Source organism: Leucopleurus acutus, assembly GCF_964270905.1.
Source record: "Leucopleurus acutus genome assembly, chromosome: 3".
Taxonomy (NCBI): Eukaryota; Metazoa; Chordata; class Mammalia; order Artiodactyla; family Delphinidae; genus Leucopleurus; species Leucopleurus acutus.
Window position 1 is genome coordinate 161,568,702 of NC_139145.1, and position 144,179 is coordinate 161,712,880.

A 144,179-nucleotide genomic window follows, 5' to 3' on the forward strand; every position below is an offset into this window, starting at 1 on the left:
CCTCACAGTTTGTCCTTTGGTAAAGATGTAACTATTCTCTCTAGGTGGCTCAAAAGAAATTAAGAACCAGTAAGATGACAGTGTTTAACAGGAATATTTGTTGAAGTGACAACGTGGAGAGGGGTCTTCAGAAAAATTTTGGAGCCAAAATTTAAATTTATTCTTAAATGACATATGATTTGGTTGTAGTTTCATAAATGGTTAAACCGATTGCAAAGCTGCATGAGGAAGGAAGGAAGGAAAGAAGGAAGGGAGGGAGGGAGGAAGGGAGGGAAGGAGAGGGGGAGGGAGCGCCACAAGTAAGTATTGCTCATGACCTGAATTTTCTCAGACTATGTTCTCATATCGTTTCAGTCAGCACAGCAGGGCAGCAGGCCTCCAAATCCAAGTCTATCTCCAAAATTTAAGGAGAAAGGATATTTTGCAGAAAGAACAATTGAGGTCCTGGTGCGATGTCAGCATCCGCCACAAAGCAGAGTGATGCAGGACGAAGATGGCTCTAGACCTTAAGCTCTACACTGACCATGGCCACCCACTGGGCTTCCAGGGTCCTATGCCTTGTTCACGAAAAGCACTAGGACCCAGCCAACGTTTCACTTGACTTGAAAACCACTCTCTGCACTGGTGAAAAATCATTTCCTACATCCTAGCTGCTAATTGATAAATCTCTCAGCCTAAATTTCCAGAGATTTGAAATAGTCAGTAAAGGAAGAGTTGATTCCTCGTTGTGACACTTCAAATGCTAACTATTCAACCTAGAATGTGGATTCTGAATAAAGTATTTCAACTGCCTCTAAGGCGTAGATTAAAGATAAACTTAACACAGGTGCATTACATTATTTGTTCACTAGGAAACATTATTATAACAACAAGTTATGGATTCCTTGGGATCTAGTGAGAGAAGAACCAAGAAATCTGAGTGTCAGGGTATCAAACTCAAGAACTATTCAAAAAACCACTTTTAACAGCCAGTACTGCCTATCTGAGTAGAAATATTTGTAGAATATAAAGGAGAATTTGTCAAACTACTATAGTTTCTTGACAATATCCATTGGTGTAATTCTCAGCGTACCAAGCAAGCCCCTATTATTTGGTCTCTTCACACGACCAATGTCCTGGCAGAAGTGAGGGTCCTATGTAAAAAGGTAATTCCAGTTATCCTACCAGATATCTTAAGATTATACATTATAAATTGCTGTTCCGGTTTTTAAACCGGCATACTGTGAGTTTGGTCAGTGTGGTAGGCTCAATAATATTCACCCCTCCTCTCACCAAAGATGCCCGTGTCCTAATCCCAGAACCTGTGAATATGTCCCCTTACATAGCGAAAGAGATTTTGCAGATGTGGTTAAATGAAGGATCTTGAGGTGGGAAAATTGTCCTGGATTATACGGATGGTTCAACATAATCACAATGGTCCTTACAAGAGGGAAACAGGAGGGCCAACATCAGAGAATTTGATGTGATCATGGAAGCAGAGGTCCAACAGTCAGAGAGGACTGAAGATGCTACAGGGCTGGCTTTGTAGAGGGAGGAAGGGGCTATGAGCCAAGCAACACAGGCGGCCTCTGGAAGCTGGAGAAAGCAAAGAACCAGATCCTCCCCTAGAGCCTCCAGAAGGAACCAGCTCTGCAGGCACCTTGACTTTAGCCCAGTGGGACTCATTTTAGATTTCTGACCTCCTTACTATAAGATAATAAATTCGTGTTTTTAAGCCACTGAGTTTGTGGTAATTTGTTACAGCAGCAATAAGAAACTAATACAGTTAGTGTGATTTATTTCACAATCTGAAAACTTCTGGGAGAGCTAAAAAACTGGTTTTCTGAAAGATGAAAACTGGACCCTGAGCCTGTGATGAACCCCTGTGATGTTCTCTCTTCACATTCTCTCTCCTCTCTCTCTCTCTCTCTCTCTCTCTCTCTCACACCATGATCATCCTCACAGCCTGAAAAAATTAGAATGTAGCGACTCATTCTAGAATTCTATTCTTTACTTTGAGCAGTCAGATATTCAGGTGTAATGAAAGAACACATCACTTCCATAGAGTTTTCCTATCTTCAACTACCTATAACAGAAAAGCAGCCCAGAATTTTAAAAACTAGCTAAATCAGGTATAAGACATTCCACTTACTAAGTTTCCTCTATCTTATCCCTAGGAGGATATCTCTGGGCCTGATCAGTCTTACATAAGATTGAACAAGCTTAGTGATCTAATCGTCTAGCCCCTTGTAAAATCTGAAGCCACAGGTTCAAAATAAGGAATGGGGAGTGGATTGCTACAAGAGATGAAGTATTTGCAAAAAGAAGGGAGAGATCACACCCTGATAACACGAAAGAGACATAAGAACTCTTCCTAAGAAAACAGACCCCAGAACTTAGGAAGAAAGAAAAAGGCAGTCCTGGAGCCATTTCGTGAGGGACCAGCTAGACCTACACAGCTCAGCTAGGGTTCGGGACACATGAATGTGTTAAATCACAGTGCGATATCTGGGGTTTCTTATGATGAGCCTAAGTTATCGGTATGGCATTACACCGCGGCATTTATACAATGCTTAACAGGGTAATTATAAATATAATTAATTATCTGACTTAATGCTTAACAGAGTAAGATCCCTTAATAATTCACTTTAATTATATGTCTTCATGCTTAACAGTTAAGACCCCTCAATAATTCACTTAAAAAGAAGTCTCTCATTCCCCAGCTATGCCAAATAAAGTGTTAAAATATTTAAAATTTATTCTATGCTAATTAGTAATACTGAGAAATCAGAAGTCCTCTTACTCTCCCCCCCCCCTTTTTTTTCTGACTCTCAGTAGTTTTAAAGATTGAGGAAATCCTGACACCAAAAGCAAGTCCCTCCTCCATCCATCAGCTCCTTTGTGGTATTGCCACCAGCCCCACAGGAGATGATTTGAAAGCACAGCATCACAGGCAGGATTTTACTCAGCCTAGAATTTGGAGAATTTACCTCTATAATAGAGGCCTGATCCTGCCCACGGAAGGGGCGGGAAAGGTGTTGCAAAAAGCAGTTCAGGATAGCTTCAAGTACGCAACCACGGCTGAAAGCAGAAAGCAATGAATAGTGCTGAAATCCTGGAAAGTTTAATCGGCTACTGAAAAGCAGACTGAAGACCTGGAGATTTTCACACTGAGAGATATATTATTTGAGATACTTACAAGTACAGACCTTGGCTGGTGTCTGAGACCTTGGATTTCCAAGGAAGCACCATCACTCTGACAGGAGCAACTCACCATGCTTAAACTGTTTGTAAAAACAGTGATGTCTGTGGACCATTTGATTTCCTTCTGGCAGTCTGGAATTTTGATACATGCTAGGTAGAGGGTGTCTACATGACTAACCCCCAGTAAAAATCTGAGATCTGAATCTTTAATGAGCTTCCCTGGTTGGCAACATTTCACAGTGTTGTCACAACTCACTGCTAGGAGAAATAAGTGCATTCTGTCTGACACCACCGGAAGAGAAGCCTTAGAAGCACGTGACTGCTTTCCTCCAAACTTCATTCCATGCACTTTTTCCCTCGTCTGATTTTTCTTTGTATTCTTTCACTGTCATAAATCATAATTGTGAGGGAAAAAAAAAACACTCCCATCATCAGTTCACATTTCCTGAGATTCTCAAGACTTGGAGCCCAAGATCGAATCATCAACAGGATGCAGAGATGTCGTTTAAAGTCAAGTTTTTAAAAAGTCACTTTGAAAATTTCAGCCCTAAGCGTAACTTCCTTTTCCAAATGAAAGTTAAGCCAATGTACATGGTCCGACAGGTTTGCAGATGACCTAAATCCTTCAAAGAGAGAAAATAAAGTCATATTTTTGGCAAAGACAGATCTCCACCACCCTCAGCCCCGAGTTTCCTCATGCAAGGATTAAGCCTGTGATTTGGTAACCATCACTTTGCATATTGTAGAAAATGGTACGTTAGGCAAGTGCTTAATATTCCCCCAGGACTTTGCTGGAGGAAGGAAGTGGGTAGCGAAAGGGCACAGCAATAAACCAGAGTGAAAAGACCCGTCAGACAACAACGTGGATAGCTCCACATCTCAGAACCGCACCATCTAGTTTCTCATCTCCAGGCTCCAGACCTTATCTCACTGAGCAGCTACAGTAAACCCAGTGCTAGAGAAAAGTGCTGTTTCTCAAGCTTCAAACTCAGGAGAATGTGAGTGAAAAATCAGATATCAACTTGGCGTGCAGGGGTATGAGGATTTTATTACATCCTTTCTACTCAGGCTTACAGACTTCACAGTCACATCATGTCACTCCCCAAGATGATGCTGGAGAGCCCCTTATACATCAATTCATTTGAATTAACATGCAATCTTTTTTTTCAGTAGGTCCTTGTTGGCTATTTTAAATATAGCAGTATGCGCATGTCAATCCCGAACTCCCAATCTATCCCTCCCCCAACCCTTCTCCCCTCACAAACATAAGTTCATTCTCTAAGTCTTTTTGGATTCTTCTATGCAGCCAAAAGTTCTGGTCACTGAAAATATACTGGTGAACAAGTGCCACATAGTCCTTGCCCTCAAATAGCAGAGAAATTGAGCAAGGAAAGAGGAAATTACAATAAAATGTAAAATGTGCTCTGACAGGAGTAATATGGGGTCTTATGGGAGTTTATAGGAGGAGCTGCATCAGATACAAGCTGAGAAGGATAAGTGAGAGTTATCAGCTGAAGGTGGAAGCCGGGGAGGCTTCCAGTATGGCGCCTGTGGGCACTCGAGTTTGTGAATTTCTGAGATAAAACATGACACGTTTTTTCCATTTTATCTATGAAATCATCATCATCCTTTTGGACATTTGGGCCACCATTATGTGAGTGACCCTATAATGTACTAGGCAGGCATTTGGGGTTCAAAAAAGTATAAAATATTATTCCTATCCCCACAGAAGGTTTACTGTTCTTTTGGAAAAGGTGCAAAAAGACAGTCAGCGAAAGATTTGAATAAGCATTTCCCCAATGAAGGTATACATTGAAAAGAGGCTCGACGTCATCAGTCATTAGAGAAAAGCAAATGAAAACCACAGTGAGATATCACCTCACAACCACGTATTACACACACAATAACAAGCATTGATGAGGAAGATGTGGAAAAGCTGGAACCCTCACACACTGCTGATGAGATGTAACATAGTACAGCCGCTTTGGAAGACAGTGTGGTTGTTTGTTAAAAAGTTAGACATGAAGTTACCATATGACCCAGCAATTCCCTCTTAGGGAATTATCCAAGAGAAATAAAAACATATGTCCACACGAATGTTCATAGCAGTACTTCTACTTCATAATTGCCAAAACAGTAGAAACAATCCAATGACCATGAACTGGTGAATGGATAAGCAAAATGTAGGCTATTCCTACAGTATATCTGTATGTATCGTTCTGAAACAGTGAATGAAGTATTAATGGAAATTACAATGATGAACCGCAAAAACACATGCTTAGTGAAAAAGCCCGTCACAAAAGACCACATATCATATGATTCCATTTATATGCAAAGTCTAGAAAAGACTGATCTATAGAAAGAGAAAGATCATTAGTTGCCTGGGGCTGGAGGTGGGGACAGGAAACGCCTGCAGAGAGACACGCAGGAGCTTTCTGAGATCATAGAAATGTGTTAAAATTGGATGGTGCTGACGGTCTCATGACTGCAAATTTGCCAAAAGTTATTTAATTGTATGCCTAAAATGAGCGAAATTTATAGGATATATTATACCTCCATAAAGCTGTTTAATAGGATAATCATGGGGATTTCCCTGTGGTCCAGTGGTAAAGAATCCGCCTTCCAATGCAGGGGACGTGTGTTCGGTCCCTGGTCGGTGAACTAAGATCGTATGTGCCGCAGGACAACTAAGCCCACGCACCACAACTAGAGAGAAGCCCTCACGCCACAAGGAAGATCCTGCATGCCGCAACGAAGACCCGACGCAGCCAAATATAATTAATCAATCAATCAATAAATAGAGATAATCATATATTGCGAAACACAGTAAATGTCCAATCATTCGTTTAAAAAAATGGTCTCCAAACTTTTAATATCATCTGATCATGCACCCCGCTCATTAAAAGAGTGTTCATCGTCGATGTATATGCATTTATTTCTTTACAAATAATGAAATGAAGTACTGTGTCAGTATATTATATGGAGCATAGAATATACCCCAAAATTCAAACAAGAAGAAGAGGAGATTTAGGATACATAACCAGGTGATATTTTAGTACAAAATTACTGATTTGATCACAAGATTCTTAAGAAGAAAGGAATCTAAGGGTCAGAATTAGTCAGCAAAGTGAATTCTAGAGTAATAAACATGTAAGTGTGGAAAGCTTCCAAAATTGACTGGGGTTTCTGTTATGGACAAGACCACCCATGCATGATAAACCCTCAGAATATTCAGCAATTGAAAATCATGTCCAAAGTGATGCTGTGTTTGCATAGTGAACAATGGAACATCCATCAAAATAAACCCAGCTGTTCTGAGGATGGCAAATATTCAGGAACATGGAACGGCAGGCGTTGTTAATAACAAATGTCAAAGAGGAGAGTTCAAAAGAAAAGAACAGAGAAAGGAAGTTGGAGGAAGGATTCATATGAAGAGGAAGCTTCCTATGCAGTGTGAACTTTTGCTTCCAGGTGGGATGGATTTAGTCACATCACTCTGTCTAAACCACCTATTGTGACCAAAGAGTTCAGTATAAGAAAGAATGGGCCAAATATCTGTGGAGTTATAACAGCTGTTAAATCTTTAAACAAGTTTGCTCAATCCATTGGTCTTTATCCTTAACCTTCTCCCTTGAGGTTTCGCATTACAAAAATAATGATTTTTGTTGGCTTTGATGTTTATAATGTGGTACCAGCAGTGAGTTACAAACAGTAAATGAATATAACCAAGACAGAGGGTTCTTATTAGTAAGTTGTAAGAGACAGATAAAGTTAGATGAGGAATTTAGGGCCAGATCCTGAAGGGCCTTAAAATTATGGAGTTTGGACTTTTTCTCTGTAGCCATCACGGGGGCCATTGAATGCCTTTGAGCACACGGCAATCTAATTTGTGTGGCTTTTGAAGGAATTAACAGAGTGCTATACACAGTGTGGACAAGTGTGGGGAGAGATGAGAGGTAGTATTCTAACTGGTTAGAATTCTAACTACAAAAAGCTCAGTGCAGGCTGGAATGAAGGGTCTAGATCAAGATGGGGCACTGAGAACAGCAGGAAGAGAACAGCAGAAAGTCAAGAATTTCTAGATGGCTCATGGTGCTGTAGGAGTTTATAAATCTTGGTGCCAAAAACTCTCCAGCTCCAGGCCAAGTTCAAATGAAGTGTACAAAGCTACTCCACAAGCTCAAGCTCCACTGGGTTTCTCTGGGCTGGATATGTGGCCCGGAGCACTTTGAAGCCGGCCCAAGAGCAGGAGGTGCTCTATCCTGTTTAGTTCACAAAGTATCTGCTTATCCAGTCCTGCTTCATTGCTTCTCAGTGGACTCTTAAAGAGACAGAGGAAAGTATTGAAGGACATGTCATCAATTTTTTTAAAGCACCAAATAAAATCATCTTACTTTGGAAAGGGGCACTTCCTCTCCATCCATATTTGAGGAATTTTGTAAAGGGGACTCAAGTAAGAATTAAAAGATCCATAAAGTCCCTATCTAGTTGACTTGATTGTGTTGTGGTTGACAACTGTCTCCAGACACCCTGGGAGAAACAAGGGCTGTTATTTTCAGGAACCTGATATCTACATGTTCTGTGTGTGCATGGAGGCTGTAATCCAGTGACCAAAATAGATACAATAATTCCTACAACTTAAAAAAAAAAGAAACCTAATTGTCCATCCATGTATTTCTATTGTCACTATGGAATCACTCTGGAGGAAATGTACTTGGAAGTCCGTCCTAATATTCCATTTTCTTACTTGCATACATAAAAACTCAAAGGTTTGGATTTTATTAGTGAACCAAACTGAAAGAAACAAACATAAGAAAGATAGTGTTTTCTATATTACCTGGTAATAAAATTCCAATTTTTAAGGTCAATTTATCTACCAGATTTATTTTTCCACCTTCAGACATCTTTGTATTTTCAGGTTGGTTAATGGTGAAGGTCACTCAGTCAAATTGTAGAGCTTGGCTTCCTTCATCTGAGTAGTCATAGTTGCCAGACATTTGGCTTCTTATAGCGTCTGTTCTAAAGATCACAACCATAAAGGTCACCCTCCACCTCTCACCTCCCTCACCCAATCACCTCTTGGTGAGTCTAAAGAAACATTTTCCTGCTCTAAAGATCAAGAACAGAAACCACATCTTCTGGTTATTAATCAGATCATTATTTAGTTTCCTTGGTTTGAAATGGGCAAAGCATCCCTTTTTGGACAATGTATAACCTCCATTGCTGCAAAAAAAAAAAAAAAAAATGAGAATTTGGTACATGGTCAGATGAAGTCATTGCTTGCTTAATGTTTTTTATTACAATAAAATAGAAAATCTTGGAGTGAAAGTCTGTATAACATAATTATTCTAGACTATTTCAAGATGGGAAGTTAAACTCCAGCCTTGAAATTATCTTTCCCTACAGGAAAGTCAGCCATCACTTTTCTAGAATATTCTCCCTTCTGACCTTAATGAAGAATTTATAGGACACCTCCTTCTGGAAGTATGATCACCACACTACAGAGTGTCCCCCAAAAGGGGAACCTGGAAACTTGAAGAGCAACCAATCCCAAACTGGCTGTATTCTGGCGGTTTTGTGCTGAACCCTGGGGATATGATGAACTCCAGGGTCATCCAAGCTGGAATCTAACAGGAAAACCTTTGCTTAAAGCTGAGACCCCAAAAAAAAAACAAGAAATACATCATGCACAAAAGGAGACCAAAGCCAAAATGAAACAAAACAAAAACTACACACCCATCTCAAAGTTGGTGTTGGATAAATGAAAAAGAAATCTCCTTTAGGATTTTATAATGGTAGTCTGGCCCTTATATGAGTTTCAGTCTAAATGTACACTGTTCATGTGATCTAAAACATCTCAACAGAGAATTGGATTAAAGTAGTCTCAGTTTTATTGCAAACAGAGTCAAGATATATCCTCTCTAAAAGATCTCAGGTTCAAACCAAACCTCAAACGATTGCCGCTAATAAACTCCCAAGGGAAATGGGCAGCGCTCATTCAAACTTCAGGGTACACACAAGGAACAGGCACCTTAATGAAAATCAGCAAAAAAGAGGAAGTATCTGAAACAGACATATAAAATTTTAGATATTGAAATTATTAGACACAATATAAATAATTATATTTAATAGTTTATAAGGGACGTCTTTAAAAAGAAGCTTTAATATATAAGCAGGAAAGAGGAAAATTTATAAAAACAACTTCTCAAAGTGAAAAGTGTAATAATTAAAATAAAAACTTAATAAACGTGAATATTTGATAATATGAAGAAATTATCGTTAATGATTGTAAGTGTAATAGTAATATGCTGGGGAATGTCCTTATTTTGAAGCAATGCATGCTGAAGTATTCATGAGTCAAAGTTGATGATATCTGCTACTTATTTTTCAAAGGCTCTAGAAAGAGAGAGAAATGGGAAGATAGATCAATGGGTGGATGGATGGATGCACAGAATGGGAAGGGATGGAGAGATAGAGGGCCAAGGGATAGTTGAACGGATCGATCCATTGATGGGTGGATAGAGCAAATATAGGGAAATGTTAACAATTTGTTTAATCTAGCTGGGTGGATATACAGGTGTTCACTGAACTATTCTTTCTGCTCTTCTTCATCTTGAAATTTTTCAAAACAAAGGTTGCAAGAAGAAATAATCTGTATGAAGAGAACAAAGACCTCCTTCTCAGTCCTGGAGTCTTTTCTCCTTCCAAAATTCCCCATGCCTTTCCCGTTTTCTCTTCACCTGATGCTGCCCTATTCTTTTCTTCCCAGACAGCAGAGAAGAAAAATGTAGTTTCCTAACTTCTCAGCGGGCACTTCTGGAAAGCCATTCTTTATGGGGAAATAAAACTAAGTTGTCTAAGTTAAAACTTTTACTAATAATTATTGAAATGTAGACATTTGGCTTTGTATAGAGTCTGTTCTAAAGATCACAACCATAAAGTTCACCTTCATCTCTCACGAATTGTATTTGCTGCCACTTGAAATTTCCATGATGCTTCTCCTTCATTCTTTATTTTATTTTATTTATTGAGATATAGTTGATGTACAATGTTATATAGGTTACAGGTGTACAACATAGTGATTCACAATTTTTAAAGGTTACACTCCTTCATTCTTTAGTGCAAGTCTAGAACACAGCCAGTCTTTCCCTCCTTACAAGAGGGCACATGTGTATGTACACACACACACACACACACACACACACACACACTCACACACATTTTCTGCTACTTCAAATCAAAGCCCAGCTGGCCCTACGAGAATCGAACAGAGTGAGGTGATGAAGCAGACCACACAGTATATTTGAGACTGGATCCCTGGAAGGGATGAGAATTCCTTGACATCTCCCCAGGGAAAAGGAAAGTAAAATTGTGTCATCCTCAAATACTCACGTAATTAAATTCACGTAAAATTAAAACCAAAATGAAACCTCCCTCTTCATGTTAAAAGTAGTTCACTTAAGCAGTCCATGTACTGTCGGCTGCTTCTGCTACACATTATTAAGTGACTGAAAAGATTAATTTTAGCAGAAATCACAGTTCAGTGGTTATTAGGCTAGCATTAAGCAAATAAGCATCCTGCCTCCAAAAGAAGCTGATGGCTGCTTGGCAGAGGGAAAGAATAGAATCACCTTTTTCTGCCACAGGCAATACTATAGTATTCATATTCCATGTTTCAGTTTGCAGCTTGCATATGTGTCTTCAACTCATGAAATATTAGGAGAGGACCCTTTTCAGGAAGTGAGAGTCTGAACATGACAGACACATAATCTCATCTAGAATGGCAACTGCCTGGTTCCTAAACCACAAGTATTCATTTCCACAATTTGCAATAATCTACCCTGTGCATACCAGAGCATTCTAGACAGAACCAGCAGTAGCAGGCTGGTCTCCAGCCCCACAGGCTTTTCCGTTAAAACCAGATCCATAATCAAATGCTAAGAAAATATATGCCCTCAACCCTAAGTCAAAAATACAAATGCAAACTATATGAAAGTAATGTTCTCTGGGAGAAGATACTTGTAAATCTAGTTTGCATATGGAAATCAAGGTTGCTTTGCTTCCCTGCACATTATGTTGAAACAAAGATAAACAACTTCTTTGACCTTGACCAGGAGCTAGGAGGCTGTTGGCGACACTGAATGACACAAGCTGGCCTCAGACATGGGGCGGGAAGAGCGTGGTGGAGATGCGAGAAGAAGGTAAAGAAACAAAGGGTTTACAGCAGGGGTGAGGAACCTCTTTCTGTAAAGGGTCAGATAGTATATTTTTAGGCTCCGTGGACCGCTGGGTCTCTGTGGCAACTCCCTAACTCCGCCTCTTGGAGTGTGAAAGCAGCCAGACACAATCTGTAATGAACGGGCTTGGCCATGTTCCAATAAAACTATTTACGAACATTGAAACATGAATTTTAGATAATTTTTACATGTCACGAAAGAGTGTTCACTCTTTAGAAATTATTTTAAAATGTAAAAACCATTTCTATTCTAGCCTTGATAATTTGTCAACCTGAACAGACTAAGACTGTATGTCTGTTCTCTGAGTATGGAGAACCACACCTGGCAATTTGCAAGCACTTAAATCTCCTTGAATGAATGAATGTATAAGGGATACCAATCTATTTGGGTTTAAAACAAAAAAATATGTGAAGACAGTCTGACACTTTCAAGGGCTTTGTCACAACCTTTTACTTGCTTATAGTTCATATGGAGATCATAAAAAGAAATTGAGTATGCATGATTCTGTAAACTTTATGATCTTGCAGCTGCGAGTTTAGTCTCGAGCATCACGATTTAGGATTTTAAAAAGCCTGGGCAACCCTTTCATCTAACCACTTCCTGTCACAGAAGATAAAGGACTTTGTCATTGTTCTTAACTCCAATTCATCCAAAACCCCTAATTTCAAGGGTCTCACTCATGAACTCCGCTGTCTTGGTCTACTCAGGCTGCCATAACAGAATACCATAAACTGGGTGGATCAAACAACAGAAATATATTTCTCACAGTTTTGGAGGCTGGAAATCGTGATCAGGGTGCCAGCATGGGTTCTGAGGAGGCCCCTCTTCCTGGCTTGCAGACAGCTGCCTTCTTGCTGTGTCCTTACGTGGGAGGGAGAGAGCGAGAAAGCTGGGGGTGTGGGCAGCTCTGTCGTCTCTTCTTATAAGGGCTTTAATTCCATCGTGAAGTCCCCACATGCATGGCCTCACCTAAAGCTAATTATCTCCTAAAGTCCGAATCTCCAAATACAGTCACTCTGGGGGGCGGGGTGGGGGGGCATGGCACAAACCCTCAGTCCATAACCACTATCTTTTGAGTTTCCACCCTTCTGCTTGTAGTACCAACTCAGATAATTACTCAACACTAGTTAACTCTACGATCCATCGATCCTACCACTTTTCAATGCCCTCCTTCTTCCTGGGGTTCTCATTTCCCTACCTAGCTTAAATCCTACAGTCTCTCATTCAAAGCATCCCCTTAAATACATTCTCAACCGCCAGAATCTCCATCCACTATCCTGTGAGGTGAATGTTGTCATCCTCTCCATCCCCATTTTAAGGTAAGAAAATCAAGGCCCAAGGAGAAGCGTCCAGCCAACATTCAAGCCCAGACTTCACAGCCTCCGCTGCTTCTTGTCTTATTAAAGTTTATTCACCTGGTCATTTAGCACAGTTGGTTTACTAGTGAATACACTAGAGAGATGGTTTAACCAGTGCAACTCCTACCGTGGCCTGCAGACTAGTGCCCACTGGGAACATTGTTACCAGTCCACCACCGGGTCGTTTCAGAAAAGCTGATGCTTGCATTTTGTGCATCTTTTTTTTTTAAATCTCATTTTTCTGGTAGTTCATTTAATTGTATTTTGTAGAAGTAACAGCCCAGGATGAATTTGAAATTAAAAAACAAACAAACAGAAACAAAACACTTTTTCAGAGATAATTTTTAAAGCTCTAGTTCGAGCAACTAAAAATGCAAGTTAATTTAGCCCAGTATGTTCTAGATTCCAATTTTATTAAAAGAGAAAATCTGTCCTATGCAATTATTGCATCTATGAGCCAACCTATTCAAATTAAATGATACAGATAACTTCAACATGGAAACTCAATCCAAAGCGTTTTGAACTGAAAAATTATTAAATATCTTTCCCAATGTTTTTCCCCAACTCTCTATATCCCCCCTGTTATAAGTCTTTTCACCTAACTATGTGAATGATGATCAAATGGCAATATTTTCAATTTCATGAAAAACAACAGTTTGACCTCTTTTTGCCTACTCTGCCACATACACCATACTTTTTCTCATTATTGAAATTTAATTCTACTAATTAGAGCAAATCAATAGTACGTGATCTCATAGTTTCACTTGGATCAGGGCTTCTCAGGATACCTGGAAAACTTGTTAAAACACAGACTGCTGTGCCCACCCCCGGAGATTCTGATTCAGTAGGTCGGGGATGGGCCCATGAATCTGCATTTCTAACATACTCCCAGGTGGTGGCGGTGCTGTGGATATGCCAATCATATTTGGAAGAAGCACCAAAAACACCAGATAACTTTGTGAATTCAGCCGAAATATTCATTCATTCCATTATTTTCGTACGGTAAATATTTAAAAATACAATTTAACAACTTAAAAATGTTTTTAAACAAATTCAGATTAAAATCCAAGGTATTTAAGAAACATCAGCTCCTAAAGATGACTCTTGCAAACGATAAACTTGACATACTTTCCAGCACGTAGTATTTTACACCTTGTAGATGTCTCATAAACGTTTGCAGAAAAGAAAGGAAGTCAGGAGTGGCAGAGAGTATGGGACCTCACCTAGTTCAATAAAACAATTGGGAATGGAACTACTGTTATTTCGGATCATGCATGCTCCAATCTATTCTAGTATAATCATGAGCGCAAAGCTACACTGGGTTTTGCCAAATATTCTATCCCTTTAATTTGACCCCTCTTCCAGTTGAAAAATATTGCCAAAGAATAACCTCAGATTGTTAAAATATCACAAAACTCTCAGAGAACTGTGATTCTGAGCTTTCCCATGCCTCTTCCCCGGGAGCATACCGAAACACCCTGTCCTTATGTGTGTAGTTTTGCCTCCAATTCTGGTATGTCTGCTATTGTCAATCTCCCAATAGATGTAGTGAAATCTTCTGGATTAGCCCAATTTGGCAGGCTGTTGTTAGGGTGTATTCAACCTAGCAAGCTGATATCTGTATTATCTTCATTACTTGGTAATATGCAAAATACTTCCTAGTTAAATATTTTATTTTAGGCCATCTCAGATTGATCATCAATGTAAGACCTCCATTACAATTCTTCAGCTACATCTTGCATGTCTGTGCAACTTAAATAAACATTTAGCTTATGCTAATCTAGGGTCAACTTAATAGCCTGCCACACACGTATCAGCCATCTGGGCCATATTGCCAACATTCTTCCTGACATCTATGGGTTACAACTCAACCAAGGTTTCCAGCGATGAATTCAAGAGGTTACTTTTCCATATTTTACTACCTATACCTTTTATAGAAAAGAAAATTGAGGCCTAGAGAATTTAACTAATTTGCACAATGGAACAATACTTACAAGCATTATAACCCAGTTCTCACTCTCATTCTGTTTATCTGGTTAAAGAACCCTATCAAATAGATTCAACCAGAGTCCCTGTAGGTAGGAGCTGTGGAGAGGGGTGTGGGGCTGGGGGAGGAGAAGGAAGTAAATTCTAATCCTGGGGAAAAAGGAGAAAAATTATATATATATATATATATATACATATATATATATATGTAATTATAAATAGTTTGAAACAAAATATAAGAAAAAGTTAAAGTATGGTGAAAAATAATCATGCATATTTCAAGGAATACAGGACAAAGAAAGAAAATTATCTTCTATATGAGACTAAGGCAGAAATGGTCCCAAAAGGGAAAAAGAAGTAAGAGCAAGAAATTGAGCATATATTCGTCACATTTATACAATAACCTTTAGATTGTTTAAAAAAATCAACTTCATTTTTGTTTTCCCTACAAAAACAGTATGCCTCCCAGAGTAGGTACTCAATAAATGTTTGTTGAATTGAATTTAAATTACTCAGTTTGGCAAGATGATTCCTTCTTCATAGTGCTCAGAGGGAAAAAATCATTAAATGGATTTTTATCCTACCTTTTATAAATGATTCTATACTGCTGGCCCAGTTGAGGATTTTCCTTTGTAAGATTATTATGTTTTACTTCTAGTCTCTTGTACCTCCATTCTGTGTTTTGTACTAAAACTGCAAGTAAGAGAGACTCTCACTTGCCAGGTCCCCACTGTCAAATTTCAAAGATTTCCGCAAACAGGTTAAGTGTCTTGAAGCCAACTAATTTCTTCAAGGAGCCAGCTGAACCCTGATTTTTGCTTGTATGATATTGCTGCCCTTGTTCTATTTCAACCACCCCAGGCAGAGAATAAAATCTTTGCTTGGCCTTCAATTCCATGTTTGTATTTATTTAGAGTTTGCAAATGTCTTGCACATTATTATAAACAAGGAAAATCTTTGGGGAACTTTAGAACTCCAGTTGGAGAAATCATTGCAATCAGAGCTTTCGCTCATGGGTAGGCTTAAAGATCCATTGAAGATCCCATCAACCTTTAAGAATTTTTTTTAATACAGTGTTAAATTTCCTTGAAAAGTTTACATCAAGAAGTCAAACTTCATGTATTCGTCATTTTTCCAAACAAGGACTGTTGTCTCAAAAGGCTTAGACTATGTCTTAGAACTCATTCCCACTCATATTTCACAAAATTATATTAAGCAACAAAATTTCACGTTTGAAGGAGACTTTCTTCAGCTTTCTTCTTCTTTAAACTTGTCCCATGATCAGGGTGGGGGGAGAGTAGCTGACAATAACTTTCCCATCTTGGTTGATTTTCCATTTATTTCAATGCAGGGACTCTTTTCCTTCGCCACACACATGTGCATAATAATTAAAGTTTAGAATGGGTCAGAGAGGCCATCTGGTCCCAAATTGACTGATGAGAAAATTGAGGCCCAGAGAGATTAAAATCCTCTCCTCAGAGGAGGAAAAGAGCCAGAATTCAAAATGAAATCTAATGACTCCCAGATGATTCTTTCCTCTGCTTTTGCATTGTCATTTATCTTTTTGTTTACTACCTGTGTCTCATCTTGCCAACTAGATTATCCTCAGCTTAGCTCCAAAACTAGTCAATGAGCATCATCTCTGTTCTTGGTGTCATCCTAGATGTTGGAAGTAAAAGATAAATGACACCTTCCTTTCACTCAAGAATGTTTGCCTTTACAGTACCTGTGATGATGAATGTTGAAGAAAATCAGGGCTCAGTCCTGATGTTCATTCATTCACTCCTTGACCAAATATGTACTGAGCACCTGTGCTATGACAGGTATTGTTTAAGGCACAACGGTGAATAAAAATAATAAAATTCCTGCTCTTGTAGATTTTATATTCAACTGGGAGGAGAGGCAGGAGATATGTCTATTGGTGAAAAGTGCTGTAAAGACAAACAAAGGGTGAGGGGGACAAAAATGATGGGGGTCCTATTATAAATGGGCCAGAAAGGCCTTTCTGGTAAGGTGACCTTTGAACCAAGACCTCAAGTAAGTGAGACCAACCCAACTGTTTGGCTGGTTTCTATCAGGCCTGTGCTACGATTGGGAATGAAAAGGTGTGAGCATAGCAGGTATAGAAAATTAGATTCCTTTGGTTTTATTACAGATTTAGTCTTTTTAAATTATTTATTCAGATGAAATTCACCTAACATAGAATTAACTATTTCAACACATACGACTGGGTGGTATTTAGTATGTTCACAATGTTCTGCCACCATCACCTCTATTTCTAAAAGGTTGTCATCACCCTAAAAGAAAACTCCATTCCCAGCAGCCCCTAGTAGCCCCCAATCTGCTTTCTGTTTCTCTAGATTTATCCCTTCTGGATACTTCATGTAAAGGGGATCAACCAATTTGTGAAACATTTTGTCTTGGGCTTTTTTCTGTTAACATCATGTTTTCAAAGTTCATCCACATTGTGGCACATGTCTGTACTTCATTCCTTTTATTTACGGCTGAATAATATTCCACTGATTGTATAAACCACAGTTTATAGATTCATCCGTAAATCCGTATTGGCCTGTTTCTACCTTTTGACTGTTGTAAATAATGCTCCTAGGAAATTTTTTGTGCAAGTATTTGAGCACCTGTTTTCCAATTTATTATTTTTTTACCCCTCCTTAATCCATTTCTGAGTCTGTTCACAAGTCACCTTTGAAACTAAAAAAATATTCTAAATGACCCCACAGGGATGAAGGAACAAGTATATTTGAAGCCTCTAAACGAATGCCTGGCACATAAGAAGCCCTCAATAAATGGCAGGTGTTATTATCAATGAAAATAATGAAAAGAACACTATGCTAAATAGCACACAGGGAATGCAGACTTCATAGAGAATTCTTCCGGTCTGGAGGGTAGAAGTGAGTGGGGACCCAGATCCTTGTGGAGAATCCAGCTTTTCACAGCCTGTCCCTACACTCTTCATCCACCTCATCTACTTCCCAGTAGCTGGAGAAACTGGCTGGAATTTTTTCTCAGCATTCAGGTCATTTATCTGCCATACTCTAAGATATTCGCTAGTCCCCAGATTTGCCAGTGAACATGCTCTGGGTTTTGCCCTGAAGTTACACAAACCTTGTCGTGAAAAGCAAATGGAAAGAGATTGTTGTGTTTCTGATTGTGTAACTTGGCATTAAGTGAATCTCTAATTTATGTATTTAACACGCAGCTGCTGACATCATTGCCTGAAGCAATATCAAGCAGGTCTGATCCCAGCCTATTTGCCACCCAGAGTCAACACCATTTAAATGCATTGTGACAATAAAAATTCCAGTTTTATCTAGAGCTAAATATCTGCTCAAATAATCACTTGATCATTTGAAGGGCTAGGATTTTGGAGATGCACTGGAGTCAGGAGAACTTGAGGTGTTCCTAGTCATTCTGTGGCTTGTTTTGACCTCCAAAAGCATAATCCTGGCATTGTGCTACTTCCCACATTGTATTAAGGTTACTTTATATGACCCTATTACCTCATCAAAGGTTGCAAGACTTATCCTATATTTGTTTACCTAATCTGGTCAATTCGGTCAACACGGCTATGAGTTGTACAAGTCACTACTTAATTAAGACCATATTTTATTTTTTAACATCAATTATGCCTTCTTTTTTTAATTTCAACTGAAGTTTCTTTCATGTATTACAATATTAACAATGTTGGTGAGAGAAAATGGTGACAATTGGCCTAACTGTAATTTGTAGTTACTGGCCAATGCCAATTTAATATCCTCACAGAAGTGGCAATTTTAAGAAAGCCATGTTTTTCTTAAGAAAATAAAACAGTTCTCTTTACAATAATCTCTGTTCCTACATTTGCACTTAGAGCTCCTCTACTTGCAGAAACGAATTCTGGCTCTTCCCTGTATAGCTGTCTACCTTCTCCATGTATCATATTGCAGACAGAAGGAAGCTTTCAGAACATTCTCCCCAGACATTAAAAGAAAAACACAGCAACAAGAGGCCTTCACTATCTCAGGGCTGAGTGACCCAGCTGAATTATCATCAGAGCTTAGACCAAACTCCAAACAAAACAAATATAGTTATAAGCAAAATTTCTCTACAAGAAAAATATTTTGCAACTTTGAAACCTTGTTGCCATTGACTCAGTAAACTATACCATGCAGAGGTACAAATTGACTCTGTGATGCTACAATCTCCACCTTCCCACTAGAATGTCTTTAAGAACAAGGCTTTGTATCTCTGGTGCCTGGCGATTAATATAGGGATGCTGAATAAATTTGGAAATGAGTAGGTTCTCAACGCACGTTAGTTGCTGAGCAAATAGGTTCAGTAAATTCCTCTTCCTATACGTATATGTATAACTGATTCACTTTGCCGTACACCTGAAACTAACACAACATTGTAAGTCAACGATACTCCAATAAAAATTTTTAAAATTTAAAAAATTTAAAAATGAAACAAAATATAGTAATTTTCAGTAAAAAAAAAAAAAAAATTCCTCTTCCTAGAACTTGAAAACTCAAGGAACAGACAGTTGTCAGTATTGCCAAGACTATTAGAAGTATTTTAATCCTTTATTTGCAAATATTGAATAGATTGTTCTGCAAAAAAAATTATTTTGTAGAAAGAACTGTTTTCATTTATTTCAAACTTGTTCCACTATCTTTCTCCTCCCCTGGACAAAAAATTGTTTCACGGAAGAAATTATATCTTACTCATTTGTCTAACTGCACCAGCGAGCATAGTGCCTATTATTAGTTCCAGGATAATTTCTAGCATTTCTAGTTCCGTAAGAATTTCTGTTATTGCTAAACTGAATCTTTAAGAGGTTGATCAGGAAATAAGTCAGTAGGGTGGGATGGCAACCCCACACCTAGAAGCAATTACTGCTTGACTGAGGGTTTTGCACAGAGGCAGCCACAGTCCCGCTGAATCCTTTGTTGAAGGCACTCTCTCCCACCCAGCACAAGAGCAAAGGAGAGGGCCCGGGAGATCTGGGCCACTTGCATTTAGAAAGGCCAGAAGTCTTTTCCAAGTCCTGTCTCCATGGTGTGCAAACTCAGAGACAATATGTCGTGTATTGGTTTCTCAATGGAATTGAGGTTTCTTGATGAAATTCCACTGCTTTCCCCTGAAATAAAAATAAACATATTTTCTTAAGTGCAAGAGGATCTGCTAGGAATCTTTCACTATAAGGTTAGGGTTTCTGAGACAGAGGGCGTTGCCTACAGAAATGTTTCCAGGTACCAACCCACCCCTTCAGCCATTCTCAGCTTAGCATATCGGACTAATCTCAAGGCATCCTACCTTGTCCCTCTGGGCCTCCTGAGAATGGTAAGGGCTACAGAGAAAGAGGATAGGCCCATCCTACACCAGGGACCCCGAGAAGCAGGAAGAGCTCCTTTGGAGGTGAATGAATTTTCTGAAAGTTGTGGTATAGTAGAAAGAACACTGGGAAAGAAAGAAAGGAAGAAAGTGGAAGGGAGGGAGGGAGGGAGGGAGGAAGGAAGGGCAGGAAAGGAGGGAGGCATGCCCACAGATCTGGTGCTCATAGAAACCTTATGAGTAAGCCAAGGCAGGGGGTTTATTTCCATTTTACTAATGAGGAAATTGAACCTCAGGAAAGTTGTTCAGTCAATATCTCACAAATAGGGGAGCTGAGACTTGAACCCAAATCTTCTGATTCCTAGTCCTGTGGTCTTTCTGCTGCAGATACGACAGCATCTTTCTTTCTTCATTCTCCTTATTTGTGCCTACTTAAAATTTCTGTGAAAGATTGATTGGCACCTGGATGAAATGGCGTGGGTACAGGGACATTCACTCTGTCCCCAGAGTGTCTGTGATCAAGAAGTTTGGCAGCTCATCAGGAGGAGAATGATGAAATCAATTAACCCAGGGATTCCCGAAGAGCACAAGACAACTCGATACAGCATGACCCTGATACAGCGTGATCCCAAGGTATATTGTCAAGTGTAAAGCAAATGTGATACGTATCAACCTGCACGGTATCAACCCAAGGTCCCCAGGGGTGAGGGCATCTCAACCAGAGGAGGACAGTTCTATGGTCTCCGCTATGCCCTGCTGGAATCCACACTCTTTTGCCTCCCCCTCCAGCCCATTCAGGGTACAGGGCTGTGAAAACCACTCCATAGGGCTCCTGGAGCAGCTCTCTGCGGAAGTCTGGGCTGTGTCTCCAGAGTGAGAAATCCTCTAGATAGGGAGGAGCCCAGAAAGAGTATATTCCTCCAGGGAGCAGTTTACTCCAGGTAGATGTCATAGAGTAACAACAAGAAAAGAGGATTCCTCAGCAAGAAAAGCTGGCGGCAAACAAACAACTCAGAGCTGTAAGACTGAGCAGAGAAAAGTAAGCGTGCGACACACTTCAGCAGAAACCCTGGAACAGCAGCAGAAGTAGGGGTCTCAGCAAAACCAGCCAAGCTGCCGGGTCTGAGCAGTGAAGAAGTGGCAACGCCAATGGGGACCTCAAGGCAGTGGCTCAAGCTACCAACTGATTGCTCAGTAGCAATCCCCAGAATTGCAAGGCTGTTGTAGTTGCGAAGATTCAAAGCTGAGAGGGGTCCAAGGGGAAGTCATGAAAGAATATCCATGGTGAGCAAGGGCCTCCCTGGGGGTGACACTGGCCAGGCACCAGGCAGTGGGACTCTGCAATGACCATATCATGGAAGTGATGAGCATCTTCAAGATCACCTGAGGGTTCCCATCAAGGCAATGAAATGTTTTGCTTCCCTCCCCTCCCCTCAACGTGTATAATTAAACTAATTTGGCACAAAGCTTAGTGCCACAAAGCCAACTCAAAGCTGATAAATGATCCCCGAATAATAGCCTGAGAATTTTATTACCCAAGGCTAAATCTGGGGGTACAAGGCCAACATCAGAGGGGACGAAAGGAAGTTATTAGCAGCAGAGTGGCTATGTGAGCATTCCAGGGTTTACTGAAGGCAGGAACTTTGTAACGGGGTTCATGTGAGAGGCTGACAAATTCATATTTGCCAACGGAAACCGTTGTCAGACCAAATGAAAATTCCAATAAAATGTTTCTCATGACTGGTATAATGCATTCTAACTTTCCTATTTCCATGATTTGATTAAAGTGTGTGTTTGTTGTACAGTAGGCATGACCATAAGTATATTTTATTTAGTCTGAATTCTATTCCTAACATCCTAAATATGCCCCAGGCCACATATTAATAGTTTAGGGAGGTTTACAACCACTGAAGAATATTAACTAGAGCTTTCTTTTGATCCATTATGAATTCAAGTTTTTAAGAATAAATTATGTACAAGCTTTCTTTTCCCCAATGTGCCATTTATAACTAAAGAATATATACAATTCTTTTGGGAAATACATTGCTGTCCAGGGTTATATTATTATAATACACTACTATTATTATTATAGTATAGTATATATTATAACATTTTATTGCACAAGATTGCTATCATAATCTAGCTTGAAGTGGTGTCTTGATACACATCTTTGTCCTTAATATATATCTTATTAGACACAGGTCAGGTGCGGGGAGAGTCAGGCATGGACTGAATTTCTTTTTTTTTTTTTTTCTTTTTTTTTTTGGTCATGCCACACGGCATGTGGGATCTTGGTTCCCCGACCAGGAATCAAACCCATGCCCCCTGAAGTGGAAGCACAGAGTCTTAACGGCTGGACCGCCAGGGAAGTCCCCTGGAATGAATTTCAAACATAGATGAAGCCGAGGTGACAGACTTGAATCTATGGGCCAGACTGGTCCTGCAAACTGTTACTTTTATCCCACGCATTTAAAAATATTACATTAACTAACATAAAAATTCAGAAATCCCACATAAAAAACAAAATTGAGAAACAGGCCTGGCAACTCTGGGCCTGCCTTCACTTATAACAACCATCTGTGGGAACTGAGCATCAGCCAACCCCAGAGCTCTTTGTCTCAGTCTCCATTGGGCTCTACGTGGCTCCTGTAGGTCCCTGAGTCCGCAACCCCTGGGTTCACAGCTACTGGGTTTGCAACCTCTGAGCTAGAGAATGAAGCAGTGTTGTTAGGGTGTGAGGAGAGGTGAGGACAAAGTAAGAGCTGTGGTGGGAGGAGGGGAAGGATGAGAGTCACAGGTTTTGTAGACTATATGTATACAGCACATAAGGCACATGATTTTACAATTTGTTGTGACACCAGAATGTTCTGCTTAATGTCAAAGACTGGTCGGGGCTCTGCCCTTGTGCCTAGAGATGTGAACAAGAAACAAAGGTTAGGCTCCTTCTCACAGTGTCACCAACGGGAATGAGCATCTGGTGGAGGAAATGAAAAGAAACTGAGCTGGGAATGACACTGAGAATAATTTAAGTTTCCTTTGTGATTTGGTCATCTTTACACACATCAAATATTTTATTGTGCACCATAATGCAAGCTTGCCTTCAAGAGCTCTTGAGAAATGTTGGCAGAGATTCCTTAAATTCCCTCTCAATTCTTCTGCCCTTATCATTTCACTATAATACAATTCTAATAAATCCTTACATTTTATTTTTATTGAGGTATAATTGACATACAACATTATATTAGATCCAGGTGTACAACATAATGATTAGGTATTTGTACATATTGTGAAATGATCACTGCAATGTGTAGTTAACCTCCATCACCACACATAGATACAGAATTTCTGTGTGTGTGATGAGAACTAAACTTATATTTTAAATAGGAAAAAAAAAAAAAGGAGTTCCTCAAATTCAAAAAGATACATGTCATGCTTCCCTGGTGGCACAGTGGTTGAGAGTCCACCTGCCAATGCAGGGGACGTGGATTCATGCCCTGGTCCGGGAGGATCCCACATGCCGCGGAGCAGCTGGACCCGTGAGCCATGGCCGCTGAGCCTGCATGTCTGGAAACTGTGCTCCGCGGCAGGAGAGGCCACAGCAGTGGGAGGCCCATATACTGCAAAAAAATAAAAATAAAAAAAATACATGCACTTCAGTGTTCATAACAGCACTATTGACAATAGCCAAGACATGGAAGCAATCTAAATGTCCACTGAAAGATGAATGGATAAAGAAGATGTGGTATGTATATACAATGGAATATTACACAGCCATAAAAAAGAATGAAAGAATGCCATTTGCAGCAACATGGATGGACCTAAAGATTATCATACTAAATGAAGTAAGTCATACAGAGAAAGACAAATATCATATGATATCACTTATGTGTGGAATCTAAAAAAAAAATTATACAAATGAACTTATTTATAAAACAGAAATAGACTCACAGACATAGAAAACAAACTTATGGTTACCAAAGGGGAAATATGGGGAGGGATAAATTAGAAGTATGGGATTAACAGACACACACTACTGTATATAAAATAGATAAACAAAAAAATACATAAAAAACAAGGACCTACTGTATAACACAGGGAGCTATATTCAATATCTTGTAATAGCCTATAATGGAAAAGAATCTGAAAAAGAATATACATATATGTATATATGTGTAACTGAATCACTTTGCTGTATACCTGAAATATTATAAATAAACTATAATTCAATTTTTTTAAATTTAATTTTATTTATTTATTTTTACAGCAGGTTCTTATTAGTTGTCCATTTTATACATATTAGTGTATATATGTCAATCCCAATCTCCCAATTCATCCCACCACCACCCCCCTGTCACTTCCCCACCTTGGTGTCCATACATTTCTTCTCTGCACCTGTGTCTCAATTTCTGCCCTGCAAACCATTTCATCTGTACCATTTTTCTAGGTTCCACATATATATGTTAATATACAATATTTGTTTTTCTCTTTCTGACTTACTTTACTCTGTATGACAGTCTCTAGATACATCCATGTCTCAACAATGACCCAATTTCGTTCCTTTTTATGGCTGAGTAACATTCCATTGTATATATGTACCACATCTTCTTTATCCATTCTTCTGTCGATGGGCATTTAGGTTGCTTCCATGACCTGGCTATTGTAAATTGTGCTGCAATGAACATTGGGGTGCATGTGTCTTTTTGAGTTATGGTTTTCTCTGGGTATATGTCAAGTGGTGGGATTACTGGGTCGTATGGTAGTTCTGTTTTTAGTTTTTTAAGGAGCCTCCATAGTGTTCTCCATAGTGGCTGTATTACTTTACATTTCCACCAACAGTGCAAGAGGGTTCCCTTTTCTCCACGCCCTCTCCAGCATTTGTTGTTTGTAGATTTTCTGATGATGCCCATTCTAACTGGTGTGAGGTGATACCTCATTGTAGTTTCGGTTTGAATTTCTCTAATAATTAGTGATGTTGAGCAGCTTTTCATGTGCCTCTTGGCCATCTGTATGTCTTCTTTGGAGAAATGTCTACTTAAGTCTTCTGCCCATTTTTGGATTGGGTTGTTTGTTTTTTTAATATTGAGCTGCATGAGCTATTTATATATTTCAGAGATTAATCCTTTGTCCATTGATTCATTTGCAAATATTTTCTCCCATTATGAGGGTTTCCTTTTCATCTTGTTTGTAGTTTCCTTTGCTGTGCAAAAACTTTTAAGTTTCATTAGGTCTCATTTGTTTATTTTTGTTTTTATTTCCATTATGCTAGGAGGTGGATCAAAAAAGATCTTGCTGTGATTTGTGACAAAGAGTGTTCTTCCTATGTTTTCCTCTAAGAATTTTATAGTGTCCAGTCTTACATTTAGGTCTCTAATCCATTTTGAGTTTATTTTTGTGTATGGTGTTAGGGAGTGTTCTAATTTCATACTTTAAGGTGAGCTGTCCAGTTCTCCCAGCACCAGTTATTGAAGAGGCTGTCTTTTCTCCATTGTATATCCTTGCCTCCTTTGTCATAGATTAGTTGACCATAGGTGTGTGGGTTTACCTCTGGGCATTGTATCCTGTTCCATTGATCTATATTTCTGCTTTTGTGCCAGTACCATATTGTCTTGATTACTGTAGCTTTGTAGTATAGTCTGAAGTCCAGGAGCCTGATTCCTCCAGCTTCGTTGTTTTACCTCAAGACCACTTTGGCTATTCGGGGTCTTTTGTGTCTCCATACATATTTTAGGATTTTTTGTTCTAGTTCTGTAAAAAATGCCATTGGTAATTTGATAGGGATTGCATTGAATCTGTAGATTGTTTGGGGTAGTAGAGTCATTTTCACAGTATTGATTCTTCCAACCCAAGAACATGGTATATCTCTCCATCTGTTGGAATCATCTTTAATTTCTTTTATCAGTATCTTATAGTTTTCTGCATACAGGTCTTTTGTTTCCCTAGGTAGGTTTATTCCTAGGTATTTTATTCTTTTTGTTGCAATGCTAAATGGCAGTGTTTCCTTAATTTCTCTTTCAGATTTTTCATCATTAGTGTATAGGAATGCAAAAGATTTCTGTGCATTTATTTTATATCCTGCTACTTTACCAAATTCATTGGTTAGCTCTAGTAGTTTTCTGGTGACATCTTTAGGATTCTCTATGTATAGTATCATGTCACCTGCAAACAGTGACAGTTTTACTTCTTCTTTTCCAATTTGTATTTCTTTTTCTTCTCTGATTGCCATGGCTAGGACTTCCAAAGCTATGTTGAATAATAGTGGTGAGAGTGGACATCCTTGTCTTTTCCTGATCTTAGAGGAAATGCTTTCAGTTTTTCACTGTTGAGAATGATGTTTGCTGTGGGTTTGTCATATATGGCCTTTATTATGTTGAGGTAGGTTCCCTCTGTGTCCACTTTCTGGAGAGTTTTTATCATAAATTGGTGTTGAATTTTGTCAAAAGCTTTTTCTGCATCTATTGAGATGATCATATGGTTTTTCTTCTTCAATTTGTTAATATGGTGTATCACATTGATTGATTTGCTTATATTGAAGAATCCTTGCATCCCTGGGATAAATCCCACTTGATCATGGTGTAGGATCCTTTTAATGTGTTGTTGGAGTCTGTTTGCTAGTATTTTGCTGAGGATTTTTGCGTCTATATTCATGAGTTATATTGGTCTATAATTTTCTTTTTTTGTAGTATCTTTGTCTAGTTTTGGTATCAGGGTGATGGTGGCCTCATAGAATGAGTTTGGGAGTGTTCCTTCCTCTGCAATTTTTTGGGAGAGTTTGAGAATATATTTCAATTTTTTCAAAAAGATATGAGAAAATAGAACAGCAACTGCAAAAGAAAAAAGAGCTCCTGAGACCTGTGACACCACTTGCCCATGCTTGATGGACTCAGACTGTGATACTTCTGCCCATCCTTTACAGTTTTTCTGTCTCCTCTCTCTATGCACAACCATTACTGTGTAATTCTCCATCTTTCTATTCCACTCCCTTATTTGCAGACTACTATCTAAGCAAGGAACTGAGACCTTCTGGAGAGCAGTGCCTTGCAGGCTGTGTAACAGGAATTTTCTTTGATTTCTGCTCATGGTTTTCTTTGGTTTATTTCTGGGTTCACATCTCATGAGCTTCCATAAGCCTGACCCCCCAAGGTAAGAGGAATGTCACAGCGCTAACATGTCCACGAATTGAACTGTTGGGTCTTCATAAAATGTACTTTAAATGTTTCATTGGTTGAAAAAAAATTATTTCTTTAAAACAAAAACTCATTTTATTGTTCAAAATATGCATGGGTGTGCCTACCAAAATGCTTCAGTTCTTAACTGTTGATGATTTTAACTCCATATATCTACTCACAAAGGATATTTCCCCCAATTTATGAGTGACCCAAAATAACAAATATACTTTTTTCAAAGGCTAGAAAATGTATAATAAAAAACAACTTTGGAAGGTCCAATCTTATTTCCATTCTTAGTTCTACTGTAGTTTGATAGAAAAAATATGTAAACTAGTTCTTCTGGAAATTGCCATTAACACAGCAATATTCTTAGACTGCCATCTCAGGAGAGCAGAGAGTTGTGGCAGCAATGTCGCTCTTCCTATAATGCATCACTGTCAATCAACACTTTGAAATGATCACTGATGTTTTGTGATTATTTTCCATTCCTTCAGTGTGTTCGTTTTGTCCCTACTTAGATGCACTTACATGCACATGCAAACATACATACACAGAAACGCTTTCTACCGATTGTCACTTGTCCACATATAAACTTAAAATACCCTAAAGTTCGTGTCTGAATCTGCAACGTCTCAGTCTAATTCCTTTTTCCTCTTTTTATCTCTAATAAATATGGCATATCAAACACACCCTTATCTGAGCCCACTAATAGCCCCTCCCAACCATATTAGTACTTCTCTAGGATGTTGCCCTTCTAGAGGTCTGATTAATTAGACAAACAGGGCGTGGAGTTCCAGCCTTATTTCCAACATGAAAAATAGCCTTTTGTTTTAAATTATGATTTTTCTCAGATGAAAACAGCGAATTTAACTTACGGTGACCAAAGCATAATTCCTCAAGGCAATAACTGAACAACTCCCTTATTCTGGAAGTCAAACTTTTGGAAAAATCTAACCATCTTGAATACAGATATGAATGCAGAAATGAGTTAGGCATTAGTGTAGAAAACAATCCAGATCATGAAATCAGAAAATATGCCTAACATTGTATTTGTGTAGCCTGCTGCTTGCTGAGCACGCACCGAGCATGTTTACGCCCAGTACTTGTTGCTTCCCCCTTGCAATAATTCAGATCAGAGAAAAATTACTTTCAAATAAAACGGCAATTCAATCAAAAACAAGTAAGGCTTTAGGGCAGATTTAAACTAAGACACTAGCCATAAATCTACAGAAAGTCAGGACATTAGAAAATAGCAATGGAAGAGCATATGGATGCTGTCAAACATCCGAGACTGAGATTTCTATATAGTAGAAATATAGCAAAACATGTGAGCAGCGCTTTCCGAGGGCCTGACACTATTAACCCCATTCATCCCCACAAGAACCCCAAGGGATAGGGACCCATTTTACCTATGTGACTGAGCGTAAGTAACTGAGCCAGGATTATCAATGGTTAGAGTCCGAACTAGACGTCAAGCCCATTGAGGTGAAACCCCTGCATTTGTTATTAACAAACTGTTACCATGGTACCAATGAGCAAGAGAAATAAATCTTTTCTTTTTACCTGTTGATGTGGCTTTTTGTAAGGACTTTGAAATGCTAAAATATGGAGTGTGGTACTTTTCTGATAAACACTCTGGCTGTATTTCCAAGACTTTATGTTTTATATTTAGGTAAGTTTCTCTCCTCTGGTATATAAGCACATGAGCTGAATATTTAGGACAGGCCTTACTATCAGACAAGGAAGACAGTCATCCCTGCAACGGGATTTGATATGTCCACTTCCGCCACATATCTCTCCTATCCACCGAGCATACACTGCCTAAAATTGCACCCCCTGAACACTTGTGAGATGGTCATATCTTCACAGTTCAACAGAAATGTGTCTTCAAATTGATTTTTCCCATTCTTCCATGGCAAAGGGCACTGGATGATGGAATGTTGTTACAGCAGTGGCACTCGAGAGTTATAGGAATGGTCCACAACGTGACCCCAACTCTGGACAGAGGAGAACAACAGCAGTTTATCAGTCACGTGTACTCACAGCCTCAGGAGGGGGACGCTGCTCCGTGGGGCCACATGGGAGGTGCACTTGGGAACAGAGTGAAGGAGCAGAGGCTGGAGAGGCAGGCTCTGTAGTAACAATAGGGTGGGATGGCTCCCACGGGAGGGTGCGATGGGGTCATCTGAACAAATCTAAGGGCTGGCAGGGAACTGAAACCTGCCACTCAGGAATAAGCAGGACCAGGGCCTGGTCCCCATGAGAAGGGGGGCTGTTTGGCTAGGGCACCTTGCCCACGGGAGCAGAGAGCAGAGGGAGACATGCTTTAGGCCATTCAAGCCCCTCCCAGTTTCTAGATGTCAAGGCAACACATAATATTGGGCCTTAATTTTAAGCCTTACACCACAAGTGGACGAGTATGGAGAGAAATGGAAGAAGAGAGATGAGAAAAAGTGGAGAGCTTAGTGCCCGGAAGCTGAATGACAAAAGGCTTGAAACTGAATGAAAAAATTGTTTGAAGGGGGCCTGAAGGCAGCTCCTAGCAAACTCTTTGGGGAAGCTCTCAAGGGCAGAGTCTGCACAGAGAGGTAGCAAATGATTTGTTTCTTCTTAATTATTATTGCTGTGTGAAGTAAGTAAGTAAGTAAGCTAGTGACATAGCCAGCTAAAGGAGCTCTTTTATATTATTTGAAAGAGGACAGTATGTGATTGGATTCATCTTTCTCTTTTCAGCTGATAGTGTTCGCAGCTTACGTACAATAGGAATTATGTTCAGAGTAGCAGGAACACAGACAGTTTCTGTTGAGCACAGACACAATTTGGTCATTACTTTCCATGCAGTGTGATGTCCACCCTGGGGACTGGCAAGATGATGTTAGGTGGTTCCTGGAACCAGCATGAAATAAAACACACAGTGGTTCCCTTTTCAGCATTCTTCAATCCAAATGAAAGCCAGGTTAAAGTCTCAGTTTGATCTACTAGCTCTTCCTCTCCACTCTTGCACTGACTAATCTCCTCACTTGAGCCAGTATACCTCCCATCCGGAGGCTGTGTCAGCCCACGCCATCTGGCTAGAATTCAAGTCTTCAGGTATCTCCTATTTATGGCAAATTATAATGGCTTTCCATTTTGATGGTGAAATAAATGTTCCTCTTTAAATAAATATGACTCAGTAGAAATAAATAAACCAGTGAACTAATTTGAAGAAAACATTTAAGTAAACAAATCCAGGTGTTACATGAATGCAGCAAAACTATCAACTTTGTATGTGAGTGACTGAAAAAGAAAACATTGAGTTCGCTAGAGACATTTTTAATATATATGTGTGTATGCATACATGTATATTTATTAGATACATATATATCTTGATCGATTTCAAATCTCAAGTCTGACAAAGAATAGTGTTAAAAAACACTAAAAATGAACTAAAAAGTATCTAAAATGCCTGTTTTATTTTGTAAAATAAGCAGTCAATTCCCAATGATAGTGCCAAGATTAAACATCTATTTCACAAAAGAATGCTTTTTAATAACTCACTGAGAGTTAACATAATAGATGATCAATAAGTACTCTAGAGGTGCAATGGTAAAGGAAGACAGTAAGCTTTATTCCTCACAGTAATGGAATATATGTAGTTCATAGAGTCTGAGTTCTTATCCAGAGATTAGGCGAAGAACTCTTCCCCAAAACTTTCTATAACACCCTTGTTTCAAAATTTCAGCACATGGTTCTTCTGTTGGGTGACACCATCACCAAACTCAGAAACATCAAGAACATCCACCTCCCTGGCACCCACGTTTCATCTCAGGACATTGTCAGGCAAAGTCAGATTCACTGTGGTGTAAAGATTAGACCAGAGGAGGGGGACCCAGAAATAGGCCTGCCCCCTTAATGTGGGAAATGCTCTGACACCTGCCAGTTCAGGGACAAAACTGAGCAAAACTCAGAATTCAGAGAATTTGGTAAATTTTGACCAGTCCAGGCAAATAGTGTTAGGATGTATAGGGTGGAATAACAATAACAGCATTCTCTGTACAGGTAAGAGGGGCAGGGGATCCAGGTAAAAGGCAAAATTCAGAGATTCTAGACGCAACCTCTGTAGAGTCTGTGAAAAGCCTCTGTTGGCTGCCGGCTGGGATCTCGCCACTAGCAGTGGGCTAACACCTGGCCCCCCAGTCAAGACAAGGACTGGCAAGGTCTAGGAAGGACCGCAGTTCTGGAGGAGCACAGTTTAGGAAGGCATAGATTCTGGGATAGGCCGCTGATTCTCTTATCCTAAGTAAGTCCAAGGGTAGACTGGGCTTCAAAACCAAGGCCACAGTGCCATCATTAACCACAGTATTGGGCTACGTCTTCCTAAGTCCCCTGACAGGACTGAGGTCAAGAAATTGTCCCCTGGGTTTCCCTGGTGGCGCAGTGGTTGAGAGTCCTCCTGCCGATGCAGGGGACGCGGGTTCGTGCCCCGGTCCGGGAAGATCCCACATGCTGCGCGCGAAGTGGCTGGGCCCGTGAGCCATGGCCGCTGAGCCTGCGCGTCTGGAGCCTGTGCTCCGCAACGGGAGAGGCCACAACAGTGAGAGGCCGGCGTATTGCCAAAAAAGAAAAAAGAAAAAAGAAATTGTCCCCTATCCTGGAGGCAAAGATGAATCTCCATGTGGGAATGAGGTCTTCCCAGAGGCAGGTAGAGGAGGGATTCAGAGGATGAGAACGTGGCAGGGGCTGTACACAAAATGGAAGGTGACAGTGTGATCTTTCCGTTATTACACGGAACAATCGTGACCTGTGAGGGTCAGTGGTCCAGCCTTCTAAATCTGGTAGGTTATGCTCTGAATCAGTGGTTCTCGTCCAGGGGCAGGGATCACATGAGAGTCTCTTCTCTTTGAGAAGATCACTCAGTGATGAGGATTTTTACATGCCCCAGCATTCTATAAATCTCTGCTATGTACAAACCAAAGTCACGCAGCCTTAATTTACCTTTGTTGTTGTTGTTTTCTTTGGCCGCGTAGCGCAGCTCGCCAGGATCTTAGTTCCCCAACCAGGGATCGAACCCACGCCCTTGGCAGTGAAAGCGCTAAGTCCTAACCACTGGATCACCAGGGACTTCCCAATTTAACCTTATTTCTATTTTAGTCGTATGTGGGGGGTGGAGGGTATGTTGGGAATGGTCAGCAATCCTTTGAGAAAAGAAAACAAAAAACTCTCTACGTAGTAAAAGATACAGGAGCTGTCATTTAGCTGTCTCGTGTTGGAGGCCAAGCAATGACCGTTCAACATCTCACGACTTAAGCCTAGCAATCATTCAGATACAGACAGCAAAGCAGAAAGCCTAGAAATATTTTTTTAAGTACCAGACTGGAAAAAATTAGATACACACCTATGACATACATTTCCAGAAATCGACAATTATCAATTGTATAAAATAAATAATATTAATTATTTGAAATCCCTTAAGACCTAGCTATTGAAGTGTGGAGCAAGGACCAGCAGCACGGGCTTTCCTTGGGAGCTTTTCAGAAATGATGAGCCTTTGCCCCAGTCCAGACTTACTGAATCAGAATCTGCAACTGAATGAGGGTTCCAGGTGATTCACATGCAGGTTATGTTTGAGAAATACTCTGACATATATACTAGTACCTTTCCCTTTTCAGTGCGCTCAAAAAGGAAAATTTAGAAAATTACATTTATTTCTTATCCAGAAAACTCTCCATCCTGGTTGCCATTAGTTACCTCTTAAGTATAGTTCTTAATTGGTGAAGGTAAATATACTAAGGAACTACTTCCTATCTCCACCCCTCCACCTCGACCATTTCAAAAAGGTGAAAATTCCCTTATACTTAGCAAACCCATTATCAGAAACACAGTGGAATGAGGACTGGTGTGAACAGCAGAGGGGAAGCCCCCACATTCAGGAAAAGCCCTGGGAGGACTGGGGAGAAATCACAAGGCAGGAAAGGTAGCCTGGGGAGAAGCTGAAAGCATGGAGCATCTATGGTAAGTGCACATATGGTTGGGTGTTTGGCTTCATAAATCACAAAGATCTCTGATTTCTGACTTCGCCAATTGACTGGGTGCTCAAGTGGATAACCAGCTTCTTCTTCATCTGATTTGCTAGTCCCCAGCTGGTGTGCTCATTTCTGGGCCCTGTTGGTTTTCAGGCACCTATCCTGTCTACAACTATTACCCCTGCACCTTTATCTTCCTAAGTGATCTTCCTCAAAAGTCACACAAGACTCTCTTCCAACTCTTCCATAAACCAAACTGTCTCAAGGAACAATGCAGAACCGTAGTCTAAGATATAAAAAAGGAGCCAGACTTCAAATACAAAGTATCTTTAGGCTCAACCCAACAAAATCATCTGAATCATCAGCAATACTTCGGCCTCCTCTTGCCTTTGGGAGTGGTAGTGGCTTGTAGCTGGTATGAAATCTCTCATAAGTATGAACTTGTGCTTGCTTCAGAGAATCGGAAGATGGGGAAAGTTGGAAGAATTCTGATTAACACATCAAAAGGACCTCATGTGAGTGACTCTCAGCTATGAAGTATAGATGGTTGGGCAGTCAACAAAATGGTGACCTTCAAAAAAAAGTAACCAAGATTTAAACTATCAACTTCTCAGTTGATAGATCCCAATGTTTCCTCGAGGACTAAGATTATAAGAAAGTATCAATCAAACTAGGTAGCACGACTAGCCAGAATTTCTCTCTAAAATCAGATGCCCAGGATAAATGAAGAAACTAGCAATGTGAATGTTTTTTTAATATAATAATCCACATGCTTTATAACCTTATACAGATTATTTCCATTGTATTATAAACTTGATAAGTGAACAAATTTAAGGATAATAACAGGATTTTTTCTTTTTAGAAGTTGAAGCATCTTTTTGTATGCTTTGTGTCAATGAAGAATACGTTATTTTTAATTACTGAAATATAATGAAGATACAGGCATATGCATAATACATGATATAATTGATGGAAAGTATGCACACTGTATATTTTTTTCTGTCAAGAAAAATACTACATTTCATAAAAAGAAAATCCATAAGTGAATCATGTACGTTTCCGCTAGAAGTTACCGAATCATCACGCATTACATATAGAGAGAAGGTAACATGTATGTTAGTTTACAGTAGGGGCTTTGTCAGAATAAACTCACTCTCTAGTTACTTAATAACCCTGATGGATTGATTATACACTTAGTGTGTAAACTCCTAGTTCCTTGTTTTAAAAAGATAAAGTTATCCAATAATTATTAGTTGTCTTTAGAGAGACTTAGAGAATTAAGTAAGGAAATGCCAGGTCTTCTAGTTGAACTTCCTATGGGACCTTCAGGAAAAGTCTGAAACTCAGAATACAAAACAGACAGCAAATTTCCAGGAATCCACGAAGAACTCAACAATAAATGTTACTTTCTCCAAAGAATATCAAGCAAATCAGCTTGATATTCTAGTTGCTTTCTAATTTCTTTTATTTTATCCAAATTTAAATTGAATAATAGTATTTTCAGCAAGATCACTATAAGGCCATCTGCTAATTACTGTCCAATTCCACAGGAGGGCTGTTGGAGATCTTTTGGACTCTATGCAGTGATAGGAAGCTCAGGGAGGCAATTCGGTTCAACATCTTCATAAACTAATAATGCTTGGCTTCAATCTGTGATTCACAGATGCATGTTTTTCATTTATAATATTTGATTTAGAACAAGAACTTCCCTCTCTTCTTTTCCAAATGCTAGAGATTGCTATATATTAAATCATTAATAAGAAAACAAGTTATGTTGTTATCATATCATGTATTTGTAACCAATACCAAATACAGAATTGGCCTTATTAGCTGAGAAAGTCCGAACCAGCCACGTACGATGCAATTTCAGTGGTTCTAGGAAGTTCTTCATCAATAACGCTGTCCTGCCCACACAAAGTCACCCCACTCTTCCCCAAACAAATACCTCTCCTTTGCCTGACCATTTACCTGAAACTGGTCAATTGAGAGTCTTTTTTTTTTTTGCGGTACGCAGGCCTCTCACTGTTGTGGCCTCTCCCGTTGCGGAGCACAGGCTCTGGACGCACAGGCTCAGCGGCCATGGCTCACGGGCCCAGCCGCTCCGCACCATGTGGAATCTTCCCGGACCGGGGCACGAACCCGTGTGCCCTGCATCGGCAGGCGGACTCTCAACCACTGTGCCACCAGGGAAGCCCTGAGAGTCATTTTTACGTAAACTTTTTGTCTCATCTCAAAAGGCAAATAAGTCTGGGAGAGAACATAAGAGGCCATATTATATAAGCCACTTACATCTCAACAAATATTTTCAAAATACTAAGTGAGAGGCAACATTCAAAGTACTGGAGATAAGAGAATGAGAAATTATGTTTCTGCCCTCAAGTCACTCACAGCCTAGTGAGGGAGCTATATGACAGAGAGGATTTGAAAAGGTCCGGTGAGTCTGGATTTTAGGAAACAGTTGGAGAAATAGAGACAAGGCTGCACATTTTCTTTAGTCCATCACTGGGTTCCAGGTACTGTGCTTCAGATCCATTATATCATTGATCTTGGTAACAACCCTATGAGTCGGCTGATATTATTATTCCCATTTTACAGATAAGGAGGATGAGGCACCAAGAGGTTAAGTCACTTGCCCAAGGTCACTGAGCTCAGAAAGTCTCAGAGACAAGCTTCAAACCAGGAGTCTGCTAAGAGCGTCTCAGTGCAGGCTGTGAAAGAGGAAGGGTCAAGGAGCACAAAGGGACGGGAGGTCTTCGGAGAGATGTGAGGTGTGTGCTGAGCCCACATGGAAAGCAGGTTCACCCACGTGTGCTTTGTTTGAGGTCCAGCCTGCAAGGTCTACTGAGGCAAAGTGGAGAATACCTCTTTGGCCATTAGGGCCAGAGCTCACTGTCCTCCAAGGGGATGTTAAAGCTTAATCTCCACGTCTCTCATATCCGATTACCATCAGTCAACATACAGTGTAAGCTACCGGGGGGCCCAATTTGCTGCAACATCATCCTCCCCATAATGCACTCTGTTTCCCTGCCTGGACTCAGCTGCGCTCTCCTCCCCACGTCTCAGACTCTGCTCCAGGAGCGCAGCGTCATAGCAAGCAGAGGTCTTTTGCCCTCCATCGTCTTTTTGGAACATCCCTCCTCCCTCCTTGCCTTAACTGGAGCCACCGAGGATGAGCTCCCTCCTTGCTTCCTACAGCAACTTCCAGAAGCCTGGTCTGCAATGGTCCTGTGCAACACAGCACCAAGTCTGCTTTGAGGCTTCCAAGTGGACAACTTAGCTCAAGTCCTGGCCTCTTAGTGTTTCCACTTTCTCTCATTCAATAACCCACTCACCCCTTCAGCCACCTTCTTCCTCAGTCACCAGGAAAACTGTCACTGTGCAAAACTTCTCCACTTCCAAAATTTCCAATTCAAGTGTCCTGCTCCATTTCTCAAACAAGCTTTTCCAGCCACTCTTACCAAGACTGTGGTTCGACTTCCCCACGGTGTTTATCGCACGGACTGGTTTCCTTCTCCCCATCCACCCACCAATCTCCTGGTTCTTCGCTCTCTTGGTCTTATTTCTGTGGGATGGCCACTGTATCAACAACAATCTTGCCAGTTCCCTGATTGGGTTTTGAGGGCTGGGTTTCTGTCACACGCACCTAGAAAAATCCAACCCTGGAGGCCCCCAGCGGTGCTCTTTTTATGTGTCTGCACCCAAGTAGCCAAGGAATTGTGGGGAAGAGCTAGCAACGGAGCATCATTACCCATCATTCAAGATCAGCCGTCTCCAATGGGCCCTCAAGTGTGTGTTACCACCTTACTAAACTTTGAGGGTCATCTTGCAGATCTTCCTTCTTCTGCATCTTCAAATCTCCTACTAAGCTATCTGCCCAGCACCCCAGCTGGCCCCCCTCAATCACAGTAAATACTCTTGCCTCAGAGGAATAGTCATGACTTTTTCGAGAGCAGGGGTGTAATTTGGACACAGACCTGATGCAACATTCCTTTTCGGTAGTTGTATGGCCTTTTCTGGCTGTCGTCATGGCAACTGTCAACTCTCATGGCACTGGTGGGTGTGTCTTTAGCATGCTAATGTATTACAATCAGCATATAATGAGGCTCAGGGTCTACTGGAAGTCAAATCTTTCACCATCTTGGGCCTAGCTGGTTCTAACCAGTTCTTGTTTTGTTCCCTTTGCAGCTTCCTCCTGAAACTTAGGTAAGAGTAGTTGGTTTCCATTTGAGGGAGAGGCAGAGGTATGATTCTGGGGAAACAGCCTTGGTAACACTTATGTACTATGGACTGTGCTAAATATGCCCTTTGATTCTCTCCACAAGCCCCCAAGACAGGCATATTCTCTAATTTTCAGATTAGTATATTGAGGCTTTGAGAAGTTAAAGCTGTCCCAGTTCATAGAGTTAACTAAATAATAGAGGTAGGATTCCAGGTCTTCACCTGCTATACACAAGGCAATTCATTTTCCCTCCTTGAGTCATATCTTAGTTATCTCAGTAAAGTAATTAGAATATTCTCAGGGAAACCATCTTGGATTTTGACATTCCCCTCCCTCCCTCCCAAATGGTTTCCATGCCTTGCATGTGTGTTTTATTTTTTTTCCTACAAACTAGACTGTCTTGTCTAGGATAATGTGGGTCTCAATTCCACAGTCATTGTTTTTGTATTTCCAAGGAAACATTAAGAAATGTCTTCCCATTACATTTTCCTTTACAATTTAAGTAGGATAGACAAGCCAGAGCTTACAATCCCAGCTTTTTTTAGGAACTGAAGCCTCTGCTGTGGTTCATTGAGTATCTATCAAGAGCTGGTTACTTCCAGCTCTTATTAAAAATATTCACAGCAACTTATTATTATTCCTTTTTCCCCTAATGAGGTAAGGGAGCCTCAGAGATGTTAAGTAATTTATTTAAGATCAAATAACCCACAAAAACAGATTCTAACCCAATTCCCTTTGCAAATCTTGTGAAAGTTTCACTATCTCAGTGAATTCCCAAAGAAGGGCTTTATGAAACTCTTCCCCTCCCTCTACCTTCCATAAGAACTACTGATTCAGCATCACGGCTTGGTGGCTGGAATGTTTTTATTTCAATACCTTAGAAAATTTTATGTAGTCGGGTTGTATGGCATTTCGGAACCACAGCCCTGCATTCTGCAACAGAGTTTCTTGAGGTGAAACCTTTAGGATTCCCTTTTAATAAGCACTCTACATCAAAGACTGTTTCAAATTATGTTAGATTCTGAATATATCTTCCCTTAATCTCCCTGTTATTCTTTTAGATAAATGGGGATGGCGGGGGGAGAGGAGATGTAAGTAAAGTACAGGTAAGTTCCAAGTAAAGTATATTGTTCTTCCTGAACAAAGAACAAATGAATAATAAGTGTTGTGCAAAGTAAAAAACAAAAAAGTACACTTAAAGTGCATTTAAGAAGTACACATTTAAGATGTATATAATTTTTATAGTTCTGGCCCAGTGTATATATTTGCCTCAGTGTGAATTCAGTGGAAGGAAGGTAGGAAGGAAGGAAGGGAGAAAGGGAGGGAAGACAGTGACCATATCACTTTAGAATTTAATTAGTTGACCAAAAAATGTAGAAGTAGGAGACTTGATGGGAAAGATAAAATGCAGAGGAAACAGAATAAGGAAGAGAGGAAATAAAAGACAAAAAAAGTTATAATGAAGTTCTGACAAGCATCAGAAATGTAAGCAACTCTTGTCTTCTAATTATGTTATTTTTCGGGGTTTTTTGGTTTTGTTTTTAGTATTGTGTGTGTGTGTGTGTTATTTTTATTTTGAAAAGGTAGAATTTGCTCTGAATGTCAAGGCATTTCCAGCTCCTGCAAGAGAAGGCAGTTGAATAGGTAGCAAAATATAGTCTCTATTATCCTCAGCAAAAAAAAAGTAAAAGAACCAAGAACCCTCTGGGGAATTTGCATACTAGTCAGACTCTGGTGGCTGCGGTGGGTGGCTCTGGCTGACAGGCAGCTCTATTCTTAGACGTCTGGGCTGAGGCAGAGGGTAGCATGGAAACTGTTCACTGCTGCTCTAGGACCTTCTTCTAATCGGAGATTTTAATGGGGTTCACCTGTCAGATCAAATTTCCCAAACCTGCGCGAAAGGCAATTGTAATCAGACGTGTCATTTCCTTCTGCTCATGGCAAATGTCCAAACAGGGTCCTTTCTGTCAGTAAAGTACTAAAATGTAGTCTTTCTCTTCCATTAAGAGGATTGCTTTCTTTTTGAGGGCTCAGGGATTCTTTTTCTTTTTTTGTTTTCTTCGCTGTCCTTTTTGTTCACAAAAGTGTATTACAAGTGAATGTGTTTTCCTCCAGGTTATAGAAAGTGCCTTTTTCCTTTGAGTAACAATGTTATGGGCCTGACTTTCTGGATATGTGGCTCTTAAGTACAGTCCAGTAGGCATTAAGGATTAATTTAGTCAATTATAAAGCAAGAGTCTTTGGTACCTACTCCAACATATTTTCTCCTTGAATAAATTCATAGCTTAAAAAGCCAAAAGATAGTGAGGTTGCCAGTAGGCTTTCTAATGATTGAAACTCAGTCTTTAAGATATATATTTTTTAATGTATCAGAATATTTATGTAAGTTTAAAAAATAGATTTCTCTTTAAGTTTTAGTAGATGTTCCTACACCCATGACTTCAGGGAAGCCCGCAGCTTGTCTGGCTTTGTTTTCGTTATCTGAAACTCTGCCTCAGAATTAGGGAAATACATGTAAAGCCACATTCAAGATGAGAATTCCCCAATACATCATTTTTGAGACACTTTTACTCTTACTCTTTTAAATCCTGGACTATATAAGCAAAAACATATGTGAAGAAAGCAAATATGAAAGCTTTCTAGATGATTCTAAATTGGTGCTTATTGCTGTATCATTTTTTCATTTGACCATTGAACCTGAGGGAGTTAAAACAAAAGAGGTGGATACATTATAGAAGGCTAATTAATTTATAAATGAATGATATTAAATGTGAACTTTCCTGGACTCAGGGAAACTTGGGGGAAACATAAAACTGCCTTCAAAGGGAACAAAATGAGGAACAAATGTGACATTTGGACCTTAGGAAAATATGAAGGTCAAGTGTACATGAGATAGAGATATATGATATTGCTATTTGATTTTTCTATTTCAATGTGTACAGTTGTACTAAGTATTCATTTTCAAGAGCATCGTTCTTCTTTAAATAGATATTCCCTCTAGGAATTCAAATATGTAAATGAGTGGAAGTATACAGCTTCAGAAGGAAAATTGCTTTTAATAAAATGAAGACTGAGAAAAACTTGTAGAAATGTACTGAACCAATGGTTCCTGGATTTCGAGATTTCATATGCTCATAAAATTTCTGTCCTTAAAAAGGCATGCAGCATATAGGCTCTTAAAGGAAATAGCATTTTTTTTAAAATCAAGGACATATACCTTTATGAAAAACTCTCTACGTTACTCTTTTAACTTTTTCATGAGCAGAAAGGGTAAAAAAATGTGACAGCCTAGCCAAATAGTAGTCCCTGAGCTAAACGTTTAAAATATGAACTACTTGGCTGACCAAAAAGTGTCAGTTATAAATGAAGCAAATTTTGCCTTTTATAAGGATGCATAGAAAAGCTCGTCCGATTAATCCCACAAATATTAGTGGCACTGTTATTTGTTATTTTCTTAAAATTATCTTCTAAGCATCTGATTTCCATTCTTGTGTAAATTAGTTAAAAATAAAGACCAAAATAACTGCTGTTACTCTGGAAAATAGAAATCAAAAGAATGGAGATTAAGCTCATTAATCTTGAGACAAGAATTGGATAAAAACAAAACAGTAAATTCTCTAAATAGTAGATTATTTTCCCATAAATGAAACTTGGCTGAAATTGCTGTATGTCAAAGCTTTCTATATGTAAAGGAACAACATAAGACGGGTGTCCCAAAGCCAGCTCTGACACCGGACATCAGTTGATATGCTGAATGTTTCAATGAAGATGCTGTGTTTCAATATACCACGGTATGTCATTTAATGAAAATTAAGATTTCAGGATGCTTTATGAGAACAAAGTGTGTAGCTGTTGACACCTAATAAGTTTCCCAACTTAGGCAGCTAAAGAATGTCTAGATCCCGTCAGTACCTGGAGGTTGACAGTATACACTGGACCTGGGTCTGACCCCACTGAAAGGAAGGACGCCCTCTAAGAATGGCAAATGGCATTCCTGGATGGTGGCCATGTGTGGCCTCTGCCTCAGTGGCCAGGGACAGGCTGAAGATGGCCTGCTCTTAGGGTTGAGTCCAGGTAGGATCACCATGGCACACCCCAGCTCTTGAGGACTTGGGTCCACCCCTATCATGCAGAGGTAGTGTCAGCTGCTGGACAGGACACCCAAGGTCAATGTGGACAAATTCATTTCAATTCCTATTAAGTTTCCTACCTGCAGTGTGTCCATAGGCACTCAACAAGTGTTAGACCCTGGAACCCTTTCTTCTTCGTAAAGCAGACGTTAAACACGCATGAGGGAGTTAAGCCAGACGTGGGGAGTCTCCAAATAAGTTGCCAGTTAAGCAAATTCTGTGCATTACCTTCACTTTATTTAAGATCATTCATGAAAAGGGAGCGATCGAGGTTCCGCCAAAGTTAAAATGGATACTCAACATTGTTCCTTCCTGACTGAGCCCATCACTCCCACACGCAAAACACGCTCTGCTGAATATACAATGTCAAACTAAGTTTTTCTTAACTGTGGTAAAATTGAATGTCATGAGCCGCAGTTAGGTTAAAATTCTGATTTCAATATTTGGGGGATCACATTTCTGATACTTTTTCATTGCTGGAACACCTACTAGAGTTAGAAAAAAGAAAAACAGCTCAGATTTTCATTCTCCCACAAAACAACTGTTAAGTGTAAATAAACTAGGAAAAATGCCTCCTTAGTTTCGTTTATCCCTAAACGGCAATTTATAGGGATAAATGCTAATCCAGGAGGCTGATTTGATGGTTCTAATCACCCAAAATCCTAGTGAATTTTTTAATTAAAAGATGAAGAGTGAATTTATATGACCTCCATCAGGCACATCTGTCTGCAAGAAATGCGTGGTATTTAATATGAGTAACTATTTAAATGTCTTCCATGGTTCATAGAATCTGTTATCTCCCCACCACCACGACCAACCCACCCCTGAGCTATTTTACACCTGCTAGGACACACCAGTAATAATCTGGACATTCCTCTGCTAATTTTCTTACCTAAAACAGTTGCTTGGTGGTTCATGTGTTTACATATTTCTTGTTTGTTGTGCTTTCAAGCATTAAGAGTTCAAATTTATTTCAAGAAACAAGAACCAGAAGTGCCAAAAGTTGACCATAGATATGAATTAAACCCAACAGGTATATTAGCCTAGTATCCAGTTTCACCATTTCTTCTTCTCCAGTATTCCCCACTGGCAACATCTCAGGTGTGGTACATACTAGACTACTGAGACGATAATTGGAGGGGACTTTTTTCTCCTTTTTTATTTAACCATGTGTAATGTAACCCGTTAAGAACCGAATAAGGTTCATCCGCATCCACTATATCACTAGTGTCCATCTGAGAATTAATTCCAGTATATTGGCCCTTCACAATTTCTAAAGAAAATTTTCTAGGTTACAGGGCGAAACTGTATTTATTACTCTAGGTAATTACCACCCAATCCCACTCTCCCCAAAACCTGCCATTTAACTGATTCAATCATGAGAAATCTTTGTAGTGGCTACTATTAAATTCATTTTTAAGTGTTTTATAGTTGAGATTTGGTTTCTAATACCCAATCGGAAAGACCAAAATCACTACCAAGAGATTAGAGACAATTCCTTCTTTTCTTACGTTATAGAATTGATACGCGTGCCTGGCTGCTCTGTAAAAGCCACTGCCGACACCAGCTCTCCAACCCCTTCCCCATCTACAGAGAATATGAGCAAACTGAGGGCCACTATTCCAGCTCTGGGGGAGAAACCAAGGGACAGAGGTGACATCACACCTGTTGGTATATACCTGTCCATCCCATAAAACTGTCATCAGACATATATACAAACTATTAAATATTTCAGAAGTAAAAGGGGCTTTGCCTTAACCCTCCTGTAGGTAGAGCCTGCAGGTTGGATGTGACTTAAAAGCCATGAGTCATCAGTCAAGGCAAAATCTGAACAGGAATCCGGTCACTGTAAAGGCCAGTTCCCTGCTTGCTTTCACTCCACTGCTATCTCATGGCCTGCTCACAACACTCAGGTCCCCTTTCTGGGCTCTATCATGACTACGGTCCATTAACAGATAAAACAATCTTCAGTGGCTTCACAACTTACATACATGTGATGTTTTTATAAGACCTTATTAATTCTCTTCTACCCAGCCTTCAAGTTCAAATCCATTTATTGTCTTTAATGTATTTTATTCAAAATATTTGTGACTTTTAAGTAAATTTTAAATTAAATTAAAACACCCACATTTTTTAATAGGGTGCATCTCCATAGACATAGTAAGTCTTCAGTTTACCTTCTTCCAAGACTTACTGACACAGATCCAGCTAATTTTTGTTTGTTTGTTTGTTTGTTTTTTGCGGTACGCGGGCCTCTCACTCTTTTGGCCTCTCCCGTCGCGGAGCACAGGCTCCGGATGCACAGGCCCAGCGACCAGGGCTCACGGGTCCAGCCGCTCCGCGGCATGTGGGATCCTCCCAGACCGGGGCACGAACCCGTATCCCCTGCATCGGCAGGCGGACTCTCAACCACTGCGCCACCAGGGAAGCCCATCCTGCTAATTTTTTAAAAAGATAACACTGAGGATCCTGCTTTATACTTCTATCCAAATATACCCATGAAAATGCCCAATACATTGTTCTGTTCTCTACTGAGGCAATTACAGAGGAGGGGACAGCGTGCTGGTGGGAAAAGAAACCAGTAATCCTCGTGACTTCAGTTTAATTGTTTAACTTTATTACTGTTGCACCATTTATACAATTACATATAATTTCAATGCATCCATTGTACATTTTTTTTGTTTTTTTTATTTTTATTTTTTTCCATTTTCCAATGAGTGGTGTGTTGGTGTCTGTGACACAGAATGGAAGAGAAAACTGGAACTGCAATGAACGCAGACTTTTTTTTTTTTTTTTTTCATTTCCACTGACCAATAAACAGAACTACAGGTGCACCCAACCACGGACATGCATTAACTCGTCATGAGAAATCTAGGGAGGCTAAGTAGGATGAGAGAATGTTTGTTACTCCCAAAAAGACCTGGGAAGGAAGAATGGAGAATTGGCATTGAGATACATGTGGACAGGCTACGTGGGCTGTCTGAAAGTTGGCATTCATCCACAACATTAAAAAAATATCAAAATAAGAAAGGCTGTAAATGAAAAAGAACACACAGAAAATACTGCTTTCATAAAGATCTGATTGCCTCGGCACAGGCCCTGCGGGCAGAATCGAACGCATCACTCCCAACTCCCCTTGCAGAAGACAAGATGCTCAGATCTTAGTGGCGGAGTGCATGTAACAGCAGTTCAGGTACAAAAGATGTACTGTACTTTCAGACATTGATCTTTCAAATCCAGGACTGATTGGTAGAGTTGACCGAAGGTATATTAGATATTTCCCCACAAAAATACTATTTGGATTCTCCCCCCCCCCTCCCTTGATGGGAACACATCCTTATTCTTGGGCAATACGTATCATTACTTCCAATCTGAAACAAGTTAGTATAGGAGAGAGAGAGACAGAGAGAGAGAGAGAGAGAGAGAGAGAGAGAGAGAGAGAGAGACAGAGACAGAGAGAGACAGAGAGACAGGTCGTCGTTAAGCGGTATTCTTTTTTTTCCATAGGCTGTCCTTGTTACTCTTTCACTGCTACGGTTTGATCAGAATTAGCTGCCGGGGTCTCGGCGGGTTTGACCTCGTCTGCGGGGGCTGCGGGGGCCTGGGCCTTGGGCGTGGAACTGGGTGCTTCCGTGGCTGCCGGGGTCTCCTTGGAGGATGGGGCAGCCTCAGTGCTGCTGGGTTTTGAGTCTGAAGCTGGGGCCCCGTCACTTTTCGTCTCCTGCGCGGCAGGCGCTGCGGAAGCCTCAGTCTTTGTGGGTTCCCCACCCTCCTTGCTCTTGTCATCCTTGCTGGGGGCCGCGGGCTCCGCCGCCTCGGGCTCCGAAGCTCTGGGGGCGTCGCCGCCTGCAGCGGGGCCCGCGGCGGCCGCCGGCTCCTGCGCAACATCCTTCGGGGGCTCGGGCTTCCCCTCGGCTCCCTCCATCTGCTCGGGCTCTGCCTTCGGGGCGTCTTCCTTGGCCGCCTCTGTGTCTTTCTCGCCTTCCTTGTCTTCGGGCTTGTTGGCAGCGTCCTGGGCATCCTTCTCTGGCTTCTCCTCCTTGCCGTCCTTCACCTCTGCGGTCTCCGCAGCCGCCTGGGTCTCATTCTCCTTCGGGGTTCCCTCCTCTTCCGTCCCGGCTCCTTCTGCCTTCTTGTCTTTGTCCTTGGCCTTCTCATCATTCACATTGTACCCCTTCTTCTTCTTGCTCAGCTTGCCTCCCATCTTGGAGTTCTGTGACGAAACATAACACAAAACGAGAAACAGTTACTCGTGGCTCTAGCCCAAATGTCTGTGTCCTCCCAAATTCATAGGCTGAAATCCTAACCCCCAGTGTGACCGTATTAGCAGGAGGGGCCTTTGGGAGTTGTGGGTGGAGACCTCACGGATGGGATCAGAGGCCTCACAGAAGATACCCCACCACAGAGCTCTCTGGCCCCTTTCCCCACGTGCCCACGCAACCAGAAACCAGCCGTCTACAATCACAAAGCAGGCCCTACCAGACACCAAATCTGCCTGCACCTTGGTCTGGGGCTTCCCAGCCTGCAGAAGTGTGAGAAATAAATTTCTGTTGTTCTATGGTGCTTTGTTAGAGCAGCCCCAATGGAGGAAGATGCTTGCTCTGTTTACAAAGTAAACAGTTCAGAACACTACTGAACTGTACACTTTAGAATGGAAAACACGGTAAATCTTATGCTACATGTATTTTGCCACAATTAAAAAAAGTCATAAAAAAAAAGTAAAGTGTCTAATCATAGTAAGCCAAGGACATACCAACCTGAGATCAAAGAATCAGTGATTAAAAGACTAAGCTTGTCAATTGTAAAGAGAAGTGGTGCAGGATTTGTTTCATCTGCTTTCCCATGTCCGGCTCAAACACCACGTCTGGAACAAAATGGCAGTGACAGCCATTTTAGGTCTATAGTAAAGCTAGTAAAAGGTGTCATAACTTGAAAACACTTTGCAAAGAAATGGCACAGCTGGAAAATCACAAATTTCAAGAAAATAATCTCAAACTACAAACTCCTTTCAAACTCCATTATTCATATATATGTACATATATGCACACACATCTTCAAAGACCAAATGCAAGGAGGATTTAGTCTATCTCATTATTAAGAAGGACCCATTAAAGGAAAACTATCACTCAGAAAATGAAAAGCATGGTGTTGCCAGTTACATTTAGTTTGTTAGTTGTGTCATACTCGTATTCATTGCTTTTCAAGGTATTTTTGGCTTAAAAGAAAATAGTTCCATAATAATATAAAGGTGTCCTTCATTATCAATTTCTTGATGAGAAGTCAAACTAGATATGCAACTTCAATGGTCATTAACAGCCTATTTCACTCAAAGTTAAGTCTCCAACTTCCTGGAGGCTGACACTTTTATTCTATGAATATATTTGGATCCTGAATTTTTCTCCTCTGGTACTAAAGCATTAATCCAAATCAGTAATCAATTATAAATTTAAAAATAATAAATTCAATCCAGAACCGTTGTCGGAGCCAAACAGGCACTCCATTTCTTTTTCTTCAAGTGTATTTTTACGGCATCATATATATCAGTGGGAATCCACCGAAATGTTGCTCTTTAGAGGAAAATCTGTTGCTTTTCCTTGATGAAGCATGGCAGAAATTATATGGCAATAGCCTCTTTAGTCCACACAAATAAGTCCAGGAGAGAAAGAGAGAGAAAAAGAGAGACGACACACGCCTTGCCCTGTGCCCCATGTACCGGTGTACAGGTGAGACCTCTGGTTCTGTTCTAGTTCAGGGCTGTCTCCTGGCAGAATTATACTGTACTCTTGGACCAACCTTTTTGGGTTTTTTTAAAAGTATTTTCCATTTAGAACAGAAAATTTGCTGCTTATACATTCCATTCCTTGGACTCATGACTCAGGACAGTGATAAACTACATTTATCTTATTTGGAAGCCAGGTGTTAGGTAGAAGAGTGCTATTCTTCAGTCAAAATTTGTCTCACCACTCTATACGTGAATCTCCTGTCCAAAACTGGGGAAGGAAAAAAAAAGGAACAAACCGAAGGATGATGAAAATACTGCTCCAATTCTCAAGGAAGGCCTTTATTACGTTATCAAAGTAAGAATTCCTCTTACACATTTCTTTCTAAAAAGAGAGTGGCTTTTGGTCATAACCTACTTCAGACATCCGACAGGCTCTATTTGACTTAATTTTTGGTTATTTCTCCCCCAGAAATGGGAGCAAACATATATGGTAAAAATACTTTAAATGCACCTTTATCCTGTAAGCAATCACAAAACAATAGATGAAAATCTGAAGAAATAAACTGAAGCAGTATTTTAAATTATAGTTTATAACTCTTTCATTGAATTCTTAATTACCCAGTATGCATGAATGGTGCACATCAAAATGTCAGCTCTGATATTTCAAGATATTTTGGTACATTAGTTTAGAGCTAAGAAAGAGAAAACCTGACAGGCCTGCCTTTAGGATCTTCTCCCAATTCTATAATAGAAACCCATACACCAACTTAGAAATTATAGAACAGAAAACAAAGGATAAATGCAGTGTGTGTATGAACATAACACGAGTGCCCCTTTCTCACCCACAAGGCATGAAATTCTATACAGCTATTCCCAGAGGCTTAAAGTCATGTTGGTTTACAAACCTAAAATCTACTTTACTAAAATTGGTGTTCTGAAACACAGTTAGGGCCGCTTTCTATTCTTTATTTCTGGGTAGGAAATGAATGTACATAATCAAATTCTAAGTAAGAAAGTGTGTCTCCATTCCTGTTTGTCTTTCAACGTTAATAAACACTCCTACTTTTGCAAATTTTCTCATGTTAGTTATAGTGAGGTATCAGAGGGAGGTTAATAGAATCCACTAGAACCCTGGAAAAGCAGGGCAGTCTGGTTATTTCCCTAGACAATGTGGGTGAAAACCTTGCCAACAGCCAGGGATAAATTAAAATTATAACTTAAAATCTATTAACTGTTTCCAGGGGTCCAGCACAATCCTAATTCCAAACACATTACTAAACTATTTTATTTAATCTTCTCAACAGGACCATGAGGTCGTAAGTATACCATTAGTGTCCTCCTTTTACCCATATGGAAATTCTAACTAGCTGAGTTCATGCAGCAGTGTCATAAGCAAAAGGCCAAGCCAACAAAATTAGGTAAGGCAGGAGGGCACTGTCTAGGAGGTTACAGGGAACCCCACCAAGAAGTTGGCAAACGGGCAGAGCTCTTGTCTCAGGAATGGTACCCACCTTGGGTCACAAGGTTGGTGCAGATCTACGGTGATTCAAAACTCAAGATGTTGACAAGATAAGGATGAAATTCAGAATTTCAGGTACCCTTTGCCCCTAAACTTTTTATCACCCCATTTGCCAATGGAGATTTGTATCAAATCCTTAAAAAATAAGGAGAGTGGTGGGCATATTATTTTAATTATTTCTCATTTCTATTACTTCTAATTTTGAAAGAAATGACTTGGTATAGAAATTCAGAAGCTGGAACTTCTAAGTTTAAAAAAAGGGCAGTTAAACAAACAAAACAAAAACAACATGGCAACTAGTAGTCCATGCTGGAAGGCACTTAAACCCAAATCTAAGCTACAATGAAAGGGCTGGGACTACCTTTGCATTTCTCCACATTTGGAACATTCACTAGCCATAGAGTGACACAGCAAGAAAACTCACACCCAAGCTGATGCACTGGAAATAAGCTCTCCATGTTGATACAATAACCAAACAGTAAAGTTGATTTATTAGTTACAGCATCTCAAAGGAAAGCAAACCCCGGAGCTGTTCTTTGAAATTACAGAAGAATTCTAATTTACAAGGGCCAAAACTATTTGAAGACTGATGGCTTCAAATCGGCACAGAAAACAACTAACAACCAACAGCAAGAGAGAGGAACTTCACTGTGTTTAATCTGGAAAACGTTGGACAGGAATTATTTCGTGGAGACTTTGCACATTGCATCATGGTAGATGTTGTTATGAATCCCACCTCCACAGCACACTGGCCCTGAATCCTTGGGCAAGTTACTTAACCTCACTGTCCTTTCATTTCCTGTACGATAAGAAAGGTCAATCTTAGGAAAATTTTATGTGAGGCATCAGTACAACGTTTGACATTTCATGGGCTTGCAATAAATGTTAGTTCCTTTCCCCATCATTGAGATAATTCTGTGCTTCTAAACCCCAAGAGAAAAGTAGAACACAGGTTCCACACCCACAAACACACACAAGTTCTGGAATCAGGAATTAGAAGCACTGTAATTAAAACATTTAAAAAATATTTTTAAATGGCATCAAGAAGATTTTTGGTAATTGTGTTCCAAGCATGCTCCTGCTGACTGGATATATGTGGAAAAGAAGTTTGTACAGTTACCTGTTGTCACCATACTACCACCATACTGCTAATATTAAAATCAGTCTACTTCTTTGATTTGAATCTTTTATGTACTTAAGATTCTCGAGGTTACACGAGTCTTTAAAAAATATAAAAAGTCTCTTATACCAAGAAATCATTTTCCAGACAGAAGTAAAAATTATAGATCAGTCATCAAATCTAACTCCTCCCAATTTGATCTGATACTGGAGTGATCATAGAAGAAATATCATTTCATCTTCCCACTACCTCTCCATCACCTGGTCCAAGGAAACAAGAGAAAAAGTCCCTTTCAGTCATCAGGATGAAAAGAGAGCCCAAATTCTTCAATTAAGACTCATTTACTGACTCATATACATACGTGAAAGACCAAAAAAAATTGATCTACACTTTATCTTGGCTAATAAGCTAAACATAGAATGTCTGTGAGGGAAAGTAACAGTCAAATGTCACCACCTTTTTTTTTTTTTTTAATTTTCCACAGATGACATTTTTCTTGTATAAAGTCCCAAATCATTTAATATTTTTTAGGCACTAACAGTGTTCTAAATCTCCCACAGCTGTCTCGTGACTTATTCCCCCCATCTTATAAAAGTGAGCCTCTATCTAGTTAATTAATCCCACTTGTCTATAAACAAATAGTCCAGAAGAATTAAAATTCTGCTTTTTGGTGAAGAGAGAAAGTGACATTCTAGCACTGTTATGTGAGCAAAGCAACCTGGGAGGGTAGGTGGGAAAACAGGAGAAAGTGAAAGTGAAAGTGTGAAAGTTAGAAGATCACTGGCAGTTATGGGGCCCCCAAGCCCAGTTCTCCTTTGCCTACACCTCTCATCAGGGTCCCAGAAAGAGATGGCATCCGTGTGATAAATTCCTAGTTAGACAGGCTAGGTAAGGGGAGGAATTTTTTGTCTTCGGAAATAAGTAAATGAAGTAAATAGTAAGTGCCCTAAATATTAGATTTTAATTTTTTCTCCAAAACAAATACTTGGAGGATTTTGTTGAGTCTTAGAGCTAACAAGTATTTCTTTTCTTGTAAAAGGAAATCCTGTGTACAAGCTAATGTTCAACTACCAAGTTGAATACAAATATAGATCTATAAGAAAAAAATATATGATCCTACATATTGCCACCCTAGCAAAACTAAAATTAAAAAAAATTTTCTTTGGGGGGTTCTGGGCAAGAAATAATTTGAAATGCTATGCTGTAATAAAGATACTTTAATAGACAAGATAATCACCTCTACAGAGCTCTTCAAATTCTTTGTTCCTTTCACTCCAGGAAGCCTGCCAGGGAACACGGAAGATGGTCCTTAGCCATTCAAATCAGCTAAGTTGTGTTTATTTTGTACCCACAATCCCAGGACACACTGGGCAAAATCACCTCTGTAGAAGCTGAATTATCATGGGGTTTCACTAAACAACCACCATTCTTGCAAATTCCAATATGATCAACTCAGCCAGAACTTTTCTAATATGCACCTGACCTGATTGTTTTTCTCACCTTGAAATAAACCTATCTATCAGCATAGCCTACTGAATTAAAACTTAGTCTTTCATTTTGAGAAAATAAAGGTAGACAGGCAGAGGACAAAACGTCATTTAGAAAAAAATAAATTATAAGTATTTTCTTTATGACTCATGTCAAAAACAAGCCACCTAGCACTCACTCAGTATGAAGTTTGCTGAACATAGCATGCATGTTGAGTGCTGGTCCCAGCTGTCAATAATTTGCTATAAAACTCTGAGCAAGTCACTTCCCCCTCTGGGTCTCAAATTTCCCATTCAGTAAAATGAAGATATTTAGTTTATTCCTTTTCTGAAAAAAAAAAAAGTATATATTATGGATGCTTATAGCACTAAACAATAAGGTATGTGTGAGAAAATGTGCTGTGATCAATGCTATGGTCTGAATGTTTGTGTCTCCCCAGAATTCATATCCTGAAACCTAACCTCCAAGGTTATGGTATTAGGAACTGGGACCTTTGGAAGGTGATTAGGTCATGAGGTGGACTCCTCATGAATGGGATTAGTGCCCTTATAAAAGGGACCCCCATAGAGCTTTCTGGTCCCTTACAGTATATGAGGATACAGCAAGAAGATGGCAGTCTACAACACAGAAAAGGGCCTTCACCAGAACCCAACCACACTGGCACCCTGATCTTGAAATTCTACAGCCTCCAGAATTATGAGAAATAAATTTCTATTGTTTATAAGCCACCAGGGTATAATACTTTTTTAGAGCAGCCCAAATGGATGAAGACAATCAATAAAGTTCTATACTCCTGTTAATTATTACCATAAACACTTACACCATCTTTCACCCTGAAAATCAAATTGACAACCAGTTGGTTTATTGGTATGATTGGATTTCTTTAGACATAATTTTAACATGTGTGAAGCTTGTTAAAAATCAGAAATAAAAATGTGTAAAACAACATCCAAATGTTTATCAAATACCAGACTTTTTAATGTTTTCAATTACGTTTAGGAAATGTTTTCAGGATAATGTGTCAGTTCTGTAAGTAATGAATGGGAATGGAACTGAACACTGAAGACGTCTTAGATGAAGATATCAGTGCTAGAAAAATTCTGTTTCATTAGCTTTGCTTATGCAGAACTACTTCATAGCATTGTGTTTATAGAAGATGCTCAGTTGCTTCCACTTTACTTCCTTTTGATGGGTAACCTACCAACCACTGGTGGTTCTGCTTGGCAAGATTTGCTCTATGCCCCAATTTTCTGTTTCCTATATATAAAAACCAGTTATGAAACATAAACTGGTGCAATGTAGATACTATTTTCTTGCCCTCACCATCTCCACTACCTCATCCAGAATTAGTTGATACTGTGAAGAGTGTTTGCAAATCTTTCGGGAACACACGTTCAATGCAAATGCAAGGCTTGACTTTTTTCTAAAGCAAGATTTGCCGTTTCATAGGACACTAACACGGAGCACTTAGTCATGTGTGACCTCCCAACAGGGTGTATTTTGTCTGCCAGAAACCAGCTTTCACCCGCTTGCTACTGGTGAGAAAAATTATCTAAGTAGAGGCTGGATTCACTTGCTCCTCAGTAAATGCTAAAATTCTCAAGTTCCTAACTAGAGACTCCTTTGTCCTCCAAAGTTCGCAAAGGATCTTTAAAGTATGAAGGGTAATTTTATTTATACCTAGGTTAATCTTCTCATGGAAAAAAAATATGATAAAGTATCTTGAATTTTACAAAGAAAGTGGATTAAATTCCTGACCAAGAATAAGTGTTAAGATTGTCCGATACCACAAAAATGGTCTCAATTTTGCCAAAGTTGAAGGTTTTAGCTGTGGAGCCATTTCTTTTTCCTTCCTTCAACAAATCTGAAGAGGTGAACACATAAGCAAACACTATTATCACCAATCATTTATACCATTTACTTTGGAAGGAACCATTTTTGTTTTGTTTTGAATTGAGCCCAGAAAATGGAATCTTTCTTCTGGGAAAAAAAATGTTCACTTGTTCATAAAGGCTTGTATCTTTTCATGGATTCTCTTGTATGTTCAGAACCTGATTAAATAGTTTTATCTAAGAAATCGCTCATGAATTGCTTATTTCCAAAGTCAAGGGGTAATTCATTTCTACATCGATTGTATTGGAAAGCTACACCAAACAAAACTAGGACGCAGAACCATTTTTACAGAGCTGTTAGAATGCAACATAGAAGATTTTGTTTGGAGTTTATCATACGTTGGGAAAGAGTTCCAGGCCAGCTATAGGTGTTTAATACCAACAGCTTTGCTCTGGGAATATCAGCATGAGGTCACGGTGACTTTTAACACAGTAAGGGCAAAGATGCATTACCCACACATCCAAGAGAGAGGGAGAGAGTCTGGAGAAAGAGAAAGTTTCTCGTTTTGAATAGTCTCTCTTCACCTTCTCTACTCTGCTTCTGCATATCTACTCCTCCACTGGAACCAATCTTTTTCTGCATTTTAACTTATAGAAACTGAAGCCAAATATTCGATCCCATAAGCTTCTCTAGCAGGACACCTTCAGAGGCAAGGCAAAAGCATCCAGCAGTAAAGGATTTAAACCTTGACTCCATTCTGCACTAAAGGTAAAGCAATGGTATTAGGAATAGAAGCCCATTGGAACAGCTTTCCTGTTCCCCAGTGTTAAGAAAGGAGCCAATTAGCAGACTGTGGTGAGTGGACCCATGGAGCTGATCTGGTCCTCAGTAGTCTCTGTAGAAGACAGTTCTGTCCCTTTCAGTGACTGAGGCTCTCCCGCTACCAAGTGAAAACAGACAGCTCAGTCCCTCTCCCCATATATTCCTTTGGTTTCGGTTAAGACAGCTGCCAGTGTTTTAGGACATAGGCACAACCCTACCTACCAGGATAGAATCTAATCAAAATTTTAGCCATTCTGGAAGTTGTTCTTATGGCTTTCCAATAAAATGTGAGGTTTCTGGGAGCTATCATTTACTGTTTCCTTTCTTTAGTCTTTGAAATAAAATACGTGCTAAGTAGTCTGGTTGAGTGCAAGTGAGGGAGAAGGGGGAAGTGTTGGATCAAAAGGAGTTTTGAGTAGGAGAAACAACAAGAGAACTGTCATCACCAACTTTAAAATTTCAGTCCTTTGAGGGAGGTCTAAGTAATAGCACAGCATCAGGCAACCTAGAAGAGTCCCTCTAGAGAGCTGCATTATCCAAAGAGCTTTCAAGAACCATTCTGCATTCTGCTAGCAAGCAAAATTACTGGTAATTAAATGTTAGTGTTTATCTCAGCCCATGTACTGAATTTTAGATGTTTTGATGTGCAGATGACCACCATTTGTGACTGCTGAATTTTCATTTAGGTAGCACTTTGTTGGTTATATCCATTAGTTAAAGCTTCCCACATCTTCAGATAAAAAAATGCAAGCCCCAATTATAGCACTGACCCTCTTCAGAAAATGCAACCTTGCATAATGACACAGTTTCCAGGCATTAACTACCCCAAAACCACGGGGATTACATGTGCTGTATTCTTCCTACAATTAGTAGGTATTCCATGACATCTCCCAATTCCATTTCTCATTTGCATACTTCTACATTTTTGCTACTCTGTCAATGAACAATAATGCAATTCTGTGACAATGAAAATCATTGGCATACGTTAACTGGTGTATAAAACAAAACAAGAAAATGACTGATAATAGTATTTCTCCATATGGTCTGAAAGTTACTATATTATGACTTCCAATGCTATTCCTATTTATATCTTCTCTCGCTACACTAATATCTAGGCATTTTCTATATAGGACAGTTTGAATCATACAAAGGTCCCATCCATTGCCAAGTTTCTATTTTGAAAATACAAATTTGGATTAATTAACCATGTCATCTAGAACCAGGAGACTAAAGTTCTTAGGGATGATGTCAAACAGATTACAAGTCTATAGACTCCAAGTCTATTGCAAAACCCAACATGAATATGCAACAGTATGTGTCAGAGACTGAAGTGTTATTTCTGGTTTGATTGCTGCTTCACGGTGTGATCAAGACAAGAAACAGTCTCCTTCTGATTCTGTTTCCATCTGTGAGGCAGATATATCTTCTTCTGATTATAAGATGGATACAGAATCAAAAAGAGACTGTTTCTTGTCTTGATAACATATGAAAACGAATCAATGTTTCCTGACAAAGTTAAACATGTGACCATAGCACATTAACTGTGTCACTCTGCAAATTCAAGGCTGCAAAGGTTCAACAGGTTTAAATACAAAATAATCCATTACTGATTTTTTTAAAGTAACATACAAAGTTAGAACTGACTCATAAGTTGCATCTGCAGACAAACATCACCAGACATGTTGGCTTTACAATGACACAGGCTGAAAGAATCCAACTTGTTGGTCAAACCTAGCTGAAGCAAATGTTGGGAAAAGAGAAAGGAAAAAAAATTTTTTTTTTACCTTAAGGAAAGAATTTACAAAGTATGGAGAAACACAACAAATTCAAAATACATTTTCAGTAAGAATACAGGGAAAAAAATCTAAAACATATGGTTGATTATGTCCAACAATTTCATTTTCAACAAACAACTGTCCCTTTTCTTTCAAATACCAAAACTTTTATTCTAAAAGAGGAAAACGAAATAAAGATAATGTAGCCTATGTGTATTTTTGGTACTCCCATCAGGATGTACTTTGTCATAATGATTTGCTCTCAGGTTTTATCAATGCCTGGTGATAATTTCTATTGTTGGAATTACTGTTGTCAGTATCTGATTCAGTGAAAGCTTCCATTCAGCAATTGTAACCTCACCAACATTTAGGGTATCGGAATGTCCTCTGGGGAGAGTGTACTATAGTAAGAGCTGTTAACCCATGTCGAAATTTCTAATGCCAACCTATTAAATACAAGAGTAAAATTTTAAAGAAAACATTTTCAAGAGAATTTATTTCCTTGTCACAATAAATATGTTCAACTTTCTAAAAATGTACTGTAAAATGTGCAAGAAATATTAGAAACACACACAGATACACATACACTGCTACAACCCAATTTTCCCAAAGAGGTGGTTAGGATGAGTTAGAGCTACACAGTCAGAAAGCCCTCCTATATAGAAAAGGAAATTAATCACAAGTGACACTTCCATTATTCTCCTTCATGAAGTTCAGGCCAGACCTACAGAGCAAACTCAAAGTATCTTTGGGGATCTCTCATCAAAAATTCAAAACACAGAATAGTCTCAAGACCTTCAAATCTTCAGAAATTATTTTAGGAAAAAATCGACTTGATCTTCAGTAGGAAAAGAAAATTTTTTTGAAGTTAAGTAAGATATGAGAACATATGAGAGCAAAAAGCCTACTCTAATCTAGGTTAAGACAGAGACAATTAAAATTAGAGTAAGTTAAGCCTCATAAGAGAGCAAAAAATAACAGTTTTCCCAGAAGAGATGACCTTTAGTTGGACTCAGGAGATGAGAAAAGTTTTATAGACAAGGTGGAGTTTGAGAGAGTAGAAATATCAAAAGTACTTACACACATAGAACTTACTCTGTCTAGAACTGTCTTACTATTTAATCTTTACATATATTAACCCATTAACTGTCTCATCAATCCTACAAGGAAGAAATTATTACTACTTCCACTTTACCATGAGGAAACTAAGGCATGTTGGAGCCAAATAACTTACCCAAGATCATATACTAGTAGTCTGGAGATGTGGTGTGAACCCACGCACTCTGGCTCTGGAGTGAGGTCTCTTAACCATCGTGATAAACTGTCTTGAAAGATGACTAAGCTACCTTTAGATCAAGATAGGGAAGTAGGAAGTATTTATGTTAGAGCAAACCAACAGGAAGAATCCAGTCGAGTATGAGAAAAACCTTATTTATATTTAGGAGCTCAGTGAGGAAGAACTCATCCACCTGGAGGGAGGTATGATGGAATATAATCTATCAAGGTTGCCTAATCGAATGTTTGAACTTAGGTGGCAGAAAGCAGAAAACCAGCTTTCTTCCAGAAAGGGAAAAAATAAATATGTTTCAGAAATCAACAGAGAATTTTACAAAGCAGCTTGGAGGAGTTATATTCTGCTACAAAAAGATGAAAAAAGAAACAAGAACAGGAATTGTGCAACTTGATCTTGTGATGAGTTGTTAACTACTGACCCTGGAGTGACTCAGGTTGAGGAGTGAAGACACATGCCTCCTTGGAAAGGCTCAAAGAACACATGAGGAGCCAGAAAAGATAGCCACAAAGGCCCACACTGAAGAGCGTGAGTGAAGTAAAAGCAATGTCAAGGCAAGAATTTGCAACTTTGTCAAGACTGAGTTTTGTCTATTTGTTTATAAGCAGTTGGAAGACTGAAAATATATACGGGAAGATGGGATGAGACTAAGAATAAAGAGAGAAACGAAAGTGGAAAGACAAAGGAGAAATAATTGATAAGGCAAGGTTCCGGAAGACTCAGAAAGGTCAGTCAAGATTAAGCTTGGTAAGGAAGGACCCTTAACTATACAGGGGGCAAGAGAAGAGTGAAATGAATTCCAAATCCAGTGGTTTTCCCAGCCTGGCCACTGGCATCTCTGTCTTTCAAGTGCACGCAGTCAAATCTGAATGATTCCAGACCAAAGACTGAATAAGGTCTCTCTAGAGTAAATGTTTGATCATGTGTCTTTGAAACAGTCATTTACCTTTTGGTACTTTATCTTCTCAGTTCTTTCATATAACAGTGAGGATTTCTCAAGTACTGGGAGGAAAAGGACAGACATTTCATCAACCAAAATGCTTTAAAATGCTACAGAATTAACATAGTGACCACTAAACCAGGAGAGGTCTTATTGTGAAAGAATTTAATGTGCAAAGTAAAGCAAACAGGCTTAGTGCATTATGAAGGGGTTTAAGAGTTTCTTAGATAAGAAATGCATAGCTGATATCTAGACCTGTATTCATACAGTATTCATGTATGAATTTTTCAAATTCTTTTCCCATTTAGGTTATTACAGAGTATTAAGCAGAATTCCCTGTGCTATACAGTAAGACCTTGTTGGTTATCTATTTTAAATAGAACAGTGTATACAAGGGACATTAATTCTTAAGAACTTCATTACTACCCTTATCCTTTCCTTATTATGCAATCTAGTCTTGGTTTTAGGTAAGCCTCCATCTTTGGTTATTTACCCGTATCATCATTGCTTAACCCTTTTATACTGTGATTGTGCTGGAAGTTTTAGCAGTAAAATAGATCTGACCCCACTTCAACATCGACCTGAAGTCTAACTTCAGATTTAGTAAATATAATGACCTCAGAACAAAGATTTTGTTTTTAATATTGGTAAAGCACAATGGGTACTTGGTAAGTACTACGGACTCACTATCCACTGAAACATGCAATTTTCAAGTTTTATAACTTGAAAGAGTTATAAAACTCAGAAGATGAAAGTCTATACAACCATATAAATTAAGTTATGTAAACCCTGCTTTCACTTAGCAGTAGAAATAAGTATGCTAAATTAGAACTGAAATGTCCATTCCATTCAATGAGACATGGCCAAGTTCCAGGGATCATCCGTGATGGCAAACTCTAAAGCACTAGAACCCATCACATAATTAACACAAGAATACACAGAAATCACTACAATAATATTGACAAGACATTTTTCTTTTAGGTTACTATGTGCATATCGTAGGGACCAATTCTTCAAAGTGTATCTCCTAATTGAGTCTACAAGTTTTGAGCATAAAACTCTGAATTGACGCTGCTGTTATAAATATGACAGATGACAGTTAAGCCTGTCTTGGAATATAAAGGTTAACTAAATGCAGACCTCACACAGAGGGTTTTTTCCCCCGCTTTTAAAATATCCTGCCACATGCAGCAAACACTATCAGAAAACATGTATTATTCATTCTCATCAATAGTCTACTATGCTTTTAGAGTCTGCTGTACATTCACATCGTTATTTATTTGCACTTAATGGGTAAGGTGGCCCTTTCCAAAGCCCTGGTTACAGCATCCTAACATATGACTTTATATGAATCACCTGGTCTTTTATTCAATAAAGCTACTAAGTGAACCACAACCAGCCCAGGAAATTCAAGCCCCTGATATCACTTCTGAACCTTTTCTCTCTTCCACAGAGTCAGGAAACTATCATGTCTTATCACCACAACTAATTCTGAATTCTCGAAACAGAGTTAAAATAAACCACAGGGAAAAAAAACTTACAGGAGCTGAGATATTTTTGCTGCTTATTAATGGACTAGACAGACCATCATGGGCTCTGGAGCCACAACAGGCTTGCTCGGTGTAGCTCACTCGACAAAGACAGGCTGGTGGCCAAGGAGATGGGGAGGCGGCCCACCTACACCAAGAGGAGTTGCAATTTTACTTCTAGTAATTTCTATATCCAATCATCAAGGGAGGTTCACACTTTCTATGATTGTCTAAAATCGTGATATATTGACATTTTAATGTGTCTTTCCTGCCCCCCACCCCTCCCTGGCACCAAAAGCAAATGTAGCATTTCCCGTCCTAAAACTATTGCATATTTTAATCATTTTTGATGACAACCTTTCCAAAATTCTTCACACGTGTCCTTGATTTTTAAACAAAGAATTTGCTTTTTTTCTTGGTGCTGTGCTTAGCACAAATAAGGATTCAGTAAATGTATGCTGAATTAAGAAACAATGCATTAAAGCCACAGGCAGAAAGTATGTGCTATGCCTATCTTCAAGAGGCTCCTACAATGTTGAGTTTAAGCAACACAGTGTAACATTTAATGTCCTTTGTCATCCAGCCTCTCCTTACAAATCAAGTTTATCTCTCAAAACTTCTCAACCAAACACTCTGTCCCAAGCTGTCCATGTTCACACTCCCTGCCACACTTTTGCCTTCTTCAAATTTGAGCATCTTAGCTACCTAATGAAGCATTGAGCAATGAAGAGACATGGAAGGTTTGAGTCCCAGAGAGCTGTGGGATTTAAAAACATAACTGAGGGGTATTTCTCCCCAGCCATGGAACTCCTGAAGAAAAAAGACTGCCTTTCATCCCCAGACCTGGCATGTGGCAAAAACGCAATACTTAGCTTTTCAAGTAATGACTGAATGGGAATGAATTCTAACTGAAGCTACCGGAATTCAATACCAATTTGTTCCTTATTCATTATGTCATTTGGAGCAAAGTCACTCAAATTTTCTCTTTTGTTGATGTTTCAATGTAATGTGTCAAATAGAAGTAGTGAGATGTGTGTATATAGGAATCACCCGAGGAGCCTGTTAAAAATCTAGATCTGCGGTCTCGTTACAGAGGTTAATTAGAGGGTACAGAGTGCATCCTAAGAATCTATTTTTCAGCAAGCTGACCAGGTATAGCCAGAGCTGGTGGCTCAGAGCCACTGGTTGAGAAATACAGATACATGGAGTTTGAAGTGACATTGAGTCAGTTAATGATTTTTCATCATCTGTAAAAACTGAAACATGAAAATCTCCCAAACCAGTGTGATTACTGGTGGTTACAAAGCTAAAAACAAGCATGGCAGAACACCTAGCTGGGTCTAACCTGCAGATAGGGGTGGACAGAATGAGGTGGTGTCAGCCCCAATGAAATCTCATCAACTACTGAGCCATTTTGTCTCTGGGTGCTCTTTGCTACCAGAATCACAAATAAGTTAGAATTACCAGGGCTTATTCTCCTTCCCCTAAGCTCCCCAGCATTCAATTGCCCCATCACCCGTCTACCCTCCTCTCCAGCACTCTCCCACCTAAGCCCCTCCTTAATGCCATTGTTCAGCCGCAGAAGGGGCACCGCACAAGCAGCCCACCTAGAAGAGCAAGGTTCCTGACCGAAGAGCAGTTTTATCAGCTGCAGAGAAGCCCCTGTGCCTACACCAGGCTGTGTGCAGTCCTTTGTTACCCCAGCAACTTCTGTCACTGGTGGGGAAAACAGCACGGTGGATGTTCAGCTCTGTAAACTCCTTTCTTACATAATGTGAGGCTTCAATTGTTGTTCAACGTTTACAGTCCACCCTGTTGAGACAATACTGTTTTCAGAAGCGTCCATTTAATGTAATTAGAGTTTACGTTTCAGAAAACAGGTTTTCCTCCTTTCATTTCAGATGGAACTTTGATGGCTTGCCCTGAGTTTTGAGCCCTGATCCAGTATAGGAGAAAGCCTATGGGCAACGGGGTCAGCAGGCCAAGTTCAGCTATGTGAACTTAGGCAGGAACGTGAACCTCAGCACACTCAACCTCACCCTTAAAAAAAAAAGAAAAACGAGGGAGAGGAGGTTATCAATAGCATTTAAATGGAGCATTTGCAGGAAAGAACATAGTTCAGCTAAAGACACACAGTAGGTATTCAGTAAATTTTTGTTTACTCCTTTACCTAAGACCACTTCTCAGTTCTGTTAATATGGAATAGGGAGTAATCTTGAATTTCAAGATTAAGTAAAACAGAGGTGGAAAAAATTACTGTGTTCAAAACAGGCAAACAAATGGAAATTGATACTATTATAATCAAAATAATAATCACGGGCTTCCCTGGTGGCGCAGTGGTTGAGAGTCCGCCTGCCGATGCAGGGGACACGGGTTCGTGCCCCGGTCCGGGAAGATCCCACATACCGCGGAGCGGCTGGGCCCGTGAGCCATGGCCACTGAGCCTGCGCGTCCAGAGCCTGTGCTCCGCAACGGGAGAGGCCACAGCAGGGAGAGGCCCGCAACATAATAATAATAATAATAATAATCACTTTCATTAACATTTAAATTCTAGATTAAAGTCTGCAATATCCATTATATAATCTGTAGATTTTAAAAGCAGTGTTACCTAAGGGGCAAAATCTTACAACGATGAGAACAGAGGTTGGCTTGGGACACGAGTCCGTCTTCTCCCCAGGTTGCCGGCCTCCTAAATAAAGCAATCTTTCCTTTCAAACCAACACTCTCCACTGTGGGCTTTCAAGCAGTGGGCAGCTGAACCTGAGTTTGGTAACACTGGGAAAAGATGAATGCCAACCAGGAACGCCAAAAGGACTGAGTGAGCCCAGCATACACAAGAAAATGCCCCAGGGAAAATCAAAAAGGGACAATGGGCCTTAAAATGTGCTTTAAAGCAAACCTTCTGAAAGGGAGGGTTTTTTTCCAAATCTATTTCCATCCTATTTGCTTTCGACTGAGAGGCTGTGGGGAAGAGCCATGCTCAATATTCTGTTTTACCAATTTCACCTGTTTGGAGTTCATAATAGTTTTAAGATGGAAATATCAATAAACCTTCTCCCTAGGAATATTTTATTCTTCATCTACAGCTATAAAATATTACACTTAAACATTTTAAAGTAAGAAAAGAATGACCAGATATCCTTCCTCAATTTTAGCAAAAAAAAGAATTCAGGCAAGAAGCCAGCCACTTCTCTATTTTTTCCTATAGGCTTAGAAAAGCAAGTTAAGAAAAGCCAATTGCCCGAATCCACGAGCATTTTTCTTGGAATTCAGGGGGCACTAGGGAAGGTGGCATTGCATTCTGAGCCACACCAACATCACGCTGGTACTCAGCCTGCTGACCAAGTGCTAAATACCATCCCAACATGTGGACCTTAAAACAGGGCACCCATTTCATGCCTCAGTGGAGTCCCTCTTGAGCTGCTCAAGCCACACAGTAACTCATCTAAGGCACTCTCCTTTGAGAAGGAGCTAACGCCATTCCTCGTACATGTTTTGTGAACCTGAATCTTTACAAATATCTGTTAAACGAGCTTGAGTCTCGCCACAGCCACTACTGGCTGCTTATGTTAAACAAGCCACTTTTAATTCCCCAGGGCTTGGTTATTTCAGTTGTCATATAAATGACTAGAACTATATACCTTAAGTCTATAATTTTTTTATCTTTACGTAAATGTGCTGTAATAATGCACATATTTAATTAGATTATGCTGAGCACTCAAATCCACTAATGCATTTATTTCAGAAATGTCACTAACGTCCATGCTCTGTGCTGGATGCCCAAGGGGAAAACAAGGTCAACTCAGACAGCCCATAGATCTTTCAAGTCTAGGTCATAGGAAAATTATGCCTCTTAAAAAGATCTAAGGTAACAGCAAATGCTAGCTCGTGGGCTGGATTCTGACGGTATGGCTTAAACTATTTTAACAAGTACACTACAACAGAAAGTCAATTTATTTTGCAAAAGTTGGAGCAGGAAATACACAGGCAGGGGCCCATATCTCATTAGGCTTTCTTTGGGATGTCCTTCAAATTTTGTTCTGCACCGAGATGCGGACCAAGGTTGGAGCTGCTGAAAGAGGAGTGCTGAAAGGGGTGGAAAGGCATGCTGCTACCAGACAAACGAGAGGCAAGGAACACCTCAGGAGTGACTCAGGCAGTCATAAATTTCTTCTGACCAGTAGACCAAGGGTCCTACCTGTGCACTCAACCCATGTCTCCTGTGTGTGAGTGTCTGCAGTTCACTGTCTGTAAATGTACTCTGATCGGAGGACATTGCTAAATGGAATGTACCAGTGACAGCGTGAGTCTTAAGCAATCCTGGAGTTGTGACAGATACATTTGATGAGGGGTGTACTGTCTTAATAAAAAAGTCAGAGGCAAACATAGCGTCCGTTGAAAACAGAAGGTGGAGGTGATAGAGAAGATGTATTTAACATGACAAAGTTTATCTGACTTATACAGGCAGGAAAATCTAAGCCTCAGTAAAGATCCCGAGGGTTCTAGTACTCATTCCCACCACCAACCTTGCGCTCCCACAACTTCCTACCCTGTAATACCTTCAGGGTAGTGGGTAACAAATTACAGCATTTCCTGATTGACGCTAGGCATCAGTGTGGGGCAAGAGATTTCAAAACACACACCAGCCTTAGACTGGCACAGGTACCACAGATGCCCTACAACTCTTCAGGTGTACAGAGAGTATAGAATCAAAGCTTGGAAGGTAACACTAGGCTATGACTCATGAGTCTTTTAATGGGAAAATCCTAGTGAACCTATTATAGTATTAAGTGGGTAAATTATTCTACTATATCATTACCAGGAGACCTAAAATAGATTAACTTGAACCAAAGGGAAGGAAAATCTTTGTTAGAACGGCATCCTCTAGCCCTTGAGACTGTCCACCCATCCCTGCCATGTCTGGGCCTACAAGGCTTTCCTTGAAATAAAGGGCTTGGGGCTTCCCTGGTGGCGCAGTGGTTGAGAGTCCGCCTGCCGATGTAGGGGACACGGGTTCGTGCCCCGGTCCGGGAAGATCCCACATGCCGCGGAGCGGCTGGGCCCGTGAGCCATGGCCGCTGAGCCTGTGCTCCGCAACAGGAGAGGCCACAACAGTGACAGGCCCGCGTACCGCCAAAAAAAAAAAATTAATTAATTAATTAAAAAAATAAAGGGCTTGAGCTATTTCATCTCTAAAATGTCATGTGTGTAAAACACTATTACAATAAATACCAATATAGAAAAACTTGCATGTCCCCAACTGTTTACTTGTTTGCAAAAATGGGTGCAAATAAGTACATAAAAAAAGTTGCTGGTTAGAATAAATTATCACGTAACATGAAGAAAAATCAAAGCTATACCTTTAGTCAATTGGAAGGCTAAAAAGAAGCAGAAGGTGAATTAAAATTACCTAAGACCACCCATAAAAGAGGGAGCATCTAATAAGGTAAAGGTCAGTGTCAGAACGTTGTTATTTCTTTTGGTGTCAACTGAAATAGGCCGTCCAAGGTGCCATCTCCTGAACTAAGGACATTCAACATAGACAGTGCTTTAAGATTTATTTCCTCCATTTTAGTATTGGACCTCTTACTAATTTAAGCCTGAAATATCTTAGGGATCATTACCAAGCATGCTGTACAGTGAAAAATTCCTTGCTCTAAATCACGATTCACACTTTGTGATGACTCAAACATGGGCTTTGCGATTCTTACCGAATGCTTATCTGAGAAATGAATATAGTTATTCAAAATTTATTGAATGCTTCATTAAATACAGAAGATCCATTGCAAATTAAACATTTCTATCAACCTACCTCACTTTACTTATTCACACAGATTTATTCTGTTTATAACGCAGCTTTGAAAGCAGACGACGCTAAAATCCAAACCATCCTCTTAGGTCTCTCTTTACTTGGAATTAGTGAAACTTGACTGTCACAGGTGATTATAACAGACTCATGGGATTCCCCAAACACAGTCACAATGTCTCAGTTCCCCCAGGCACTCGAATTTCAAAGACTTTCTGCACGAGGAGGAGAAATATTTTATTTCCTGTAAGTCACGAAGAGAGGCAAAGGCCAAACACAGAAGCGGAACTCAGCAGCAGTGAGGGGGACATTCACCAAAGATGCATCCTGTATTACTACTACAATGCGTGCCGCCGGCCTTGCCTGGGAGGGGAAGGGCACTTTGAAATGAACAGGAAGGATGACTGACAATTATTTTAGCAAAAAATTGCCTTTTCAATTACAAATAAATGAGAAGTGCAAAGAGAATCAAGAATCTGCTTATGATTCTTTTACAAATTAATTATGCTCATTTGTCATAATCAGCCCTTATTTGCACCCAAGATGTGAAAGTCCTCCTAGTTGGTTCTTTCATGTGGAAAAGAAATTATTTCCCTTAAAAATTCCCTCTACTTCATGTTTCCAAAACATTCAACTACAAAACAAATGCAGCTTTGCCATTTGAACCTATCAGAAAACGATCAACATGCGAATTCCACTTAGAATGCTTTTCTAAGAGAGCTATGTACATCTGCATAATACAAATAAAACACAGGAGATAAAGTAACTGATGTTGAAGGACTTTTCTATTCTATAAAGCCCCCAGAATGTGCTAGTGGTCTTATCGTTGGTGAGTAAAATGCATGAAACTTTGCTAATAATGCACGTATAGGAACTTTCTCACATTCACAGATTCCAGTCTGCGAATCCACAGATGCTGGGGTCCACACACACATGGATGAGGATCAAAGCAGCTCAACGTCTCAGCTTGGTAATCAAGGATCTCCACGATTCAGGGGTTGACTTGAAAAATATGGATTATTTTGAGAGATGTGGAGGCACCCTGACAACTCAGAATTCCATCAAGACTACCCAGGAGAAAACAAAATAGAGAACAAAATAAGGAAATCCAGTTTCATACTTTGCAGCTGCTCTCCCAGAACTGTCCTTACACTTATAAAGGATCATTACGGAGATAAGTTAATTTTAAAAAACAAAATTAGTCAAATATTTTGAGTTTTGGAAATGAAAAAGAACAATTGCCTTTTTCACAATTTTGTCAGATGACTTTACATTCAGGACTAAACGTGGAAATTCTAGAACTTAGCTTTCTTCTAGGGCAGGGGTCAGTAAACTGGGCCACCTGCTCATTTTCGAAAATAAAGCTTAATTTGAACACAGCCATGCCCATTCATTTACATATTGCAGCTGCTTTCATGCCGAAAAAGCAGAGTTGAGTAGTTGCGATAGAAATTGTGGGGCTGGCAAAGCCTCAAATATTTACTATCTGGTCCTTTAAGAAAAAGTTTGCTGACCCCTGTCTAGTCTTGGATGAACATACTTCACCAGTGACTCAGTTCCTACTATCAGATGAAAGTGTGATTCAAGCCTAAAAGATGCTGCAAAGATTAATCAGGCTCTTTGGGGTTTGCAACAATATTATCAGTAAAGAAGAATGTCACATGGGAATGTTTTAAGATTGGGAAACAAGATAGTGTTTTTTTGTTTTTTTTAACCTCTTATCACTTACTCTCTGTATTCTGACTGCCTGAGAGCAGGTATCATCAACACAGCACTTCCAGGTCAAAAACTGGACAAGCCACTGAACCTCTCTGGAGGCACGGTGCCCCAGCACAAAATCCAGACGAGAACCAAAACACTTGCTTAGTTTCCAAGCTAGGGCTCCATTCCTTCCTGCGGCATGGCATAGACTGAGTTTCCTATCCTCTGTGAGCCTATTTTTTCAAAAGCATAAAATGGGGATAATACCTTTACACGTGAGAGGATTTATAACAAATCGGACAACAAAGACTTCAAGGCTCCTCTTGGGCAGAGGGCGTGGTCTGTGACACTCCAGACTCTATCACGCCTGGCCTTCTCTGAAGTGAAAACGCTCAGCTTTGTGATGCTTCCATAATATCAAACAATGGTGAAAGTGAAGCTGAAGGAAGCACAGCTGTTGCTCTCCTTTCATTCTCCCTGGACCTGTCTTGCTTTTCCTGGGAGATCCAACCACTTGCACACTTTCAAGAGCCTTCTGGGATGCTAAGGCTCCCTCTGCCGAGTGTCTACAGCTCGCTGACTGTTATTTCCTGAGCTTCAGACTCACACACAGCATATACCACTGACCCAACATCGACGTCCCTTGGGTATTTCAAACTCAACATCTCCCCAGGTGAGCTCACTGCTACCTTGCCCACCTTCCTGAACCTACTCCTTTTCCTGTGTTCCCATCCAAGAAACTACAACCACCATCCATCCCACCGCCAGGGCAGAAATACAGGGGTCTTTGTGGACCAACGTGAACCACCACGACCAGCACTTTTGTATCCAATTGCTTAAAACAGTCCATCATTCCACAGCTAAGTGCTGGAAAACAAAATATGATCTAAAGTGTTGTACATACTTCTGAAGAAAGATAGCTTGGAGCTCCAGCAGCCATTTTGAGCCATGAGGACAGAAAGACCGCCTGGCATCTTGAGGGCACTGCTGAACTGCCACATCAGCCCTGGGGCCCATCTCTGGAATTTTACATAAGAGAGAATTCAATTTCTCTTTCACTCAAGCCATTATAATTCTGGATTTTCTGTTCTGTCTGTGCAGCAAGATCTAATCCTAACAGAGAGTAGATTTCTCAAAATCACTCCTCAAGCACCAAAAGTTCAGGTTAAAGTATCTCAGCACATTTGGCAATAAATCATTCCGATGACTCCCTCCTCCCCAGGACCATCTCTCAAATAATGCACACATACATTTCTACATAGTCAGGGTTCAGAGTAAGGTATCACCTGAAAATACCAAGTCTGCTCAATGAGTTCGCCACAGAAAATATGACTGATGCTGTAAAAAAATAAAACAGTAACAGAAAATTAGGTTGATTTGTCATACTGACTACAAAGTCAGTGCAGCTCATCTCACAAAAGAATAGACAAGCTAATCAAAGAACACACTTTCTGTAAAGTGCAAAGATTTTATAAAAAAGAACAAAGTGACTTTTTATAGTCAAGCAGACCATATATCAAATTGAAACAGAAGGGGTACCTTTAGTAAAGATGGACCAAACAGCACGAGCAACAGTGAGTCTTAGCAATAAGTCAAAGCAAAAAGGAGCTCTAAAAACACACTCGCGGGCTTCCCTGGTGGCGCAGTGGTTGAGAGTCCGCCTGCTGATGCAGGGGACACGGGTTCGTGCCCCGGTCCGGGAAGATCCCACATGGTGCGGAGCGGCCGGGCCCGTGAGCCATGGCTGCTGAGCCTGCACGTCCAGAGCCTGTGCTCCACAACTGGAGAGGCCCGCGTACCGCAAAAAAAAAAAAAAAAAAAAAAAAAAAAACACACTCGCATGAAAAGGCTTAAGGATGGTCAAGAAAAAATGTTGTGGGTTGAAAAACATTAAGCAGGAAGGAGCAAAGCAAGGAAAGATAGAGACGTGTTAGTATGAAAAAAGTGATTTATAGAAAACAGGATAGGATCTAAATTGAAGTTTTAAAAAGGTAAAGAGGCTATGTTTAGCAAGTGGTTTTAAGTAGGGTTTAAAAAAATATATGATGGGAAACTCCCTTGGCATTGATTGAATAGGACCAAGAAGGTATCACGGAACTAGTCACTGAATTTGGCTTTGCAAATTTTGCATCAGTTAATCACACCCATTTAGACTTCTGCCAGCCCCTCAGCTCACGAGGGAGCTACCATAAAGAAGGGCCTGAATGCTGCAACTCAGGATGACAGCTCTGACTTGTTGCTACAGGCTTGCCTAAGACAGGTGCAGACAGCTTCTCACCTATGACCGAATTTTCTTCAGGGTGAGAAACAAAAGGCTTCAGGGACACTGGCAAAAACTGGACCCCATACAGGTCTGACCCACCCATCAAGAGGTGAAGCAGTGCAGGCCAGCAGCAGGAACGGTTCGTGCATCAGGCCCTGAAGGTGCAGGGCAAGGCTGGCTGGGCTCACAAGGGCTCTGGAAAGTCTAAAAGTCTGAGATCTCGAAGAAATAAAATAGTGCCTCCAAAGTGCAAAAAGAAGACCTCCAGATTTTCACTAATAAGCGTTTAAGTGTTGCTATAGACTGAATGTTTGTTTCCTCCCCGCTCCCACCAAAATCCACATGTTGAAACCTAATCCCCGATGTGATGGTGTCTGGAGGTCGGGTCTTTTCGAGGTGCGAAGTCATGTAGGCAGAGCCCTATGAATGGCATTAGTGCCCTTATAAAACAGGTCCCAGAGAGTCCCTTGCCCCTTCCAGACACTGCATCTGCTAGGGTCTTGATCCTGGACTTCCCAGCCTCCAAAGCTAAGTGAAATTAACATTTATTGTTTAAGCCATTCTACATTATTTGTTCGAGCAGCCCAAGAGACTCAGACAAATGCGTCTACAGTAACACTTATGCCAGTGAGCTCCTACAACTCAACACAGAGAGATTTATAGTTATGCAAATTACGTTTAAGTTGGGATGAGAGTGTTCTCATGTTTAATATGATGTGGAGTAAGTCTTCCATAATTAAGAGATGCTAGAACTTGTGGAATGACGGTATGCGAGTAGAGAAAGGTAATCAAGGAGCCTAAAAAGTGCAACAACAGATAAAAGTGCTTAAGGGCTACGAAAAAGCACAACTGTAATGTTTGAAGTGTATTTATAGCAAGATATTATGGTGTCAGAGTCATCCAGTGCCCTCCTGTTTGATGGGGGGCCCCAGACATGCTTGTTTTAGGACATCATGCTCTACCACAGGCCGCAAGCTACTCACATCCCATAGGGCAACACATCGCTCCCTTCTTCTGAGTTCAAAAGAACACTTCCGTGACTGAACTTGGTTTTATTAATCCTCTAGTTTATGCAATGAGAATGTTCCATCATAGAATAGACATTGGACAGAGTAATGTCCAACTCAAGCTGAGGCAGATCTTTTCAACAGCCTGCTGAAGTGACCTCCCATTTAAATTCACCTAGTCAACTACAGCATCAATACGCACTGCCGTTCAGAAGTAAATTTTAGTTACAAAATCCTTACCCGGCACACACAGCAACAGCATATGATGAAAACACCTCTTATTTGAAAGTGTGATGCAACTGTTTTCACACCAAATCAATAGGTTAAGGTCACAACAGAGGCTGCTCTGAAATGCACACTTGTTGGTCACTTTCTCCAGGTAATAGATGCTGGACGTGAACTTGGTCCTTTCATTGCAATAGTTTATAAACAATGGCTACATTTAAGTGTGTGCCAGAGAAACTGTTGCATTTATAGCTGAAGTGAGAATTTCTGATAGGCAACCATCTCAAATGTATTTACTAGAATACTGACCAGCATGAAACCATCTGTTCACTATCCCAGATCTGGAATATTTAAATGTTTGAACTGAAATAATCATAAGCAACTGAGACCAAGACAGAGAAAACCTCATGACTGTGGGGCTACTGGCCAGCCTATGCCTAAGACGGCTTCGTGGTGGCCCAGATGCAAAGAAATTCACGATTTCTCTGATCACTAATGTTGCTTTTCCAGGAAACAGTGGGGCACTGCTGAAGAGACCACAAAAATGCTAACTATTTTCCAAATCCTCTGCAATACATTTATCCCCTGATTCTCATAACACAAACCCTACTGATTCTTTTAAGCTAAATCTGGGACATGTGAAGGGCTAGAAGATTTATTCAGACACACTCGTGTACTTCATTCCTGCCACTGTCTTATATGCTGAAAGAGATACAATTTCAGTCATATTGCTTAAATGTGACTGAGGCGTGATTCCATCAAAGGCAGGCTTAAGTGCCGGTCCATGAACTTTATAAACCACATCAAAGCTGATTCCCAACCATGGGTACCTTTTGAAGAAGCAGTATCCATGATACAGTTATACCTTTGGATCAGTCTCAAAAGCTGGACAATAAATGGGAACACACACCCACTGGGCAGTCTGGTATTCAAATGATTTCTTCCATAGTTGAATGAAGACATGGTAACATTTATGTTTTCCCATCCTCTGAACCACATGGAAACATCTCAATAACATAGTTGTAGGTATGAAGTCAGGATCCACATCCTTTAGAGCCCGTGGAGCCCTTTTCCATGCCGAGGGCCCCTGGATCAAGGGCCTCTCAGATCCAGCGACCAGTACTTTCTATGCTCAGGACTCTAATCCAAGTAAGAATCCAACATTCAGAAATCCAGATGACGTTTACAAGGTGATATAAAAATGACGGATAGAAGGCAGGGCAATTCACCTCTGTGGTGACAGCCAGAGTTCAAATCCCCAGAGGCTCAGAGGTAGAAACATGCAATTTTGAAAAAGACCCCTCCTTTAGATTTTGCCAAGTTACAAATATCTGTACAAGCTTGTACCTAGACACAGAGATGTGAGTCGACCCAAAGCACAGCACCGTTTCTCTCATAATGAGTTGTATTTAACAAAGTTTGAACTAAACAGCAATAACTGAAATAATAACCAGGGCTCGATTCTAAACCTAAAAATCCTCTCTCAAGTTTACTAGTTTGCCTGTAGGTTAGCTCCTGGCACACGAGTTTCTTTCTCACCCTCCCATGTGACAACGTTGTGCACTGGAGAGCTGTGGATTTGGAACCTTGCTGCTGCTCCATTAGTGACCAGTCTAACTCCCCACTGCCATCTTGTGAGCCCAAGTTCCAACCTAGTTTTCAGGGTTGTCTTCTGGTCCCTCTGATCTAGAATCTCTCCCCTCCAAAGGTCTTTTACAGGGAGTCTTTTGTTCTTGTCAATACAGTTGAGACTGTCCTCTGAAGAGGCTAAGCCCGTCCTCAAAGCTGAGACAAGTCTTGCTGAAAAACCTTCTTCAAATACCTCGGAATGTGATGTGGCTCTACCATGAAAGCTTCTCCAGTAATTCTAGAAAATTCCAGAAAAATTCTAGAAAAACATCTATTTCCTTTCCTTTTCTAGCGTCCTCTTCACATTTTTTTCTCTATCCATACAGTCCATTGATATTATTCAACGTTATCAGTTACCCACTACTGCCCCCCAGTTTTGTTTAGACTCCATGAAAGCAAACACACAAACTTAAGCACCACACACACACACACACACACACACACACACACACACACTTCTGAATCCTGGTGCCTCTATTTAACACCTGAGTTATCCTAAGCAATGTATTTATTCACTCTGATCTCAGTCTCTCCTTTTCTTGTCTTCCCTCCCTTTTCCCTTTTTCTATTTTCACCTTTTCCCACCCAGCAAGCTTTCTCTGTATTTTTTTTAAGTGAGACAAACAGAAAAGACCGAAGAGATTCTCTGATTAGAGGAAAAAAAAAAAAAATTATGGAACTTTCTATGAGAAACCTAGTAAATTTTAAAGGCCTATAAAATCATAAATTTATTTATCCTTCATCTCAGAATCTCATATATTAAATTGCTGAGGTGAGAATGCTTATAAAAGAAATGAAATTAATAAAGGAGGCAAAGTGGTATTTATAGATTTATATACAAATATATCTGGCATTTAGATTTAGTGTTTATAAATGTCTAGTTAACAACTGAAATACTGAAACAAAACAGTGTTAATCAAATACCTGAGAAAAAATAGTATAAATAATGATAAAATAAACTCCATCTTCAAAATGAGAGTAAAAAATAATTTTTAAAAATTAAATTTTAAATAATTTAATATTAAAATTTAAGATAATTTTATATAGTTTATTTGACATCCACTATTAGAAAAACATGTCTTAACTACCTTTTTAGAAACTGTAATTAGAGTATTTTGCACATAAACGTAAATACATATTCAATGCCTAAACACCTATCAAGCCCCCTTTACATTAAAACATAACTTTAGGATCTGACAGTGTATACAATAGCAGCGTGCTTGTGGGTAACTCATAGACCCTTTCGTCATCGGTTCCCTCACCCCCAAAAGGGAGAGTTGGAAGAGATAGCTTCTAGGATTCAATGTCAGACCCCAACTCAGCAGGAGTTACTGGCTAGAATGTAGGTCCCCAGATATCCATGGGTAACAAATTTCTAAGCCGTTATGTATTTTCCTGATAACAGGCAACACGTTTTATTCATGTTTGTGATTCAACGTAATTTTTGCCTGTACACACAGAGCAAATCAAACCAAAACTGACACTACATAATACTCAGTCTGAAGTTAAAGCAGATCACTTATAAACATAAATCCAATTATACTGGCATGAGTTAAATTACTTGTTTGGAAAAAAAGCATGATGTTGGACCAGTCTTTCACCTAATCTTGCAAATGTATAATGTGTATATTCTTATCAAGAAGGCATGTATTGGAAATATTTAATATAGAGATTCTCACCGAATAGAAAGTTATCTACCAATATTTGAGAATCTAAAATATCAAAACAGAAATCTTCAACTCTGTGTACAGCTCTGTGTAAGGATATATTTTCAAGGAACTGACTTTACCTGATTTCACGTAGTACCCAGCATGTACTGCACTGGAGAAACTGTGCCTGATAAACACTTTGGCAAGAGCTCCAGTGATTTGTTTTCTGCTGGCAGTGAATAATTACGCACTGAGAAATGCAAGGTGAAGAGCACTGGAGATAGACCTGGGCTGATAGCAGAGAGCTTACATTACCGGCTAGCAGGGAGATAGCATCATGCACATACAAGACAAGACCACCAACAATAAGATCATATGATCAGACATAGTCCACAAACAAGACAAATTCCCAAACAAAATAATTACTATGTGTTATAAGTGCTATAAGGAAACAAAGATCTGGATTAGAGCAGGGAGGTGAATAACAGTAACTACCACTCCTTCTTGAGGGGTTACTCCAGTGCCTGGCAAATCCTAATAATGACATGAGGTAGATACCATTCATGTCAAATTAGACACAAAGTATCTGAAGCTAAGAAGGATGGAGGAGTTGGATATAAATAAGGCACAGAACAAAGATTTTAAGTCCGGATGGGTCTATCATGATTCCCTTTCACCATCTATCGCATGAGCCTGGTGGAGACAGTAGGGTACAGGTGTTCCAGAATGTTCCTTTCCCCTTTACACACATGATCCACTCTTATACTCAGATTTTAAGGACAAGTGCAAATTTCTGGGGATGGAAGGGCTTATAAAAATGTCATTTTAGGGCTTCCTTGGTGGCACAGTGGTTAAGAATCCGCCTGCCGATGCAGGGGACACGGGTTCGAGCCCTGTTCCGGGAAGATCCCGCATGCCACAGAGCAACTAAGCCCGTGCACCACAACTATTGAGCCTGCGCTCTAGAGCCCACAAGCCACAACTACTGAGCCCACGTGCCACAACTACTGAAGCCCGCATGCCTAGAGCCCGTGCTCTGCAACGAGAAGCCACCGCAATGAGAAACCCGCACACTGCAAGGAAGAGTAGCCCCTGCTCACCGCAACTAGAGAAAGCCCGCACACAGCAACAAAGACCCAATGCAGCCAAAAATAAATTAAATAAAATAAATTTATTTTTTTTAAAAAAGTAATTTTACTAGCACATGTTCACTTAAAGATATGCCCTCCTCCCCCCAAAAAAATTCCTTTTAGGAGGGAAAAGATGCTTACCATTTTTTTTTAAGCCAAGTTGATTTTTTTCCCTAAACTTCCACTCCATTGGAATATTAATAAGTTGAGCAAATATGTAATATTATAAATAACATTAATTTTTTTGTTGTTTAAAGATTTTAAAACATATTAATAGTCATAATGACATAATAAATGCACTGGCAATCACTTAATCCCCCTTAAATTAAATGAGGAGGCCTGACTTGAACATTTATTAAGAGACAAAGTTATGACACAGTAGTGGTAGATACATGTCATAAATTAGTCCAAACCCACAGAATGTATGACACCAAACTACAGACTTTGGGTGATTATGATGGGTCAACGTAGGTTCATGGATTGTAACAAACATGCCACTCTCGTGGCGAGGTGTTGATAATGAGGGAGGCTATGCATGTCTGGGGACAGGGGGCAGCGGGGAAATCTCTGTGCCTTCTGCTGCATTTTGCTGTGCACCTAAAACTGCTCTAAAAAGTATTAAAAGAGAGACAGAGAAAGACAGAGCCTCAGGATCATTCTCAACCCCATGCACTGCTGATATGGATGTATCCTAAACTTCTCCCTCTCCTTCCTTTTTTATTAACTGTCATCGATAAAATTAAAAAAAAAAAAAGAACTACAAATTCATTGATTCAGTGTGGTTGATAGTGATTGCCAGAAGTATGAAGGGTGCATCAAGAATGCCTTCCACGCTACAGAGCAGCATGAGAAAATAGTGCCTTACTGTAATTGTACTCCTTTCTCTGCCACTCAAGGAAGCGCACAGAATACGAGGGAATGAGGTGTCTTCTCGGAGAGAACCACTTTCCCTTAAAACTCAGCACATCTGTTTTGTGGGGAGACCACAGTATGGTTCAATACTTCGGTTAAGAGTCCTCTGATTTAATGTTGTAAGCTTAAGTTTGAGTCTCAGAAAATCCCAAGTTTGCATCCTGATTCCGTGTACTAGTTTTGCAGCCCGGTCCCCAAATCCCCAGTTTCTGTTCAGTTGTGGCAGGGGCGGCGGGGGGCGGGTTGAAACCTCTGTTTTGTTTTGGTAAATTGACCCACAGGACCGATTCCCGCCCACTGCAGCCAAAGAGACTGGAGGAGGGGCGTCTGTGACACTGGTGGCCCTCAGGGATTCACAGGCAGGCGCAGTGACCGCTGTGCACAGTGGTTCCGCTCCAGTCCCAGAACAGACATAGGAAAGCTTCAGAAGCTTGTTCATTTCCAACAAATACAGCTAATGCGTGGCACTTTTTTAAAGAGGTCAAAGAGAAGTGACCCAAATTGGAAGCAACAAATTAAGTTTTTCTATTGACCGCAATGCTTTTGGCAAGTTAAGAGCATGGAATGTGGCCCAAGAACGGCTGGTCACACAGGCTGTGTGACCTGTTCCTTATTTCTCTGTGTCTCAGTCTCCTCATTTGTACAGTGGGATGACAACAGTCCCGTCAGGTTGCTCTATCTTGTCAGTCTCTGTAAATGTCAGTCTCTGTAAAGCTTGGTACACTGCCTGCCTGGCCCATGATAATCTTGTATTCAGTAGACTAAAAGGTTTTATTTTATAATAATATAACTTTAAAAGATTACAAAATGCTGTGAAATGCCATTTAAAAACTAGATATTTGTATAGCTTTGCCTTCCCTGTAATGATGGTTTCATGTTATCAACTTAGAATCAAAATCATAACAATCCGGGCCTTTTATTTAGTAGAATCTTTGAAACTGCATCTCTATGAACAGTGCCAAATACAGGACTACAGGTTGGAAAAGGAAACGCAAATACCACCATACTACTTTTCCAAAGACTCCACCACCACCGTGGTGGTTACCAGTAAAAGAGGACTTGGAATAAGTACTGTACAGACTGGGGGTGGTGGAGGAGGGGAAATCTAAACTGGGGAGGTTTTGCTTCACTAAGTGAAGCTTCTGTTTTCAACCCTTAGAGGACATTTAGCAGATGCAAATATGCCACACACATCTGAATCCCTAACTGAGTTCAGACTAGGATCAGCCTTACATTGCAAGGTCCTGGAAGGAAGGTAACCAAAGCTGTAATTAAGGTGATGGTCTAGGCTGTCTAAACACATCCTTCAGGTGAGGCCTAGGTCCCAGAGTGAGGACGGGGCCAACAGTTATCGCCAAATATACGGCCCTCTGTATATGGACCGACATTGACCTTATTTGGACCCTGGGTTTGGCAACTTCAAAAATGGTTTACCTGTAAATCAACTATACTTCAATAAGGAAGGAAGAAAGGAAGGGAGGGAGGGAGGGAGGGAGGAGGGAAGGAAAAGAGAGAAAGAAGGAAAGAAAGGAAGGAAGCAGAGAGGGAGGGAGGAAGGAAGAAAGAAAGAAAGAAAGAAAATGATTTACCAAGAAAAAACAGAGTGAGGGGACTTTTCATCTACACCAACCATACCTCCTTCAGGAGCTAGAGTAGTGTGTAATATTCAGCCAACTGCTGACTGACTATTCAGGTAAGAATAAGGAGTTGTGTGGCTTTATTCCCCCCACTTCTTTACACATTCCTTCGGCTCAAGCCAGCTAAATTGGCTTCTTACCCGACTGAAATGAGGAAGCACTAAACCAATCCTCGTTTTCCAGGCATTTATCAGAGAGCTGAGCAGTCTTCATCTGAGTGGAAAGGTCCTTAAAATTTACCAAAGATAACCAAAGTTCAACAGGAAAGTAGGTGATTAATGGTTTACACTCAAACCATTAATGGGAAATCATCGCCATATCAATATTTAAATACAATTCATAATGAGTCACATTTAAAGAGTCATATCCTTTATGCCACACTTCAGATATTTATCAGAAATTAGGAGCAGCTCGTGCTGCTGGATAATGGTATGGCAAACTGGAGATGGCCCAAGGCAGCAAGAAGAGACAGTAGGAGATGAAGAAAAGGTGGATCGAGTTCAGATGTGAAATGGCTGTGGCTACACTTCAGCACATGTGGTTGAGGTTATTGGGGAGTCAGGCACGCATCTACACTCCTAGCTTTCATGGAGTCCATAGAAACCGATGGCCAAAGATATCCAACACTCGACAGAAAATATCCAAGGTTTCTGCACACCGTTCTGAAGCTTGACATTAGTCTCCTTTAACACTTAACTACATGTTTCATCAAATAAACGTCGAATTACTCCGAAGATGAACCTCAGTAGGTGTTAGTTGAAAGGGAGAGAGGGGAACGCTCAAGCTCCTTCAGTTTCTTCGAAGTTTTATTTTGCTTTCAATAAAAATTCAGATAGGGCTTCCCTGGTGGCGCAGTGGTTGAGAGTCCGCCTGCCGATGCAGGGGACGCGGGTTCGTGCCCCGGTCCGGGAAGATCCCACATGCCGCAGAGCGGCAGGGCCCGTGAGCCATGGCCGCTGGGCCTGCGCGTCCGGAGCCTGTGCTCCGCAACGGGAGAGGCCACAGCAGTGAGAGGCCCGCATACCGCAAAAAAAAAAAAAAAAAAAGAGTAAGATGTTGAGGAGAACCAAAGGAATCTGGACTGGGTTTAAGGAGAAGGGAAGTGCAATGCTGTTCTGAAAAGAGAAAGCGCTTGATATAGAGAAAAAAACAGAAAGGCACCTAGACGATAGAATAGGTACAATTCACAAACATTCCAAGTTGCAAACCAAATAAAGTGTTAGTCGAAGTGTCAAACTGCTCAGATCCATCCAAGAGAATATGACTGAGAACTGGCAAAGACAAGACTCCCCCAGACAAGCATTTATATAATTAAATGGTCTCTTCACACACATTCCACTTTGTGCTGGCTTGGTGACACCACAAGCACTCTGACTTCAGAAAGTCACATCAGGGAACACCCAGGAAAGGCCAGGTTACAGAAGCCTCATTTAAACACCTCATTATCCAAGGTCTACAGGGTAATGCCTGCAAGTTCAACCCCAGGTTTAGGCAGTTTTCCTTCTTCAAAATGAAAATTATCCAAGTCACTAACATTAAAAACAGACCTATAGTCTGTGTTTTAATTCAGAAGAGAATTCCAGATGAGCTCAAGGAGGGTCCTTTGCTTCCCTACCAGAGAGCCTTATTGGTCTTCCTTACAACACCTCCAGGAAGAATTCTTGGTTGTTTACTGCAGGGTGGGCTGGAACATTCCATTAACAAGCTTTCAAAGGTATACACAAAAATTCCAGCTCTTGAAAATTTCAGAGGAATTACACAGTAGCTTGTTCGATATGAAGACATCATTTATTTACACCAAGACCGCCTCTTAAGAATTTCTTCTTAAGATGGATCTAATTAGAAGTGTGCGTTACTTGCCACATTTGACCTACTCAACTTTTTGATATTAGGAGCCACAAAGATGATATAAATCTTTCATTCGTATTATTAAAATATTTGGGTTTTTTTAAACAATGACATGAAAACTAAACTCTTAGGATATGGTCTCAGGATATATTCAGTAGCCATTTAACTATTTAGGAGAGAACATCAACAGAGCATGAATAATACTTTAATTCCCATTTATCAGCCAGGAAACTAGCTCTCTGAGTGATTTGCCCAAGAGACCCACAAATGTATCACTGGTTTAAACTCATGTAGTAATCAATTTTTAAAATGTAAAAAGTAATCATTTTTGCTTTTCTCCCTCAAGGTAGAATAATCTCCAAAATTAATACATTGATTTATGCTGAGCAATTCTTCTGGGCCAACTATTGCCTTTAATTCTAGGAGAACAACAGTCAAGCAGACAGGGCTCCTATGTCCAAGGAGTTTCCCCATGAGGTTGAGAAATAATCGTTTGTCAGTCAGCTGATATAGATGGCAGGTAGTACAAATCAGACTAGAAGGTGAAGGCTAGAGGAACAATATGAAATTGGTTACCAACCTTGCCATAAATTCATTGAGAGATTTTTTTTTTTAAAAGTCATGTTCAAGAGTCTCTGTAAGCTCCTGAATTGCAAATTTCAGGAGTCAAGAGAAACCAGCACTTTAGAGCAAAAAGGACTAGACGCATAAGGAAATATAATTCCTGTGACAAAACATTAATGGAAAGATGATCTGCTATCAACCTTAGCACTGCAAACTTACCCAATCCTAGAAGAAACTCGAATTTACATTTTTCAAAGCACAGTTTATCAAAATAAAATGTTTTTTTGTATAGAGACACTCCTTAGTCGCATGTCAGTCATTTCCACGCACCTCCCATTGTGTTCCTAGAGAGTCCATCTCTCTCTGGAACAAAGGACCAGCAGCATTCATTCCTGGATTCAGGGAGTAACTTCCAGAGAATAAAGACTTGAAGGATCCTGCAAACCATTACGTGCTTTTCTGAGACTCTTGAAAAAAGAACAACAGAAATTCTTCACTGTTTCTCCAGCTGAGTAGCCTGTCTTAAGGCAGTCAGGCCAGCAGGAGGGAACAGCAGCTGGGGACGTTTCCCCAAAAAGGTCCTCAGGTACTGTAAGGATGCTGCTCGCTCGAGATCTAAAGCATATCCTTACTGTGTTTTAAGAACTATTCTTGAAGGCTTTTCCTTCAATTCATAATCCTAAAGTACTTTGTTTCTGATGAAACTACCGAGTGGTTACAACCTTTGAATTAAGTGAAATCAATCCTGAATTCCATATTCTCAAAAGAGAGAGTTACATAAAACTCTTTTTAAGTAATAGCCAATTGAACTTGGAATATCCCACATGGCTTAGTCAAGTGGAAGAGATGCATCTACTGACAGCAGAATAGAGAAAGGACAGAGGTAATCATTGATCCATGCTGTTAATTCAATGATTATCTGCTAATATCTCTACCCTGTTTATACAGACCAACGCTTGTCTCACTGTAATTACTGCTGTACTTGTTTGTCTGCACCAACTGTGAGCTTCTTAAAAACAAGGTAACAGGTCTTTGCATCTCTCAGCTCATTCAGTAAACAAACATTAATTCTACAAGATTTTAATGTGGTTTGTATTTTCCTACATTGCATTTAGCAGAGTAGAAAACTCCTACATCCATTGCTCATTTGAACTGCTTTTAAAACATGCTTACCAAAACAACCGATCTTTTTTTTAATTTTTTTAGAAAACCACTGATCTCTAAATAAAGAATGAAGTCATCACCAAAGCAATACTTGCACCTTTTAACTATATAAAAGAAATTTTTAAACTTACATCTTGTGCATCCCACCCAATAATGCATTCATAGAGCAGAAATAGAATTGTCTTCACACAACTGAAGGGGAGCTATGTAGGTACCCACAATAGCAGAAGATGGAGGCCCACAGACAATGTTTCCTGGAGTTGGGGGATGGTGGAATTTAAACATCTAAGCCAATCATGCCCTGGGCTTCCTTACTGCAGCCACAGCAACTTTCCTGTTTATATTCCTCAATCGCAAAACCAAAACGACACCTTTACCCTAGCAAGTCACATGAGAGGATTCTTTAAAAAAATAAAGTAAGGAAAATATTATCTAGTGAACTGCTTGGAAATACACATCCAAAGGTATACCAGTCGTCCAGTTACTCATTTGTCATAAATTGCTGCTCAATCATCAATACCATGTCATGCCAGCTGATTACATATTCCAAGTACATAATCTACAACCTCAGGGCTTCAAAACAAAACATGAAGTTTGGTAATCAGCCAGCCATATGGTGAGTTAGGGATACTCGACGGTGCATAACATAAAAAGTTAGCTGCAAAGAGCTATCACGAATGGATAAAGAAGATGTGGCACATACGTACAACAGAATATCACTCAGCCATAAAAAGAAAACGAAACTGAGTTATTTGTAGTGAGGTGGATGGACGTAGAGACTGTCATACAGAGTGAAGTCAGAAAGAGAAAAACACATTCTGTATGCTAACACATATACATGGAATCTAAAAAAAAATGGTTCTGAAGAACCTAGGGACAGGACAGGAATAAAGACACAGACGTAGAGAATGGACTTGAGGATATGGGGAGGGGGAAGGGTAAGCTGGGACGAAGTGAGAGAGTGGCATGGACATACATACACTACCAAATGTAAAATAGATAGCTAGTGGGAAGCAGCCGCATAGCGTAGGGAGATCAGCTCGGTGCTTTGTGTCCAACTAGAGGGGAGAAAGGGAGGGAGATGCAAGAAGGAAGAGATACGGGGTTATATGTATACATATAGCTGATTCATTTTGTTATACAGCAGAAACTATAACACACCGTTGTAAAGCAATTATATTCCAATAAAGATGTTAAAAGAAAAAAAAAATAAAAAGAGCTATCACTGCCCTTTTTATTCTACTACCCAATTTAAACCCAACTGACTTGACCCTACGGGAGTAGATGATCCCTAGCTATGCTCTCCCTCCTGAGGGCTCCTTTAGATCCATATGGAATTGCCACCCCAACGTTAGTGGGGAAGGGCGCCAGGGGAAGAGGGGGAGATAAAGGAGCCACAGCTGCAGAGAATGCCATTGGCTAACTCATAAATTGAATTCATATAAAATGAGACCATCTGAGTAAACAGCCACATACAACCGGAATGTGTCCCGTCTTGTCTAAAATGAGACCATTTTAAGACAAAGTATTGATTTAATAGTAAAAGTAGCACATGTTTACAGTATAAATCTTGGAGAGGGTATGAGAATGTCCTAGAGCCCAAAGCAGCTCACAGATATAGACAATAAATACCCAGCCATCACCTCAACTACAACTACACTTTGAATACGTAAAAAGGAAGCTTATTACAATAAAAATTTTGCAAATAAAGTATCAATATCTAGAAATGTTTTAGAATGAGTAAGTTGTATTGCCAAATTAGACTTGCCGACTGGAACCCTGCATTATTATTTAACTACAGGTTATTTCAGAAATCATTTCCCTATCACTGTAAAAACCTACAAACTTATTTTATTTAATAAGAATTTGATCATTAAGAATCAGCTTTAGAGCACTAGGCACTGTCCTGTGAGAGACCCCAGGGTTGACATGAAAACGCTTATCTCTAAGAATCTTAGTTCCCACTAAGGCCAGAGACACTCAGGAATGAGACAATAAAAGTTGAATACTGACCGCCAAGGATGACATGTAAACGAGGGGGTGAGGATTAAATCACAAATGTTGTCTTAACTGTATTCAACCCCCTACCCCCAAAGAAAACACTGTGATATTTGCTAAAGATTCATTACAAGCTGGTTCTCGGACGTGAAAGTACAGCTAAGGCCAACACTCTGAAATATGCCTTATCTGTATAGCATGATGTCACATGGCCACAAAAGACGCCCTTCTGTGCCTTTAGCCCTTACTGGACCATAGGTTTTGTGCTAGAAACTGACATCCAAAGTTGAAGGAAGCAAAGTCCTGGCATGGATGAACTCACCATTTAGAGTAAGTGGTCACAGCACAAAACCAGGGCCAAATTCGTATCTACTTCATTAGGTTTATAATCCATTAATGTGTTAAGATTTAAAATCATACGCTCATCTGGAGGCCTAATACTCCTGACCTCACAAAGACTGTTACAAACATTCATTGGTTAAGGTGCTCAATACTATTGATCCATGACATTCAGTGACTTGCAAGGATGGATGAGAAATATAACCACAGCCAGCGCCAGCTTTCACTCACTGCGGTTTATGCCCGAGAAGACCTCACTGTGTAATACTATTTGTTTCCCAAATAACAATACAATTTCATTCCTCCTTTGACACTCTACCTTAGGAGGAAGCTCGGATGCAGGAGCCATTAGTACTAATCACTCCATAATGTCCCAGGGCTTTAGTACAATTACCACTAAGTTTACCGCTTGGAAACAGAATCCTTACACTAATTGGAGTTCATCAGATATTCATCTTCATAGTAAGCACAACTGATGAGCTGAAATTTCCCGTCCATAAATGGAAGTTGCCTCAGCTGCAAAAGGACCTCAGCCTTTCAGAGGACATGTGCGCTCCATGAATATAATGTCCTGTAGGCAACCTTTGACACTGAACAAATACGGAGCGCTTGCTAAGTCCCAGAACTGTTGCACAGCACTGTAACGGATCAACCAAACTGACGCACCCCTACCTCCCAGGTCTTTCCACCTAGAGGAATGGAGACGTTAAATAATCACATCAGTTTTGATGACTGTGGGGATAAAACTGCCAAGTGTTCTGAGCAGTGTGGGGATAATCAAGAAAGCCGTCTCTGAGAAGGTGGCATTTTTAAGCCGAGGAGTACTCGGACAATGGGAAAAAAGAACACTCCCGGCAGAAGAACAGTGGGAAAGAGCTTGGAGCCTTGGGAGAACTGAGAGGCAGGCCGTGAACAGAGGGTGGGTGATGGCGAGGACCAGAGGAGGCTGAAGAGGAAAACAGAAGGTGAACACGTGGGAACTGACAGATCAGCAAAGGATTTTTACATTTTATTCTAAGTGTAACAGAAAGTCATGATAGAAAAGTCTTCAGCATAGGAATGCCATGATTAGACTTAGCAGAGGAAGACAGCAGTAATCGAGGAGAGGGATCCAACTTCGACTAGGTCCCTAGTTTAGTGTAGAGAGGAATGGACGGATGTGAGGGCTAATATAAGGTAGACGCCATAGAGCTTTGTCAACAGAAGAGCCCAGTTTTCTGGAGTGAATGGAAGAAGGTGCTATTAACCAGAAGTCGAGCACTGAAAGAAGACCACAGACATTGGCTCGAAAACAGATGTGGCATAAACCAGTTAAAATAAAAAATTCAGGGCTTCCCTGGTGGCGCAGTGGTTGAGAATCTGCCTGCTAATGCAGGGGACACAGGTTCGAGCCCTGGTCTGGGAAGATCCCACATGCCGCAGAGCAACTAGGCCCATGAGCCACAACTACTGAGCCTGTGCGTCTGGAACCTGTGCTCCGCGACAAAAGAGGCCGTGATAGTGAGAGGCCCACGCACCGCGATGAAGAGTGGCTCCCGCTTGCCGCAACTAGAGAAAGCCCTCGCACAGAAGCGAAGACGCAACACAACAAAAATAAATAAATTAATAAACTCCTACCCCCAACATCTTAAAAAAAAAAGATCCTTTAAAAAAAAAAATTCAACAGTAACTCACATTGCAGGTTTTATGCAGAAAATAATTTACCAGTGAAATTTTTTATAAAAGATATTAAACAGTACCAACTCAATTAGTTTAGGGCTGCTGGTTCATCTAGAATCATCACAGTGAATTACTGTATTCAATTAGACTGTGGCTTAGTGAGGTAATATTTTTACTGCCGTAGTTAACACAACATGACGTGACCTGCAGCTTGAAACAGAAAGGCAACGGCTGAATCACTTGAGAGGGCACTTTCAAAAGCTGTAAATTGCTTTTTGAAAAAGAGCATCTCCAAACTGTTCAGTGAAGACATACCCACATCCACATTTGTTGAGAATGCCCCTCAAAAAATCCCTTCAGGGGCTTCCCTGGTGGCGCAGTGGCTGAGAGTCCGCCTGCCGATGCAGGGGACATGGGTTAGTGCCCCGGTCCGGCTGGGCCCGTGAGTCATGGCCGCTGGGCCTGCGCGTCCGGAGCCTGTGTTCCGCAACGGGAGAGGCCCCAGCAGTGAGAGGCCCGCGTACAGGACAAAAAAAAAAAAAAATCCCTTCAGTATCACTACTTGTTTTAGTACTTGGAAAGGCCCCAACATTCATGAGCCTCGATTTCTGTTGTCATCAAAGACTTCACATGACTCCTGACACTAACTTCCCACTGTTTACTGTCCCTCTGTGCAGAAACCTATCAAAACTCCAACCATTCTTCCCACATTTACTTTCTGTTAAAGCTTGTATCTTCTAATGTCTTCAAGTCTCTATGCAATAAAACTTGCCCTGTAGTAATACTCCGTGTGGTGAATCCCTACCAATAAGCATGGATGCTAGAATGGGATTTTAAACTGGCTTACACATCTGGTCAACTCTTCCATCTAGAGTAGGAAGGGCTCTTTACCAATGCCACTATTGGTAAGAGTTTTTTGTTTGTTTGTTTTTGGTTTTGGTTTTTCCCCCCAGAATACCTCTATTTTAATTTACCCAAGACTGGCTAGTTCTTTACACAACATGGACTAGGTAAATCCTTCTCTCTTCCTTTATTCACTCTTGTCATTTTTAGGTATATGGATAACCAATGGGAAATGCTTCAAGCAGAGGAAAAACATGATCATACAGTGCTAGAATGAAAACTAGGCTTCACCACGTATTAATGCCTATTGATTGGTAGCAACTGCCTAGAGCACTGTGTTGAGAAGGATTCTGAGGCCTCATCCATAGACCCAAGTCCATCCTGAGTAAAACAGAGGGAACGGTACCTGCATACATACTTTGCCAACCCCAGTCCAAGGGAGCCACAAAAACAGGCTTTGAATCACACACAGGATCTACCTTTTCCAGCAACGTGAATCTCAGGGAAATTAACTTCTCTGCATCTCATGTTGTCCAAAGAGAACACTACTTAGGTTTGCCTCACATGGATTTGTGAGGATTCAACCACAGGCTCCAGGGTAGCTCATCTTGAGGGCAGGGAAAATGGCATTTTGCACAGGGGCTTCGAATGTTCCTCACTGTAAACCACCTTTCCTAATATGAAACATGAATTGTTATGAGCTGTGTCCCCTCCTCCCACAGATTCATATGTTGAAGCTCTAACTTCCAGGGCCTCAACATGTGACTGTATTTGGAGAGAGGGCCTTGAAGTCCAATAGGACTGATGTGTCCTTATAAAAAGAGATTGGGACATACAGAAAGAGACACCAGGGGTGCACGCACGCAGACGCAAGACCCCGTAAGGACACAGCAAGAAGGAGGCCATCTGTAAGCCAGGGAGGGAGACCTCAGAGGAAAACGAACGCCCTGACTATCCACACCTTGACTTTGAAATTCTAGCCTCCAGTCTGGGGTATTGTGTTATGGCAGCCCTAGCAGATGAATACAGGAACAAAGCATCCCTGCAAGAGCATCTCCACCCTCCTGTTCCTTGCCTTCCTCCTCACGTGCTCTAGTCTCCTTTTCTCCCCAGAAAACTCTAGAAGGAGGGGGCAGTGCGGGGCTTGGAAACGAGGTCATTGACCGCTGATCTAGAACAATGTCGTTTTGCTTCCTGTAGCGTACTTACCAGAAATCCTGCCCATGCAAGGGGAATCCAGACACTCTTAAGAACAGAAAGGAATGGCATTCCCCTCTCTCCATCCAGAAATATGGCTGCAAAAGTACCTCGTTGAAACTTCCCTCAAGTGTAGCCATCTGCTCCCTCTCAGAAGGATTTTACAAAGCTCACTATATCACAAGAAATGCTATTGTATCCAAATGCCTCTGCCTCTCTCAAGATGAGATGGTTTAATTAGCTAGGGTGGTAGTTAAATGTGTTATCAGAATCAGATTTCAATGGAAATTCATCCCCAGCCAACTCACATCTCACACTAACCGTGGTGCACGTTAGTGATCTAAAACATTTATTCTAGTAGTTAGATATTTTCTCTACTAGGTAAACTATGCAAACAATTGCTAGCATGTCAGGGCCTGCTGGTTTGCCATGCTGTGTGCTGCTAACATTAATTGTATTATATTATGCTGTCTAAATACCCTAAGGGTTTGGGAGGTTTGGGGGTCGATTTTTAGATATATCTCCCTCAGGTCACACCCTCTTCCAACAGAAATCATGCTCAACTCAAAACTGGCTTGAGGGTTTTTTTCACTCCCCTTAGAAACAGCAGTAACATTTTTTGCAGTATTACATCATTCTGGACTTCTTTATCTGGGATTCTTGGCTATCTCACTACAGGTATGACAAAGGATACTCCTTAGGTAGTATGCCTAGCAAAGTGGATCAATAACAGGAAAGAGATATGCAAGCAGTAGCTCTTGGTCTTACAGAAGGCAAGTTAAAGGGGGTAGCATGGGTACAAATCCTAATTTAACTGGGGACAAATCCTAATTTGCCACCTGCTTCCTTTAACCACCACTTCTCCATTTAACATGGTAATATTTGTTGCAGGGAAATAAGGATACAGTCAAAGAATGTGTTACTATTGACAACATTAAAGTTTAAAGTACAACAATGTGATTTTTTTTAAGCAGGAAGGACTAATTAACATGGCTGATGAGGCAGAGGGATGTGAAGCCTGTTGACATTCAAATTCATTTTTCAGGAGTTCATTTTCTGATTATATTCTCAGCACTCAGAGTTAGGAGTAAATCAAACATCATAGCTTAGAAATATTAATGGAACTCCTTTCCCATTTAAAACTACAACTCTTACCTTTGTGAAATCACGCGTTATAATCCCATCATGTGGTTGCTTCTCTCTGCATTGTAGCCAGTTGAGTTCTCCTAGGACAACCCTCATACCCAACTACCCACCCAGCCACCCACCCAGGAGACTTTATCATGGATGAAATCGAAGCTAAGCTCTCTGGATAGTGGAAACAAAACCAGTAAGAATAGAAAGGGTGGAGGTAAATGGAGTGAGCTACTAGCTCTGTCTCTTACACCAGTGAAACTTTCAGTGAAACTTTTCCTTAGTCAACCACCAGATTAGGTGAGGAAGAAGACTGATAATCACGTGAGTCACATAAAGAAACACATACCTGGGAAACCATCAATCTTGTATTAACAACCTTCTTGAGAACATTGCTACAAACACTTGTTACTATTTGTCTGAAAACCACACACTGAAAGTGCTGGAAAAGTCCAGTTGGGTAAGCCCTAGGAATTCAAAGCTTGAGGTCTCAACAAAAGATCACCAGGGCTACTGAGGAAACCCTAGTGCCACAATAACCTCTGGTCAATAAGGGTAGTATTCACTGAGGCTGGGTGATCACGAGACCCCCCAAGAGCTATTGTCACCAACTGTTAACTGAGACTCTTCCTTTCTTCCTTAGGAAAATGAGTCATTCAGAAAAGATTCCAGAACACCTCATTTAATCATTTAAGTCTTTAGTGAATACCCAAGTGGTCATATAACCTCACCCTACCTTCTTGATGGAATGCAGGATAAAGGAGGAGAGAAAGTCATCTCAAAATCTCTCCACCTGTAAGTCACTGATTTCTCTCAATTTTCCTTTTACCCAATAGTCTTAAATATGCCAAAAGCAAATACAGATGATGTTATCTTGTATTGAAACAGCTGAGAACATTTGTAAAGGTCAGAGACAGCAAATATTCCTATAGCTCCTACAGTTTCCAAGACAAGCTCAGAGAAGCTTAAAACAGTACTCTGTGACTACGCAACGATTCCAAGGAGACACTCTTCTCTATAACCTTAAGAAACTGGGATGTCCTCAGTTATTAGATGGTTCCTATTACTTTCTCTTTTGATATACTATTTTCCCAATTAGATCTTGTTACTATTTAACTTGGCTATCGTATTAGTCTGTGTGGCAATTGCGTTTTGAATGCCTGGCAGTGGGTAAATGATGTGGGTCTTTTCAAAATCACTTGGCCAAGCAATCCAGGAAACTTGTGATTTAGAAAGCTTAACCAGGAAAAGCTGTTCTCTGACATCTTTTTCTTCATAAACTTACAAAAAACTTTTAATTTGGGTTTATTTTAGGAATATATCCATCTCTGAACCTGCAAAACTATAATAATTAAAAGCATTACAAAAACTGTGACGCCCTTGCTTATTGCAGGTTTCCCTGGGAAACAATATAAATTTATCCAAAACTTATTCTCCACTTACTGAAATGACTAAAGAGATTATTTTAAATATGAAATTAGAACTCTCTTATCCGAAACTAAACTTATCACAGCTTCTCCAAATACAGATGCACATAAACAGTTTACACTGCTAAAATCCGTTTCAAACGTCTGAATATGAAGCTTTATGAAGTGTTTTAACACCTTAAGTACTTAAGTTCCGTATCTTAATGACTACTTCAGAAACGTACAGCCCTTTTAAATCCTCTAAATCAGCCCAAATACTATAAATGGTAATTTTAAAGAAAAAAGATTAAACCTCATGTTTCACGCAGCTCTCAAACCAATAAGCCAGATGACACCAGTAATCGGCGTAAAAGCTTGTGTCCATCACCTCTCCACAGCACTGTGCAGGCTGGCTTTTCCAGGAGATTCCGGAGCATTTCGAGAGTACCATGCTCGACTGCTCCGCTCACTCTACAGCCCCAAATTAGTCTAAAACCAACTGGCTTTCTTTTCAAACTCCTACCCTCCACGTGCAGGCTCCAAACCCTGCCACGCTGTTTATTCTAGGAGGAAAACAAAGATATGACATGAAAATTGAGTTTTCTGGCGAAGTTGTTTTAATGCATGCCATAAATTCTTCGGCATCTAAAGGAAACCACATGCCTATAATGTAAGAAAAAAAAAAAGAGAGAAGTTGAGGGGGAAAGATGGCGCATAGATAAAGCAGTAGCGGGCAGTAAGCACGAGTGGGTGTTATCAAAAGGCAGAATGGCTTCTCTCTGCTGGAGAGGGGAGACAGGGCATCAGGGAGAGAAACAGGGTCAGCACTGGGTTTTCAAAAACTGGTATCAGAGTCAAAAAATGGTAAGTTTTTTTTTTTTTTTTAAGTTATAGACAGTGAGTAAGAGCTTGACTCAATCAGACAGAAGGGAGGGCCCGTAGGAGTGAGGCTTTATTGAGAAATAACCTGGGTTTCCACTCAGCCACTAACCAGCTCAGGGGACCTTGAATAAGCCGCTAACTTTTCTAAGGTCCTTTTGAGTTCCAAAAGCAGTGTCTGAGTCATGAGCTTTCAAACCTTCTGTTATAATGAGGCAAGTACTTACAAAGGACTGCGGTTGAGTTAGGATGGTATTACAAGCAGCCACCAACCTTCTGTAAATGAATCTTGTGTGGGGGCAGAAGGAAAATGGGGTCACAGATTTAGGACTTGGTTTATTTCTAATCAGGCAACCCTAACCACATAGCTGGAAGAGGGCTGACCAGTATCCCTGATTAGTATTTCAAAGGCAGAATCATAGGTAAGGCATTTGAAGGATTCCTTCCACTTGGGAAGTGTCACGAGGAAAGTGAAGGTGGCAACCAAACCCACATTTCTCTACAGTCCTGAAAAGCAGCCCTCATTCTCACCGTCATCATCCCAGAAATAATTTAAGGATGCCAGCCCATGTTCACTATGACGGGAAGCATTTCTAATCTAGAGATCACTTAATGTATTTACAGATTAAATATTTATTAGACACTGTATCTCTTCTAAGACAAATAATTTTTCATTGAAGAACTCAGTACAACTCTCTCTAAATGAATATTGAAGAAGTTAATGTGTTACAATATGTTATCCATTTTATCAAGTGTCCGTAATTACGTGAAATAAAATGGCCATGGCTTATGGGAAAGACAGCAGCATTGGCCAGCGGAATAGGGCTATCAGACATGGATTCAAATTCTATCAATTTCTATTAGCTCTAGGATCTTATGTACATTATTTAACCCTCTATTTTTTCCTTTATTCACAGGTAAAATGCATCTTACAATTTGTTTGAGGGCATAAATTGCAATTAGAGCATATGACATACAACCAATAGTCAACAAGTGTCCAATTTCGTCCCTTAACTTCTCCAGATTTAAAAGAAAAAAAAAAAACCTTTGATGGAGGAAATGTCTTAAATGATAAAATCACTATATCCAAAACCTCCTTCCTATACTGAATACCTGACAGATAAAGTAAAATATAATTTCCTTCCTGAGTCCTTAAGATTCAAACTCCTGTTTAAAGAAACTATTAAAAAAAAAATTTAGCCAAAATGAGCATTTTACCTTCACTCAGCAGCCAAGCCCAGTGTCCTGAAGGACAAACACAAATCACTCAGGCAGGTCCCTGAATTAAATGCCTGAAAGGTCAAACAGATTCCAGGATGAACCACCTCAAATATCTGAAATTCCCAAGAACTTCCCTTTTTTTTTTTTTCTTTTCAAAGAGGCCACGATGACTAAGGCTGCCAGAGAGATAATTATTTCTAAAGATTTTGTCAACAGGTGACAACACCTTCAACATTCCTGAGTAAGACAAGCTTTAGTTTTTACTCCTGGTGTGGGTGGTAGGGATGTGGCAAAGTGAAAACTTATCTAAACTGGTTTATATCAATCTTTGCACTAATGACTAAAACACTCCTTTCATATGCTGATGAATGCACCTTGATTCGGGGCACAACAAAGCCAAGTCTCTTCAGGAATGTGAATGAATTATGTCTACACCCAAGGTTATCCATCTCAACATAACAAACCAGTGAGCCTTTCTCTGAAGGTCTCTCAATTTCCAAGGACTTTCATATTATTGTTTTATACTGTAATACCAATCAATACAGAGGCTGGGGTTCTATGACTCTACCCATTTTGGACTTTCAAAACTAGTACAAGGGTCCTGGCAACATATTCAAGGTATCATAGCTATACTTGGAGGATTTTTCCAAACCACAGACTTCTATGTTCTACCAACTGTCCAGGGTACCACCACCAGCTTGTCTTGCAATAATAGTCTTTGAAATAAGCATATGAACAGCTATAAATGTAGAGGATGAAGTACAGAAAGCTGGTCCTCTCACAACTTTACAGTGTATGTGCATTATAAAGAGGCACAGAATGTGTGTGAGGCATTGTCCTAGGTCTCTATTTTACTTAATCCTTACAATAACTCTATATTATAACCCCCATTTTATAGATGAGAATTGAAGCACAGAGAAGCTAAGCAATTTGCCAAAGGTCACACAGCTAGTAAATGGTTGAGACGAGAGTCTTAACCCAGTGAATCTGGCTCCACACCCAGCCTGCCAAGTCACGCTTTCTAAATATCATACTTCCTACACAATGTACAGTGGCTGAGCCCTATATTTCAAGGAGAAGTTCAAGGAACAAACCCATGAAGTCCAGTCCTTCCTCCCTCATCCAAAATGAACAAGAAAATAAAAAATCAAGTCAAAAACCGGTTCAGAAAGTGTTTAAGAGATAAGAAGGAAATGTTGTGTAAATATTTTGCCTTCCTCACTGAACACCATTTTCTTATATTATCTTGAAACGTTTCCTTATGACCTGGTTCCCTGTTGTGCTTGCAGATGACTTCCATTTCTAAGTCTCTAAAGCTTTCAGGAATTTATTCCTAGACTTCGAAGCATGCTCGAGCACAACCTTCCCTCACTGACTGCTAGTCAAAAAAACCTCTGCTTTCCCTGTTTTTGTTCAAAACTTCTACTGCCTTTGGAAAGCCTGATTTTTAAAGTTACTTAAACCCTCAGGGTGCAGAAGAGGGAAAACACACTCTGAGACTCTGCATCCATCTCATCCCATTGCTGAGTTCCAGAGGGAAAAAAAGGCTGTGGTCTAACCTCATTGCTTCTTAGGCTTGTGTCTTTTCAAAATTACAATTTCACTATATCCTGGTAAGAATTTGATTCCCTAAATGATTACCTTTTACTTTTGATAAGGTTTCCTGGACATTTTTTCTCACACGGCACTTACCTAGATGTCTGTCTTAATAGCAGCGGAGGGAATGGCATTTAACAAAAACCTTCCTTTGGCAGGCTGGGGACTTCTGTGGTTTTAAGACTACCCCTGTATTTTCTCAAAAGAACTTAAATGCCATCTCTTGAGTTACATAAGCAGCCATGGTAAACTCAGTGAGGGTGGCCATCCTAGCTTCATTCAATCCACTTTGGGGCAAATTCCCATACAGCATCTCACAGAATTTCAAATATCTACATGAGGTTTGAAATATCCTATTTCTGACTGAATACACCGAAACCCTCAGGTCTTAATCAGCGTGGAAACAAAAATACAGCTCAATATACAGAAATTAGTTACCGATGTCAATCACACTGATGACTGTGCTGAAAATGCAGACTGAGAGGTTAGGCCGGCCCCTAAGAGCCAGCCACTGTACTTATGCACTTTTCAGACATTATGTGTGGTCCTCATTATAGCCTAAAATTAGGAATTATTACTCCAATTATACAATTGAATAAAGTGAAATTCAAAGAGGTTTGAAGTAATTTGGCCAAAGTGGCCGAGCCAGTGCCTAGAGATTTTTCAAACTGACTCTCTTTTCCACTAACTACATCCTAGGAAACCTCTCCAGCAAGAGTATTTGCTCTTTAATAAACATTCTGGCTGTGCACAAGCTCAGTTATTTCCTGATACTAATCCACCAGAATTAAGCTGTAAAGTTCACACTGCATTGTATTATCCAAAGTCTTAAGAGGCAGAATAAATGCAAAGGATTCAGTGAGTTGAGAAAACTTGATAAAATGACAGATTCCGCACCCATTTCCCCCCACCCCCAGAACTTCAACCCATACACATGCTCGGTTTTCCCTTAGCAGTTACCTGGTTTCCAGTTTACCAGCTAAAACAATCATTAAGAAGATGTTAATCTTTCGATAAACAGGGTGTAAAATGAGTAGGTAAAAACTACCTATTAGAAAGATAAAGACCTAAGCAAACCAGAGCATTGCTCGCAACAGAAGCAGACACCAAAGGCAATTGCTTTGGACAAATAGTTAGCACGCCTTTTCTGAATATTTTTCAAAACAAAATTTTACAAATGATAACAAAAATAAGGCAAAGCAACTTTATTATAAATCTTTTATTTAGGAAGCATTGTTTATTACAGCTTTTAAAGGGCTTTATGTGAATGTTTAAGCCCATAAATGAACATGTTAATTTCAGATGCTCAGTGCAACCCATCTGTTTCAGGGGTACATGGGTAAAAGTTGGAAATGAGCATCTCAGTAGACTAGTTAGGTTCTCCCGTCTATACACATACTGAGAAAAACAGAAAATTGATTACTTTCCGAAGACCATTATGAAGCACTGTAAAATGATATCCTACACCAACTAGTTTAGTTTCATATCATTAATAAAGTTTTATTTCGTAACATGAGTATATATGTATAAATTGTGTATGAGTATATACACGGCACCTTACTTGCTTTAAAAATGGTTTTGGATTTTGCCATTTTTTTACAAAACTACAGTGACTATTACAGACATCCATTGTACAGTGACCAAATCTCCTCCAAACCTAAGTTTTTCATACTCCACTTATCTTGACCACGGAATGAAAATGGTTTAAAATTGTTGTTAATGTGAAATTTTTTTTAAAAAGACAATAATTAAAGAGACAGAATATGTCACATCTTAGATTATAATATGGTTTGGTCTAGTAAATCCAGGAAGATGTAACGATGCCTCCAAAGAGAGGGAGCCAAAGCCCATAGGGCTCTTCCGTTCAAATTAGATGTTCAAATTAGGGTGGTCTGTGGGGAGGAAAGGTCCTCCTGTGCCCACATAATCACAGCGTGAGCACCAGTTAAGGAGAGATGCGCCACTGGCGCCACTGATAATACTGTGTAGTCATTGTTGGCGCATTTTGTCAAAAGGCCCAACTCCCTTTCTCTACCTGTTAAAGCTTGCCAGAAAGCTAGCTGGATAAAAGAAAAAGGTAACTGATCATTTATAATTCAATTTAAGAATTATCTCCCTCAAAAACCTAAGACTCATTGAATTGAGGACATATTGGCATATATTTGCTATTGCATGTGGTCTATATTGACTCATCTCAAAAACATAACCTAAAGGAAAAGAAAAAAAACAACAAACAAAAAAACCCTACATCTAGCCCTCTAAACCATAAAAAAAAAAACAAAAAACACTCAATACTAAGGAGTAGAGAGGGTAGCAGGCAGTCACCCTACCAAATAAAGGTCCTGATACAGTAAACTTGATCAATATCAAGTTTTATTAAAAGGAACAAAAGAGATGATTTCCATTTTCCTGCCACGTGTTGTCTTGCCAGGGTGTATGAGAATACTTAGGCATAAAATTCTCTCAAGCATAACGGACCATTGTGAAAATATTATTAATATTTAGCTCCTTTTTATACACACAGTAATTCTCCTTTTAGTTGGTAGAACAAACTAGCCCAAAAAGAGGCCATAATCTGGTTACTGCATCACTGGAAAAAAAATCAGTCATCAACCATCAAGTGTGTGTGTGTGTGTGTGTGTGTGTGTGTGTGTATGTGTGTGTGTGTGTGTGTGTGTGTGTGAGAGAGAGAGAGAGAGAGAGAGAGAGGATGGCTCATGGCTTCTGTTAGACACAGAAAAATGAAGAATTTAATCAACCATCTTCACCCCAGCAGCCCCAGCTGCTTCTTCCTCTCCTATCAGTGGATTTCCATCTCCATGGGGTTCCTCTTTGGGATTCCTAATGAAACAATGAGGTACTAGGAATCAAGAGAAAACAGACAGCGTTAGGATCCTGACAACCCTTTTTCTCAGCTCTGGGTTTTGTAGGCCATCTTGTTCGTATAAACGCCAAAATGTCTTAATTTTTCCCAAGGAGTGACACTAGGGGCAATGCCCACTGTCATTTCTGAGACCAAGGTCCCTTAATCAAATGGCCAGCAGCAAAAATCTGTCAGACAAACGGTTAATTGATGCACATGAAGACAGCCACCATCACTGCAGCGCAATATGTTACAGGAAAGAGAATAATGAACAGCACGAGAAAGGAAAACAGCAGTGTTCGGTTACAAAAATATTTAATCCCCAGTTTGCCCTCATCGTCAAGGCTAATCTTATTTTTCATCAATTGAAATCGCTAAGAAAGCAAGAGATGAGATAGCCTGGAAAAGAAGAAACACACACACAAGGGGGGAAAAAAACTGTCATCTGTATCCAGCGGTTTCACGCAACGTTTAGGGCAAACGCCTTTGTTCCTGGGCTTGGGAAGGGAGTGGGGGGGTGGGTGATGGAAAGATCAGATAGGGCTGCCTGGGCCCTCCACTCCCTGTTCTCCGGCGCATGCGCCAGGCCAAGACAAAGGAATAGGTAATTACAGTCCCGATTCATTCATTTTGCCCGCAGTACTGAGGATCTGCTGGCCCCGGCTGTAATCCCTGGGAGGCTGATCCACACCCCTATTGCAGGAAGACCACCTCTAGACTAGTGTTTGATTTTTAACCCGCCACAGATGTGCTAGTGGCCTCGCGGCAGACCGAGGTGTGGTGTCAATCCTGGTCAAGGTACTAAAAATGCAGCCGTGTGCGCTGTGCTAATTTAAGCAGAGTGAAAATTACACAGGCAAAGACTGTTCACTGAGTCCGTTTCAAGGCGGACATGTCTCCGAGGAAGCAGATCAGGAGGCCAGCCAAGCGTTCGATGAATATTCATGAAAGAATGCGGTTTGTAGCCACGCTTTGTGTGTGTGCGCGCGGACCCAGGGATTCTGCAATTTTTATTCTTGGGGTGGGGGGCGGGTAGGCGGGGGCGATTGGACGAGGAGGGCGAACAAGGGCCGAGAGTCGGCTTTCAGTGTTAGCGCTTTAAGCAAAACCTGCTAAACCCCAAACCTTCGCTCACAGCCGGGCTGGGCGGTCAGGGGCCGCGCGCTGTCAGGTTCAAGCTCACACCCTCCCGGCCGGGCCCGCGACAGGAGGCACTCAGCGCATTCTCCGAACCGAATACTCGAAAACATAAAATACTCAGATGTAGCCCACGGGTTCATGGGAAGGCAGTTCAGCCACGACCGAGGCTGGGGCTCTGATCTGCTCAGCTGTGTTTCTGGAGGCACGTTGTCGTGTGAACCTCGCGTTTCCTTGGCCACCCGAAGCCAAGATTCAGGAGTCCCACAGGTCAAGGAAACCCATCTGCTGAACCAAAAAGCCTCCTCCTCCCTTCGGATCACACCAGATTCCCCGTATTCCTTCTCCCCTCCCTCCCCCCCGCCCCACCGCACCCCACCCTCCATCTTCTGCTGCTGCGCCCCTCGCACCAAGCGCTTTCTTCCCGGCTCTGGACAGGGCCAGTGGCAGATACTCTCCCCTCGGCCTCCCAAAACCGTCTCTTCGGGACGCAATTCATTTAAAGGGTTTCACATTTGGCAATTTCCTCCTTAACTAGCAGCTTCCCTCCCACCGCCCACCCCCAACTCCGTTTATCAGGCTCACCAACCCCCCATCCTCCCCGCCCTGCGAGCGGTCGAAACCACCCACCTCGGGGCCCCCCATCACCCCAGATGCCCGAAGCGCGAGGAGGCCTCACGGAGGGGGACCGCACGACCCGCGCCGTCTAGTGGGGACCGCACCACTCCCTCCCCGCCCCGGGCTGCGGCGCTGAGAGAGAACAAAGGGCCTCGGGGGTGGGGCGGGGGCAGAGTCGGGAACGGAGGCCCCCGGTGGCCTGCAACCCGGGTCCGCGGCGGCAGCTGGGCCACCGGGGCGCGCCTCCTTACCGGATCTGGGTGCCTGTGCCGCCCCTGGGTGAGCGCGGTGCCGCGGAGGGGCCCGGGTCGCTGGCGTCGTCCGGCCGGGTGCCTGGCCGCTGGCGGTGGCTCTCTCCCCGGCTCGACGGCGGAGCCCGGAGCGAGGAGCGAGTTGGAGCGCTGCCGCCGCCGCCGTCGCCGCTGTCGCTACTGCTGCCGCCGCCGCCGCTGCAGCCTCTGCATTTCTCGCGCTCGCGCTCCCCCTCCCCTTCCTGCCCAGCGCCCTCCCCCGGCGCGTCCGCCCGCCCAGCCTCCCTCCTCCCGCTCACCCCGCCCACCTCGCTCCCCTCCCTTCGCCTCCATCCCGGTGCCCCTCCCGCCTCCCCTGAGTTCCCCGCCGCGCTGGGGCCCCGCCCGTCTCCCTTCAAATCCCCTCCATCCCGGTTACCCCCACCTCCCTTCTCCTCTAAACGGCTGATTCCCTCCTTTCCTCCCCTTCCCTCCATCCCTGTGCCCCTCCTGCCTCTCTACATCATATCTGAACGCCGGTTTCCCACTCCCTCCTCACCTCCCCTCCCCTCTTCTCCCGTCCCCTGCTCCCCACCTCTGTCGCCTCCCCTTCCCCGCGGCGCCGGAGATGTCCGTGGGCACTACTCTCTGTTTTTCTCAATCTCTCTCTCTCTCTCTCACTTTCTTTCTCTCCCTCTATTTGGAACGGTTGGATAAGAAGTGCTCGGGCTCTCGTTCAGACTCCAGGGGCTGCCTCGAGGTGGTGAATGACGCCCCCTGCCACCTGCTACCCTTCTCAGCATCCCAACCCGGCCGCTCGCGACGTCCGGCTGAGATTCTGATCCCCGGGCAGGCAGTGAGGTCGGGGGTGACCTGGTGGCTGCCCTCAGCCCATCAGGACAGATGCCCGCGCGGTTGACAGTGACCTCCAACTGCAGGCGCGTCTGGGCGGCGCCCCGGCCGACTGAGTGCGCTTGGCGGGCGGCGGGCGTACACGCTGGGCTGAGCCGGGAAGGCTGCGGCTTTGGGCAAGCGCGGCGCTAAGGTTCAGCTGGCCGGGCGGGCGGCGTAGCCCCTGCGAGGATGCTCTCAGGACTTGGGAGAGGAAGGAGGGAAGACAAGAGCCCTAGGCAAGGAGCCGTCGGGTTTTTTTTTTGATGCCTGTGCTTTAATGGAGGCACCGGTTCTCAGGAAGACTGAGTTATAGCCGAGGCAACCTGCACAGTGCCGCTCAGAAACGCACAGGTCAAAACCGTAGCCAACTGCCGTGTGTCGGCGTGGCCCGGGGGGCTGCCACTTTGTTTAACACAGGAATACAGAGTGACCACCAGGGTGGGGAGATATGCTCACCTTGCTTATCTGTTGGCAAGAAGCAAATACGACATCGTTTAGAATGGTAGCTCTTTCACTAGACAAAAGCCAATTTTTCCTTCCTGCAAAACCCATCTGAACGTTGGAACTTTCATTTGCGGCATTTGGGCGCCCTCTGGCCGTGTCTGAATTGCTTTCATGCTCGCCTACGTCGCATCTAAGAAAAGAAAAAAATGATTGAGCTGCTGTTTCCTCTCCAGGATGGTTCTGCCCTCTAGACCTGGGCCTGGATTCGAGGATAGAAATGTTTTCCAAAATCGGGGTGACAAAATGTAACCGTATTTAGGGAGGCAGACGCCAAAGGCAAGTGCATCCGCTTTCAACTGGGGTAAGTCCGTTTTCCATGAACAGGGAGAAAACTTACCAGAATCTAATTACTATATTTAAATTCAGCAGGGTGGCAGTGTCAATCTCATACTAGGCTAGAAGTTTTGCAGTGGAACAAGACTCCCCGGCTGTGCAGGTATTTACAGTTTATACAGGCCACACCAAATTAGACAAAGACATGCAAGCTGGAAGTTCACACATTAAAGCCAAAGTGGCAGGGGAATTTTGCTGTCTTTTTCATTTTTTCTTTTTTCTGTTTGCCATTTAAATGAAATAACAAAGAAGTAAATATGGTACAAAAACAGGGAAGCAAATTACAACTAGGGTTTCCTCCAAAGCATTTTATTTATTTGAACGTAAATGTTCAATAATTTAATATGTTACATATACGTCCCTCTTTCCAGCACGTTATCTATGAAGCTAGATGTAGGGTTTCTCAACCTCCTGTTTTGGGCAGATAATTTTCCAATGGGGATGGGGGTGAACCTGTCCAGTGTACTGTAGGCTGTTCAGCATCACTGTTGGCCTCTATCCATCCACTAGTTACCAGTAACACACACACATATCACCACCAACAACAATAACACCAGTTGTGATGACAAAAATGTCTCCAGACATTATCAAATGTCCCCTGGGAGGTAAAAATCACTCCAGGTTGAAAACTACTGGGCTATAATTTTTTTTAACTGTCGTGAGTAAGTCTCTAAGTTTTTCCCCTATTAAATTAAATGAGCACTTACAATTTTATGCTCAAAACCTGTACTGAGTGTACTTGTTAGTGTATCTGTGTAGTTATTTCATTTAGCATTCAGTTTTTATCCCTGTGATCTTCCAGGCATGTAAAATTAGTAAATATATGTTCCTATTGTGTTTGCATGATAAGCCTCTGGATGTTATCTTCTTTCTATCTTCTCTTTTTTCAGTTTTTCAAAAAGAGACATAAAATTTAATGTCTTCGGTGCTACTGGCTAAATTTTCATGATGGAGAAAACAAGCCTTTTAAAGGTGTGATTAGAATATAGATCATAGGTTATCATAGAAACAGGAAGCAAAAGCTTACACCAGTGAGACTGTGGGTCTCATCAATTTTGTCTTCCATCAGATTTATTTGTTTACTTAAAAGATTTTTAAAGGAATTCTTCTTTAATAAAATAATGTAACTGGCTGATAGTGCTATTAACCTTAAGAATGGAAGCTTTTGCAGAATTTATAGACATACATCAAATGGTACCCAAAATGTTATATCCAAATACATTACTACATAAAATCCAATATGATTATGTTTTTAGTCTCCTTTTTAGTTGTTCATCTAATGTCTTACATTTTTAAGGTGCATTCTTTTGAAAGTTTTTTTTTTAACACACACTTAGGAAATTAATGAATAAGCATTTAAAGCTCTGGAGTTGAGAAAATTTTTAACATTAACTATTGTGGATGTCACTAGCTGTTTAGATTATAGACGAATGAACTTGGGAGTAGATGTTAAAGGTGCAATTTATGACAAATGTAATTACCTTTCAACATTATACTCCTGAAAATAAAGATTGCTTTATACTCCTAAAGGAATGAATAATTTTTTAATAAATAAAGCTAGACCTCCTGGGTTGTAAAATGAATTCCACTGTCATTTTCAATTGCGTACATATTTTGCTTCAGTGAGGCATAACCTGCATTATGGAAATATTAATCAAAAAGATAAATTAAAAAAAAGATAAATGATTCAGTGACTACTGATTTTTGCTAAATGATTTGCTGTAGAATTGCTTGCAATGTAATGGACTCATTGCCACCTAAATTAGTAGGTTTACAAAAACATCAATATGTGTACAGCTTTTCAAATTGTATCTATTGTCAGTTGAGACATATATAATAGGTTATTATATAGACCTCATCTCACCTCCAAACCTCACCCACATCTCCGCTCTCGGTACCTCTCATATCACCCACCAAGGCTAAGCATCTTCCCAGTTCCCCATCCTTTCCTCCTAAACAGTAAAAAGAGAATTACGATCCCAAATAAAACATGTAGACCAACATGGGTGAAGCAAAGGCATGGTGACAGTAGTGTCACCCCAGTATTGCCCTAGCTACCTTTGCTTGACATCTTTTTGACTAGCACCTTTCAAGGCCACTGCATTAACACAGACCCGCAGAGACCCATGTAGAGAATTTGATCAATTCAGCTCGACAGCTAAGTATTGGGTGAAGGACTGAACTGCTATCATTCGTTCACAAGATCTCTTCTACAGATTGCAAGCTAAAGGCCAGACAGCCAATCTTACATATGGAAGCAGATAGGTTTTCTTTCTTAAATATGTTAATAATTTTTAATCAAAGGAAAATGTTTAAATCTGTATATTTACCTCATCTTTCTCCTTTTCTACCCTCCCCCTGGTGTTACAACCTCACCCTTCCCATAGCCAAGTGAAAGGACTTTGTTTCCATCAGTGGTTCTCAAGCAGGGGCTCTTCTGCATCCCAGAGGACATGTGACAGTATCTCCAGGCTTTGGGGGAAAAGACTGTAAGGGGAGACATGCTACTGGCATCTAATGAATAAAGATCAGTGTCGCTGCTAAACACCCTACAATGCACACAGAGCAGCCCCATAACAGGCAATTATCCATCCCAAAATGTCAGTAACGGTGAGTTGAGAAACCTTGGTTTAAAACTTGATTTTTCTGAAGAGCACATGCTGCCTGGGGAACTACCTCTTGCTGTGGTTTCAGGGTATCAGTAGCAGGCAGCAGGTCTGAAGATGCAAAGATGTAACAGATTTTCCTTTTAGCAGGGGCTGCATTGTGCCCCAAGCCCTTCATTGCCACCTTCTTTGGCTAGAACGTAGATCTAGGCGGTGGCTTCTAGAGCAATGACAAAGGTTACCCTCCGGGATTATGAATTCCACTCTGTTACTATAAGCTGAGTAACTGGAAGAAAACAGCTTACCTGGTCCCCTTTTTCACACTCCTCTTTATGTCCTGTAAGAGGATAGTTGGAAACCGGAGCCAACGTGTGCTTACCACGAAGCATTGGACTTGAAATGCAAGGAGCAACCTGGCCTTGGTACCACATTGGGAACATTTTTGCCCAAGATAAAAGGTGGATAAAAAATAATCTTATCCTCCACCTGAATAGTTCTCATTCCCAACTCCTCCCTTTCATAGACCAGAATTTCCCCACCTATCCTTTCAATCCCAAAGCACTGTTTCTACTCACCAGCATTTTCTGTTAAGGAAATACATACAACTAGACATGGAAAACAAACTTATGGTTACCAAAGGGGAAAAGGGGGAAGGGATAAATTAGGAGGTTGGGGTTAACAGATACACACTACTATATATAAAACAGATAAACAACAAGGACCTACTGTAGAGCACAGGGAACTATACTCAATATTTTGTAATAACCTATACAGGAAAAGACTGAAAAAGAATATATATATATATATATATATATATATATATATGTATATATGTATATATACGTGTGTGTGTGTGTGTGTGTGTGTGTGTGACTGAATCACTGTGCTGTATACTTGAAACTAACACAGTATTGTATATCAACTATACTTCAGTATAAATAAATAAATAAAATACAAAAAACCAGTGATCAAAGGGTGTTTGCCTCACTAACCAGGGAGGGCTTTTTTTTCAGGCAGTGCTTACCTGTTTCTACAGACACAGGGCAGGGGGTTAGAACAGGGAGACCTTCTTCTTGGGAGAATAGTCCTTAATTCTTTGGCTTCCCTTCCCCCATAATCACCCGTTAAACCCTTCAAGTAACAAGTGACTTTCCAATGGCATATAGAATGTTGTAGAACACTTTTTCACATAGCTTCCTTTTTGAGTAAATGAGACTGCAGAGGTTCCAACGTTAAATATGTGAACCTTAGGTCTAGCCCCATTTCTTGTTACCACCTGCTTCTCTCTCAGATCAGCCCCTACTGGTAATGAAAATATTTTTACTTTTACTCCAATGCAAGAAATGGTGCCCAAAATCAATTGGTAATTGCAAAAGCACATTGCCAAACAGAATGCAGAGGATGCACTTTTTGCTGTAAATTAATAAAGCGATGCTGCTTTGCCTACTTCTCCAAGTGCAAATATTGTCAAATTCCAACATCTCCCTAACTCTGCTCTTTGGATAGACTCCCTAAGACTCCTGAACAGATGCCCTAACCCTCTTGCTTCTCAAGCCCAGGAATCTCCTACTCAGCTAAGTTCAACTCAATGTCAGAAAGAATGATTTCTCCCCAAACAAAAAAAAAAAGTGAAATAGTGAGAAATGAGAGAGCCAGACTTAAAACGTAGTAAGGAAAGAGCTGGCATAAATAGTTGAGGATATCGAGGAACAAACCAACCAACCACGAAAAGAGTTATTGTGTCAGTAGTTTTAAGGGCACCCAAAAGCCATCTGTGAAAATGAATGATGGACCAGGGTATTGGACACAACAAGAAAATCATGGTTCCCGTCTTAAAGCATCAGCATTTCTGGAGGACATGGGACAAAAAAGAAAATCAATCTCATTGTAGTAATTAAAATATTCATCTGATCAAAATCAAACACAAGGAAAGATGTCAAAAACAACTTCTTAGGTGCCTAAAGGAAATTTCTGCACAATATAGAGAGTATTATTGTCCCTATATTATGCTATAAATAAATATCAATACATGGGAAGCAACTGCAGGATTTTAGCCCAAACTGTTAATCGTAGCTCTCGCTGGGAATTGGTGTCATTTCAGAGGTGGGACGGAGGGTTGCTCAGCTTTCTAGTACTGTGTTCTATGTTGAATGAATGTTTCTGCAATGAACGCTCATTACTTTGGGAATCAGAATATATAATTTTGTACGTTGCTCAGGAGACCTAGGCTGAGAAATCACTACTTGGAAACTGCCTTCTCATCAGCTTTCCTGACACTCTGTCTTTTAACACCGTACTTCTGCTTCTTGCATCTCTCTGCTTCTTCACCTCTGAACGAGTAGCTCAGTTTGGATGAAGAATGTGGCCACAGCCCTGTCACTCCCCTTTTGGCTGTGGGCCTGGGTCTCTGGGGTACCCTAATCCAGTCCACTTCTAATGCAGAAGACTGCCTCCCATCCCCAGCTTCTCAGGTGATTGCAGGAACAAGAAGGTTTTAGTCTACAGTCAGCCCTGCTACTCCATCCTTGTATTGACTTAATTTTTGCACTGATGAACTCATAATCAACACAAAGTTCTGTTTTCTACGCAGCATTGCTTTTCACGTTTTCCTCAGTATATCTGCAAACTTCTAGTACACAGCATTGTCGCTGAATCAAACATCACTTAAGCATTTTACCTTCTATTGAAGATCAATTATCTCCTTTCTTTCTTTTTACTCCTAATAATGCTGCTGTGACAGCTTTGAACACATAGTCCTCATCTTATAAAATATTTCCTCAGTTTCAGCTTCTGGAAATGGGACCCATAAATCAACGCTATGCTGATTTTTCTGACTTTTGCTCTCCAATAAGATTAAACAAATTTGGTGCAACCAAAAGAACCTAAGAGAACCCGTCCCCCCAGAGATTCAATGCCAAAACTTTTTACAACTTTTCACAGGTGCAGAATGGTTTTAAGATGCACATATCAATATTTAATTACTGACAAGATTAGACTCTGTTTTTCCAATGTTGATTCACTGCTTGCATTTCGTTCGGTGTAACAGTCTCCTATGAAAATGTTACTATCAATTCTATGGATAAAAGTCTTCTAACTGTTCATCCTTTTAACCATTGTTCAATGGGAAAATTGATTCCATTTTTATAGAGCCATTCTCTTTGACATCTGTCGAAATCCACTGGAGTATGACTAGGGGAGATTGTCCATCTCAGTGGTTGACAGGGTTGGCTTTTAGATGATAATGGTGTCAAATCCTAACTTTGCCTTCACTTTCTAGCTTTATGAGTTTGAACACAATCCTTCCTGTCTTTTAGCCTTAGTCTTTTCATCTGAAAAATGGGAAAATTACCAGCTTCATTGGGTTGCTCTGAAAATCATATAAGAAAATGGATTTAAAGCCCTTAGCCAACTAATAAAACACACTCACAAAATGTGTCCTAAAGAAGCTAATTTTACAGCACCACCAACAGGACCATCAAGGAAGGGATAAAATAACAAGAGTTAAGTACTGAATCAGGGAAGATGGGAGGGCTCAGATAGCTATAACGGAAAACCTGAAGTATGTCGTTATGTTTCCATAAAGAATTTAGCTCTAAGCTTCCTGGAAGCCAAGAGAAAAAAATCAAAATATTATAAGCTATTAATTTTTCTAAAACGGGAAAACATTTCAAGTGTGTCAGAAGGGACAACTCTTCCTAGCAATCAACTTTAAGAAGAATGTATCACTCTATCCCTTTCTGTAAAAGATGCTGAATTTGGGCTTCCCTGGTGGTGCAGTGGTTGAGAGTCCGCCTGCCAATGCAGGGCACACGGGTTCGTGCCCCGGTCCGGGAAGATCCCACATGCTGCGGAGCGGCTGGGCCCGTGAGCCATGGCCGCTGAGCCTGCGCGTCCGGAGCCTGTGCTCCGCAATGGGAGAGGCCACAACAGTGAGAGGCCCGCGTACCAAAAAAAAAAAAAAAAAAAAAAAAAAGATGCTGAATTTCACAAAGGACAACTTTTCGATAATGACTTTTACTGGAGATGCGGCAATTTTCTCATAAGGCCATTCATTATATCCACCTGCAAACTGCAGAAACTCTCTCAGTATAATTCTGCTAAAGCATTTTTATGAAAAGAGTAAAAATTATGTGGTCCAGACCAGTAACTCTGTGTTGGAGCACATAGACAGATTCTCCATGTGGATGGAGGGTACAGGGAGGAAACAGGGAGCCTCTTGTTGGACTGGGCAGAATGTCCATTGCGGGAGAAAGGTCTACTCAAGATATGTGTCCACCCTCACCCCCAGGCTCTGATGCCACCTCTCCCCTTGAGTCTCAGGCAGAAGTTTTCAACCTGGGACTCCAGACTCCCCAGGGACTTAGGGGTGGCCATCAGGAAACTCTTCACCCCTCTCCCTTAGCTTCTTCTTACTAAATGCTTACTAGATATTTTCATGTGACGTTTAAGCAAACACTGCAGTGCAAAAATTGACTTCTCAAGTATTGTTTTGGCAGAAAAATAATAAGAAAATATCTGTATTTTAAGGTTTTCTTTTTCTTCTTTTCAACTTAAGCCCCTAGCTTGTATTTTGGCACAGGTAGAGAGTTCCCCGATGTCTGCCGGAAGGGGTGCCATGGGAGTCTGGCAATGGACACCCCACATCTTGCTGCCAGCTGCTTAAAATCTGCTCAAGGGCCTGAAAATTGCTCCAGAGGCTGAAAGCCTGAGGATGGAAGAGGCGGCCTGGGCCGGGAAGACTTTTTAGGGCAGTTGTTTCCTGCCAACCAGCTGGATGGCCTCAAAGATGCCATAAGTGGCTCCTGGGGAATGTTGGGAGCAGATCCAGGCTGGAGGGTGACGGTCCTGATATCCTGCTGTGCAGAACGCCCTTCCGGGTGGGGCTTGCTACAAACCCCAGCTGAGGGCAGAGAAGCAGAGGGCACAAGCCTTTCTCTGATGGCTGAAAAAAATCAGGATTGGCCTAAAGGACAAGCGTAATTACTGATACAAAATACCACCCACTGCATAAATTTGTATTTTATACTCTGTTTCTTAAAGTTGGTATTAACTGATAATCTCAAAGGGATTGATACTTTTTTAAAGAGAAATTACAAACTGAAGTTAAACCTAGAATCCCTGCCTTCAAAAATATACAATCTAATGGAGAAGCTTATAATCTAGAAAGGGCCAGGTAGTAAATACTTTAGGTTTTGCAAGCCATGAGATTTCTGTCTGCCACTGGGACTCTGCCATTTCACAGCAAAGCAGCCACATAGACCATAACGACAAATGGACATGGCTGTGTCTCAATAAAACTTTATTTACAAAAACACATTGACAATGCAGGGGACACGGGTTCGAGCCCTGGGCCAGGAAGACCCCACATGCCAGGGAGCAACTAAGCCCCTGCGGCACAACTACTGAGCCTGCGCTCTAGAGCCCTCGAGCCACAACTACTGAGCCTGCGCGCCTAGATCCCGTGCTCCACAACAAGAGAAGCCACCGCAATGAGAAGCCCATGCACCGCAAGGAAGAGTAGCCCCCACTCGCCGCAACTAAAGAAAGTCCGCCCACAGCAACAAAGACCCAATGCAGCCAAAAATTAAATAAGTAAATTTATTAAATAAAAAAAAAAGACGTGTAAGCCATTTATTGAAAAAATAAAATAAAATAAAAAACACATTGGCAGCTCAGCTTTGACACAAGGGCTGAAGTTTGCCCGCCCCTGCTCTAGATCATTAGTAATTTCCTCCTGCTAAAATCACCAGTCACTGTATTTTCTTTTCACTGAGATAAACTCTACAGATTCTTTTAAGTCTCCATGTCCATTCAGGTGTTTTTTTCATCCACTCAAAACATTTATGACTGCCTGAGTGACCTATAAAGTGATGAAAATTTGCATTTAATCCTGATTTTCATTAAAAGGGGGGTTACACTCCCTTCTAAGGTTTATTTTATCTTAATCTCATTAATTTCACATTTATTGTTCCCATAATTGAAATATAGCTTGAAATATTTGTCAGTCTAATCTGGAATTATCTCCTTGTAAAGAAGCAAAATGGAAGAAAAGAAAGCAAATGAAGCCAGCCAAATAGAAGAAACGATAACGCATCTGGGGAAATAAAATAATAGGCATAATAAATACCAGACAGTGCGGGACATTTTTCTGAAAAGGACATTTTTAATATACAATAAAGTGCTTTTCTTTCGAGATATAGGCTATCAGATGAACACTGGTTAAATAAATAGATGCAGATCCCTTTCCATTCATCTTAGATTTATTCCTGGAGATTGTAGTTTATCATTTTGCGTCTGAATTGAATTCTTACCCTATCATTAAAAGTTGAGAACTGCTCAAAGGTTTAAGTCTAGTTCAGATCTAAAATGCAGTTAAAACAACAATGTTTTGACAATCTGTCTTTTAAAATCACGTGGTTTCCTTTAGAGCTGAAGGAAACCATGTGCCCCAGGAATGCACAGCCAACACCGCCTTCCACGTCCAGGTGGGCATCGCTAATCAATCAATATCAGTGAATCACAGCATTCTTTTCCTGGCCAAAAAATCCGTCGCAATACTATACCCAAGATCCCACTGCCAATTAGGTCATAGCCAAGGCTGATATGTAATTGTCATCGGCAATGTATTACAGTCCCTCATTTTACAAATTGGGAAGCCATAAGGTTAAAGCATCTTCCCAAGTGCTAAGCAAGATCTTCATCAATTCAATGCCTTTTCTACTTCTATTTTCCATATACCAGATTACCCAGAGACCAGGTTCGTGTGGGAGTCGCCATTCTTGAAATATGAATTCATATGCAAACTGAACACTTATCAAGCAACTACTAAATGCCAGGAACTCCGCCAGAGTGCTGAGAATTCAGCAATAAACAAGGCGGGTGAGGTTCTTGCAGGCACAAGAGATAGAAACAAAATTTTGAGAAGTTTTATTGTGAGAGGAAGCAGAGAAATGCAGCATTAGCTAGAGAGAATTTGCAGTTGGGGAAAGGTTTTTTTTTAACGGCAGTTTTTGGGGCATGTGTATGTTGAGGGAAATGTAGAAAGGAGGAAAACTGAGAAAGTAGGAGAACAAGGGGTTGATTACAGATGTAAAGTCCTTGAGTCCTTGGGAGGGCAAGAAGTATTTGGATCCAGAGAATAAAAAGGGGACGAGCTGACCTTTACAGCAATAGGGATATTTTGCTCACATACAGCAGGAAGAATCGTAGAGAAGATGGGTACACATGCCGGTAGGATATCAGATTAGCAGGTTATGAAAGAGAGTCACATTTCCAAATTTTAACTTATATACGCAAGTCTTTGTGCTTCAAAACATAAGCTCCAGGAGGGTGGAGATTCTTGTCCATTTCATTCACTGTCACAAGCTGAGTATCTAGGACATCACTTGGTACACATTAGGTTAAAAAATACTTATTGAAGGAAAAGTACTGCAGAGCACTTGTTTTGCCAACTCTGGTTTTCCAAATGACCACAAGGTGGCAGGCTCATACCAAGAAAACACTGTCACCTGGTTAGCTAATTGCTATGGTGTGATAAATGCTAAACGCAGAGAAATGGTGACTTTTTAATGAACATTCAAATAAACTAGAAAACAATTTCTAGTATTGGGATGTGTATGAACTTATTGGTCTTGAAAAGCACTCACTTGACAGATAAGACTTTATGTAACCACGAGAAAGGAAATAAAAGGCAAAGATTGGCTAGGTACCCAAGAGTTTAAGATATGCTTCTGACAATGTGAAATTATTTCCTTTGAAAATCATTTTCCCTTTAAAACAAAAATAAATAAATAAAATAAAATTATTTCCCTTTAAAACAATAACCCTTAACTGCCTCAGCTATTTCTCAAATTTGGCAAGTTTCACAGTCACGTGATGAATGTAAAACACTACAGAATCTCCAGGGTGAAACAGGATCCTCTTTGAGACCACCTAAGCTGTCTGAAATGGAGATTTTAGAACCTGAATTTAATTTTGTAAAGAACGCTCTTGGTGTTATTCCTCATAGATAATATCTTAATATTTTCTTTTTCTTTCCCAACTACCTCCTAGAATAATAACATACAGGGGAAATTTAATTCTTTCTCTTTTTAAAAAAGTAGCATACAGGGTTTGATTCTAACATTTCTGCATTATTAAGCCCTCGATATTGTGTTCTTGTTTTGTTTTGCTGGTTTTGTTTTGTCTATGGTAGGGTGTATTCCTCAAAATATGTGCTGCTCTTCCTGATGGGGGATTGGACTTCCCTACCCACTGATAGCAGGCATGGCCACGTGATTTGAGATGTGTCTCCATGAAATAGAATAAAACCTCCCTGACACAGAGGTCAGGAGTGACCACGTGACTCGCTTTGGCCATTGAATGGAGGGGAGAAGTGACATGTATCGCTTCTGAATAGAAGTTTTAAGAACCAGCTCATGGTTTACCATCTCTCCTCTCTCATCACCTGAGACTACCAACACCCACCCAGATGCTGCTCTAATCTCTGTGTCCCTAGTGATGCACATGTCACAATGGACATGTCATGTGAATAAAAAATAAGCGAGTGTTGTCATAATCCTCTGAGATCTGAGGGCTCTTTTCTACTGCAGCATAACTTAATCTAAATTGACTGACATAATACCTTATATGGTGGTTGTAAGAATAAGTGAACAAATACCTATAATACGCTTAGCCTCAAGTGTGGTGTATATTAAGCAATGAATAAATGTTAAGTTATTAGTATCATTGATCGTTGCCATTCATCCACTTTACCTACCGTATTCATGATAAAAACATACTTAGGCTTTATCTAATTTGCATTAGAAAGTGTTAGCATCATAGAGAGGTTTAAAATGAGATTTAGAGTCTCATAAAGAGACTAAGGCACCTTTTACACGGAGAGCGATGGGAAGTATGGTTAAGTGCCGTCCATGGGATGCACATGCTCGAGAGTCATTTCTCGAACAGCTAGTGTTAATCTCCTTGATGCTGCTACTCTGCTTTTACAGCCTGTCAGTCAGAAGGCGCACATTTCTTTGACTGCTAAGTGCCTTCAATGAAACCAAATTTCTTAACCTGAGATACTCTGATTTTAAAATGCCATTCCGTTAAATAATTTTGTGCTCTTCACTTACGTTCTCGGCATCAAGGAAGGGAAAGTACATACTCCCCTACTGGTCCTAGGGCACAGTAACAAAGCAATGTCTGTTTGGTGCCAAACTAAAATTATTTTTACATCCCCTTGATGTTTCTGCAAGAACGCATTCTAATGTCCCAAAGAATACAAATTTACTTTCCACCTGGTGACAACTTAGTGTTCTTAATACAGCTTTTAATGCGTGCCTGTTAACAGACAGCTTGCTGAGTCATGTAGATTCTGACCTGCAGCTCCTGCTGATTCTTTCAGCCTAGATCAAGCATCACCAATTCCACCCCGTCACACAATTCATAACAATAATTCTTCAGCTGGTCCCTTGAATGAAAAAGAAAGTGGTTTACACTGTAATTATTTTCCAGAAGTATTGGAAAGCCAGCTTACCTTATAGAACCTTCAAAGAGCCACAACTTCGAGGTGGGAGATACCCAAAGGCAGACGGGAAGTGCAGGGGGGCAGTTGACAGTCTCTGCGTAGAACAAATGCAGCCCCAGCTTCCCTCCCAACCATTCAACAGAGGCAACAACCTCCAAGCTCCCTGCCCCGAGCCTGGACTGGAAACTTGCTCTAGAGAAACTGACTCCAAGAAGCACCAGCCTAGTGGTTACTGATGAGCACAGAAGGAGGATGAGGCAACAGGCCTGAAATGGGGGAATTAGCTGAGAGTCGGCCCAATGATAGTAGAATACCCAGCCCATTTCCCACAACCTGATGCCAGAAACGTTTTCCAGAACGTGTTACCTGTCTTTTCCTGCAGCCATAAAATACCCTTCACTAGGAGATAGGAGTCTTCTCTGGAGAAATGGCTCCCTAATGAAAAGGCCAGCAGGCTCTCTAGCCAAAATTTTAGTTTGACACCATTGTGAAGCCCGCTTGCCCACAGCTCTGCCCACACAGAGAGCTGTAAATTGCTTTCAAGTCTCTTAGTCTAAATTACAAAAGGACAACCAAGGATTACCGGGTATTTAAGAAAATTTGTAACACGACTTAGAGGAGAGTGATAGGAAGGACTCCAAGGGAAATAGAGATGATGCAGGAAACAGATGTGTGTGTGTGCGTGCACGTGTACGTGTGTGTGTGTGTGTGTGCGTGTGCATGTGCGTGTGTGTGCGTGTGCGTGTGTATACCATCAGAGCTGTTTTTGTTTGTTTGTTTGTTTGTTTGTTTGTTCTTGGCCACGCTGCACGACTTGCAGGATCTTAGTTCCCAGACCAGGGATTGAACCCAGGCACCCTGCAGTGAAAGTGACCTAATCACTGGACTGCCAGGGAATTCCCCCATCAGAGCTATTAGAGAATAGAGTTTGTTCATAAAATAAAAACAGGAAGATATGAAACAAGCATCAAAGAGCAAGAAAGATTTCCTGAGAATTAAAAAAAAATTATAGCCAAGATATAATTTTTTTTTCTTTTGTGGTATGCGGGCCTCTCACTGTTGTGGCCTCTCCCATTGCGGAGCACAGGTTCCGGGCGTGCAGGCTCAGCGGCCATGGCTCATGGGCCCAGCCGCTCCGCGGCATGTGGGATCTTCCCGGACCGGGGCAGGAACCTGCGTCCCCTGCATCGGCAGGCGGACTCTCAACCACTGCGCCACCAGGGAAGCCCCCAAGATATAAATTTTAATAGAAGATTAAAATATAATATGGAGCAAATTCTAGAAAGTAAAACAAAAATATTAAGCAATAGAAACTAGGAAAGAAAAGGAAGATAGGTATGGAACAAGAGGTCCAACATTTCTGAAATTCCAGAAAAAGAACAGAAAGGAAGAAATTGTTGAAGAGTTTATAGAAAAATTTTCCCCAGAACTGAGGATCACAAGTCTCTAAATAAAAAAGGCACACTGAGTGCCAAGCACAATGTATGAAAATATCACAACAAAACCGACTATCTTGAAATTCCCCAATGATAAAGAGAAGATGCCAGAGCCTTTCAGAGAGGAAAGAAACAAATGGAATCAGGAATAAGAATGGAAACACCAGAAGTGAGAGATAAAACTTTTTAAATTCTAAAAGAAAATTGTTCTCAGTCTAGGATTTTATACCCAGCCAATCTATGCACCAAAAGTAAGAGTGGAATAGACATTTGCAGACTTTTAAGGACCCCGTCAGAATGAGGACCAACACCAAGGAGAAGTGAGACATGGAATCAAAAAAGGAGGATGTTCAACATAGGAGAGCATCAAAGGGAAGTCCCAGTAGAACAACAGTGCCGCCAATTCAGTCCACAACTGGTCTAGATTAAATCAATTGAATTAAAATCTAGAGGAGGAAGTTCTCCCAGCAAAACCTGAACCGAAAGATTATATGATGCATTTGAGAATTTGGAAAATAATACTGACAGACACTTTTTAGTTCTATGAGAGCATTTGGGAATAAAATGTAATGACAGTTTCAGAGACAACAAAAGTTTGGGGAAAAAAATGAGCTCATATACTCTACTTGGCTCAATTATATAGTCATAACTACGTATGTATGTGAAAATAACTTCACAACAAATTGTGATTTATTAGGAAAATGCAAGGTTGAAAAGGGGGAGGAATAGATGGGGAAAAGAATACACTATGTTTATATTCCTTAGAAGAAATTCAATAGATAGCCTATAAGTGACAATTCGAGACCTAGAGAAAGGGCAATGATACAGGGAGGAATTTGCCAGGAGAACCAAATAAGACTTGAAAGGAAATTCCTGTAAGGAACATGAAAAGAAAGATGAGTGAGTAGAAAAAATGGTATTTTTCATTATAAACTTTTTCCTACTTGTGAAATCGTAAATTATGTGCACATATTACCTAGATTATTTTTAAGTTAACTAAAAAAAAAAAAGATAAAACACAGGCTCATCATCAAGGAATTACCAGTCCAGTTGGGGAGATAAGACAGAAGCACGTAGAACTAGAATAATAATAATAAAAGTCTCAATAACAGTTAAAGACAATAATAGAAGATAACTCAGCAGGCAATTTGACTAATTCCCAAAAGGTTATTTCCAGAGTCAGAGAGAGGAGTCCTCACTGCAGCCTTGAGGTTGTAAGGAAAGACTTCGTGGAGAGGTGAGATCCGGCCCAAGTTTTCTTGGAAAGGTAGAATTGTCTACTTGAACAGGGGGAGGGTGATTCAAGGACTTTAGAGGCAAAAATGAGGGATACTTGAAGGGGACAGAGAGCAATCCACTTAGACAAGTCTAACTGTGTACATACAGTATGGCCCCAGCTGTCTGACCATCTGAGCAGGAAAAACCAGTGGAGACCAGGTTTTGGAGGGTCTTGGAAGTGGGGCTAAACAGTTTGGACTTTATCTGTAGACAGTGGTCCCCAAAGAGATGCACTTCACCCTGTAAGTACACAAAGTGGGAGGCAACAAGAGCATATGGGGTCTTCTCTTTTGTCAGCATTAAATAGAGCAATGGACACTCGTGTCCTCACTCAGCCTGTGTGTCAGACGGCCAATGAGTGCACAAGTTTATCCCAAAGTGGAGTGGGTAACCAAGGGGCCTCCTCTTTGTTTCTTCACTTCCTATTTATTGTCACATTTTATAGTGCAGACAGTTCATGGTTTAGTTTAATTAACCCTCAAAAAAACGGACAAGTGGCTTAAATAGATTCCCAGAAAGAAATGGCATACTGAACAAAAAGCCAACACAGACAAGGAACAGGAAGATGTCGGGGCAGATATATCTCTACTTCAGTGTTAGGTAAAAGCAACGGTAGTCAATTCACCTCTTATAATACTATGGACAGAAAGCCTTAAGGCACCAGGAAGATGCACTGTCATGAGGATTTGCACCCACTATGATTAAAGAGGAACCTCGCCCTAAGAGTAAACCGTGCCTGGAGGTGACAGCTAATGGCGGGATTGAGCAACATGATGAGCGAGACATCTAGAAATACTTTCTATTTCTGCACAGATTTATCTTTTAAAGCTTCCTGTTGTTGTGTGCTTTATCACGTACCTATGCTTAGTATAATTGTATTTGCGTATTATTTATATGACTCGTGAATTTTTTTTCTCCACGGACTGTACGCAGGATCAAAAGAGCTTTGAGCCCACTACTGTAGATGATGGGAATTTCATAGGTCTGGGGACTGCAGAAGGCTGTGCTCAGAGTTCTGCTGGAGGGAAAAGACTGAGTCCTGTGGGGATGGGTTCCATGAATATTTACAATAGTGCAGTCATGTAACCATAATGAGCTAAATGAGGTTAATCTATTAGCCCTTGAATTGCAATGATGGAATAAATTGGAGGAATACTGCAAAGGACTAAGAAAAGAGTCCTGGCTGGTTTAATAAGGGAGGGCATTTGTCATGACACTGCCTGGTAAAAACAACCATCGACAGCACAAAGCGCAATACTACTACTAACTTTATGACTATCGTTCCTTGTTTGTGCCTAGGCAAGTGTATTCTGCTTAAAACTTTATTTTCAGTTGTATACAGGGTTATGTACCTAGGGGCACTCTCTTTTATTTTTTTAATTTATTTTATTGAAGTATAGTTGATTTACAATGTTGTGTTAATTTCTGCCGTACAGCAAAGTGATTCAGTTATACATATACGTACATTCTTTTCCATTTATGGTTTATCACAGGATATTGAATATAGTTCCCTGTGCTCTTGTTGTTTATCCATGCTATATATAATATAATCCTGCTAATCCCAAACTCCCAATCCATCCCTCTCCCACCCCCTCCCCCTTGGCAACTACAATTCTGTTCTGTATGTCTGTAAGAGATCTTTCTTGATGCTCTTAGTCTAAAGGAATAATTTAAGGTTATGAACACTCAGTCCTTCCCCGTTTTTAAGGTGCTTTCACACTAATTGGATGTTTGAGGTATAAAGACATGAATAGTTAAGATTTCTGTGGCACTCAGCATGCCTCTGCTGGTATTCTAAGAACTTTACACAAGATTAAATGTGTAACTTAATCCTCACCAAAATCCCTGTAAATTGGTACCCAGTTCTTACCCATCATCATACCCATTTCCCAGATGAGGAAATCGAGACCCAGAGAAGATAGATAACTTGCCCACCATCAACTGGTAAAGCTGCATCCCAGCCCAGCAAGTCTAGCTCCAAACCACACTAAACTGCTACAAGAATGTAATCAGTGTAATTGCTCACAAATACCTTCACAGGACATGTATTTCCTTTTGAGTTGTCAAACCATTCAACTCTATAAGGTTCCCAGACTTCTGCTCCAAAATTTGCGGATCAGAAAACAAACCAATTTATTTTCTGTTGACTGATAGAGAGAAACTGAAGCCTCCTCCAACCCTAGACACAGCTCATAAGTTGACACATGAGAAGTAATGATTAGAATACACAAAGGACTGAGATCAGTGACCTACAAGGTGCAGTAAAATGTCGACAGTTGGAAAATAGCATTAAATATGGGAATAGTGAATGAGTAGCACTATATAGGAAATGTGTTGAACATAGTCTTAGAATAGAGCAGACTATATTAGTTTTCTGTGGCTACCTTAACAAGTGACCACAAAGTTGGTGGCTTAAAACAACAGAAAGGTATTCTCTCCCAGTTCTAGAGGCCAGAGTCCAAAATTAAGGTGCTGGCAGGGCCGCACGCCCTCGGCAGGCTCTGGGGGAGAATCCTTTCCTTGCCTCTTCCAGCTTCTGGGAGCTGCCAGCATTCCCTGGCCTGTGGCCGCATCCCAGTCTCTGCTCCCATCTACATATCACCTTTTCCGTGTGTCTCTCCCACGTGTCTTTGATGAGGACACTTGTCACTGGATATAGAACCCACTGAGATAATCCAAGATGATTGTCCATCTGAAGATCCTTAACTTAATTAGATCTGCAAAGTCCCTTTTCCCAAACAAGGTAACAGTCACATGTTCCAGGGACTATAGGACGTGAACATTTCTCTTTTTTGGGGGGTGGGGAAAGGGGCATCATTAGGTTCACCACAGAGACACCAACAGAATCAACAAACTGAGTTAAACAGTCGAAATATACAACTCATTCAAAGGTTGGCAGCATAAGACAAGGCAAATGGAAGGACACACAACCAATAAAAATATGAGGAGTATGCAATGCACGGACACTCAAAATGGACAGAATAGGAAAGTGCCTGAACTGTGTAAATGTTCAATGTCAATTGAACATTAGGACACTGTGGCCCATTTGGAACAATACTTGTGAAAAGGGAGCTAAATTTGAAAAAAATACTTGTGAAAAGGGAACTAAATTTGAAAAAAAAAATTTGAAAAAAATTTAACTAACAATTAAATATTTGTAAAATAATGGCTTTAAAGAAAGGATGAAAAGATTGGGCATCAACAGGAGAAAGCTTAGACTCTAAAATAACTGATACAAGCCCGGGGCAGAAGGCTCTCAGGAAAGTCCTCTGCTGTTGCCGTTTCTTCGGCTCACAGGGGTACTAGCAGGTAAAGGCTGGACCTCAGGGGGTTGGGGTTAGGAGTGAGGCTAGGTGTCAGGAGACCTCAGCCCAGGCACCCACCACCTTGAGGTGTTCCGTGTTCAAGGCTCCAATGTTGGGCAGTGGTGCATACGGAGTGCCAGCCACTCCAAGAGCATTTGAGTGAATCTGTGCTTGTCCTTTGCCTCTTCCAGGTGAATTAGTGACTTCATAATATGGGGAAATTCAACTACGTGATTTTCGGCCCGCTCTGGCTCTAAATTGCTGATTCTAAGGGTCCGTGGATTTCCTTTTTGAGAGCGAGCATTCCTGAGGGTAGGATTACCGTGTATGAGGACGATTTGGCCCTGAGCGTGAGCACAGCCTATCTGTCTGGGATGCTTCACACGTTTTAGGATTAACCAGGCAGTGTCTTTGGGTCCTGTGGCCCCCAAGGTTCTCAGAAGTCTGAACTGACTTTGGGGGATGTGTGCCCCAAAGCAAGCCCTTCACAGCAAGCAGAGTCCAGCAGGGAACAAGTTCTGTAGCCCTAGACGGCAAACTCTGTCTCTCACAGTTCATCTCTCCTTACACAGCAGTGGGTCCTGAGTCCAATTTCAAAGAAATCAGGTAGTGGAGGTGCTCTCCAAATCATGCCAGGGAGGGTCAAAGTTCAGGAGCAAAGTTCCCACACCGTCCCCCAAAGCCAGTTCACAGACAGCTGCCAGTTCAGGACAAACTTTTCCCTGTTCCATGGTGAAATGAAAGGCAAGGAAGGGCAAGTGTGTGTGTGTGTGTGTGTGTATGTGTGTGTGTGTGTGTGTGTGTGTCTATGCATACACATACACACATGTATAACATATATAGAAAACACAATTTCCACCAGAAGAAATGTCCTTCTATAATTATGTCTTACCTTTCGTATATAATTGTTCTCTCTTTTATGAACTAATGTGGATAGTAGTTGTTTAATTATTACTTTTAATGCCATTCATTGGGGAAAACTTTTTAAATTAGCAGTCTTTTTTTTAATTCCCCATTTAAAACTTTCTTTTATTTTTGGCTTGTGTGTAAAATCTCAAAGTCTGGGAATCTCTGCCATAGCTTTAGAGAAGACTTGAGAAAGCCCACCCCCAGATCTGTTTCCTGTACAAGACAATCCTCCCTTGAATCCCTTCGCTTTGCAGCTGTGCAGTCTCCTGGAAGCTACAGAGCCAGGAAGGGAGGCCAGGGCCTTCACCTCCTCCCCAGTTATGGACCAGAAAGAGAGGGAGCCGGCAGGGCAGCTGGAGATCCGGGTCTTAGTCGAATAAAATGGGGGTACAGTCACAGGCAGAATATCTTTATGCAAAGCAGCAAGAAAGTGGCCTTTATCTGGGGACCCGCCGTTTCCTCCCCTCGCACTTGTTACAAGCCCTCTGGCAGAAAATAGAGGTCAGACTCTGGCTGTGTGAATTCACATCCTTATCCTTCTGTTAAAATTGTTTAGTCACGATAATCTCAATTTTAAAGCTTCACTATAGCCATATTTTCAGCGTTTTAGCTTTCGAGGCACCTGTATCATGTTACCGACCACAGTTCAAAACATCCTTATGGTCATTTCCTTCTGTGCCCATTTCATTGCATCTCCCTTCCTTCTCCCTTCTCTCTCGCAACAAGCAAGAGGGGACGCGTAGAGAATTTCATGTGAACAGTCAGAGGATTATACGTATACACAATCTGGTCACTTATTGAAGTGAACTTTCGTTGGAAAAAAAAAGAAGAAACGAAATACGGACCCATTTTAGAAAACAATGAGTTTGTTAAAATGCATTCTTCTATTTCTGTCAAGTGGTCAACCATGAGAACCTTATTATAAAAGTGTCCACTAGGGAGCACTGCGGTCAAAGCAGACCAGAATGAACGCTAAACCTTTCATCAACTTGGATAAACCCAAATCATTTCACTAATATTGTCAAAAGTATATTGTTTTCACAAAATGAAAGGCCACCTTTTTCACATTTTGTTGAAGGGGAAAAAATCCATTTTCTGGCAGCAGAAGCTAAAAAGTCGCTCACTCTGGGCATCCAGAATTGACTCTGTACTAAGGTTAATATACATGAAGCTTCATGAGAATGTGAACCAAGACGGTCAGGTCAGAGGTAACAGTGGGTCTTGTAATTGTCGCACTGCACTGGCTCTGCTGAAAACGTCCTCCCTCCTCCTTTGTCCTCTCCCCACCCCCTCGTCACCCCTGCTGATAAACAGAGACAAGAAAATTTAGGGCACTCAGAGAAGCTTTAAAATAAGATTTAGGAGTAGAAGGCATTTAATTTCATAATGCAGCTGACATCACCAGCTGCCTCCAGCTGAGTGAGGGCCTAATCTCCAGGGGGATGTGGTCCCTTTGCCTCAGAAGGTCAAGAGGGGCTCCTTTGTGGCTGCAGGAAATGGAACCAAGGAAAACGAAGTGGAGTGCAAGAGGCCAGAAGCACGTATTCTGACCCATTTCTTAAAAACAGTTGACTTTTTCATTTAACTAACTCCATTTTTTTAAGTATTTGATTTATTTGTTAAACTAAAACTAAATTTAGTGGACGGAGAGCAGAAGAACAACTGAGGCTCGGGGCTAGTGGAGGGCATGATGGAACCCTGGGAAAAAGCTACAGCAAAGGCACCATCAAAGTACGTACAGCACAATTCAAGTCCCTACAGCTCAGTCCCTGGGCTTCCTGCCTGCCCTCTAAAACGCCCTCAGACACCTCACCCACACAGAGAAGTTACCAGTGTCTCAATCACCCAGGCAAAGGGAAGATTTCGTTTTAACTTGGTCAGCATTGTAGGTCGAATTGTGTCCCCCTGTCCCAAAATAATATGTTGAAGTCCTAACTCCCCAACACACTCGAATGTGACTTTTTTGGGAAAGTAATTCTTTGAAGATGTGATCAAATTAAGATGAGGTCATTAGGGTGGACCCTAATCCAGTAGGACTGTTGTCCTTAAAAGAAGAGGAGGGGGGCTTCCCTGGTGGCATAGTGGTTAAGAATCCTCCTGCCGATGCAGGGGACACGGGTTCGAGCCCTGGTCCGGGAAGATCCCACATGCCACAGAGCAACTAAGCCCGTGCACCACGACTACTGAGCCTGCTCTCTAGAGCCCGCGAGCCACAACTACTGAAGCCCACGCGCCTAGAGCCCATGCTCCGCAACAAGAGAAGCCACCGCAGTGAGAAGCCTGCGCGCCGCAACGAAGAGTAGCCCCCGCTCGCCGCAACTAGAGAAGGCCCGCGCGCAGCAACGAAGACCCAATGCAGCCAAAAATAAATAAATAAATTAATAAATTTATTTAAAAGAAGAGGAGGTTTCACCGCTGAGACACACGGAGAGAAGAGGCATGTGACGAAAGAGGCAGAGATCGGGGTCATCGATCTACAAGCTAAGAACACCAAGGATTGCGGACAGTGGCTAGGAGGGAAGGATAGCCCACGTCGTCCCTCAGAGCCCACAGAAGAAACTAGTCCCCCTCAAACCCTGCTTCCAGACTTCCAGCGTCCATAATTCTGTTGTTAAGCCACCTAGTTTATGGTACTTGTTACTGCATCCCGAGGAAGGTAATTACTTATGACCAAACTCAGCAACGGTAGGATGGAATTCTGGGAATGGCAGTGAAGAGAGACTTAACTTACTGTGTAAGGTTTTAAAGAATTTTTCTTCTGTTTTCTCCCTTTCGCTTCCTTTTTTGCTGTCTACCCAACCCCGCTATTCCAACTTTTTATCAAATATAAAACACTATTTTTATTTCTCTTTACATGCACAGCTCTTAATGCTTTCTAGAGATATGTCCTTTTTTCATTCCTTGTCCATTTTATACTCCTCCTCAACTACCTAAAAACTTCACAGAGCAGATGGCATTTTTAAAGCATCTTGCTCCCTTGAGTTGCTCAAAGTATGACATAAAGGTTCCCTTATTCTTCATGACATCTTAAAGAAAGAGATTTTTTTAAATGAACAGTTATTTTAAACCTCAGGAAATATAGAGCTAAGTTAAGCATCTTGTCCTAAATCACATAGCCTTTCAGTGGATGAACAGGGTTTGGGAGACAGATCTCCCAGCTCCTTGTATACAGTAGTTTCCCCTTATCTGAGGTTTCACTTTCCATGGATTTAATTACCTGAGGTCAACCGCGGTCCAAAATTATTACAAGGAAAATTCCAGAAGTAAACAATTCATAAATTTTAAATTGCGCAGCGTTCTGAGTAGCATGATGAAATCTCACACTGTCCCACCCTGTCCCACCAAGAACATGAATCATCCCTTTGCCCAGCATACCCATCCGTTGGTATAAGAAAAAACATAATATATCGGATTTGTTATTATCTGTGATTTCAGGCATCTACTGGGGGTCTTGGAATGCATCCCCATGGATAAGGGGGGGGCTACTGTGGTCTCTTTTAAATATTGTACAGTTCTATTTTATTCTTAATTATCCACCGAAAGGAGTAGAGTGCAGAAATCCTCCAAAGTCAGGGTCAATCAGAAGTTGCCTTTTGGGTGCCTTTTCTGTATTTTGGATAGAAATGTGTCTGATGCTCTGGGACTTCATAAAACCTCAAGCCATGTGGTACAAGTACATTGTCATGTTCTAATTTCTCAGTATCCGTGAGAGTTTCTTCTCCCTTCCTCCCCATTGCATCGCTGAAAAAAGGCCAGCCGCCTCTCAGGATATGGGAAAGATCAAGCCCAGCTAAACCTTCTCCCCAACTTTCCTGGCTCCCCACGTCCCTGGCACAGGGAGATCATTTGGTTGCTCGTTCTGTGCGCCAAGATTGCTCAGAATGCCTTAGGAAGCCCTTGGTCCTATTCCCTCTACCGTCCCTATGTTGCCTCCCAAAGAGCAGTGTCACCTTCCAGGTCTGGCTCACGCTAGGACAGAATCTCTTATGCTTGCTGTGACTCAGCAGGGTTGAGTCAGACTGGAATTTCTGAAATTACCAAAGAAAAATTTAAGGGAAATCAAAGAAAGTCAAGGAAGCAGAGAAGCATAGCTGGGTTTGTCCCAGGGCTCAGAGGTCCTGTCCCATTCCTCACTGGAGCTCAGACAATGAATTCAGATGATGAAGACCACCTCCTGGTGTCCCAGCTACTGAGTGATTATCAGGTGAAGGGTACCATCCTGCCTTCCTGCCAAGCCAGTGTCCTAGGCAGATCACCCCCTGGGATCAAGGTCATTACTGGCCTAAGGCCCAATCTCCAGCTGAGAGGTAGAGGATAAGATTCTTCACATAGGGAGTGGCTTAGCCCCGTATTCATCCTTTTAATGGAAGAACTATGAAAGTACAACCTTAGAATAAACAGGACTCTCATACAAGGTGAATTACATACACATCACAGCCCGTGTAGGTTGCAGGGAACGTAAGCCATCTGACCAAGGCTGAAGGTTCCAGCTAGTGACACAGAAAGACGAGGATGTGATGGATAAGAAGGCAGTTACACGGGCGGTGAAGGGGGGACACGTAGACCAGGACGTTGTCATTAGGATGTGGGATGGGCATGCGGCAGAAGGCAGGGAATCTCTGGTGGGAAACAGCTTAGGTTGTTCCAAGGAACACTGAAGTTTCCCCAGATGCTGGTGGACTTGGGAAGGAAGAGAAGCAGCCAGATATAATAGTTAATAATTCTTGAGTTATGCCTGAAACGTGCCAATCACTTTACTTGGATCTTCTCATTCCATCCTTTCGACAACCAGATGCTCCAGGAATTACTGTTATCTGCATTTTAGAGAGGAGTTCGTAACCCTAAAAACACTCAGTCACTTGGCCAAAAGTCACACAAACTAGCGAGCACAAAGTGGAAATTAGAATCCAAGTCATCAGATATTGCAGCCGGGGTCTTGACACTATATAGGTACACACACACACACACACACACACACACACACACACACACACTCACATCTTAATTGAACTGGGGAGGTGGGAGGGAGCAGTCACCAGGCCACCCCATAGGGGCAGTCAGGAGGAAAGGGAGAGGAATCACACAATGTCAGGCACCAAACAGACAGAGGATATTTTCCAAAAAAGAAGAGTGATGGATTGCAAGTGATTGGGGGAGGGGCGGGGGGGAGGAGGGGAGACTGACATAACCTTGAATCCCCACCCTGGCCGGTGGAAGGTGGAAAAGTGAACAGAAAGCCAGATTTCAGGTAGGGTTAGCATCCTTTGAAGGCTCTGAGAATGCAGAAGAGATTATCCGGCTCGTAACCGGGATGCAGACAGCGCTGTGGGAAGAGCTGGAACACAAGCGGAGTCAGAAGTCCTTGGGAGAGACCCACAGAGCAGCGGGGAGCACGAGAGACAGATGACCGGAGGGGCCAGTCCTTGGGTGATCCCTGGAGACAACAGGATAGCAGACACGATGGGACTCGCCAGCCTCCGGGAGCCCCACAAGCGTCCAGTCGGTTCCAGTCCTCTGAGCCCCCAGGGCACCGGAGCGCTCGGTCGGCTAGGCGCCACCCCAGGTGGAAGGGGAATCTTCGGGGCCGCAGATACCGGGATCCTGCTTCGCCAGCTGACGGCTGGGAGCTGCCAGTCCTGCAGGAGGGGAATTAACTAGTCTAGGAAGCGTACCCTGGCATGACAGCAAAGGTAAAATAATCTGCCTAATATACATTCCTTTTTCCACTGGAAAATCTGAACCAGAGAACAATTTGCCTTAAAGCATGACTGTACCTTCTGCTTGTCTGGAAGGGGTGGGACACGGAGTCACACAAAAGAGCCAGACCTGTAGTAATTATGATAATTAAGACCCTAGAACGGAAGTACTCTCTTCCGGCCCTAGGTAAAGTCGAGTATGTAGCAGCCACGTGACTAATCGCGGGATCACTGGTTTTAGTCTATTTTTCTAATCTTCCCTTTCTGTTTCTGCTTGGAAACTATCTCAACCAGCCGCTAACGATATGTCATAGACTTTCTCAACCATCTTGTACTCCTGCCATCTCTGACCCCTCCCAGGCTGGATTGTGTTGAAATAGTTTTTGAGTGTGCTTTTAAAGTTCCAGGAAAACATTCTTTTTAAAGTCTCTTTAAAAGATGAGTTGGAACTAAATGGAATCCGTGCTTCTGTTAAGGTCCCCTTGAAGACTCTTGCAAGCTGACAGCAGTCCAATACGAGGACTATGATCATTTCTCTTGGCCACTGTTTTCTTTCTCTTTTTTCCTTTTTTGTTACTTTGTTTTTGGGGGTTTTTTTGTAAGGAAAGTTCCAAACATGCACAACAGCATGGAGGAAAGAATAATAATGCCCTATGTATCCATCACTCAGCTCCAACAATCATCAGCTCATTTTAGCCACTATCTTCAGGATTCCTTTAAAAATGCATTAAAATGATGCACACAGTTTGGAGTACGATCCCCCATTCCTTCCATCTTTCCTCTTACACGGGCACCCAGATTTGAAATAGTTCTCAGCACAAATGACATACAATCTGTTTTTGCAAACTGTTCCTAGATTCTGAATTTCGAAGCGATTTCGGGGAAATCATTAGGTGACAGGAATTAGGAGCCTCCTTATGAAGGAATTTATCTCATTGTCACTTATTACTCTGAACGTGGCTCTAAAACAAAACTGATTCTTCATGCCAGGCTCACGTTACCTGGGGATTTTAACCACATGCAGCAAATTCCGGTAAGAAGCTTTAAATTTTTCCCAGCTAAAGAAATGCTGGTGGTGGCAGGATCGGGGCAGGAATGGGGGGGGGTGGGGGGGCGTGTACAAATAATATTGGATTGCTGTAACCTCCAGCCAAGTCATGCAAGTTTACGTCTCAGACTGTTGAAAAAGAGTCCATGGAGGTCACTTTAGGGTAAGTCAATGGAGACTCTTCTAGAGGGAGTCTGACTATTCTTGAGTAAGGGGGAGAGATTGGTCCGTCTGTTGAGAGTTTCTCAAATGTAGCTCGTCACTTCCTTCCTTCCTTCCTCCTTCCTTCTTTCCCTCTTTCTTTCTGTCTTTCTAAAGAGCCTGGCCTTATTAAGAAAAAAAAGAATTCACATCATCAGTACTAGCAGTCACACAATCACTCTCCTGTTTTCTGTTAGCAGGTGAAATTGAAAAGAAAAAAGTATGAGCAGTAGGTACCAATTCTCGCTCAAGATCTAGCCATGTAATTTATTTCCAGAGTCACTGGAAACCTCCAATTGTGGGATTTGATGAACTCAAATGACGGCCTCCAAATCCTGACCATGTCTATGTAACAGCAAACAATAGGTTTAGCATGAAATGGATCCGGGCAGAAATCTTGGCCAGAGGCATCTCCACTTCCATGTGTATTCCCCCCTGGAAAAAAATGCTTAAGGCAGACACGTCTCTAAAATGAATGCCTTCCCACAGAGGAGGGTGGATGCATAGCTTACACACACACACCGTACATGAATAGAAATAAGGAGACCGTTCTCTTGGGCCATGAATACACTGTCAGTCAAACATCCTGAAATGGAAGAATTTCCTCAAGGACCCCAGAGGTGGTTGCCTCCACTCAGGACAACTTTTCGCAATTCTTTACCATCTGCAGAGGTGCGAAAGAGAAGACCACCCTCTAGAGAGTTAGTGGCTGGGTTTTGTCTGCGCTCCATCAGGGATTTAAGTTTCAGGACCTAATTTCTTCAGCTCTGATGTAAAAGGAGGAAGTGAACCAGATGATTTCTGAAGGTCTAAAGGCAGCTCTAAATACATAGTAAACTATGAACACAGACCAGGGCTCGGAGTTTGCCGGCATCAAACCTTAGCTCCAGGCATCCAAGCTGTGCGTCCACGGGAATGTCACTTGATTTCTTCTGTCATCTAGAGAGAGGAATACCTATGTCACAGGTTCTTATAAGGACTGAATTCTTTCATCATATATAAAGCACCTGACCTATAGAATATGCCACATTGCTAGTACCCTCCTTCCTAAAATGCTATGATTTCAAACATCAAAGAATCTGGAAAGGTTGCCTTTCTGTAACACAACTAGATAATTCAGTCCAAAATATTTCCCACTCTAACTTCTTACTCGCAGTAGCACGAAAATTATACAAATCTGGGTCAGTTCTAATGAAAAATACTCATGAGGTCGAAGTATTTCAAAGTTTGTGTCTTACATGAGATATTTTACATTTTTTCCCCTTATGTGTTCCAAGTCACTCAGAAATTTAAAAAAATGATATATGTTAAACCAAGATGAGAAAGTGAAGTCTTTACAAAGTTTATGTTGCTAATTAAATTAAGGTTCCTAGCAGATCAAGTCCAAATGACTGGGTTCAACCAAATATTTCCTTTGATCTCGAGATTTTTTTTACTTCAAAGCCTAGCCGGCAGGATTGCACAGTCTGCCGGGGGCCCTCCCATCCCTACAATGAGGGGCTCATGGTTAAAGAAGAACTTCTGAGGGTCTGCTTCAGAGCAGTGAACCCGGCAGGGACTAGCCCTCACCCAGGGTGAGGTGTCTTGGGAGAAAAGAAATGAGTTGGAAGATGTGGGTTCGGGCAGCTTGCGTCTGCCAATTACTCACATCCCGTGAGAAAGTTACTTGACCTCAACCTTCCTGTGAAGTGAGACAATAAAATCTAACCTATTTATCTTGCAGACTTGATATAATGTTGGGTCTTTGGATACACCAAACACTGAAATAAGATTAAGAAATAAAACCCCAGAGGGATCCTACAGCGGTTTCTTTTTTCTCCCAGGAAGAGTTTTTCCACCATTGTTATCTCTGGTGCTTTAAGAGTAGGTGCTCATGAATTCTTTGCTGAACAAGTAAAGGGACAAATAAAGAGAGTGGTGAAGAATGGACCCAGTACTGTCTGCCACTTAGGTTTGCTCTTTCCTCCTGTCAGACCATCCCGTGCGTCCCGCCATTGCAGCCCTAGCTCTACTTAGTCCTGGGATGTAGTAAAATTCTTTTTTATTACAAGGGTTGGGGCAGTGTGGAGAAAGGCAATGGAGAAGGTGGAGCCACCCAGCAGCAGGGAAGGAAGGAGGATGGCTCTGGGGATGGAAGGGGATTTCCTGCTCCACCTGTGAATGGGCATCTGCTCAATGTGTCACACGCTGTCTTGGAGAAGAGAGTCTCAGCATTATTCCCTTAAGCCCATGTTTACTTCTAACTGAATGAATTGAACATTCATAGCTTTCCACATTTTTGTCAGCCTGGAGAGACAAACACCCTACTTATGATCAGTGAAATACAGCTTCAAGTTGGCCTGAATTCTTAGTCACAGAAGAGGACTTGGGAGACGGGGGAACCCAGACGTTGACTCCATGATGAGAACGTAATGAACAGACTTGAAGAATTTGTGCTGCAGACTTATATGCATGTTTTTCAAGTCTCCCTATCTCTCTGAGTTTATCTTTTGCACATTACCTCTGGACAAGCTTCATTTATCAGAATCAGAGATTAGGGCAGGAGCTGAAAGACAGAGTTTTGCTGTAATATAAGCTCCAGGGTAAGCACGATGGAATCTCCCCGTGAGCATCTCTATCTAGATATTTTGACATCGGTGCTCCCAGGCCTTAGAAGGATTGTTCTTCCCTGACACTGTGATGGTTTCCTAATCCGTGTCAGCTGTGAATCAGCCCTGGTGGAGGTGTGATAAAGTGGACCAGCGTGGTCGGGAACTCCAGATGAAGGAGACCCACTCAAAGATACAGTATCAGTTAGGATGTCTGAGGCTGCAAGTCACAGGAAACCAACCTAAAGTGGCTTAAACATAAGGACGTGTATTCGTCTCACATACCAAGAAGTCTAGGGAATTGGTGGTTTCAGGGTTATGCTGTTCTCTCGGTTCTGGAAATGCAGGATGGTGCCACAGTGAGGGGCACAGCCTCTACCGTCAGTGTCCCTGGGTTCAAATCCCAGCTTTGGTGCTTCTTGGATGTGGGACTTCTGGCAAGTTAACTTCTCTGAGCTTCAGTTCTCTCCGCTGTGAAGCTGGAGGTGACACAGTACCTCCCTCCCAGGGGTCTTGCTAGCATTACATTAGTACGTGTAAACTGCTTGGCTAGGGCCTGATGTGTAATAAGCACTACATAAATGTTGGGTGGGGGTTGTTTTTGGTTTTTTTGTGTTTTTTCTGGTCGCGTGGCTTGTGGGACTTAGTTCCCCAACCAGGGATTGAACCTGGACCCTCGGCAGTGAAAACACTGAGTCTTAGCCACTGGACCTCCAGGGAAGTCCCCATAAATGTTAGTTTGTATCATCTTTATTTATTAATATCATCCTCTCATTGTCACAAGAGGGTTCCCGAGGCACCAAGCTTCACACTGCACATGACAACCTACAGGGCAGGGAGGAAATTGTGTGAGGGGGACGGGGCAGGACATGAGAGCGGCAGGTGTTCCCAGTGCATCCCTCGCCTTTAGTGGGGACAAAAGTCTTTCCCAGACACCCATATCCCTTTTCACCGGAGTCTGGACGTCAGGATTGGGCCAGGTGACCATGTCTGGCAACACCTGGTAAAGAGGACCGAAACTATCATGATTTGGAGTCTTTGTACGACCTGACACGGTAGCCATCAGCCGCATTAAGCAATTGAGAGTTAAATGACAATCAGTTAAAATTAGAAATTCAGGGACTTCCCTGGCGGTCCAGTGGTTAAGACTCCACGTTTCCACTTGGGGGCGCGGGTTCAGTCCCTGGTCGGGGAAGTAAGATCCCACATGCTGCATTAGAAATTCAGTTGCTCAGTCACACAAGCCACATTTCAAGGGCTCAATAGTCACAGGCAGCCAGAGGTCTCCAGAAGGGACAGTGCAGATATAGACTGTTTCCATCCTCACAGAAAGTTCTATTGGACAGCTCTGGAGTCAAAGTTCATGCATGAGGGACCCACCTGCCCTAAGAATGTCTTTGCCTGGTGTCTGAACAAATTCAGGGCTCTGTTCACAAGGAAGAAGTGGAAGTGGGCATTGGGCCGGCAATCAACAAAAAAGGAAGCCCAGAGGGGGACCAGCATAGATGCTGGTGTGAACACTGGGGTGCGGCTGGGCACACTCAGCGAAGTTAAGGAAGTTTCATGAGAGTTCAGCTTTACCACGCTGGCCTCTAGGCTCCCTTACACACAGGAGCCCAGCTATTTGACTGTGGTGGAAATTGGGACTATCAAGAAGGATTTGGACTTCCCCAGTGGTCCGGGGGTTAAGACTCTGCGCTTCCAATGCAGGAAGGGTGAGTTCAATCCCTGGTCAGGGAATTAAGGTCCCACAAGCTGTGTGGGGCACGGCCAAAAAAGAAAGATTTGCCAGACCTCCTTCTGAGTCATTTCATATACAGATATTATAGGACCAAAATGAACCTCCAGCCCAGCGACAGCCTGGACCTCAACCTAGTGGTGTTACAACAATGCTCTGCAAATCACCACACCGATGTCGGCTATTTTTATGATCATGTAAAATGGGGGTAACAACCATTTCCCACTTTGCATAATCACCGTGAGACACAACGGACAATATGACAGAGTCCTCAGGAAAGTTCTCCCATTCTACCTGCAAAACGCAGACATGGGATCATCCTTGGCTTACCCAAGGGGTCTTGGGCAGCAGGAAAAGTCCTCAGAGCTCCTCTAAGTGTTTGAGAAGGTGTTGGTTGACTGCAGTAGGAATGAAGTTGGAGTAATAATAATAACAACGGATATGCAGCTATGCTTAAGTATACACCAGGCATTTGCCTAAGGTCAGGAAGTGGCCGAGTGGGATGTGCACCCAGATGTTCTGCTGTCAAAGCCCAGGAGCTCTGCCAGACTTTCTCCCCGGATCTCTGGAAGACTAAGCTCTTTAGGGCGATGGTGGTCAAATTCCAGTGTGCATCCGAATCATGCAGAAAGCTTGTTGAAACACAGCCCTCTGGGCCAGTAGCATGCTAGAGCAGGTTCCCCTATCAGCTCAGGAGAGATGATTGTGTGTATCTCTTTCCAACTCAATAACAATGCATTCGATAACTTCACTTTGGTAGCTTGAAAGCAGTCACAATGGGAGAATTTAAGCCACAGGAATCAGCAAACTCTAGGACATATCTTCCCCTGGTAAACCAGTTGTTAAACCTTTGTCACCACATCACCCAGAGTCTCTGATTCAGTAAATCTTGGATGGGGCCTGAGAATTTACGTTTCTAGTAAGTTCCCAGGTGAAGCTGATTCTGCTGGTCCAGGGACCACACTCTGAGAACTGCTTGGAAAAACATTTCAGACAGCCCTGAAATGGATGACAGGTTCTTATCCTGAAATAAGTCATCACTGACGTGAAGAATCTTGGAAGTCTCAGCAAGGAATGTTGGCTGTAGATGACCCTAGGTCAAATTGACACTAGTAAGAGCTAATGTTTACAGAGTATTGCTTGTAGGCAGCTACTGTCCTAGCCATGCCTTGCATTATCTCACTTAACCCTCCCAACAACCCTGGACAGCAGGCTCTATTATCATAGGTGAGCTTGAAGCACAAAGCAACCAAATGACTTGCCCAAGGTGTACAGGGAATCAGTGGAGCCACTGAGTTGTGGGCATGGGCAGTCTGGTTCCAGACCCCACAGGTTTCATTGGTACCACAAATCACTACAAAGAAGGGTAGGGGGCGGGGGGGACCCGGGGGAGAAAAAGAAGGGAAACTTCAAAGAACATACACACAAAAGGGGACTCAAATTTTGTTTCTGCCAAGTAGACTTTCCTGGCTTTAAAGGAAAAAATAGATAAAGATGTTTGCATTCCTCTCATTGCCCTTCCTCCAATATCCTGAATGTGCGGAATCACGCCATCAGTTGATGAGAAAGTCATTCTCCTAGATCAGGGGTCAATAAACATTTTCTATGAAGGAAAAGATAGTAAATACCCAAGGCTCTGTGGCAGCTACTCCACTCTGCCACTGTCGCTGGAAGCAGCCATAGAGGGCATATCAGAATGAGTACGGTTGCACCCCAGTAAAACTTTGTTTACAAAAATGGGCATTGGACCCTATTCCGCTGTGGCCTATAATTTGATGACCTATCCTAGATTCATCTACAAGTTATTCCTTATTCCTAACTAACTAGCAGGAACCATACCTTCATTAAATTTAGGCAGAATTTTAGCAAAAGAAATAAAAACAAAAAACACACCAGTATATCTGAGTAATCACTCAACAGATTCCATTGGGAATCTCCTCAGAAGACCATCCTTTTCTCTGGTTCTAATTTGGTTAGAGAAGTTCTTCCTTAGTTTTAGATTACGATAGTAGGCTCAGTTGGCTGGAAAATCATGCTACTGAGGTGAAGGTCCACACATCCAAAGTTTGGCTCGGTTTCAGTTCCCTTGGTCAAGAGGGGAACCAGAGTCATGACCTCATTTGATCACCTCAAATACATCATGACTAGCCTAGAACCAATTCAGAGGGTAGCTTATAAGTCAGCAGCGTCATCTTTTTACTTCAAAGATAAAATATTTATTCCATTTTATACACCAACAGTGATGCCAAAGAATATGATGGAGGTCTGTAAGGAATTTGAAAATGATGGATCCCAGATCCACCTTCTCCTTAACACTGAGATTGCTGCCTTCTTGGTAAATGCCCCCCATAACTTTTCTCCTAGGCCCTAACCTGTTCTCCATGCCCCCAGGTCCTCCCTGCCCCTGATTCCCTTTCTTAATGCACATCCTTGATCCTTTTGCACTCCTAATCAAGAAACTCTCTCTGAATTACCATTGCATATTAAGTTTGACTTAAGGCCAAACTCCTCAACCCAGCATTCAAGACCTGGTCTGACCTGGCCTCATTTTTCTCTCTCCCAGTTTATCTTAAACTCATCCAATTTCTATACCCACATAATCATGCCTTGAGTAAGAAGTTCCAAGGGCTTAGTCAAATGAGACAAGTGTTTCAACTAAAGCAACAAAAGCCACATAGCCACGGAAGAACCATAATCACAGCCAGGTGAAAGACAGAGTCAAAGGCAGCAAGATAATCTAGAAATCAGAGGGAGAATGTGCGACAACATTTCAGAAACAAAGCAATAGAAAATGACATGAACGCTCTTCTGTGGTGTCAGGTACTCGGTGTCTGGACAGATCTGGGACCTTAAGAGAAAAATACGGCTGATGCACTAGGTCAGTGCTTTCCAAGCTCACCTTTCTGTTACAATCACTTGGGTGGCTTTTAACCGTAAATATTAATAGTCCCTATCCCACACCCAGGAAAAGGGCCAGAGAATCTGAATTTTAATAAATGCTTAAGATCATTCTTATGACTGTCCAAGTTTGGGAAAATGCTGACTTCAGATTAAAATCACCTGGAGGCCATACAGAGACACCACGTAGAGAGGCCACCTAGAGGAGTGCTGGCTGACAGCCCAGTTAAGACTCCAGCCAACAGCTAGGCTCAACTGCCAGACACGCATGAAGATGCATCCAGATGACCCCAGCCTCCAGGTTCCAGTATATCCCAGCCAAGGCCCTGGACATCGTGGAACAGAGACAAGTTATCCCCTCTTTGCCCTGTCTGAATTCCTGACCAACAGAATCCAGGAGCCTAATAAATTGGTTGTTTTATGTTTTTTGAAAAAATCATCTGGGGAGCTTCTAAAAAATGCTGTAGCTTAACTCCTGTCCCCAAGACATCCTGATTTATTTTGTCTAGAGTAGGAACTGGTATTAATTTTTCCTCTACTTTTTGTTATAAAAATTTTTTAACATCAAGAAGAGTGGAGAGGGTCTTCCCTGGTGGCCCATTGGTTAAGAATCCGCCTACCAATGCAGGGGACACGGGTTCGAGCCCTGGTCCGGGAAGATACCACATGCCGCGGAGCAACTAAGCCCGTGCGCCACAACTACTGAGGCTGCACTCTAGAGCCCACGAGCCACAACTACTGAGCGCACGTGCCACAACTACTGAAGCCCATGCGCTTAGAGCCAGTGCTCCACAGCAAGAGAAGCCACCGCAATGAGAAGCCTGCGCACCGCCACGCAGAGTAGCCCCTGCTCACCGCAACTAGAGAAAGCCCGCGTGCAGCAACAAAGACCCAACTCAGCCAAAACTTAATTAATTAATTAATTTAAAAAAGAAAGAGTGGAGAGAATAACATATGGAAATCTGTGAACCCATCACAATCGTGAATATTTTGCGATGCGATAGATAGATTGACAGAGAAATAGATGATAGATATATATAAACACAGATAGATACATAGGAAGATAACATAGATACACAGATAGATATATATAGCTGAACTACTTGAACATAATTTACAGACATAACATTTTACCTGTAAGCATTTAAGCATGGACCTATCCAAAAATAATGACATTGTCCTACATAAACACAATAACATTATCAGGTCTAAGAAAATAACAGCAACTCCCCAATATCCAGTCCATGTTCAAATCTCCCCAATTGTCTCTAAAATCTCATTTTTTGCTCTTTTTTCAAAACAGAATCCAATCAATTTTCATGCATTGCACTTGCTTATTAAGACTCTTTAGTCTATTGTTCTCCCTTTTATTTATTTATTTTTTAAGTTATGTTGACATTTTAAAGCCACCAGGCCGGCTGTCTTATAGCATAGCCTAGAATCTGTATTGGTCTGATTGTCTCTTTGTGGCATTATTTAACTTATACATCTATTCCCAGTTGGTTCTAAACTGAAATTTAAGTCTAAAGAGACTAGATTCAGATCAAGCTTTGAGGCAAGTATAATTCATAGGAGGTGTGTATTTACACCATACCAAGTGGCATATGTTGTATTTCTGGATTGTTTAGTAAGTGTATGTTTAACTTTATAAGAAAATGCTAAATTATTTTCCACAGTGGCTGTACCATCTTACATTCTCACCCATGATGCATGAGAGTTAAATGGTCATTTTTAAAATTCTATCATCCTTTATATTTCTTAACTGGTAATCTCCCATGGGGGCAAAAAAACCCACACATTTTCTCATCAACTTGATATGAGCTCTATCTCTTATCATAAAGGCAGAGTAAACGCTAATTCTTTCTGCTTAATTACCCACTTTTAGAATAGAGAGTTTTTATAGGAATCACCTCCAGTGGTAGCAAGCAAGGTTTTCTTTTTTCTCTCTCTGTCTCTCTTTCTTTTCTGTAACTATGCACTTCTGAATTTATTCCATATTTTACAATCAGTAACACTTGTCATTCTTTTTCATTCTCAAAGTGTCCCAAATTTGCCTAATGGAAATGCTATCAAGTTGGTAGCATTTGACCTTTTGATGATTTCATTAGCCTTTGACACTATTTTCCTTTCTGGCACAATAAGGTTCCTATTCTCACCTTGAACTTCCCTTGACCCAGGCCTAGAACCAGCCAGTTCTCCAAAAGCACCGATTTCTTTAAATGATATTGAGAAACTAAGTGGCCATAGCCTTCTCGTGGCTACTGGGATGTCATCATGTTTAGGTTCTTTCAGTAGAAATACACACACACACTTTAAATCAAACACTAGAATTCATATCAGTATTTCCTGTTAAAATTTAGCCTTCTCAACATTTTTGACTTTTTAATTTGTATCTCTTTCACCAAACGTTAATAAAATTAACATATTTACTAATCTGCTTTATCTCATCATACAAATAAAATAGTATCAAGATCACAGTGCCACATGACTACTAATAAAACTGCTGAGGGAAGTTTAAGATTTCTTTGCAATTCTTTTCATCCTTACAATATTTCCTGCTAGAGATATCTAGTTAGAGTACTGAGTTCAAAAGTCACTTGGAATAATTCTTTCTCTGGTTGCTTATGTTCCAACTTGATACAGTTAGGCGTATTTGTTCCCATTTGTTTTCCATTTTATGGTCTGGCCTCAATATGTTTTAAAAGCTCCCCAGGGATTCCAGGGTGCAGTTACAGTTTGAGAGGCACGGACTGGGTTGTTTGCTCTCTCTTCCCTTTCCCTCCTCCTGAAACCGCTTCTCTCCCATTTGCTTTCACTGAAATTCCACCTTTTCTTGAAGGTTCACTTCCTCCATTCTAAATCCTTCCTTTGATCCCATTAGTCAAGAGTAACAGCACATATACTAAAATGGGAACTATTAAAACTGGCCCCAGCGCACGGATGACCTGCAAATTCATGAAGCGTTCCACATTTTTCAGTCTCTTGCGCTTAAAATTATGAGGATTTACTATTCAGTTCAGAGAATTGTAGAGAAAAATATTAATAATACTGTGCTATTCCTCTGGACGCTTCCCATGACAGCTCTGGATAGCGTAGGAAGACAACTGATCACCCAGCATGTGCTAGAAGAAATGGATAACTCAACCAAACGACGCCACTAATTAAATGTGAGATGCTTTAGGAAACTCCAAGAGAACAAAAGGAAATTCTCTGTTTTTTGACGGTTTCTGGGTCAGCTCTCAGAGGTAAAGAGATTTCTATCCCCAAAGAATAAAACGGCTTTAACTATTGCCATATTTGTAATTTCCAGAGGTTTCAGTGAAGTTAAAAAACTCTGTAGAATGTGCTTGTTTTTGTTCTTGTGTTGTTTCATTTTTGACCAGGAGAGTCAAAAAGTGTCAGTTGGACGAAGGATGGAATTCAAAAGTAGCAGCTGCCCCCTCTGGAACCCTATAGCATTTGGACCATTCCTGGTAGGACTTCAATGGAGGTAAAACATTCAAAGTTCCACCTTGCATTACGGTCCTTGTGTCCAGGGTCAATGAACTTTGACTGTGAAGGGCCAGATAGTAGCTACTGTAGGCTTTGCAAGTCACATGCATCTCTTTCACATACCCTTCTTCTCGTCTGTAATTCTTCATATTCTCAGTTAGCAGGGTGGACAAACACAGGCGACGCCCTGAGCTTTGGCTTTCAGGTAGTTGCCAACACCTTCCTTATGTCATTTTCTTATTTCATGTACCTTGGGAGCGGGAAAAGTCTCACTCATCCCTGTATGCCCCACCTATGGCAGGGCACATAGGAAGGGATGCTCACTCAATGTTTGTGAAACTCATGAATATATAAAATTATTACATGGCATATTTACAAGAATTTGTTATTAATACAGAAAATTGAGCTATACAGAACTATGAAAAACACTACGTATAAACATAGAGCAACTGGTTACAGGCAGTACCACCCTGTGTGTTCAGACACTGGCCAAGCCTTCTTCCAAGGGTGAGAGATTGGTGGCCGTGCGTAGGTTTGATCATCATTGACGTGGAGGTTCTTGGGACTAAACACGGGTAGCCAGAAGAGAGTTAACAGCTACAGATGTACAGGAACAGACAAGAAAGTAGAGGTGGGAGTAATTAAACTTCCCTCCTTGTAACCCCAAAAGTGGCTTCCAGTGCCTGTGACGGTGTGACCTTCCCTCCCCAGGAGAAGATGCCAACCAGGTGAGAGGCAGCTCTGGTTTTCAGAAGCCTGACTCCATCTGGAAGAGAATGGAAAAAGACCTGTAGCTTGTTTCTAGCTCTTGGGCTCTCTGAGTGTGTTAGGGTGAAGGAAGAGAAAATAGGGCAGGATTAACAGTCTGAACAAGGGCAGAGTGTTATGCTAAAATTCCTGAAACAGCTCCTTACTGGAAAATGCTAATTTTACTAGGAGGAAAACGAAAAAACAAAAGTGGAAATGCTTTTTAAAAACCTGTTACCTTGGGCTTCCCTGGTGGCGCAGTGGTTGAGAGTCTGCCTGCCGATGCAGGGGACACGGGTTCGTGCCCCGGTCCGGGAAGATCCCACATGCCACGGAGCGGCTGGGCCCGTTAGCCATGGCCGCTTGACCTGCGCATCCGGAGCCTGTGCTCCGCAACGGGAGAGGTCACAACAGTGAGAGGCCCGCGTACCGCAAAAACAAACAAACAAACAAAACTGTTGTCTTGTGTTCCGGGAAGTTTCTACTGACACTAAATTTCCACTTCTGACCTCAGCCCTGGGATGGGTGATGTTACTTCCCATGGTTGGGACCTCCATCTAAGCACCTCGCATCTCACATTAAAAAGTAGATGTCTTTGTGGTTGCTGCCGAGGAATTTGAGTCCATTTGAAGTGTTTTCAGTCTAAGAAAATTTATTTCCATATGTAGTTGGGACGAAAACTATATGCAATCCATTTAAAACGAAGGTGCTTTATAATACCGATGTTTGAAGTTACAATTTTGTTTCTTCCCTTAGCCTGTCTTATCTTAAGCCATATGTTGCTGTAAATTAAAAGAAAAGGGCATTTAAACCAAATGGTTTCTCTGAATAGCATTAATCCTTTCAAGGGTAGTTTGTGACAAAAGCTAAAGATTGTGCCCTTGCCTTTTAAGCGCAACCAAGTTAAACATCTGAAGTATTTCTGCTGTCCCTTAAATATTAAGATGTAACACATTTGTGATATTTGTTGACATTTGTTATACTTTTGATGAACAATTAGCCCACAAGAATATTAACAGGAAATTCCATTCATGAGATAAGCAGCTGTTTCTGCAAAGCGTCAGCCAGATCATGGGACCAGAAATCGCCTTTATGCAACTACTGTTTGTTGAGTAGTCAGCATTCCTTACGTCTCCAAAAGGAAATGCTTTGAAAATAACTTTTATGGCTAATTTTGACTCTTAAATTTTTGTAAGGAAAAAATAACTTTTATGATTAATGTGGACTCTGATGTTTGCAGTTTGTAAAATGTGAATATTTAATAGTGTCCTGAATCATTGGAAATGTAAATTTCAAATAACGGCACCAACAAATGACTAACTCAATTTCCAACCCGTAGTGCAGAATCATAAGGCCAGTCTTAACGACCCTAATTCCACAGCATAGCCTAATACCTTCTTATTTCATTCTTGAAGCAAAAGGCTGAGTGCCAACCATTCTATGAAATACTCTCTTATTCAAAACTATGAATCTCTTCCATTTTTGAGCTATTAAAACATTTAAAGTAATGGTCACGTTGCAATATTATTTTAGCATCCACTAAATTGCTAAGGGATACACCTCTGAAAGACAGAGAGGAAAATGACTGGTAAATAACTAGATAGATTACAATGTCATCACAGAATTGATGGTAGTTCTGTAGAAGTGCTAGAAAGGCAATACATTCTTCATTGAGGGGCCAGGGTTTTATCAGAGATTCACTCACAAACCATCAATCACCAAATCCTAAATACCGTTCCCATCTGCTTCTTTCTCTTTATCCCAACTGCTTCATCTCCTCCTCTTTTGTATCCCATAAAGGACAAAAAAGGAAATCCGGAAGGGCCTTGGGTTTATTTTAAAGTAAGAGCAAAAGACCATAATTGCATCTCCATCAGTAAAATATTTCTGAGCAGGCATTCCCAATCTGGGTACATTTATTTATAAGTTATACATATGTAATACTCTGAAGTAGTGTTTAAATGTCAGTCAAGTTTAGTGTCTTCTTTTTTCAAATAAAAGAGTACATCTGCAACCAATTTTCTTCTCATTTTTTCTTGCATACTTTTCAGAGTACAAGTCTCCCCTGCAACTTGTGAGACCACTGCTCAAAACAGCCACCAGAGCGAACTTTCTGAAAAGATATCAGATCATAATTAAGTCCCTTTCTGAAGTCCTGCATGCGATGTATGGTCTTTAGCTTTTAAAGTAAACCCAAGGCCCTTCTGGATTTCCTTTTTTGCTCATTGTAGCCTCAGATCTGGCTCTAAAGATAAACAGGTATCTGCTCAGATGAGCAGACCCCCCGCGTCCCCATCTTCACCCTCATTTTCATGCCCCTCCATCCGGCCCTTTGCTCCAGTCCTGCTGAACTTTTGGCAGCGAAGGAGTTAAGACAGAAAAAAGGCAGAGGTTCCTGACAGCCTGAAGCCAAGTTATTTTCCAGTTGAGAACACCCCTGAGGTATAACTGGTCAGAAGTCTGAACTACAACTTTTCAGGAGATTAAAAGTGTCCCTTTGGGCTTCCCTGGTGGCGCAGTGGTCGAGAGTCCGCCTGCCGATGCAGGGGACGTGGGTTCGTGCCCCGGTCTGGGAAGATCCCACATGCCGCGGAGCGGCTGGGCCAGTGAGCCATGGCCGCTGAGCCTGCGCGCCCGGAGCCTGTGCTCCGCAGCGGGAGAGGCCACAGCCGTGAGAGGCCCGCGTACCGCAAAAAAATAAATAAATAAATGTGTCCCTTTTAGTGAAGGTGGCCAAAAGGTACAAACATCCAGTATGAGATAAATAAGTCCTGAGGATGTAACGTACAACGTGGTGATTATAGTTAATGACATGGTATTGTACATTTGAAAGTTGCTAAGAAAGTAGATCTTAAAAGTTCTCCACGCAGGAAAAAAAATTTTTTGTAACTAAGTGTGGTAATGTATGCTAACTAAACTAATCTTGGTAATTATTTTGCAATATATCTAAATCATTGTTAAACTAATACAATCTTGTATGTCAATTATATCTCAATTAAAACTATGTATAGATAAGGGAGGCAGGGTGAGGGGAAGGTTAGTTAGGGAGTTTGGGATTGACATGTACACAGTGCTACATTTAAAATGGATAACCAACAAGGACCTACTGTATAGCACAGGAAACTCTGCTGAGTATTATGTAACAACCTAAATGGGAAAAGAATTTGAAAAAGAATAGAGACATGTATATGTATAACTGAATCACTTTGCTGTACACGTGAAACTAACACAATATTGTTAATCAACTATACTCCAATATAAAATAAAAAGTTTAAATATATATATATTTATGTGTGTGTGTGTGTGTGTGTATATATATATATATATATATATATGAAGAAGAGGTACTGTCTTTTTTAAGGCATTTTTAAATCCTGGAGTGTGAGGTCAGTCCTGGATTTCCTTTTTTGGAGGAAATGGGCCCATGCGTCTCCTAACTGGCTCCAACTGGCTATAACTATAAACTATAAATCCAAAAGGTAATCCCAGCATGGACCCCAAGACCTTCACCACTGCACGTCATTCACATGATTTCAATCAGTTTCTCTTCAGTTTAATGGAACCAACCTGGACTCATTAGGACTCAACCTGCACCTAGAGAAAGCCCACGCACCACAACGAAGACCCAACACAGCCAAAAATTAATCAATTAATTAATTAATTAAAAGAAATTGCCTTTTCTTTTTTTAAAAAAATTATTTATTTATTTTTGGCTGCGTTGGGTCTTCGTTGTGGTGCGCGGGCTTCTCATTGCGGTGGCTTCTCTTGTTGCAGAGCACGGGCACTAGGCACGTGGGCTCAGTAGTTGTGGCACATGGGCTCTAGAGCACAGGCTCAGTAGTTGTGGCGCACAGGCTTAGTTGCTCTGCAGCATGTGGGATCTTCCCGGACCAGGGCTCGAACCCGTGTCCCCTGCATTTGTAGGCGGATTCTTAACCACTGCACCACCAGGGAAGTCCAAGAATATCTCTGTCATGTGTTCATTTTCATAAGAATCATGATTTTGCCTTTTTTAAAAAACTTACCCTTTAACACCAAGAACCCAGGAAAGCTTCTGAGACCTGTCACATGGGAAAGTGTATCGCCTTGATAAGCAAACAAGGAACCAAAAGAAATTTCCCTCCTATCATCTTTCTGTTCTCTGAGTAAATAGAGGTGCTGCAGTTGCGGACTAGAGGGGCTTAAACTTTCGAAGAAGTCAACTGCCTCTGACTTTTGATCTCAGACCTGTAGTAGCCTTTGCAGAAAATTCTCTGTTAAAATGAAACAAATAAAAGCCCTAATTGAAGCTTGGACCTTCCAGCCTACCACAGGCTATCAGAAATGTGGGCCCAGCCTCTCTCTCTCCCCTGTATGTCCCAGCCTTCTGCTTTGAGGACCCCTTGCTCAGCCATGGAGTGCTTTGCTTCATCCCCTGGGCTACTCCCTCTAAGTAGAATGGGGGTGGAGGAGGGGAAAATTCCCTCCCTCCCTTTCATCCCTCAAGACCCTGTTAAAAAGTCACCCTCCTATTACAAAGTTCAAACACTTGTAGGCGTGACTAATTACCTCTTTTCCTAAATTTTCAAAGAATGTGTACTAACCTCTACTGCCAAGATGCTAACACTCAATCTGTTTGCTTGAATATCAGGTTAAGAAATCTCATTATGCCCAATTAGCTGTAGTGGTTTACTCTGGGATAGAACTGTATTTGTATAAGAAAAAACCTATAGGGATAGAAGCTGAGGTCCTGAGTGTGTAATTTGGAAGCCAACTACAGGAAGATAGTCCAACAGCTCTGCTTCCTTAGTGAAAGAGAATTAGATGGATGGAGTGAGTGAGGTAAGGGAGAGCAGGGAAGGCAGGCGGAGAGGGAGAGAAGGAAATGAGAAGGAAGGCAGAGAACAGACAGAGATCTCAGCAAAATAGTGGAGGAATGGAATTCGAGTTAATGGAATTGCCCAAGAAGTGTTTTGAAGAATAGGGAAGTCAGTTACTGAATTTTAAATTAATTGCTCTATGGCCTTGCAGCGTAACTTTCCTTGTCATCAAATTGCCAACAGAAATCTACTGCACACAGTTACATCATATATTGTATTTTAATGGAAGGAGCAAATAATCAAGGGTTGTGTCCCATGTTTGGGCTGATTCCAAGGAAAAGATAAAGGAACAGCTGCGAAACATAGAGTAGAGAACAGAAATTCAGCAGAAGTTGGAAGCTGAAAGCAGAGGTGACTGGGAGTGGGACACCAGGAATGGATAGAAGTTTTTGGCAACTGCATTGAACTTCTTGGTAGACAAGGAGTTTGAACAGATCTGATCGAGATCTAAGGACAGGGTGGGTAGCCTGACACCTGGTTTACACATATATGTGACCCCATTATATCTGCAATCTTTGAGATCCTAAACTAGGAACTCAAGGATAGGAGGATATAGTGTTTGTTTTCTCCTAGCAGGGCAAAGTGCCTACTTCATAATAGGTGAGGAAAGAATATTAATGCATTACTCTGCAAATTTTAACTAATTAATAAGTACTGCGATGTCATTTATCATAGTTGGTAGCCTAAGATTCTGCCATTTATTATCTAAAGGCACTCCAGGTTCTTATATTTATTATATAATAATAATCTATTATATTATTATATTTATACTATTAAACATTTTTTCTGGAATTAAAACATTCCTTATTCTTTGGTGGTATCAAGGACTGTGTCAACCCCTTGAGACCACTATCATTCTTCAGTATAGTAATAAATATCCTAAAGAAGTTCAGGTCCCGGTTACCTACCAAGGGCCAGAAGATGACCAGCCCTGTAGGGACTGTCATGGAGTAAATTGTGTCCCCAACATCCCACTCCTCAAATTCATATGTTGCAGTCCTAACTCCCAGTACAGCTGAATAAGACAGTTTTGGAGATTAGGTCATTAAAGAGGTAATTAAGGTAAAACGAGGTCATAGGTAAAACGAGTGGGCCCTAATCCAATCTAACTGGTGTTCTTACAAGAAGAGGAAATTAAGACACCAACATGTGAACACAGAGCAAAGACCACATGAAGACATAGCAAAAAGATGGCCATCTATAAGCTAAGGAGAGAGACCCCAGCAGAAACCAACACTGCCAACACCTTGATCTTGGACTTCTACCCTCCAGATCTGTGAGAAAAGCAATTACTGTTATTTAAGACCCCCTAGCTTATGGCATCCCTAGAAAATGAATACAGGGACCGTATTTTCCTAGTGGAAAATTAGGACACGTGGCCTGACAAGTACAAGTGATTTATAGAATCAATTGACTGGAATACCGTATATTTGAAACCCAGCCATACCTAATCTGTAGTCTCACTTCCAAATAGGACATGACTTAATCCTAGAAAAATAACTTTTACTCAATTCTTTACAAAAGGGAGCTCTATTACCACCACTGGAAATGTACCAAATCCCAATTCTGAAACTGAAGATTTACTGCCATGCATCATTTTGACACCATTTAGAAACCAAATGTAATTTAGAGAGAATTAAGGATAGAAATCCATGGACTTTTTGTCCTTAACATGTAAGTGTAGGCTAAGTGATTGTGAGCACATACTGTTTTATTTTTAGGCAAGAGGAAATCTAAGAAGCCTAAATGCTTCAAGAAGACAAATCCTAGAAGAGAAATGGCATAGGCCAGCATTTTCAGACTCTTAGGCCAACCAACTACATAATTAGA

The 144,179-nt window shown here is 41.2% G+C and overlaps 1 protein-coding gene across 1 annotated transcript; it reads right to left on the reverse strand.

Annotated features, from left to right (window-relative positions):
* Positions 1–44,079: 44,079 nt before the first annotated feature.
* On the reverse strand, positions 44,080–98,492 carry BASP1 (brain abundant membrane attached signal protein 1). The gene is made up of 2 exons (XM_082836183.1): positions 98,328–98,492; positions 44,080–45,825 (listed from the first exon to the last, which is right to left on the reverse strand). Exon 2 carries the CDS (start codon positions 45,814–45,816, stop codon positions 45,130–45,132), a length of 687 nt encoding a protein of 228 aa, XP_082692309.1. The 5' UTR covers positions 45,817–45,825; positions 98,328–98,492; the 3' UTR covers positions 44,080–45,129.
* Between the last annotated feature and the right edge of the window lie 45,687 nt (positions 98,493–144,179).

Coding starts and splice junctions, on each gene's coding strand:
- BASP1 (XM_082836183.1), bottom strand. CDS start 45,816: ATGGGAGGCAAGCTGAGCAAGAAGAAGAAGGGGTACAATGTGAATGAT.